The sequence below is a fragment of the Erinaceus europaeus genome, chromosome 17 (assembly GCF_950295315.1).
Source record: "Erinaceus europaeus chromosome 17, mEriEur2.1, whole genome shotgun sequence".
NCBI classification, from domain to species: domain Eukaryota; kingdom Metazoa; phylum Chordata; class Mammalia; order Eulipotyphla; family Erinaceidae; genus Erinaceus; species Erinaceus europaeus.
Genome location: NC_080178.1, coordinates 5,783,961 through 5,913,960, shown reverse-complemented (window position 1 = coordinate 5,913,960; position 130,000 = coordinate 5,783,961). Strand labels below are relative to the sequence as shown.

The following is a 130,000-nucleotide window of genomic DNA, read 5'->3' as shown; positions in this document are numbered from 1 at the left end:
ACAGCAATAGCAACAGTAATAATAGCAACAAAGACAATAAGCAACAAGGACAACAAAAGGGATAAAAATAAATAAAATTATAAGGGAGAGTACAGGCTTTACTTTCACTGTGGTCAATGTTTATTAAGACCGGGCTGGTGTTTCCATTTGAATTCATGACACATTGAGATTTCACACCATAATTAAACTAGTTTTTTTTTGACGAGTCAACAAGAAAATGCTTCACCCATTCTGCCCTCAATCAGCTGGACCACCACCACACAGTTGCCTTCACTGATTGATTAATGATGTCATGACACAAAGAGACTCAAGACTTTCCACATGTGCAGAGATGTGATTACATACAGAGATGCGTATAGACAGTGTGGTAATATCAAGAACAGCAAACCCTAATGGGGAAAGAAAAGAAATATTTAGCCATCTACTGCTTTTTTTTTCAATTCATTTTTTTTGCCCCACCCATACCCTCAAAGGGACTGGATATTAATTCACCTTGGGTTTCCTCCCAGAACCACAAAGGGGCTACCTTGGTAGCCTGAATTAATTGACCCTCAGGCCCATCCATCCCAAGAGAAGGCCTGCCTAATTGGCCTGAAGTGATTAAGCTAATCAGCTTGCTTGATGGCACCCTTGGCCCAAACTTACACACACACACACACACACACACACACTGATGCCAAGTAGTCTTATCTGCTCTCTTGTCATCTGGAAGTACCCTCACCCATCACCATCATACTCCAGGTATGGTCTATCCCTACAAACAAACAGAATCTGCCCCTAGAAAGGAAGGGCTTTCTGACAGGTGTTACCACATGGATGAGCCCTGAAGGCATCGTTCTGATTGAAAGAAACCAGTCTCAAGGGCACAAACACTGTTGATTCCTGATTCCTCCGATAGGGGATGCCTGACAACATCAGGTGCAGAGATAGACTGTTGCATGTCAGGTGCCAAAAGCCAGAGGGGCAAAGGATGCAAAGTTAGTGTTTAACAGAGACAACATTTTACTTGGGAGAGGTTAAAAAAAAATCTGGAGGTGAATAGCCAGTGATGGCTGTGATAGCCACATGCATGAATTAACTGGAAGCAGGGTCTTTGAAGAGACAAGTGCATCAGAATGAGGCCACTGGGGTGGCCTTAATCTGCATAGTGGGGCTCTTTAAGAGAAGAGGGTATCAAGATGCAGACATCCACAGAGAGATGACACTGTGGAAACACAGAGACAAGATGGCATCTCCATGAGAGAGACTTTGGGAGGAAAAACTTTGCAGGGAGTTTGGAAAACTCCAGCTTCCCAGAATGGGGACAGTAAGGGATCTATCTCTTAGTTCTATGACAGGCAGTGCTAGGAAGAGTATACTAATCCATGTGGAAATGTCATATACAGGGACCCTCAAAATCCTCTCTCCAGATGAGGAAACAGATGTAGACACACACCTACCGTGCTGGAACAAGGACCTCTGCTAAGGATACAGAGTTTGTTTGTTTGCTTGCTTGTTTTTGCTGTTTTGTTTTATCACCAGGTTTGTTACTAGGGCTCAGTGCTAACATTATAAATTTACCACTCCCGGAGGCCATATTTTCCATATTATTTTTTGTTTTCTTTCTACTTTGTTTGAATAGGACAAAGAGATATTGAGAGAGATGGGGAGGTAGGGGGGCAGAGACACATCGGCAGACCTACTTCACCTCTGGTGAAGCATCACCTCCCTGGAGCTGGGGAGTGGGGTCTCGAACCCTGGTCTCTGTGCTTGTGCATAGTGATGTGTGCCTTTAGCTAGCTGTTCCCCTGCCTCCACCCCAGAGCCTTTTTTTAATTGGAAGGTCAGTGGTTTACAGTGAAGTTCTTGGCACGTGAACACAATCTCCCCCATTTGGCCACAAATGTCTGCAAAACACTCTTGCCACCAGCTTAGGTCCTATTCCACCACCATGCAGCAGGATCTGAAAGCCACTTAGCCACCCTTCTCCTTGCTCTCCTCCCTCAAAGTCCTTCGCTTTGTTGCAGTACACAGAACCAGTCCAAGTTTCACTCCTCTCCTGGGGATGTATCCTAAAGAAACAAACACACCAGTCCAAAAATGATCTCCGTGTAGCTGTATTCACAGCAGCACAATTTGTAATAGCCCAAGCCAGGAAGCAACCCAGGTGTCCAGCAACAGATGTGGGGCTGAGTAAGTTTCAGTCTACATACATGCCATGGAATAATACTCAGCTGTTAAGAATGATGAATTCACTTCCTTCACCTCCTCTTGGGCGGAGCTTGAAGGAATCACATTAAGTGAGATGAGCTAGAAAGAGAAGGAAGAATGTGGGATGATCACTCCTGGGTAGGAATAAAACCAGGACTCTTGTCCTAGAGCCATATGCCCCGTGGTGTCCCAGAGCTCAGGCCTCCCTGTGCTCACATCTGTCCATCCTTGCGTACATCCAGACACTCTGCAGAAAGACCTGCCTTGTGGGTTGTCTTGCCCCTCTGGAACCCACGGCCTGACACACAACCGAAGCTGTGTGTCCTGTCAGGGGGACGCATCTTCTTGGTGATGCTGTACGGGGGGTAACGGTCTCCCCATCTATGCACCACTGACAGCTTCTGCCTGTGTCACCGTTCACAGACCCATGCCCTGTGTCCCCTTCTCCTCACAGCTGTGGCACTACGCCTTCTACACTCAGCTCCACGTTGCCCCAGAGAAGCATCCTCTGATGCTGACAGAGTCTCCTACAATCTCAATGGAAGACAAAGAAAAAGTGTCACAGGTGAGGGGACCAGTGGGACTGGGGAGGTCACCCCAAGGAAGGCAGGTGCACCCGATCAGTCCTGTGCCTCCAGTCTGGGTACCAACTCGGGGCGTCATTTTCTCGTTGCTCCACGAAGTAAAGACTCCCCAGGTTTGCTTCGGATCGCAGAATGACAGGTCCCCACACAAACTGCGTCACTTAAGCCATGGAGTGTTCTCTGTATGAGGCTGGGTGACCCGGATTCCCTCCACAAACATGAGGGGGACAGGGGCACCCAGGAGTTCGGCTCATGTGACAGAACAATCAGGCCTGACTCCCCCACCCGCCACCCCCCAGCTCTGTTATCATCATCATCATCATCACCATGTGTTCAGTCTGGCTTGATATTTGAACCCTGACTTAAAAGCTCCTGGCCTCTCTTTCTCTCTGAAGCTCTCTATGGGTGTCTACAGGGATCCTGGGTTCCAACATGCCCCAGGTCTGAAAAGACTCTCTAAAGGCTTATGTGTAAGAGTGGTCCCGAGCGTGACATGCCAGTATGTTTACTGACTGTGACCTAGAACTGACTTCTCTTAGGGTATTTATTGACACAAGTCCGTCTTATAATAGAGCACAGAGTGAGAAACATCAAAAGCGTTTCTCCAGGGGTACACAGGCAGGGCTGGTAATGGGAGCCCACTCGCATGGGGCTCTCTGGCTCTGCGGCAGGCCTACGTTGTGCCCACATCATGACTGCCACAGCCTGACAGCAACAGTGTTTGTCACAGGGAGCAGCTTCAGGCCTTTGGGGAGGGAGGGTCTGTTGACCTGCTAGTAAACTTTGTCTCAATTATCTTTATTTATTTATTGGATAGAGACAGCCAGAAATCAAGAGGGAAAGGGAAATAGTGAGGGAGAATGACAGAGAGACACCCGCAGCAATGCTTCACACTTGAAAAGCTTTCCTCCTGCAGGTGGGGACCGGGGGGCTCAAACCTGGGTCCTTGCGTACTGTAACACACATGTGTGCGCTCAACCGGGTGTGCCACCACCCGGCCCCGACCTGCTAGTAAACTTTTGTCACCCAGTAAAAGCCCATGAGAGAACAGGAATTGGAGCCAGAGGGGAACATGAGTGACTGCAGGTGGCCGGCATACCTTTGTTCTCTGCGCAGCTTCTCAGTGATCATGCATCAGAAAATGAGTTTGAGGAGCCAGACAGTGGCACCCTTGGTCGAGCGCACACAATAAAGTGTGCATGGACTTGAGTTCAACCCCTGGTCCGCACGTGCAGGGGGGAAAGCTTCACGAGTGGTGTGTCTCTCTGTCTCTTTCCCTCTCCCTCTCTCCCCTTCTCTCACAAATTTCTCTCTGTCTCTGTCTAATAAAAAAAATTAAATGTAATAAAAATAAATAAATCACAAGAGTATGAGTTGAAGAAGCTGCACACCATCCCTGGATAAGTCAGAAGATGGACTAGAGGGTGAGCTCATACCAGTCAAGAGCCAGGAAGACATAGCCCCCTGTCTTGGGTGTAAGAAGGAACCCCAGCTGTTGAAAGCAGGCCCCAGAGCACAGCTTAGAACCAAGAGCTCCAGACCTGAGGAGATTCATTAAAAAGAAGGAAAAGTGGGAGAAGAGGAGAAGAGGAAGAAGGAGGAGGAGAAAAGGAGAAGAAAAAGAGGAAGGAAGAGGAGGAAAATGAGGAGAAAAAAGGAGAGAAGAAGAAGGAGGAGGAGGAAGAAGATGAGGAGGAGGAAAAGGAGAAGAAGAAGGAGGAGGAGGAGGAAGAGGAGAAAAAAGAGGAGAAGGAGGAGAAAGAGAAGGATAAGGAGGAGGAGGAGGAGGAGGAGGAAAAAGATAATAAGCTTATGTCATTAAGTAACAGGCTTTATAACTCAGGGCTCTACAACTCCAAGTGACACACTTTGAGAAATTGGGGGTGTCCAACAGTTCACCTTGAACTTAAACCCCCAAGAAGAGACAGATGTGCTCCCATGAGCTACTCCGATGGTCCCAGCTCCCTGACTCCCTGACTGTTCTTTGTGGCCCTACCCACCAGCCTCCCTGCTTTGCAAAGAAGCCTGATAGAAATACGTGCATTCAAGGGAGAAAACAGAGCTACTCTGTAGTCACTGAAGACTTCAGCCTCATCTTCATCCTGTTCACAGGTGGTTTACAGGACATGTGAAGTTCTCTCTAATTTTTTTTTGCTATTTTTATTTATTGAATAGAAATAGGTAGAAATTAATAGGTAATGGGGTGATAGAGACACACAGAGAGAGAGAGAGAGAGACACCTGCAGCCCTGCTTCACCACTTGGGAAGCTTTCCCCCTGCAGGTGGGGACTGAGGGCTCGAACCCAGGTCCCTGCACACTGTAGCATGTGCATTCAAGTAGGTGTGCTACCACCTAGGCCACTATATAAAGTTCTCTAATCAGTCTCTTAACTTTCCCTTCTTGGGGAAGTTGTGAATTCATTTTTCCACACAGGGAAACAGAGGCCTAGCACTCAGTAGGGCAGCACTTGAGTGAAGTGTGACTGTCTTGTAACCCTTTGCTTCTCAGACAAACCAAGTGTCCCTGAAAATAAAGGTAGACCCTCCCCTACAAAGTTAGTGATTGCTAACACTTTCTTTTTTCTTTCTTTCTTTCTTTCTTTTTTTTCCAGATCCTATTTGAGACCTTCAATGTGCCTGCTTTAAACTTATCCAACCAAGGGGTCCTCTCTCTTTTTGCCTCTGGCTACACATCTGGTGAGTGGCCCTCTGCTAATTCTGCACCTATGAGCTGAGCTCACTCCCTTATTAGCTCTGGGACTCCCACCTCCCTCATTGCCAAATAGTCACAGAAAAGTTGGGGAGTTGTGCCCTGTTGTCTTGCAATTTTGTTAGTCATTAAAAGTTGTCTTGCAATTTTGTTAGTCATTAAATCACTGAGGAAGAATTAAAGGGAAAAGAAAAAATAAAAGAAGAGAAGAAAAAGAACAGTACATCCCAAGACCCTCCGGCTCCCCATCTGAGTGTTTCTCTTTCTTCCATGTCCTCCTTTACTGACTTGACAACAGCTAAGAGAGGCTGTGTGGGCCAGATGGCATTTCCAGCGTGTTCTCTTGTAGGAACCATCATCGAATCTGGAGAAGGAATGACGTACTTTGTGCCCATCATTGAGGGCTGTCCATTGCATCTTTCAACCCTCAAGACAGACGTGGCAGGTCAAGACCTAACCTTGTACCTACTGAAGCTCCTGTCAAAGGGAAGGAACGTGTTAGTGGGAACAGGTAGGGAACTAAGATTCTCAGCAGGGTAACGCCCTGCTTCTTGGCTCACTTCTCAGGCGGCTCTCTGTCCTGAAGCTATGGGGCCTGGGACCATAGGGTAAGTGTGTCAGTGCAGTGAACTCCCTCACTGATTCACACTGCATCATCATGAGGGCGGGGAGTGGGTGGGGAGATATCTCTGTAGGGAGAGGAAAAGCTAGGGAACATTCATCCCTTCACCCTTTGGAGCAGGGGTTGGGATGGATGGGAAGCCAGGGACACGGGAGAGGATGAGGCTGAGTCCATCTGACTTTTCACTTCGTTTCAGGATTTGTGTCCCCATCATAGAGCCGGCACAGCACCTCTACTGACAAATCTATCGCTCTGCTCACTGTCCCATCTCCCCAGACAGTGGTCAGGCCAAAGTTCAGCTGAATTCAAAGTGTAGGATAGTAAAAAAAAAAAAAAAAAAATGGCAGGGCAGGCATGTGATGGTGCACCTGGATAAGCACACGCTACAGTGCAAAAGGACCCGGGTTCAAACCCTCGGTCCCCCCCTTTCAAGGGAAAGCTTCTTGAGTGGTGCAGCATGGGGCTTCAGGGGTCTCTCTGTTTTTCTTCCTCTCTATCTCTCCCTTAACCCTCAATTATTCTCTGTGCCTATCCAATAATAAGTAAAAAAATAAATAAAATTAAAAAAAAAAGAATGGAAACCCAGTAAAGCAAGTAAATTACAACAGTATCACAGCGAAAAAATGGTTTGTAAAGATTGACAATTATGCAGGGCTGGCCAGTGGCACACCTGGCCAAGTACACATAATACTAAGCACAGGGGTCCAGGTTCGAGCCCCTGCTCCACACCTGCAGAACGAACTTTTCATACGTGACATCTTATGGCAGGTCCACAGGTCTCTTTCTCTCTCTCTCTCTCTCTCTCTCTCTATCTCTCTATCTCTATCTATCTATCTCCTTATGGCAGGTCCGCAGGTCTCTTTCCCTATCTATCTATCTCTCTCTCTCTCTCTCCCCTCCTCCTCTCTCAACTCCTCTCTGTCCTGTCCAATGAAGTGGAAAACATGGCTGCCAGGAGCAGTAGATTTGTGGTGCCAGAACCCAGTCCCAGCAATGACTCTTTGGTGGGGGTGGAGGGCTGAAGGGGTGTTGACAAAAGTGCAATGACACTTCACAGCTAGAAAGACCTTTCTGTGCATTAGTTTATTCTATCCTTATGATAACCTCATGAGTGATGGATAATTGTACCCTTTCAGAAGATAAACATGGAGACTATCCTGAACTCCTCCTTTTCCTTTCTTGTGCAGTGGACCAGGAGTGCATCCGGCAGATGAAAGAAAAATGTTGCTATGTGGCTTTGAACTTTGAGAAGGAGAAAGGCAACCTGGATCCCTGCACAAAGAAATTCCAGCTTCCCGATGGCGAAGAGATCACACTCGGGCAGGAGAGGTTCTTCTGTCCTGAAGCCCTTTTCCAGGCAGACCTCATAGGTGAGACACTGAGAAGGAGACAGAATGGGGTCACACACACACACACACACACACACACACTCCCACACAGAATAGAAACATTGCTCAGCTCAGGAAATGAATTCTATGTCTGGGAGCAAATACTATCGTGGCAGATGGCATCCATTTCCAAGATTCCGTTGAAGCCTAAGCTGAATATAGGAGCCTAAGCTGAATATGGGCCCCAGGTCACATCAAATCGACGGGGTTTACGGTCAACAACAACATTTATGCCCCTTTTCCATATCAGGGACCTTCATCACTTCTGAAGCGTCCTCCCAGCAGTTGGGGAGTCAGGGACTTGAACCTGGATCCTGGAGCGTGTCCTTGCCCTTAGTATTATGTGCACATAACCGGGAGTGCCACAGCACGCCCCACCCCCACCCCGTTCCAGTTATTTATTGAAGAGATGATCTGGCCCAGTGTCTGACTCCTCTGTCTCATTCGTCCTCCGATCACCCTATAGAGAAAAATAGCCTTGGCATCCACATGTGGGCCTACAAGGCCATTAGCTCCTGCTGCCCCAGCCTCTGGAAGGTCCTCTTCAGTCACATCCTGCTCTCAGGAGGCACCGGCTCCTGCAATGGCCTGCAGCAAAGGTTGCAGAGGGAAATGTCCGAGCTGGTGTCCCCAACACTGGTTGTGAAGGTAACATCCTTCCCCTCCACCCACTGGGAGCTTCCGGGGGTGGGGGGTGGGGCAGCTCCATCAACAGCGACTTGAGGCCTCTGCAAACAGGAAGAGCTTGTAACTTACATGCAGGGAGTGAGAGAGGGAGGGAGGATAAAGGAAAGATGGAAAGATGATATGCGCCGGCACAACATGGAATTCAGTACAAAGGAGCCAGTAGCATCAGAGAGGCAGTGAGGGAAGGAAAGATGGGGCCCCAGAGGGGCTGTGCTCTGACAAGGGCTACTGGATAAATAGCTAGGAGGAAAAGGACCTCAGAATCACACAGGTGTCAGAGGGTAGGGATACGGAGGGAACAGCCCCTGCAGAAGAGGCTCACAGCTTCAGAGTGGGAGAAAATCAACTTAAGAGGTGTTCGCACAGAGAAAGATCAGGGCAAAGCAACCAAAGCTCTGGACCACAATGAGGAAGGAGGATTCTCTAGCTAGTGTGATGACTTCTTTATTTGCTGGGTTTTTTTTTTTTTTTCTTTTTCTTTTTAATTCCCCAAATCCTTTTACTGGAGCAGTGTTTATAGGACAGCCATTCACACAGGAGCATAGTTTTTTCTTTCCTTCCTTCCTTCCTTCCTTCCTTCCTTCCTTCCTTTTTCTTTGGGAATTAATGGTTTACAGTTAACAGTGAAATGCAGTGGTTGTACTCATGTAACCTTTCTCAGTTTTCCACATAGTGATTCAACTCGCTCCAGGTCCTCCTCCACCATCATGTTCTAGGACCTGAACTCCCCTCTCCCCCATACTCAGGGTCTTTTACGTTGACCCCAATCCAAGTTCTGCTTAGCGTTTTCTTATTTTTCAACTTCTTCTTTTTTTTTTTAAAATAAGGGCCATTGCAGCAGGCCACTGGGGTGTGTGACTACCTGCAGGATTCTTTTTTTTAAATAAATATTTTTATATATTTATTTACTTATTCCATTTTGTTGCCCTTATTATTTTATTGTTGTAGTCGTTGTTGGATAGGACAGAGAGAAATGGAGAGAAGAGGGGAAGACAGAGAGGGGGAGAGAAAGACAGATACCTGCAGACCTGCTTCACCGCCTATGAAGTGACTCCCCTGCAGATGGGGAGCGGGGGGGGGGGGGGCTCAAACTGGGATCCTTAAGCAGGTCCTTGTGCTTTGTGCCATGTATGCTTAACCCGCTGCGCTACGCCCAACTCCCTTCTTTTTTAATTAAAATTAGTGATTAAATAATGATCGACAAGATAGTGGGATAAGAGGAGTGTAATTCCATATAATTCTCACCACTAGAATTCCACATCCCACTGCTTCTCTCTTTCCCTTTGACCATTCCTTCACACTCTTCCTCTTCACGAACTTTCCTCATCTTCTGCCTCCCTCACCCCATACAGGTGTCCACCTGCCCGTTTTCTAGATATGGAGCCTGGATAGGCGGCTCTATCCTGGCCTCACTCTCCAGCTTTGAGAACATGTGGATCACTGACAAAGAATATAAAGAGAACGGCCTCTCCATCATCAGGAGGAGAAGCTACTGACGGCTGTGCAACCCCATCACCACCATCAGCACCATCTCCAGGATGGACACTCAGCTGAGCTGTCTCAAAGAGACCTCACAAGCTACTGTAATGCAAAGAGCGCCCCGACCTCAGTTTAAATTTATATATATCAATAAAAGACAGCTCATTACATCCTGGAAAATGCTCAGTGCTCACAAATACCCGCTGTGTGAACCAGGAGTAGTGACGGGGAGTTGGGTATATCAGAGAATGCTGTGTTGCAGTAACACATATCCCCAACAGCTTCCTATCCTAAGGCATTTCTGTTTCTCCCTCGTAAGGATTTTCATGAAGATCAGTGAAGCTCTTGCCTCCTGTGTCCTCTCTGCAGCCTGTCTGGAGACAGGTGGCCATGGGGGCATAGTAAACTGAGATCCGACCCACGTGTGATGCCTGGTTTAATGAAAACCTCAAGAATCTATACGCGGAAGTGAAATTGGATCCAGGCAGTGGCACACCCAGTTAAGTGCACACATGACAGTGTGCAAGGGCCGGGGTTCAAGCCCCCTGTCAGGAAAATACTCTGGAATTCAAGGAGACTGGAACCTAGGTGGGTGGAGGAGACAAAAGAGTTTATTCAAGGGAGCCCAAGAGTTCAGATCACTCTGAAAACCCCCACCCTGAACGGATGTGTCAAGGTGATCTTTATACCATGACACAGAAGCAAGCTAAGTTAGGTTACAGAAGCAGTTCGAGGGAGTCGGGCTGTAGCGCAGCGGGTTAAGCGCAGGTGGCGCAAAGCACAAGGACCGGCATAAGGATCCCGGTTTGAACCCCGGCTCCCCACCTGCAGGGGAGTCGCTTCCCAGGCAGTGAAGCAGGTCTGCAGGTGTCTATCTTTCTCTCCCCCTCTCTGTCTTCCCCTCCTCTCTCCATGTCTCTCTGTCCTCTCCAACAACGACAACAACAATAATAACTACAACAATAAAACAACAAGAGCAACAAAAGGGAATAAATAAATAAAATAAATATTAAAGAAAAAAAGAAAAAAAAAAAAAAGAAGCAGTTCGAGCAATGTTTGCAGTTAGTTTTTCATCTAGCTCAGGGTTCCAGGGGATCTGTTTATCAGGACCAGGAGTGAGGTAGTGGGTAGGCTTGCTGGAATTCCCCTCCAGCTAAAATTTTCTGAATTCTCTCTAGTTTCCCTCTCACCGCTGGTCCCTTCCTGTAGGAAGGGGAAAGCTTCAGGAGTGAGGAATCAGGGCTGCAGGTGTCTCTCTGTCTCTCTCCCTTTTTATCTCTCCCTACCTCCTCAGTTTCTCCCTGTCTCTACCTAATAAATAAATAAATAATGCAGAGAATGACAGGAATGTGAAGAACAAAAAGAATACCCAGAATATGAGGAATTGTCTTAATGAGTTAAATGATAATTACTCAATGTTATATTTGGTTTAAAAGAAAAAAAAAAAAAAGAGCTGGGCAGTAGCAAAGTGCACAGTGCAAAGTGCAAAGTGCAAAGTGCACATGGCCTGAAGCGCAAGGACTGGCATAAGGATCTGGGCTCAAGCTCCAACTTCCCACCTCCCCACCTTCAGGGGAGTCGCTTCACAAGTGGTGAAGCAGGTCTGCAGGTGTCTGTCTTTTTCTCCCCCTCTCTGTTTTCCCCTCCGCTCTCCATTTCTCTCTGTCCTATCCAACAACAATAAAGAACAAGGGCAACAAAAGGGAGAAAAATAACCTCCAGGAGCAGTGGATTCATAGTGCAGGCACTGAGTCCCAGCAATAACCTTGGAGGCAAATAAATAAATAAATAAATAAATCCATGAATGAAAAAAAAAAAAACACAAACTCCTGCCATCTGTTCAATATTTAAAAGCATTCTAAGGAGTTTAAATATTTTCTAGACTTTAAAGAAGAAAAAAGAAAAAAAAGAAAGACGTAAGGAAAACATTGAGGGATAAAAACAAGGGGGTCTGTAGAGGACGTGGGGGCCTGGAGCAACACGAGTTCCCCATATGGGGGGACATTGATCAGAAGAGGTTCAGTAGGGCCAATGGAGAAAAGCAGCCAGTCTCATCTCTGGAAGACACTCGAGCCACAATGTGCTCTCTTTGCAATCCTGATAAATTCAGTAATTCCCTTCCAGATAAATACCAGGCATGTTTTATGTCCCTTTTGTCTTGAGAATAGTTCAGACCAGTGAAGAAGCCGTGTCCATGTCAGGAAGCAATGCTGATTAAAGAAGGGTTTCCTGTGATAACCCGCTACTGCCTATTCAGTAATAAAGACAGAAAGGCTAGAGAAAAATAAATAAATAAATAAATAAATCCTTGCCATGTGAGAGGGAATCACAGAAGCAGTTCTTTAAAAGACTCTCCCCCACACACCCCAACCCCTGCCTCCCCCCACCCCCCTGGGGAGGGCTAATTCTGTTCAGAGTCATTCCAGATGTCCCACCCGCAGCATCTTCAGAAGATGTTTCTTGCCTGTAGGGCTTCAGCATCTTCAAGGATGTGGCCAGCAGCACTGAGCCCATCCTGATGCAGCCAGATGAAGTTTGCTGTGAAAAGTACCTTACAGGCCATATATACAGCAACATTGGGTAAACTGTCCCATGTTTGGGGATCCTTCACTCCATTATGTAATTATTTGGATCATGGACTGAGACATCATCTCTCTCTCTAACAGCGATGTCCTTTCCTGCAGGTAGCCCCACTGATCCCGTGACCTGCAGCAGCACACGTCACCAGGATGCATGGAACATGCAGGTTTTTCTCTCTTGACAGATGACTCACAGATTCGACTATGAGGTTTGCATCAGGAAAGATTTTCCACCGTTTATCTCCTGACCTGGCCCCTAAAGTGGTTTTAAACATTTGATAATTACAAACATTAGAAGAGTTTAGCAACTTCTGGTATTTCATGGCTTTGATAGTTTAAGGATAAACAAGAAAACATATGTATATATATATATTTTTTAATTTAAGTTATTAATGTGTCCTATTATTTTTTTGAAGTTACTTTAAGATAAAAAAGACAAGGATAGACCAAAGATGCTAAGCTCTGACATGCAATAATATCAGAGTTTAAGCCTCAATTGCAAGTCTTATGATGTAGCACAATGAGTTATCTCTCTTGCCTTTTTTAAAATAAGACTTTAATGTTGAATTTATACACACTGCCTTTTAAAATATTCTAATGTTGAATTCATCACACTCTGTATTTAATAAAGTCACATCCAGGAATATACACATATTAATCCTGTGTCAATATTCTCACTTGAGAAGCAACATGCAGATCAGTATTGGTGATTTTATTATGACAGTCCTCACCTGCAGGGGGGAAAGCTTTGCAGGTAGTGAAGTAGCGTTGCAGGTGTCTCCTTCTCTCTCTCTTTCTCTCCCTCTCTATCACTCCCTCCCCTCTGGATTTCTGCTGTCTCTACCCAATAAATAAAGATAATAAAAATATATTTTTTTAAAAAGAGAGTTTTATCATAAAGATACTTGATTTGGGAAATACTATTACTGACAAAGGATAAAGGAACGGAACACAGCCTGTCCCTTCTAGAGAGAAAGGAAAGTTGATCAAGAGACAAAGTGTAACTTCCAGTCCATCTGAAATCACCAGTAAAGACACTTGATGTGAGCATGAGAAGGACTATAGTTACCTGAAAAAGTGGTATAAAACACGCATTTGGACTTTGTCCCTCTTCATGTCAAAGATACCTTCAATGATGGTCTTTTATTATAGATGCCCTTGACCTTCAATGATGGTCTTTTATTATAGATACCCTTGACCTTCGATGGTCAATGGCATTATAATTCTCATAACAAAAGTGGACCCCACCCTTCAAACACCCATGTATTTTTTTCCTCAATAATTTATCCTTCCTAGAAATCTGTTATGTGTGTCTGTCACTCTTCCCAGAATTCTCATGGACCTTTGGACACAGAATGGAACTATTTCTTTATTTCTTTTCTTTTTTTTTTTTTTTTGACCATGCTATGAAAATGTGCACCATCCTCATGCTGGGAGCCACAGAATGCTTCCTGTGAGCCGTGATGGCCTATGACCGCTATGTGGCCATCTACAACCCTCTGCACTACCCTCTGGTCATGAACCACAAGGTCTGTACCTAGCTGGTGGTTACCTCCTGGCTCTGTGGAGCTCCGGTTCAGATAGGGCAAACTGCTAGATTTTCCTCCTGCCCTTCTGTGGTTCCAACCAAATCAAGCACTTCTTCTGTGACATTATTCCCCCATGATTCCAACTGGCCTGTGGAGACATCTTTGTGAACCAGATGGTGGTCTACATATTTGCTGTACTATTCGTAGCTGGGCCCTTTATGCTGATTCTCAAGTCCTATAGCAGAATCATCTTCACCATCTTGAAGCTGCCATCCAATACAGCACATGCCAAAACCTTTTCCACTCGCTCTTCCTACCTCTCTGTTGTCATTTCATTCTATGGCTCAGCTACCGTCACCTATTTAAAAAACCAAGTCCGATCAATACGAAGGTATTGACAAACTGCTTTCTCTCTTCTATACCATGTTGACCCCCGATGTTCAATCCTATGTTATACAGTCTGCGGATGCTTGCAGGGGTCTGTGATGAGGTGTTTGTTCTTTACCTCAGCTGACTGCCAACTCTGTTTCCAAGAGTCTGGAACAGAGAAGTTCAGTGTAGGTGTAGGGGACCAGATTGGATGACAAGACGTCAAGCGTTGGACAGGGTGGGCGAAGATATCCGCATATATTGGCAGGTCCGGTCAAGCATAGACGTGGGAAATGAACTTAGATGATGCTGCATCCCGACGAATATCTGGCGGGGCAATGTTGCTAAGAACTGGTAGCCATGGAACCAGGGTGGAATGGATGGTTCCAGAAATTATCCTCATGGAGGAATATAATTTGGAATCGACCAAGTGGACATGGGGGCTACGGAACCATACTGGGGCACAGTATTCTGCAGTGGAATAGCATAATGCCAGAGATGATGATCGAAGTGTGGAAGCGCTCGCGCCCCATGAGGAGCTGGCCAGTCTTGCAATGATGTGATTCCTCGCGCCCACCTTTGCTGCAGTTTTTATGAGATGTTCGTGAAATGACAGAGTGCGATCGAGAGTAACGCCAAGATAGACTGGCTGGGCTTCATGCCGGATTCTTGTATCACCAAGCTGCACATTAATCTCACGCAAGGCCGAGGCATGGTGTAGATGGAAAACAGATGATACCGTTTTTGCAGTGCTAGGGATTAGTCGCCATTTTTTTACAGTAATCAGATATCAGAGACATGTCTTTCGTGAGTGTTTCCTCGAGGATGTCGAACTTGGATGCCTGAGTTGCACAGCAGATGTCATCGGCGTAGATGAACTTCCTTGAAGAAGTTTCTGGGAGGTCATTGATGTAAATATTAAATAGCGTAGGAGCCAGAACAAAGCCCGGGGGGAGGCCACTTGAGACAAGTCTCCATCTGCTAGACTTATCACCCAGATGCACCTGGAATCTTCTGTTTTGGAGAAGAAATGATATAGTGTTAGCCACCCATGGAGGCAGGCATCTTGAGATCTTGACTAGGAGACCACGGTGCCAGACCGTGTCATAGGCTGCTATGAGATCAACAAAGACAGCACCCGTCTTTAAATTCTTCTGGAATTCATTTTCAATGTAAGTTGAGAGGGCCAGGGCTTGTTCGCAGGTAGATCTTCCTGCAAACACAGACCCCTGCAAGCGTCAACCCGGCTTTGACCTAGCACGTTATGATCGGGCCCTCCTCCATCGCTATCGAACAGGCCATGGCCGGTGCGCCGCTATGATCCATCACTGGGGAGCCAGAGACACCCGAACTGCCCCTGCGGCTACAGACAGACTATGACCCACATAGTCAACGACTGCCACCTCTCCAGATTCAAAGGAGGTCTCGAAACTTTACATCAGGCTCAACCTGACGCTATTGACTGGCTACGGAAGAAGGGCAAACGCTAGAAGAAGAAGAACAGTCTGCGGAACAAAGACGTAAAAGAGGCACTGAGAAAATGGCTTCCCAGGTGGTCGCCATGCTGCAATCTCTGAACTAACAGTCAAAATTGTCCTCTACAGTTAATGACACATGTATTTAATTGGTGTCTGATTTCCAATATCATCCCAAATTTTAAGAGAAACCAGTGCTTTTCTTTTATAAGCCCTTATCATATTAGAATAATTGTTATTGTGTCGGTACTTTCCTTCGTTTTTAACAGTGTGTTAAATATCATGCTTTTTTTTTTTTTTAACAAGGCACTAAAAGATCACTCTAGAGAAGTATAATCATGGCGTGGCATGTGGGACATGTTTGATTGAGTTCATGCTATTTTTCCACATTTTTTATTCAAATAATAACAACAAAAAGGTTCAGAATGTACACACTACTAGATAATTTATTTATGGAAATAAGGACTTAACATAATAGCATGTGCATAAGTAGGGATACTATAAAACAGTGGATATGTAATATGTTTATTAAGACACTAATTTTATAAGAAAAAATGAATACCCATAATAAGAAATATTTTAATAAAGATAGTGTACATATAGTGTATATATTGTAATGATAATTATGGTAATTTTAACATCATGCTCCAAATATTTAGAAATGGTCTCAATAAACAGTTTCTTTTTATTTCCAAGCCTTTTTTTTTTTCTTTCAAGTTTTTCCACACTGACTCTTGACTTAGCCATCTAATTATCTTTGGTCAACGGACATTAGCAAAAAGTGCACCTCTTTCCCGAAAATTGGAACCAGCTCTGGGAATTGATTGAAGAAACTATTTCAGTAAAATTAGTCAGACTTTGGGTCACTTTTTCTGTATAACTAGAAGTAAAGAATTTAATAGGCTCCCTAGCTATTAAGCCTCTCAGAAGCCCGTAACTGGCAAGCAAACACCATAGCTCTGTGTGGCGTCTTACTCTGATTGTAGCTTTGGTTCTGCTGGTCAATACAATCATTTTTCCACCATATTTTTTTAATAGCTGATCACTGTTTTTTTCCCACAGCTGTCCTAGGAGGCATTTAATTGCATTTAGATTGTCCCAGTCAGTAATTATCACTGAGTGATTTAGCCAGTAGAAGAGACCAATTATACACTGCAGGCTACAGCTATTCCTATTACAAACTTATTTTTTCATAGAGCTAATGAAAGGCATGTTGTCTGAGACCTCCCAAAGCAGGTAAGTAGTGGTTAAATGACAAATTCCCTCTAACATTTCAGTCTTCAGACATTCCGACTTTGATGTTCTTTCTCCCACATAGAATCAAGGCAGGTTGAACATGACCAATCCACTCATTATGGGTCACAGTTTGCTACATGTTTCAGTAATAATAAAAAAATGTTAAAGAGTTCTAACTACTTCTTTGCAAAAGGAAACATAGACTGTCTGCTTAGATGGAACACTGGTAAATTAACCCTGATCCGGGGTGATCTTTCTTTAGTCATTACCCCCATGTCTTTGGTATTTTCACAAGTTCCCCTTATACATCATTGTGCATCTAAGTTGAAAAGTCATTTCATTCTTTTAGAATTTGTAATTTCTATTGGGAAAAAAAAACTTCATAATTCAGCTTCAGTGGCCTCTTGGGACTTATGTCAAGATATAGCATAGATTTTGTGGTAGGCGAAGCCCTGGTGGAAATCAGTGTTATATTGTATAGAAAAGCCATACGTTTTTGGCTGGGGGTAGATAGCGTAATGATTACACAAAAAGTCTCTCATACCTGAGGCTCCAAAGTCCCAGGTTCAATCTCCTGCACCACCATAAGCCAGAGCTGAGCAGTGCTCTGGTAAAAATAAATAAATAAAATTACACAGTGGTGTAAATTTGTGCCATTGGCATGTCATGGTCTAAAGCATAACTAGGTTTCATGATACATGTACACTCTTGGTAGATAAAGCCCACATGGTGAATGACCTTTTTGGATGCCAGGAGGTGATGCACTTGGTAGAGTGCAAGTTACCATGCTTAGGGGCCCTGGTTCAAGCCCCTGGTCCCCACCTGCAAGAGGGAAGCTTCATGAGTGGTGATACAGGGCTGCAGGTGCCTCTCATTCTCATTCCCTCTCTCCTCTTTTTTTTTTAAGTTTACATTTTCTTCTTCTTCCTCTCCCCTCTCCTCCTCCTCTTCCTCTGTCTCCTACTCCTCCTCCTCCTCTTTCTTCTTTTATCACCAGGGTTATCACTAGGGCTCTGTGCCAGCACTATGAATCCACCACTCCAGGTGGCCAATTTTCCTAATTTATTTTTCTTTTTTTTAAATATTTTTTTATTTAAGAAAGGAGACATTAACAAAACCATAGAATAAGAGGGGTACAGTTCCGCACAATTCCCATAACCCGATCTCCACATCCCACAGCCTCCCCTGATAGCCTTCCCATTCTCTATCTCTCTGGGAGTATGGACCCAGGGTCATTGTGGGTTGCAGAGGGTGGAAGGTCTGGCTTCTGTAATTGCTTCCCAGCTGAACATGGGCATTGACTGGTCGATCCATACTCCCAGTCTGCCTCTCTGTTTCCCTAGTAGGGTGGGGCACTGAGGAAGTGGAGCTCCAGGACACATTGATGGGGTCGTCTGTCCAGGGAAGTCTGGTCAGCATCCGGAACCTGGTGGCTGAAAAGAGAGTTAACATACAAAGCCAAAAAAAATTGTTGAACAATCATGGACCTAAAGACTGTAATAGTGCAGATGAAGTGTTGGGGGTATTCCCTGCATGCTCTTGTGTACTTCTGCTTTCAGGTATATATTTTTTCCCTAGTTTATGGGCACGGGTGAACCTATGCTCTATCTCAGGGGACCTGGACTATATCTAGGTTTGGGGACTTTATTGGGGAGTGGACCACCTGGGATGGAATTAGAGAATACTATGAAAGGAAAGGTCTCACCCAGGTGATGAAGCTGAAGGGTTGTCATTCCACACCTGAAGTCGAAGCCTAATCAACACAAGGAGTGCCACCCCAGCATGCTTCACTTCAGACTGTGACCTAATTTATTTTTCTGTTTCATTTGATAGAACAGAGGGAAAATGAGATGAGAGGAGAGATAGGGAGAGAGAAAGGCAGACACCTGCAGACCTGCTTCACTACTCAAAGCCTCCTCCCTGCAGGTGGGGAGCAGGGTCTCTGACCTGGGTCTTTGCCCAAGGGAACGGGTATGTGCACAGCTGGCTGTGCCACTGCCGGGCCCCATCTCTTTGCCCTTTGCCTCTCAATTTCTCCTTATATATAAAAAGTAAATGAGTACAAGTGAAATGTAAAATGAATAAAGTATGTATAAAATATAAGATAGTAATTATTCTTTATAAGATCTTTCTAGCAATAATATTTGATGCAAAAAACTAAAAAATATAAAATAAACCCTTTGTAATTTAATTTAATTTAATTTAATTTTTTATTCCAGGGTTATTGCTTGGACTCAGTGCCTGCACTATGAATCCACTGCTCCTGGAGGCCATTTTTTCCCATTTTGTTGCCCTTGTAGTCGTTATAACTGCTGTTGTTGTTGTTGTGTAGGAAAGAGAGAAATTGAGAGATGAAGGGAAGACAGGAGGAAATATAGACACCTACAGACCTGCTTCACCACTTTCGAAGTGACCCCCTACAAGTGGGGAGCTGGGGGTTTGAGCCGGGATCCTTGAGCCAGCCCTTCCGCTTTGAGCCATGTGCGCTTAACCCACTACACTACTGCCCAACCCCCCAAAAGAAACCTTTTCTCTCTCTTCAGTGGGTCAAGAAAATTAGGGTGGTGACTATCTCAATGGAGCCACTAAGTTTTATCGTAGGGAGTGGTTGATATGAGCATCAGTACAAGAAGTCATGAGAAATGGAGTAATAGAACCAGGGACAGGCTTCCTTTCATTGAATGCACAGGAGTTTGAGCCAGATGCAAACAAAAGCATGCACCAACTCTGGAAGCAAGGCTGAGTCATAGGTAGACCTTGGGTGAGATGTTAACTGCATACAAAAGAGGTTGTAGACAGCCACATTGCACACTACTGCAGCCAAAAGAAAGAATCCCATCATCCTAAAAGTCACAGAGAGACATCATGTTGCAAATCCAGTATGGAGATGACTTCATTCTTTGATACGAAGTTGGCCACCGTTTCTGGCACAGGGTTAGAATAGCACATGAGATTTGAGGTCTTCATGTTGGAGGAAGCTAGGAAGTGTATTTTAGGAATATTCCAAGGGGAAGCTTCAGTCCTGTGGTTATCATCCTTTCCCTTAGACACACTGGTTCTCTCCTTCTCTCTCCCCCCTCTCCTTCTCTCTCTCTTCCTCCATCTCTTCCTCTCCCCCTCTCCCCTTTCCCTCACCTCTCTCTTTCTCCTCTCCTCCCCTCCCCTCTCCTCTCCTCCCTCTCCCCTCCCCTCTCCCCTTCCCTTCCCTCCCCTCCCCTCTCCTCTCCTCCCTCTCCCCTCCCCCTCTTTCCTCCCCTCTCCTCTCCTCTCCCCTCCCCTGCCCTCCCCTTCCCTCTCCTCTCCTCTCCTCTCCCCTCCCCTCCCCTCCCATCCTCTGTCCTCCCCTCCCCTCTCCTCTCCTCTCCTCCCTCTCCCCTCCCCCTCTTCCCTCCCCTCCCCTCTCCTCTCCTCTCCTCTCCCCTCCCCTCTCCTCTCCTTTCCTCTTCCCTCCCCTCCCCTCCCCACCTCCCCTCTCTCCTCTCCTCTCCTCTGTACTTCTCTCCTCTGTCCTCCCCTCCCTTCTCCTCTCCTCCCCTCCCCTCCCTTCTCCTCTCCTCGCCTCTTCTCTCCTCTCCCCTCCCCTCCCTTTTCCTCTCCTCTGCTCTTCTCTCCACCCCCTCCCCTCCCCTCCCTTCTCTTCTCCTCTCCCCTCCCCTCCCCTCCCCTCCCTTCTCCCCTCCCCTCCCCTCCCTTCCCCTCCCCTCCCTTCTCCTCTCCTCTCCCCTCCCCTCTCTTCTCCTCCCCTCCCCTCCCTTCTCCTCCCCTCTCCTCTCCTCCCCTCCCCTCTCTTCTCCTCCCCTCCCCTCCCTTCTCCTCCCCTCTCCTCTCCTCCCCTCCCCTCTCTTCTCCTCTCCCCTCCCCTCCCCTCCCCTCCCCTCCCTTCTCCTCCCCTCTCCTCTCCTCCCCTCCCCTCTCTTCTCCTCCCCTCCCCTCCCTTCTCCTCCCCTCTCCTCTCCTCCCCTCCCCTCTCTTCTCCTCTCTCCTCCCCTCCCCTCTCTTCTCCTCTCCCCTCCCCTCCCCTCCCTCCCCTCCCCTCCCCTCCCTTCTCCTCCCCTCTCCTCCCCTCCCCTCTTTTCTCCTCCCCTCCCCTCCCTTCTCCTCCCCTCTCCTCTCCTCCCCTCCCCTCTGTTCTCCTCTCCCCTCCCCTCCCCTCCCCTCCTCTCCTCTCCCCTCCCCTCCCCTCCTCTTCTCTTCTCTTTTCTTCTCTATCTCTCTCTCTCTCCTTCCCCCTCCTCTCTCAAAAAGTGGGCCCAGAGCTTCAAAGTCCTGGTGACAACATAAGATGGAAAGGAAGATATACTTCTAAGTACTAACTTGGGGTGACAAAGAATGCCTGCTATAAAAATGAAACCTTTTAAACCCTCCCCCCAAAAGGCAGTAGAACAGCAGGCATCTTGATGTGATAAGACATGCAGCTAATTCTGCACAGAGGTATGGAACTGGAAACCTTAGTGACCAATTAAACCTGCCTTAGATTTCATTTAAGATCACAAATTGCTAGGAATAATCAAAACAGGAAAAGCTGTGGTTCAAAATCACCTGTGAATTAATCTTTTAGGCTAAATCTAGTGTAAATCTAAACTGGATGTCAAATTTAACAGTATTTATGGTTTCAAATAATCTGTTTTATAGAACTTTTTTAATTAATTTTTTTATTTATAAAAAGGAAACATTTATTAAACCGTAAAATAAGAGAGGCACAACTCCACAATTCCCACCACCAGAACTTGTATCCCATCCCCTCCCCTGATAGCTTTCCTATTCTTTATCCCTCTGGGAGAATGGACCCAGGGTCATTATGGGATACAGAAGGAGGAAGGTCTGGTTTCTGTAATTGCTTCCCCGCAGAACATGGGAGTTGACAGGTTGATCCATACTCCCAGTCTGCCTCTCTCTTTCCCTAGTGGGGAAGTTCTCTAGGGAATTGGAGCTCCAGGAAACATTGGTGGAGTCGTCTGTCAAGGAAGTCTGGTCAGCATCATGCTAGCATCTGGAACCTGGTGGTTGAAAATGATTTAACATATAAAGCCAAACAAATTGTTGACCAATCATGGACCTAAAGGCTGGAATAGTGCAGATGAAGAGTTGGGGGGATCCTCCAAAGGGCCTGTGGCTATACTAGTTTTTTTTTTCTTTTCTTTTTTTCCCCTGAGCCTGAAATTTGATATGCATGTGGATCCAAGTTATTGTCTGGGGAGATGTTGTCATCAAATTCAGTATACTAGCCTATTTTTCCGATTTGTTGGCGATTTCATTCTTTTTATGAAAAAATAACAATGTGCCTTATTTACTAATTAATATCATGTATTTATTCTCTTGTTGGAAAATAGATATTTTATATTACCATAATATTCCATACTGTCTTATGTAGCTAACATCTTCTCTATGTATGGACATCCTCTGGAATAAGTTAATCCAACTTTTTTTTTTAGAACTCAACCAACGGGATCAGAACTTGACACAGTTGGTAGAGTTTTTTTTTTTCTTTGTTGGGGGATTAATGTTTTACATTCAACAGTAAACACAATAGTTTGTATATGCATGACATTTCTCAGTTTTCCACATAACAATACAACCCTCACTAGGTCTTCTCTCATCCTTTTCCAGGACCTGTACTCCCCCCCACCCCATATATATATATAATTTTTAGTGCTGAGCCCAGTGATAAACCTGGTGGCAAAAATAAAATAAAATAAATAGAAATAATTAAGATATTTCTTCGATATTTTTCAAGTCATCTCAGTTGAAAATTATGAAGCAAGAGAAGAGTGAATGATTACAGTTGGAACAAAAGTTTTTATTCCTTCAGTTATTTGCTGTTAAAATATGGGAGCCAGTTTTCAATCGATCCACAGTGGTTTATTGTTGGTATGCTTCTAAATCCTGCTTATAAGACCTTCTGTTTTTATCATCACATTAGGTTCGCTTGTATTACTTATGATGTATTCTGTTTACATAGCCATTGTTGACTAAAAACCCCCTGCCTCCGGGACATTGGTTTAATCCTCACTGGTGCACACTTTTTCCTTCTCCCCACCCCCTACCCTACATACTTCCTTGTTCCTGACTCTTCTGCCTCAGGAGAGATGCAGGACAGAAATGTGTTGTGATTAGAAGAGATTAGACTGTTGAACCACATCCCCGTCAATAAAGAGATACTGCTTCCCAGCTCAGCCATGAGTCCCTGGTCGTCTCTCTCTCTCCCGCCCGCGAAGCCAGCCAGGCAGGAAATACTGAGACTTGTTTAAAATTTCATTCTTTTTTGTTTTGAGATTATATCTTTTTTATATAATATGCTCAAATTTCATATAGCCATGATTTATCCAACGACTAATTTTTGTGGATTAACACGACTCAGGTTTCTACCTGCAGGAGGAAAGCTTCACAAGCAGTGAAGCAGGGCCTCATGTCTCTATGTCTCCTCTCTTTCCCTCTCCATCCCCCCTTTCTTTCTCAATTCTTTTCTGTCCTATCACAGTAAATAAAGTGATTTTTTTTTTTTGCTTCCAGGGTTATTGCTGGGACTAGGTACTTGCTCTATGAATCCACTGCTCTTGGAGGCTATTTTTTTCCTTTTGTTGCACTTGTTGCCATTGTTGTTGTTATTATTGTTGTTATTGCTGTCACTATTGTTGGATAGGACAGGGAGAAGTCAAGAGAGGAGGGGAAGATAGAGAAGGGGAGGGAAAGATAGACACATGCAGACCTGCTTCACCGCCTGTGAAGTGAGTCTCCTGCAGGTGGGGAGCTGGGGTCTTGAACCCGGTCCTTATGCAGGTCCTTGTGCTTTAAGCCATGTGTGCTTAACTCACTATGCCACTGCCCAGCCCCCAAATGTAGGACTATGTGAAAGCTTGGTAGAGCTTAGGGGAGCTCTCCCATCCCTGGATGGAGGTCTGGAATGACACCATACTTGTTAGCCTCTCTCCTTATAGAGATGAGCCAAGAGGAAAAGTCTCCCAGACTCAGTTTCTCCTTGTTAGTCTCTCAAGTTCACAGAATGCCTACTGCCTCTCATACTTAGTTCACTCTCCTGCTAGCAGACTAAGTGGCTGTTTGCTTCAAAGTTCATTCAAAGTTCACATATTCACTATAACTTCACCTTTTGATCATATAGGAGAACACAATCTATCATACACCCCTGCCAGTATCCTGGCAGTGAGACCCCATATTCTATTTCCTTGTTTTCTTTGATATCTGTGATTTACATCAAGCTTTGTTTTTCTCCTTCTCTACCTCACCTTACTGGTTTAACCCCTATGCTTTTCTCAAATACCTTTGGATAATTAGCTTGCCTGCATCATGGAAACTAATTGTCTTGACCTTTATGTATCTCATCAATTCTTGTCATACCAGGCCCCTACCATGGGGGCAAGTTGACCTTTAAGAAAACTGTAATTTCTGACACATGTGAAAATTTCTCTTTGTTTAACTCAATATAAAATCCTCTACCCATCTCTAAATAAATGGATGTTCGTACCAGAATATCTCCTGATGCCTCTTTCCAGAACTGGTGAGGGAGGGTTGGAGGCTTACCCCCCCCCCTCATTGGAGAAACTTCATGTGAGCACCAGACCCCCCAAAAAAACTTTTTAAAATGAAATTAGAAAGTAGATTCACAAGGGAAAGAAATTGGAGGAATGCCATAAAATCAAAAAATCAAAAAAAAAAAATCAAAGTTTTTCCAGTATACCTATATAAACTTTTAGTAAAATGTTAACTAAGTATTTAACTTCGTGAGAGAGAGAAAGAGACACAGACTGAATAGAGTACTGCTCAGCTCTGGCTTATACTGGTACAGGGGACTGAACCTGGGGCTAGAGCCTCAGGTATGAAAGAGTTCTGCATAACCATCATGCTATCTCTCCAGCCCCCTCACCCCTAATGAATTTTTGAGATGAGCTCGATACCCCCAATATTATGTCAGTTTACTTGGAGGCCATGAAGAAACTAATAGAATATAATTGACCTAGCTACTTATTATTGCTATTATTTATCATTATTATTATTTACAAAGATTGATTCCTGAACATGAGTCAAGAAACCTACTATTAAGCAGAAAGTTAGAAAACACATTGTGAACTTTGTGATGGAGTTCACACCAAAAATAACAGGCTCCCTGCAAAGTGTTCATAGGGTTAGGGCAGTAATTGAATTTACTTTGATTTTTTTTGGTGGTCCCAAATGATATAAGTCACCCATGTGCTGGTGGTTAGGAAATAGAATGTTTTGGGGAGTTGGGCAGTAGCACAACGGGTTAAGTGCATGTGGCGTGAAGTGTAAGTATCCTGATTTGAGCCCCTGCAGTGGAGTCACTTTACAGGTGGTGAAGCAGGTCTGCAGGTGTCTATCTTTCTCTCCACCTCTCTGTCTTCCCCTCCTCTCTCCATTTCTCTCTGTCCTATCTAACAATGACGACATCAATAACAACAACAATAACTACAACAACAATAAAAAATAAAACCAAGGGCAACAAAAGGGAAAATAAATAAATAAAATATTTTAAAAACTGTTTAAAAAAGGGAAATAGAATGTTTTTTTTACTCTATTTCATGGAGAGGCTAGAGAGAAATGACTGTGGGCAGAGTGAGAGGTATCTCTGGGCACTCAAAAATACAGAGTACTAAATGTGTAATTAGTGATAGCTTAGAATGCCCAGCGGAGGAGATCCCAGGGGAGAGATAAGTATTTTTATTTAAAGAGCACTTTAGGCTTTCATGGAACACAACTTGTACAGGTGTCTCGAAAGTATCTGATGAAACAGAGGGATTCCACAAAAGTATTATAAATATTCCAGTGTTTTTTATAGTGAGAATCAGCATCTTCCTAAAAATAAAGGTAAATATAAAACTATTTTATTAACACTAAACTTTTGTTCACAAGCTTTTTAATTGGATATGGACATTAAACTTGAGTTTGTCAGCTTTGTCATTATGATGTAGGGGTCAAGGTGTCCTGTTAGAATAAAGCTAGTCCTGCATATTCCTGATTCTATAAAATGCACACCTTGCAATGAGATGAAGATATATTATATGCTGAAAGCATCTTTTGCTTTATATTAGGAAAGTAACTAGCCAATGTAATTATATAACTACGATGAGTCATCTAAGAAAACTCTATTTTGAGTTAAAAGCAACAACTAATACTATTTATATTAATCATCTTCATCTGATATTTAAAATGAAACAATCCAATGAATAATCTTGTTACATTTAGTGGAACCCTAGAAAACAATATCTATGTTGTTGTGCTGAGTTAAATATTATTTCTTTATGATACACAGTGTTCAAAAGTAGCAAAGAAGGACCAGGTAGTGGTGCACCTTCTGGAACACACATGTTTGCAATGAGCAAGGACCAGAGTTGGTTGTTAGATCATTTTTATAAATTTTGCCAATAGCATGAGACATTAGAATGTAGATTTTAATATTAGACTTTCAGATATACCAGTCAAAATATTCTTTTAGCATTGTTGTAATTAATAAAATAAAGTAATAATAGTCTGTAGGTCAAAATTACTTATATAACATCTGAACTATAGAAATAAATTGCCTTCCAGGGAGTCGGGCTATTGTGCAGCGGGTTAACTGCAGGTGGCGGCAAAGTGCAAGGGCCGGCTTAAGGATCCCAGTTCGAGCCTCCGGCTCCCCACCTGTAGGGGGGTCGCTTCACAGACGGTGAAGCAGGTCTGCAGGTGTCTATCTTTCTCTCCCCCTCTCTGTCTTCCCTTCCTCTCTCCATTTCTAGCTGTCCTAGCCAACAACAACTATAATAACTACAATAATAAAACAAGGGCAACAAAAGGGAATAAATAAATAAATTTTCTTTTAAAAAATAACTTTAGAAATATACTGCCTTCCATAAAAATACCTGATGCTTATTTCCTTTTGATTGATGAATGAACACAGCAAGTTTTGAAAGGAGTATGTACTCTGTACATGCTAAGTGCTGTCACGGCTCCAGATGGGAGGGAAGACATATTTTGTATTTGTACAATTTGAAAATTACTCAAAATTGAAACTGAAAATTTGAGATGTTGTGTCATTTATAAAACGTGATGAGATTTGTTCTGGCCTTAGGAGAAACTATGAGAAAAGGACTCGTTTTCAATGTCCATCTACAAACATGCCATGATTAAAACCTTGGATCCTAGGTCCCATCGTTTCTATTCCAATTTAAAGTTTGTGCTAGATACAAATATTGTGATAAGCCTTCAGTCGAACATACTTTCTCTCCTGCACCTAAGATGTATTATATGAGCCTCTACTATGAAGTGTGTGAAATTCAGGACAATATGAAGCCCCTGTGCTAATTTCCTCAGTTTCCTTTAGAATTAGAAAAGAAGAGAATAAGGATGAATAACAAGTCTGACTCTATCCACAGATGGAGTTCCAAAGAAACCCACAAGCCAATCTCACTGCAGAGATGGAGTTCATTCTTCTGGGATTTTCTGATATTCCTGACCTTCAAGTGTTTCTTTTTGTGATATTTGTCTGTGTCTATCTGACCATTCTGGCGGGAAATAGCACCATCATTCTCATCAGCAACATCGACCCGACTCTCCAGACTCCAATGTACTTTTTCCTCAGTCATTTTTCCTTTTTAGAAATGTGTTATGTTTCTGCCACTCTTCCCAGAATGCTGGAAAATCTCTGGACTCAGAAAAGAAGTATTTCTTTGTTAGCCTGTGCCATACAGATGTGCTCCGTGCTTATACTCGGGAACATAGAGTGCCTTCTGCTGGCCGTGATGGCTTATGACCGCTATGTAGCCATCTGTAACCCTCTGCACTACCCGCTAGTCATGAACCACAAGGTCTGTGTCCAGCTGGTAGCTGCCTGCTGGGTCACTGGAGTTCCTGTAGAGATAGGGCAGACCTGCCAGATTTTCTCTGTGTCCTTTTGCAAATCCAACCAAATCAACCACTTCTTCTGTGACATCCCGCCAATACTCAAGCTGGCTTGTGGGGACACTTTACTGAATGAGATGCTGGTCTTCATGGTGGCTGTGATATTTGTGATGGTTCCATTCCTGTTGATTCTTGCTTCCTACTTTCGAATCATCTCCACCATCCTGAAGTTGCCATCAGCAACAGGACGGACTAAAGCCTTCTCCACCTGCTCATCTCATGTTATAGTGGTGGTTTTATTCTTTGGATCTGCAATCATTACCTATTTAAGACCCAAATCCAAAAATTCATCTAAAGCTGACAAGTTTCTCTCTCTGTTCTATACCATAGTCACTCCCATGTTTAATCCCATAATATACACTCTGAGAAATAGGGATGTTATGGTGGCTTTGAGAAAATTGCTTCCTTGATATTTACCATCCCAAATGCTCATTAGAACACATTGTCTATCTTATTATTCAGTTATACCATTTTTTGTGACTAAAAATCAATAGTTCCATTTCCTGACTACTTAAGTACAGGTTGATATCTTTAATCATTATGGGTGTTATTGTTCTATGCTGAGAATGTCAACTCTAGATATAGCAGTTGTGTATAGTACTACATTTCAGTCACACAGCTGAATGCCTCGATGTGTATTTCAGATTCACTGTATCCACCACAAAAGTTCCAGTAGCATCTAGACAACCAAGAATTCTGTGAATATTTTTACTACTGTCTCCCTTATTCCACTGGTCACATAACAGTTTTCACTTAATCTATTGGTTTTATTTACACCAGTTGATATACTTTAATATATTGTACAGATCAGTGAAACAATTCAGTAATTATCTTTCATTTCCTTAATTGATTTAATGTAATACAGTTGCATTCCTTTTTATCTCCTAAGGCACTGTATCATCTTTATAATGACATGTAGCAATCTATTAGCTATTTGACAGCTTTTTTTTAATCCAGTCATTTGTTGATGAGTATTTAGATTTAGTTCATGTTTTGACTAATGTACATATTACAAAATGAACATAAAGGTGTATATAATTTTTTGAATTTGTATTTTTGCGTGTGTGTGTGTGTGTGTGTGTGTGTGTGTGTATGTGTATGTGTTTGTTGCTTAGACATTTCACTACACTTTCCAGTTCAGGGTCAATTTTTTAAATAGTCACACTCTTGTGTGATATTTTAATCTGGGACTTAGACAATGCAAAACACACACCTTACCAAGATCTGTCCCTCTCTTTCTAGAAAAACTGCTCCACAGCACTTATCATTAGAAGACTCAAAATTAAATCTCCAATGAGGTAGAGGTGAAATATAAATTGCAGTGCAAATGAAACATACTGTTCTTGTTAAACTGTGGCAGACAATGCCTATTCTGTCATGATGAAAGGCACAGAGAGCCAAGGTATAAGGGACAGGCTAAAATAAAGAAAAGCAGGTTTACCATGCCAGAAATGAATGCAACTTTATACACACAGTGTGAAAGAGTCAAAGAACTGTAAAGAAAGAAGGAAAACCCATAAAAATAAAAACAACTATGTAGTTGACAATGTCACCTCTAAGCTTACAGGGAAGTATCTGAACTGGAAAACATTTGCAAAGGAAAGTATTCTTCTTCTTCTTCTTCTTCTTCTTCTTCTTCTTCTTCTTCTTCTTCTTCTTCTTCTCCTTCTCCTTCTCCTCCTTCTCCTCCTCCTCCTCCTCCTCCACCTCCTCCTTCTTCTTCTTCCTTTTTTTTTAACCTTAAGTTTCCTTCTTTATGATGTGTATCTTTAAGTATTTTTTAATTTTTATTTATAAAATGGAAATATTGACAAGATCATAGGAAAAGAGGGGTACAACTCCACACAACTCCCACCACCAGAATTCCATACCCAATCCCCTCCCCTGATAGCTTGCCTGTTCTTTATCTCTCTGGGAGAATGGACCCAGGGTCATTATGAGTTGCAAAAAGTGGGAGGTCTGGCTTCTGTAATTGCTTCTCTGCTGAACATGGGCATTAACAGTTCGATCCATACTCCCAGCCTGTCTCTCTCTTTCCCTAGTGGGGTAGGGATCTGGGGATGTGGAGTTTCAGGACACATTGATGGGGTTGTCTGCCGGGCAAAGTCAGGTTACGGTTAGGTTGATAAATATCTATATTTATGAGAGAGAAAATCAGAGCACTACTCAACTATGGCATAAGGTGGTTGTAGGGGTTGAACCTGTGACTTCTGCATCCTTGGGCATGCAAACTCTATGTAGTGATGTGAGATATCTCTCTGATGTCAAATATACATATTTAGGGTAGCTTACAGTTTCAATAGCTAGCCAGCTTCCCTGACACCTGTGAATAAACAACATAACATGAATAGAACCATGTAGATGTTTGTCAGAAGAAATGTTCTGACCTCAGTTCCACAGAAGTTAAGCTTGGAAAAGAGTCTTCCACTTCTAGAACAGGAACTCATCATCTAATGTATTGAGAAGACTCAACATGCCAAATTTATGATCTCTCTCTCTCTCACCACTTTCTTTTTTTAATTTTTTTTGTCACCAGGGTTATTTCTGGGGTCCCATGAGTGTACAACAGGTTCACTACTCCCTACATCCATTTTCCTGCCCCCGTTTTTTCTTTCTTCTTTATAGAGACAGAGAGATATAGAGAGGGAGGAAAAGGAATAAAAAGAAAACTTCTGTAGCACTCCTTTATGGTTCATGAATCTTCTCCCATGCAAGTGGGCACCAGGAGTTTGAATATTTGGGTCCTGGCTCAAGGTAACATGTGAATTCTGTTAGGTGCACCAACACCTGACCTCTAGATGTATTTTTTTTTCTAAAGGTGTGGATGCTCTACATTTGGATGAATCATGAGACTAAAAGTGAGGAAGAAAACCTCTATAAATTAAATGCCTAATCTATGAGCTGGGCAGTGGCATATCTAGTGAAGCATATGAGTAGTGAAATTTCAAGTGTCTTCTCTACCCCCCTCATTTCTGTCTTTCCTATCAAATAAAAAAATGCCTAAAATATGGTGGTGAATTATTAAATTTTCCCAGAAGACAAATTATAAAATCAAGTGGTATTTTCCCACCAAGTGGACCACAATAGTGGATAGATATTATTTCAAGGGTTGGGGTGGTAGATAGCATAATGGTTTACAAAGAATTTCTCATGCATGAGGCTCCGAAGTCCCGGGTTCAATCCTTTGCACTACCATAAGCCAGAGCTGAGCAGTGCTCCGGTGAAAAATAAACATGCAGCTGTGAAGAACAATGAACCCAGCTTCTCTGACCCACCTTGTATGGAGCTAGAAGGAATTACGTTAAATGAGCTAAGTCAGAAAGACAAAGAAGAGTATGGGATAATCCCACTCATCAACAGAAGTTGAGAAAGAAGAACAGAAAGGTAAACTCAAAGCAGGATTTGACTGAATTTGGAGTAGGGCACCAAAGTAAAAATCTATGAGTTGAGGGTGAGGGTGAAAGTTTGGCTTCACCTATGGGGAGGGAGAGGATGGGATGGGACAGTTTTTTGGTGGTGGAGGATGGGATGGGACACAGTCTTTTGGTGGTGGGAATGGTGTTTATGTACACTTCTATTGATTTGTAATCATATAAATCACTATTTAATTAATATGAGAAGGGAAAAATTGATTGAATGTCTCAAACTTTTTAATGCACAGACCATAGGCTGAGTCTTTAATATGTTGACTCTCTTAAAACCTTAGACCAGGAAAAACAGAAGCAATCAGTGGCACAGCTATATACAAATAATGTAAAAGGACATAAATTATGGTGATGTGTATGATACAGCAAATCCCAACAAAGAGATTTTTTGAAGTTAACTCAATTGCCAAATAATATGATTATAGCAATAGTTATTTATTGCCTTCTTAAACCCTAAGACAGCAGGAACCTCCCACTTCCTCTATAGAGCCTATATTTCTTCAGTCCTGGAACCTCTAGGGTGGGGCTCATTTTTCCGCATGCTTCTCTCAATTCATACCAAATGATATTGCATCCACCAATCCCAACCTAATCAATGCAACGAGTACCACCTCAGCATGCCTCACTTCAGACTGTGTCCAGAGATGTCAGGCATGGAATGTCAACCCTTCAGCCTCTTTACTCAGATGAGACCTTTCCTTTCATAGGATTCTCTAATTCCATTCCAGGTGGTTCACTTCCTAAAGAAGTCTCAAAACCTAGATATAGACCAGGTCCCATGAGATAGAGCATATGTTCACATATATCCAAAATTAGAGCAAAATATGTACCTGAAATCAAAAGTACACAATAGTCTGTAGTGAGTCAGTATCAAGTTCATAATGAAATAGTGTCTACTTAGACTTAGATACCCTCCCCACCGACTTCCCATTACAGTTCCCTCACTCACTCCAAAGCTAACCTTATCAAAGCAAGGACTGCAAAAGCTGAATAAGGGCAGGAGACTGGCATTCTTTAACGATAACTCTTTAGTATCAGACCACACAATCAGTCTGGACCCTATTCAAGGAGTCCTGAGTTTCCCATACAGAGAAGATGGGCCTAGATATAGAATAAATCCATCTCCCCAATATTAGTCATTTCTATCAGGAACAACAAAATAGACCCCTTCCCCATAGGACCTTGCCCTCTACTTGGATCAACAATGGTAGACAATGTTCCATCTTCTGAAGGGAGGATGGACAGTGTTCCACCTGAGGAAGATGGGTCCTGAATTTGGGCAGCTTAGAATGTTTCTACTGATGACCACAGAATGTGAGCTCAGATCTACAAGGATGCAAAGGTCACATAGGCTCCTAAGCTGAATATGGGCCTCAGCTCAGATCAAATTGATGGGGATTACAGTCAGCAAAGTCCCAAAACCTAGATATAGACCAGGTCCCATGAGATAGAGCATATGTTCGCATATATCCAAAATTAGAGCAAAATATTTACCTGAAAGCAAAAGTACACAATAGTCTATAGTGAGTAAGTATCAAGTTCATAATGAAACAGTGTCTACTTAGACTTAGATACCCTCCCCACCGACTTCCCACTACAGTTCCCTCACTCACTCCAAAGCTAACCTTATCAAAGCAAGGACTGCAAAAGCTGAATAAGGGCAGGAGACTGGCATTCTTTAACGATAACTCTTTAGTATCAGACCACACAATCAGTCTGGACCCTATTCAAGGAGTCCTGAGTTTCCCATACAGAGAAGATGGGCCTAGATATAGAATAAATCCATCTCCCCAATATTAGTCATTTCTATCAGGAACAACAAAATAGACCCCTTCCCCATAGGACCTTGCCCTCTACTTGGATCAACAATGGTAGACAATGTTCCATCTTCTGAAGGGAGGATGGACAGTGTTCCACCTGAGGAAGATGGGTCCTGAATTTGGGCAGCTTAGAATGTTCCTAAATGGAGACCCCCCAACCCTTCATCTGCACTATTCCAGTCTTTAGGTTTATGATTAGTCAACAACTTGTTAAGCTTTATATGTTAACTCTTTTTTCAGCCACCAGGTTCCAGATGCTACCATGATGCCAACCAGACTTCCCTGGACAGATGACCACACCAATGTGTCCTGGAGTTCAGATTCCCCAGGACCCCACCCCACTAGGGAAAGAGAGAGGCAGGCTGGTAGTATGGATCAACCTGTCAACACCTCTGTTCTACGGGGAAGCCGGGGAAGCAATTACAAGAGCCAGACCTTCCACCTTCTGCATCCCACAATGACCTTGGGTCCATACTCCCAGAGGATTAAAGAATAGGAAAGCTATTAAGGAAATGGATGGGATATGGAGTTCCAGTGGTGGGAACTGTGTGGAGTTGTACCCTTCTTATCCTATGGTTTTGTCAATGTTTCCTTTTTATAAATAAAAAAATAATATATAAATAAATCCAATAACTGAAGAAAGTAGTTTGGAAAGACAAGTCTAGATTATTGCCAAATCATAAAATTCTTCTAGAAACTAAATTGTCACACAAGAGAATATTTCCCCTAGAGAGAGCATAACTACTTATTTCCTATTTAAGATCAGTACATATTCAAAGCTAGCAAGAATAGGACAGAATTAGAATGACTCCCTGACACAAAAGGAAATATATATATATATATATATATATATTTACAAATTGAAAACTACTTGCAGAAATACAGACTGCTTCATGAAAATCTATAAAGGTAAGCTGTTACTGTATTTCAGACCATTTTGAGCACAATTCCAAACGAGAGGCACAAAAGTAGATTTAACAGAAGAGCATAGAATTCCAAAATCTGTACAGAAAAAAAATTACTAAATAATAAATAAATGTTGTGGAGCTATAATATGGACATACAGGTGCAATTTATTTGATGAACTATTTTTTTATTTTAAAAAATAATTTTTATTTTACAGGTAAAATGAAGGATCTAGTAAATTTCAAAAAAAATAGTGTTTTAAAAATAAATAAGATTTGTTTTGGAAAGTTGGAGAGCAAATATAAATGAAGTGTAGTCGAAGTTATCAAACTGTGTTGCCTGACTGACATGAGGTTAAATGAACATGAAAGGAAGCAAATCTTGATGAAGGTCAATTATTTGTTTGTTTTCTTGCTTCCATCCTATACACTTTTGCCCTCTGCATGCCCAGTGCAAATAATGACTAAACTTGAATGGAATTCTTTCTTTCTTAGGCAATGCTAAGAACAGAAAAGAGGGCCAGGGAGCTATATTTGGTTGCAAAGGGATTTCACATCAATAGTTTTTAAAATTGACAAGGTCAAGTCAAGAAGGGAGATAAAATGCTGTGAAAAGTTTCATTTCTTCTTTGAGTTGAAATATTTTTTTTATTTCTTTATTGGAGCATTAATGGTTTATACTCAACAGTAAATATAATAGTTTATACATGGCATAATATTTCCACATAACAATACAACCCCTACTAGGTCCTCCTCTGCCCTAATGATCCAGGACCTGAAACCTACACCCCCACCACACCCCAGAGTCTTTTACTTTGGTGAAATATATCAAACCAGTCCAGAAGAAAAAGTTTGTATCATAATTCCATTCTTGATTTTAAAACTGGTATAGTGGTAGCACATTTATAAGGGTGAGTAGTTAAATAATATTCATGAGCAATCAAGTTTAATAGCAAGGCGTATGTCTTACTATCTCTGATAACACTACATTTGAACATTAAAATATATAGATATTATGAGCTTAATTCATTGTTTAACGTTTTTATTATCTTTATTGGCATGCTGTCTAGAGACAGTCAGAAATCAAGCGGGAGTGGGAGATAGAGAGGGAGAGAGGCAGAGAGACACCCACAGCCCTGCTTCTCCACTCACCAACGTTTCCCCCGAAGGTGGAGTCTGGGGGCTCGAACCTGGGTCCTTACATATTGTAACATATGTGCTCAACCAGGTGCACCACCATCCAGCCCCTTTACCTCTTGATTTATTTTAACAGCAGAGCAATTCATTTTTAAGGTTTCAAATATCATTTTTGAGAAAGGAGGAAAATGAGGGGAAAATAATTAAACGATATGTGAATACATTAACATTGAATCCAGATAACACAGCACACGGGGGGGGGGAGGATGCTAAATATTAATGAACTTATCATCTTGAATCTACTATATCTGCAGATGGACAGTAAATTAAAGACAGAAACATCAAATGTCACGGCAATGATGGAATTTGTTCTTTTGGGTTTTTCTGATATTCCCAACTTCCAGTGGCTTCTTTTTGGGATATTTTTCATCATCTATCTGGCTATCTTGGTGTGTAACAGCCTCATTATACTGGTAACAAGCTTTGACCCTGTTCTCCAGACTCCAATGTATTTTTTCCTTAGCAATTTTTCCTTTTTGGAGATCTGTTATGTGACAGTCACTATTCCAAGAATGCTGATGGACCTTTTGACTCAGAAAGGAAACATTTCTCTCTTAGCCTGTGCTACACAAATGTGTTTTGTGCTTATGCTTGGAGGCTCCGAATGTCTCCTCCTGACAGTGATGGCCTATGACCGCTATGTGGCCATCTGTAACCCTCTGCACTATTCCCTGGTCATGAACCCCAAGGTCTGTGTCCAGCTGGTGACAGCCTCCTGGATCAGTGGAGTTCCTGTTGTCATTGGGCAGACCTGTCAGATTTTCTCACTGCCCTTTTGCGGGTCTAAAACTATTAATCATTTCTTCTGCGACATCCCCCCTATACTCAAGCTGGCCTGCGGGGATACATACGAGAATGAGATCGCAGTCTACGTGGTTGCCGTGGTATTTATCACCGTCCCCTTTCTGCTGATTGTTATCTCCTATGCCAGAATTATCTCTAGCATTCTGAAACTGTCCTCAGCCAGAGGGAGGGCTAAAACCTTCTCCACCTGCTCTTCTCACTTGACAGTCGTGGTTCTGTTCTACGGAACAGCCAGCATCACTTATCTGCAACCCAAACCGAATCAATCCGAATGGGTCGGGAAACTCATCTCTCTTTTCTATACTGTTCTGATCCCAACCCTGAATCCCATTATATACACCCTAAGGAATAAAGATATCATGGCAGCACTAAGAAAACTACTAACTAAGTTATTAAGTGGCTCAAAGACTTGACATTGCCAAACAAAATGCAGATGTATTTTTCATGAAGCTAAGGAGAATGTAAGTCTAGCTTTGCTGCCATCTTTCTAAATAATGATAGTTAAGAGCGGCTGGGGGACCTCTCTTATGATAAGAGAGCTTGGTCTCGTAGGGTTAGTGCACTATAAAAAAAAAAATGATGCTGGGAGTCTGGCGGTAGCGCAATGGGTTAAGCGCACGTGGCGCAAAGCGCAAGGACCGGCGGTTCAAGCCCCGACATGGGAGTCACTTCACAAGAGGGAAACAGGTTTGTAGGTGTCTCCCTCTCTCCCTCTATAAGAGTCTTTCTTTCTGTCTTCCCCTCCTCTATCCATTTCTCTCTGTCCTATCTAACTACAACAATAAAACAATAAGAGCAACAAAAGGGAATAAATAAATATTTTTTTTAATGATGCTATCTTAGTTGCAAAAACTTTAATTTGGACATCCGTCGTCTTCCTCACCCTAAAGTAAGAGCAAAACACTGATAGTAAACTAAGGGACCATTTGGGGCCAGGTTATGTAGTAGATCTTCTTTCACATTCCCATTTCATCAGATATTTTAGCTGTCTCCTTTTCCTGTAACTATGGTTAGATTTAGCTTAACAGGGAAAAAATAAAAATAAAATAAACACACACAGAAAGGCAGTGATTTATTTGCATTTCCTTTCTTCCTTCCTCCCTCCCTCCCTTCCATCCTGCCTTCCTTCCATCCTTCATCCCTTCTGTTCATCCTTCTTTCCTTTCTTTCCTTCCTTCCTTCTGTCCATCCTCTCCCCTTCCTTTCCCTCCCTTCCTTCCTTCCTTCCTTCCTTCCTTCCTTCCTTCCTTCCTTCCTTTGACTTATTGCTGTTTTGATTCTCATAGGACGTTTGCTGTCCCAACACTCAGAGCCCTCTGGTAACATTTCTCTTCCTTTGAAGCTTCAGGTTTTGTTTGGGGAAACCCTGCTCAGTTTTATTTTTCTGAAATCGTCACTGTAAGTATCCATTTTAATCTGAAGTGTGTCCGTGTGTCATAAGATGACCGTGTGATTTTAAGTCTTTCTAGAAACTTGAAAATAAAAATATTATTTTGTTTTTGCTGACATTGTGAGCATACAGGTTTTAACTGAAATGATTCCTGTATCAGTTATGCACTGTATCCTGTAAGCAGTATTCTTCAAAGAGAAGGAATGGCAGAGGAAGTTCAGAACAGAAAAACAGACTGAGAAGTACAACATCTCAAGACTCCAAAAGAGACGAGAGTGATGTGGTCACAAAACATAGGCTTATAGTCAACAAGGCTGGAAGAAGCAAGAAATATTTCTCCTTCATTCATCCGAAGAGGAGTTAGACATAGCTGTAAGAAACCAGTATTTTTTCTGAAACCCATAGTGTGTATTTCTTTGCTAGAGTAGATGCAAGGCAGTGTTGGGCTATGTACACTGGGTTGGCATTAAACCACTTTATCTGACTGATGTGGCCTGAATTCAATATCTTTTGGGGAGAGTATTTGGTATTTTTTAATCACTTGAATGGATACCATGTGTTTCACTTTTTGTGACTTTTGATTTTATATATGAAATATGTTGTTATGCTTTCTGATTCTTCCAGCTTTATATATAAATAATACCGTAACTACAGGTGTCCTAGTATGTAGTGTCATTAAACATTTATTTTAATTAAATTAATCTTTAAAACAAGCTTTTCACTTTTTTTCTATACAAGTTTTATTGTGTTTCTTCAGTTTGAAGGTAAGATATCTGAGTTTGGGTTCTATTCTTTTTAAAAAATATATTTTATTAATGATTTAATAATGCTTGACAAGACTGTAGAATAAAAGTGGTACAATTCCATACAATTCCCAGCACCAAAGTTGTGTATCTCATCTCCTCCACTGGAAGCTTCCCTATCCTTTATCCCTCTAGGAGTATGGGACAAAGATTTTTATGAGGTACAGAAGACTGGAGGTCTCGCTTCTGTAATTGCTTCTCCACTGGACATGGACGTTGACAGGTCAATTTATACTCCCAGCCTGTTTCTATCTTTCCCTAGTGGGTTAGGGCTCTGGAGAGGTGGGGTTCCAGGACACATTGGTGAGGTTGTCTGCCCAGGGAAGTAGGTTTGGCATCATGGTAACATCTGCAACTCAGTGGGTAAAAAGCATTAAGATATAGAGCAGGGGGAAAAAAAAAGTTTAATAATCAGGAATCTAAAGGTAAGTGTGAGCTTTGCTGTCGCCATGTTGGAAGAAGCTAGGAAATATATTTTAACTCTATTCCCATTGGACCCATGACTTTACTAATTTTTTGCCTTGGCCAGAAAGCTAACATACAGGTGGGCTAAATGCATTGCTGATTTGTATTCCATTCATTCACCCAAACGTTTATCTAATCCTCTTAATTTTGATTTCAGTTATTAGCAACTAATTGGTAATTTTCTATTGCATGTAAACTGCTTCAAGCTTTCCTCCTGCAAATAGGAATGGAGGGTTCGAACCTGGGTCCCTGTGCATTGCAGCATGTGTACATAACTGGATATACCACCTCCCAGGCTCTGGTCACTCATTTTATTTACTTATTTATTTTTTGCCATCCAGATATTGATTCAGTGTCTACTCTACTACTGTGTTCCCTGTGACTATATTATTATTATCATTTGACAGAAGACAGTTTGAAGCAGTTTAGGGTAATTTAGAAATAAAGTTTACTTATATTGATTTAAAACTAATGATTTATTATACTAAGTCAAAAATATATAATTATTAAAAGAGGTGAAACAGTCCTACATAATATTATACTTTTCTTTATAAGCATCATCATCACCATGCAGAATGCATTTTATTCACAATGTAAGTAGATTCATCAAACTCATCAGCAACACAACAAAAATAAACTCTCAAGAGTATAAAGTGAGATAAGTCTATCACAAATGAAAGAGGAAGGAGGGTTGATTAACTTGGTAAAATGGGTTAATAGTTTGATGACCAAACCGGATTTTAATGGAGAACAGAGCACAGCATAAAGACTATTTATGGGAGCGGGGCAGTGGCACAATGGGTTAAGCGCACATGGCACCAAGCACAAGGACGGGCGTAAGGATCCCGGTTCGAGGCCCCGGCTCCCCACCTGCAGGGGGGGTCACTTTACAGGTGGTGAAGCAGGTCTGCTGGTGTCTATCTTTCTCTCCCCCTCTCTGTCTTCCCCTCCTCTATTTCTCTCTGTCTTATCCAACAATGATGACATCAATAACTACAACAATAATAAAACAACAATAATAAACAACAAGGGCAACAAAAGGGAAAAAATAAAAATAAAAAACAAGACCATTTATAAGGGTGCATAGTTGAGAAACATATTTAATATTATAAAATAATTGCTACTTCAGTGAAATATTACAAATGAAAAGAAAGGCATGAGGCAGAAAAATATATTTACATTCATTAATACAAAGCAAGCATGGTATAATTTAAAATGTGAACCACTGGAATTAAATGTTCAAAACATAAAAACAAGTAAGGCGATAAATGTATAAACACCTATGAAGAGCGATAATAACTGAGGAAGATTGTTTTATTTTTATTTATTTATTGATTCTTGCCTCCAGGTTTATCGCTGGGGCTCATTGCCTGCATTATAAGGGGACCTTGAACTTGGGTCCTTGCACATTGTAACATGTGTGCTCAACCAGTTTTCCACCACTCGGCTACTATTTATTTATTTTCAAATATATATTTTATGTATTTACTATTGAATAGAGACAGTGAGAAATTGAGAGGGGAGGTGGAGATAGAAAGGGAACTAGAAGGCGGGGGTAGATAGCATAATGGTTATGCAAAGAAACTCTCATGCCTGAGGCTCCAAAGTCCCAGGCTCAGTTCCCTGTACCACCATAAGCCAGAGCTGTGCAGTGCTCTGGTATAACCATGGGTGTTTAACCAAGTGCACCACCGCCTGCTCCCTGAGGAAGATTACTTTATTAAAAAAATATTTATTTATTTATTTATTCCCTATTTGTTGCCCTTGTTTTACTGTTGTAGTTATTATTGATGCTGTTGTTGTTGGATAGGACAGAGAGAAATGGAGAGAGGAGGGGAAGACAGAGAGGAGGAGAGAAAGATAGACACCTGCAGACCTGCTTCACCACTTGTGAAGCGACTACCTTCCAGGTGGGGAGCAGGGGGCTCGAACCGGGATCCTTTGGCCTGTCCTTATGCTTTGTGCCATGTGCGCTTGACGCACGGCCCTACTGCCCGACTCCCGGAAGATTACTTTATGAGTAAACTTTGAGTGAAATGTAATAATGTAGTAGTTATGAGAAATATATACACATATCTATGACACATGGTCTTTAAGATCCTGAAGCTGATCTATTTAGTAATAATCTTTTCAGAGCTGCAATCACATCCTTGTTTCTAAGACTGTATATCATAGGGTTAAGCATTGGAGTCACGACAGTGTATAGGAGAGAAAGCATTTTGTCAATTCCTCCAGAATTATTTGATTTAGGCCTTAAATAAGTGATAGTAACAGATCCAAAAAACAAAATCACAACTATAAGATGACAAGAACAGGTGGAGAAGGCTTTGGACCGACCCATGGCTGAGGGTAACTTTAAGATGGTAGCAATGATTTTGTTATAAGAACCAAGTATCCACAGAAAAGGGATCATGACAAACAAAATAGCAACTACAAAGACACAGAGCTCATTAACAGATGTGTCCCCACAGGCCAACTTAAACAGTGGGGGGATGTCACAGAAAAAGTGGTTGATTTGCTTAGAAGCACAGAAAGGGAGGGAGAACACTTGGCATATTTGTCCTATCTGGACTGGAATCCCAATGACCCAGGCACCAACAGCCAATTGGATACACGTCGTGTGGTTCATGACGTGAGGATAGTGCAGGGGGTTACAGATGGCCACATAGCGGTCGTAGGCCATCACAGCCAGGAAGAAGCACTCAGAAGTTCCAAGCATATGTAGGAAGCACACTTGAGTGGCACACTCCAGCATAGAAATGCTTCTCTCCTGAGTCCAAAGGTTTGCCAGTATCCTAGGGATCGTGACAGATATGAAACAGATTTCCAGTGAGGAAAAGTTTGCCAGGAAGAAATACATGGGTTTCTGTAGTCCAGGGTCAAGCCTAGTTATTATGACAATAAAGGTATTTCCAATTAAGATAATCATGTAAATGATGAAGAACAAACCAAACAGTAACCCCTGGAGGTTTGGAAGGTCTGAAAATCCCAGAAGGACAAACTGCATCACCATGGAAGCATTGTTTTCTGTTGTCATCTCTTCATAGTTTATCTGTAGCAAGGATTAAAGATAGAATACAAGTTATTTCACTCTCCTTGAATCTTCTTACATGTAAAATGAGTTGGTATGGCTTTCTAAATGTGTTGTAAGAGTAGATATAGTTAAATTTTAAGAGAGGATTTTCTTTTTAAAAAATATTTATTTATTCTCTTTTGTTGCCCTCGTTCTTTTATTGTAGTTATTATTGTTATTGTTGCTATTATTGTTGTCGTTGGATAGGACAGAGAAAAATGGAGAGAGGAGGGGAAGACAGAGAGGGAGAGAGAAAGACAGACACCTGCAGACCTGCTTCATACTAGTGAAACGACTCCCCTACAGGTGGGGAGCTGGGGACTCAAACCGGGATCCTTTCACCGGCTGTTGTCCTTTGAGACATGTGTGCTTAACCTGCTGTGCTACTGCCTGACTCCCAAGAGAGGATTTTCTTGTGGCACTTTAAAAGTTTCTTTCACCTTGATATTCTGCATATTAAAGCAAATTTTCATGTAAAAGTACAAGTAAAGGGGGCCAGGCAGTGGTGCACCTGGTTAAGTGCACACATGACAATGTGTAAGGATGCAGGCAGGTTCAAGCCCCTGATCCCCACTTACAGGGGGGAGGCTTCATGAGTGGTGAAGCAGAGCTTCTCTCTGTCTCTCTCCCTCTCTAACTCCCCCACCCTCTTAATTCCCCCCCTCTCTCTATATATATATTACATTTAATGATTCATCCACTAATATGGGGATTATACTGAATCAGTGCATTTCAAACTGAACTCTACAAAATAAGTAGCCATAGTATCTCTTGGATATTTTGCAAGACAGGTGAATTCTAACATGATCTTTTGGTCAAGAAACACTCAACATTATGTAGACAGTGTTCTGATAGTTATGCTCCAAAAGGCAATTTTATCTAGAATGTGAATCACTTACAGATATAAGACTTCAGAAGCCTTTTCAGCTCTGGGGGTGGGGCATTGTGTGGAAATGCACCCCTCTTAGTCTATAGTCTTGTTAGTATTTCCATTTTATAAATAAATGTTTTAAAAGGCCTTTCCAGGATAAATGACCCTTGAGAGTTTGCCAACAACCTCCCCCACATTCCTACTAATTACTATTGTTCTGAAGATCACAGTTATTCTTTGCATATGTGTTTATGTCCTTACTTATCCATGCATCCATCTTTCTGAATAAAGTTTGACCCAGTCAAATGACTGTCTCTATAATAAACACAGGTTCCTACCAAAATGTAGGAACTCAGTGCCCCCCGCCATTCTGGTTTTTATCAAGCATGCCTGCCTCTCCCATTTGTTCAGGAAGGATGGATACTCACACATTTCACTCTGGCATATTGTTTCATTCTAGCATGTGCTAGGTCTCCCCCATAATATGTATTAACTAGGAGCCAGGAGTTGGTTGGTGTACTCAGTTAAACGCTCAAATCACCATAATATGTGCTAACCAATTCTGAAGTCAATAAACTCAAATCAATGCAGAGAGAGAGAGAGAGAGAGAGAGAAGTATCTGCAATTGTATTTAAAGAGTAGAAAAGACAGATGATATGATAAATAATAGTTACAAAGGTATGAGTGAGGAAAGGACACTTACATTAAAATTTCTTGTATTGTTTGTATTATTCTGTATTACACATGTAAGTACTAACAGTGAGTAAAAACTTTCAGTTCTCAATTGAGAATTTAGTTGCTGAACATCTGAAATGACTCTGTGTCTCCTAGGTGATCAGAAACTGTTGACTGAATTGCAGCGTTATCAAGAGGTAATGCTCAGTGTATAGACCTGCAAATAGACCTGCAACACCATGACCTTTTATCCATTCTTCATACCTATAAAGACGTTTTACTTACTGATACACTGTTGAATCAAGTACTTGCACCGTGATTGAAATTGTTTGTTGGATAAACTATTATGTATCTCAGTACCCTCCATATCTCTGCTCATAACCCTAATGTTTATTGGTTTAACTAGTACCCTCAGGAATGCCGTGTTCTTTATTCACTATATCAGGTCTAAGCGTTCATAAACTCTATCTAATTCCTTCATTTCTCCCCCTACATTATTGTCAAGTGTAGCACAACCTTTGAGAAGAAAACTGGAGGTAAAATGTCAAAAATAGAATTAATTAAGAATCTCAGTTAAATAATTTGCAATCAAGAATGGAATAATCTGGGGAGTCAGGCGGTAGCCCAGCAGGTTAAGTGCATGCAGCATGAAGAGCAAGGACCAGAGTAAGGACCCTGTTCGAGCCCCTGGCTCCCCACCTGTAGGGGAGTCGCTTCACAGGTGGTGAAGCAGGTCTGCAGGTGTCTATCTTTCTCTCCCCCTCTCTGTCTTTCCCTCCTCTCTCCATTTCTCTCTGTCCTATCTAACAACAATGACATCAGTAACAACAATAATAACTACAACAACAATGAAAAACAACAAGGGCAACAAAAGGGAAATAAATAAATATAAAAAATAATATATTTTTAAGAATGGAATAATCTACATATATACTGACATTATCTTTGACCAACTTTTTGATTAATATATGGGAAACAATTATGAATATTTAATTAAACTCTCAACATAAAACCAATGGCAAAGAAGACACAAATCCAGCTAACAAAACCTATGTTAATTGTATCTGTCTTAGGTACATGATGTCACACACACACAAACACACACAAAATTCATCTTCATATCATTAAAGGTATCAATATTCTTTATGATGTCTAGAGTATTTTAAATTCTTTCTTTTGTACAACTCATAAAATAGTCATCTAGTCAACATATTACAGAAATGTTCATATTTGTTTGAAATGATCATGTTATATTTCTAGTTTCACTAAAATACAAATTATATTACCAAATATACCATTATCACAAAATTCATTTCATTTGCAATAAAAACAAAAAAACTCTTAAGTTGGACTTTTTGTCTAGAAACATTCAACAACACATAGGCAGATTCTCCTGACATTTATATTCCAGAAAGCAATTCTATCTGAAAAGTGTATGCGGCATATAAGAGTTGGAAAAGGAACATATTGGGGGAGGGTATGTGGCACAGCGGGTTAAGTGCACATGGCATGAAGCACAAAGACTGGACTGGCGTAAGGATCCTGGTTCGAGCCCCCGGCTTCCCACCTGCAGGAGGCTTTCTTCACAGGCGGTGAAGCAGGTGTCTATATTTCTCTCCCCCCTCTGTCTTCCCCTCCTCTCTCAATTTCTATCTGTCCTATCCAACAACAGCAGCAGCAATGACAACAACAACAAGGGCAAAAGAATGGGAAAAATGGCCTCCAAGAGCAGTGGACTCATAATGCAGGCACCGAGCCCAGCAATAACCCTGAAGGAAAAAAAAAAAAGGTATCTAGAATAAGTGGCCCCTGATAGTTTAAGTGCTCATAACCAGAGTAAATTTATAAAATCAAATTTAATACAGGAAATAAGATACAGAAAATTGGAGAATGTTATCAGAAGACATTATTTTCTAGAAGACCTTGAATAAAATAAAACAAATAAAAACAAGCCAATATTTTCAGTAGTTTCTGACTATTTTATTTTATTTTTTCTGACTATTATATTATTAAATTTAACTACTAACAACCTGTTTCAATGAAGTTCATCATTTCCTACTTATTACATATAACCAGATTGTTATAACATACAAAACATATAATATTCTTATACCAAATGGTGTAATATTAAATATATGCTTAACACACATAGTATCACTCAATAAATGCTTTTACTTAAGAATATAACAAGGCTGGTAAAATAGGCTCTTTTGAATAAAGTGCTTCTTTGCATTTTTGTGTGACCTAGGTTTGAGCATGGCCCTCACTGCACTGAAACACTCACGCTGTAATTTCTTTCACTATCTCCCTGCCTTTCTGCCTACGATAATATTAGTGATTCTTCTTGTGAACTGTCCCTCTCTATTTTAATATTGATTTTTCTCTTCTAATATTATTATGATGAGAAATAGAGAAGTACAAAGGCTATTGAATCAGTACTCTAAAAATTAAATATTTTATTTACTTATTTATTTATTATTGGGTAGAGACAGAAAGAAATTGAGAGCAGAGGAGGGAGATAGAGAGGGAGAAAGGCAGAGAGACACCTGCAGCCCTGCTTCACCACTCGTGAAGCTTTCCCACTGCAGGTAGGGAACACGGGCTTCAACCTGGGTCTGTGATCACTGTAATGTGTGCGCTCAACCAGGTGTGCCACCGCCTGGCCGAGCAAAGTATACTACAATTTTTTTAAATATTTATTTTATTTATTTATTCCCTTTTGTTGCCCTTGTTGTTTTATTGTTGTAGTTATTATTGTTGTTGTCGTTGGATAGGACAGAGAGAAATGGAGAGAAGAGGGGAAGACAGAGAGGGGGAGAGAAAGACAGACACCTACAGACCTACTTCACTGCCTGTGAAGCAACTCCCCTGCAGGTGGGGAGCCGGGTTCGAACCGGGATTCTTATGCCGGTCCTTGTGCTTTGCGCCACCTGCGCTTAACCTGCTGCGCTACAGCCCAACTCCCTACAATTTTTAAAAATGATATTAAAACAGCAGAGAATTTGTTTTCAAAATATCAGTAAATGAGCTTTCTTTTCTGTTGTTATAAATATAACTATATACAATTTGGGGATTAGACAAAAATAATTTTAATCTTACCTGTTTGTATTAGAGTTAAATGTCAATTCACCTTAATCATAAAGATCTAAAAAAGAGAAAAACGAGAATTTTCTTTGAAGGCCTTAGAAATTACTTTTGTATACACTGTATGGAACACCTTCTCACAACATCATAACCACAAGTGCACGTTAAATAAGACACCCTATACTCTAGGGATTAAGTCCATTCCCACGTTACGTTCTAATTGAACTAAACCACTCCACCTATCACTCAAGGAGTTTACTGTCTTTCCATGTCACTCTTTATCTAACTTCTCATTTTTTTCATGGGCATTTAGAAATATAAGCATTGAGAAAACCCGAAATGTATAATATTTTATAGTTTCCTATAAAGAAAAAAAATCAGAAAAGCAGATTTTTTAAAAATATCTTTATTGAGGGAGTCGGGCTGTAGCGCAGCGGGTTAAGCGCAGGTGGCGCAAAGCACAAGGACTGGCATAAGGATGCCGGTTCGAACCCCGGCTCCCCACCTGCAGGGGAGTCGCTTCACAGGCGGTGAAGCAGGTCTGCAGGTGTCTTTCTCTCCTCCTCTCTGTCTTCCCCTCCTCTCCATTTCTCTCTGTCCTAAAAAAAAAAAAAAAAAAGAAAAGAAAAGAAAAAAATATCTTCATTGGGGAATAAATACAGTCAACAGTAAAATACAATAATTTGTAGATGTGTAACATTTCTCAGTTTTCCACATAACAATTTAACTCCCAATAGGTCCTCCTCTGTAATCATGTTCCAGGACCTAAACCGCCCCCTCCCCCGCCCCCATCCCCAGAGTCTTTTACTTTGGAGCAATACACCAGACCCAGGCCAAGTTCTGCTTTTTGTTTTCCCTTCTGTTCTTATTTGAGAAAAGTGTATTTTGTGTGTGTCTACATGAGTCTTTGGAAACAATGTTTCTGAAACTTATTCTCTCTGTTCCTATTTGCTACATTGAGAAAAAGGAACACATTTATCTGAGGACAACTTTTGCCATAAGTGTGATTCACAGAAACTGCTTGTAAGTTTAGGGTTTCATAACTGAATGAAACTAACCATACAGACAGGAAATACCTCAGGAGAAGACAATGCAACTAGATTTTTTTTCAGCTTTTCTTGCATCATGTTGCCATCTTGTTAATAAATTAGATATGGGATGGACATTACCTGAAAATGTTGGATCTGATTTCCAATCTGTGAATCCAGAAAGCAATAAACCAATATCCCCCCCACACACACACACACCCACTGTTCTACTTGCCACCCTTCTGTAGCATGGTAGGTGACCAGTGTGGATGTACAGACGGAGTGTTGAAGATAGCAACATTTCCCTAATGGTCCTAGTCAAATTATTTTGAGTTTTCAGTGACTGGGATGGAAATTTATCTCAAAGACACCATCCATTTGCATCACTTTCATGAAAACCTCTTAGCTTATATACTGAGGGATATGCAGTTGCACATCCATGCTTTCCATGTTTTCATTCCTTAATGATCAAATGAAAATTCATGAGGTCAGGATTTGAAAGGTGTGGTGTAGCTAGAAGTGGCTGTGGTCATTGTATAATCAGCTGTAGTAGCAGGCAGGCTGATTAATTCAATTAGGGAGTGAGCTGGGAATGAATCGGATTCTCCAAGGTAAGTACTGTTTCCTACTTAAAGAGCGTTACAATAGAAATTAGGTCATAAGGTGTTTCATCTGTATCACATGAAAGTGAGTTGTTTGCCCTCAGTAAAAATAAATTATCATTTAATGTGCTTTCAATCAATTAATAAAGCCTTTCATTTACCCTCAAAAACAGGTAAGAAATAAGTTCTTTTGTCAATATTGTGTTTGTTTTATGCATGCCTGGTTTTAATTTTTTATAATTGCTTACTTTATTTATTTATTTTGGATAGAGATAGACAAAAGTTAAGAGGGAATAAGGTGATAGATAGGGAGAGAAAGAGAGAGAGACAGAGACAGAGAGAGAGAAACTTGCTGCATTATTTCACCACTTGTGAACTTTCCTACTCCAGGTGTGGTCTGGGGGCTTGAACTCGGGTCTCTGTGCATTATAGTGCATGCACTCAACCAGGTATGTCACCACCCACCCTCTTGTGTGCTGGTTTTAGCATCACAAAACAAATAAATAATAAAACATTCATTTGCAGAAAATTAAAAAGAAATACTTTAATGTTTCTGTTGTTCAATTTCAAAAGCACTCATCTAGATAGCCTAGATCTCTTGATATTAACAGTGTCGGAACAGAGAAATTCAAAACTGTTTTATAATATAGTGAATCAATAAATGTGGATTTTATCATTATCATCTTCACTATCAAAACATTCATCTTCATCTTAGATGATCACATTAATTCTGGCCCGATTTGTATATTAAGCATGTTATCTTACTTTGCATAGGTTAAATCTGTGGGCCATGTTTTTTCTGAGGTCTCTGAACATTAAACAAAATTTGCATTTAGTTCAGGTTAAACTATACAAAATTGAAGTTCTTCAGCAAAAAAGAATCGAGATGTTTTCTTTATTATTCCAGAATAATCAACAAAATAGTTAATATTATAGATTTTTTTTCTAGACTTTGATTATAAATCAAGATAAGGTAATAACACAGTCTTGGGAATAACAGAAAACAATAGAAGAAAATCAGTTCACAATACTAATTGTTTCTGGTCTTACGATCATGAAAGAAGAGTTTAAATGCACAAGTTAGAAAAACAGGTCAGCTCAACCAAGGTTATAGGCAACAAGAAACTGACACAGGACCGCAATAGAAGATTCTTCCTTTCAAATTTTAACAGCAAGCTATTTCCTTAAGTTAATTTGACAAAGACAAACTCTACAAGGTCATCCTGGTTTGACAAACACACATTTTCCTTACTAGCAATTCTCTTAATTGTTGATTAGAGAGTTTAATTAACTTACTTTACAAACGGTGTGTGTGTGTGTGTGTGTGTGTGTGTGTGTGTGTGTGTGTGTGTGTGTGTGTGTGTGTGTGTCTGTGTTTGAGACAGGGAAAGAGAAAGAGAGATCTCAGCACTGAAGCTACTGAAACTTCCTTCGATGCACTGGGACCCAGGCTTGAATCTGGATTACACACATGGCAAAGCAACACATCCCCCGAATGAGCTGAGTCTCTGGCCCTACATAAGCTACTACTAATCAAAGGTCAGTCATAAATTGTACGGAAAGGACGCTCCTGTGATAACTTTTTTTTTCAGTAGATTTGGAATGCTTAATATATTCTAATTATAAATTCTTTTGCTGTATGTTTATGTAATTTGAGAGTCATTTAGTTTCTTTTGTGCTTCAAGGAGCTAGAATACCGTGCTAGAATAAGCATAGTAACTGACAGAGAAGGGATGGGAGGATTCAGAAGATTTTACATAAAGCATAAAAAAAGTTGGGGAAATAGTAGGGTTATACAAAAGACTTCATGTTTGAGGCTATCAGAAGTCCTTGGTTTAATCCCTGACATCAGCATAAACCAGAGTTAAGCAGTGCTCTATTTAAAAATAAGATTACAAAAGAGGACTGGGAATACATCCCTGCTTCACCACTTGTGAAGCTTTCCTTCTGCATGTGGGGATCAGGTGCTTAAATCTGGGGCCACACACACTGTAATGCGTGTGCTTAACCAGGTGCACCATGGCCTGGCCCCAGTAGCTGAAATATTCATGACTGTACTTAACATCTAACAATACAGCCAAGAATGTCTTTTCTTGTTTTTTGTTTTTTCAAATTTTTAAAATATTTTTTAAATGTTTATTCCGTTTTGTTGCCCTTGTTATAGTTATTATTGTTGTTGATCTTGTTGTTGGATAGGACAGAGAGAAATGGAGAGAGATGGGGAAGACAGAGAGGGGTAGAGAAAGACAGACACCTGCAGACCTGCTTCACCGCCTGTGAAGCAACTCCCCTGCAGGTGAGGAGCCGGGGGCTCGAACCGGGATCCTTACGCCAATCCTTGCGCTTTGTGCCACCTGCGCTTAACCCACTGCACTACTGCCCCAACTCCCAAGAATGTCTTTTCTTTGTAGTGAGTTAGTCTCTACTGGCTTTAAATTATTTAACAAATAATAGGGGAATTTTCTGGCTAATATTTTAAAAAATGACAAAATAAAGTATTAATTCAGGGTCAGGGGTCAGGTGGTGGTGCACCCAATTAAGCATGCTTATTACCAGGTACAAGGACCAAAGTTCATGTCCCTGATCTCCACCTGCAGGGGGTTTGCTTCACGAGCAGTGAAGCAGGCCTGCAGGTGCCTATCTCACTCTCCTTCATTTTATCTCCCCATTCTCTCTCAATTTCTCTCTGTCCCATCTAATGAAAAAAAATGAGAAGGAAAAGGGAGAAAGTGGTCACTGGAAACAGTGGATTCATAGTGCCATCATCAAGCCCCAGCAATAGCCTTGGTGGCAATAAAAAATAAAAGAGAAAAGAAAGAAAGAGGCAGGGGAGAAAGGAAAGAAAGGAGGAAGAAATTCTGCATTACTAGTCATACTGATGAGAAAGTTGAGTCTACAGTGTGTGGGAAACAAAGTATATCTTGAGGATATGTCCAAGGCATCAAGTTTTTTGATTCACCTGTACTTTTTAAACTACTCATTGGGGAAACGTTGGTTTATAAATTTGTTGTCACATGGGGTAGAATGTATCATTGCTCCAAGATTGGTGTCAGTATCCCACCCCCTTACCAGACCATCTTCCTCCTTCATCATAAGGATGATATTCTTTTTTATGCCCACTCTTTTCTGATTTACACTCAGGAACAAGAAAGATATGAGAACCATAGCATATCTAAGTGAGATAACTCACCTGGATAGTATACCTGCTTTGACATGCAGGTTCAGGCTCTGCCCCCACAGCCATGGAGGAAGCTCAGCTCTATGGTATCTTCCCCACTTTACCTCTGAGAGTGAGAAGTAGCTCAAATGATAGGTAATGGGACTTGCATACCTAAGACCTAAGGCACCACCATATGTCAGAGTGGGGTAGTCCTATTTCACTCACTCTATTAAAAACAAATAGATAAATCTTTTAGGGGAAAAATGGTGACCTGTAATTTTTTTATTATTATTTAATCCTTCCTACAGATGCAATCCAACAAAATTAAAGCAGAAGACAATGTTTCCACAGCAGTGAATTTTGTTCTCTTGGGATTTTCTGGTCTTCCCAAACTCCAAGGGTTACTGTTTGGCCTATTCTTTGTCACTTACATGATTATCCTAATTGGAAATAGCCTGGTAGTCATAATAACCAGGCTTGACACGATGCTACAGAAACCCATGTATTTCTTCCTGGGCAATTTTTCCTCTTTAGAAATCTGTTATGCGTCAGTGACTCTTCCTAGGATTCTGTGGAACATTTGGACTCAGGATAGAAGCATTTCTAGGCTGGCGTGTGCCACCCAAATGTGCTTCTTTCTTATGCTGGCAGCCACTGAGTGCTTCCTCCTGGCAGTGATGTCCTATGACCGTTATGTGGCCATTTGTAACCCTCTTCACTATCCTCTGGTCATGAACCACAATTTCTGTGTCCAGTTGGCCATTGGCTCTTGGACCATTGGAATTCCAGTCCAGATTGGACAAACGTGTCAGATCTTCTCTCTGCGATTTTGTGGTTCTAACCAAATCAACCACTTCTTTTGTGACATACCGCCCATTCTCAAGCTCGCCCATGGGGACACTTGGGCTCATGAGATATCTGTCTATGTCGTGGCTATGCTGTTTGTTACCATCCCATTTATGTTGATAGTTGCTTCTTACAGCAAAATCATCTCCACCATTCTCAAGTTGCCAACAGCCAGTGGAAGGGCCAAAGCCTTCTCAACTTGTTCTTCTCATATCATAGTTGTGGTCTTGTTCTTTGGATCTGCCATCATCACCTACTTGAGACCCAAATCCAATCATTCTCCAGGAACTGATAAGCTGCTCTCTCTTTTCTACACTATAGTGACGCCCATGTTTAACCCCATGATATACACCCTCAGGAATAAGGATGTGATCACAGCACTGAGAAGACTATTTCTCAGAAAATAGACAGATGTGCAGAAATGTGAATGATTTATCTGCTTGCTATAGAGTTATTAGAGTGTTACAAATCCAAAATTCTGCCCCTTAAGATAGCATAGAATTCCAAATAATGATATTCATTCAGGCGATTGTATATACTACCCTAAAGTTTATTGCTTCAAAAGCAATTACCCGGGAGCCAGGAGGTAGTGCAGTGGGTTAAGCTCATGTGGCGCCAAGTGCAAGGACTGGTGTAAGGATCCCAGTTCAAGCCCCTGACTCCCCACCTGCAGGGGAGTCACTTCACAGGCGGTGAAGCAGGTTTGCAGTTGTCTATCTTCCTCTCCCCCTCTCTGTCTTCCCCTCCTGTCTCCATTTCTCTCTGTCCTATCCAACAATAATGACATCAATATCAACAACAATAATAACTACAACAATAAAAAAACAAGGGCAACAAAAGGGAATAAATAAATATTAAAAAATTAAAAAGAAATTACCCAAGTTGACATATATTCAATGTTTTGTGGTTAAAAATAGACTTGCACATAAGTAAGATTGTGACATGTATCACATATTACATTATAAAAGCTAATAACACTTCTGTTAAAATTTTTGACTTAAACATGTTGGCAGCATATGTTATTTACTTAAATTATTTTGAACAATTTTCACTAGTGCTTGTATTTTTTTTCCTCCAGAGTTACAGCTGGGACTCAGTGCCTACACTGCAAATCCACTGCTCCTGGAAGACATTTTTCCCATTTCCGTTGCCCTAGTTGTCATTATTCTTATTGCTGTTGTTGGACAGACAAAGAGAAATTGAGAGAGGAGGGAAAGATGGGGGGGAGAGAAGGATAGACGCCTGCAGACCCACTTCACCACTTGTGAAGTGGACCCTCCCCCAGCAGGTGGGGAGCTGGGGGCTTGAATCAGGATCCTTGAGCTGGTCCTTGTGTTTCGTGCCATGTGCACTTAGTCTTCTGCGTTACTGCCCAGCCCTGTGTCTGAATTTTTTTATCCCATTACACAGAGACTGTCTAATAAAAATTTAATTATTAATGTTTTTTCACTTGATGATTAATAGTGTGATAAATAAATTAATATTTCTGTGCTATAGACACCTGGGAAAAATCTACAGATTTGACAGCTGTAATTGCTTCTCGGTTGAACATGGATATTGGCAGGTCGATCTATACTCCCAGCCTGTTTTTATCTTTCCCTAGTGGGGCAGGGCTCTGGAGGTGTGAGGGTCCAGGATACATTGGTGGGGTTGTCTGCCCAGAGAAGTTGGAATGGAGTCATGGTAGCATCTGGAACTTGGTATCTGGAAGGCAGCACAACCTAAATTGAAACAAAATGGTTAATGAACAGGAACCAAAAAAGGATAATTAAAGCAGATGAGATTAGGGATTTAATTGTAGAAGGACGATAGGAAATCCATTTTAGCCATGTTCCTGGGGGCCACAAAACTTTAGTAGTTAAGCTTTTTTTCTAAATGATAACAAATACAAGATAGATTGAAAAACTTAAGGAATATATGACCAGATATGCTTTTGGTGATTTTAATAAACTTAATTTTTAATCTACTATTTTTTACATATACTTTTTCGGTATTTTATTTATTTTTATTAAGAAAGTTATAGAAAGTACAGAGAGACCAAAGAGTACTCCTTAATTCTGGCTTATGGTGGTGCAGAGGAATTGAAGCTGGGACCTCAGAGCCTCAGGTATGAAAGTCTCTTGCAGAACTATTATACTGCTTCCCCAGCCTTGTTTGTTTTTTTCACCAGAGCACTGCACAGATCTAATTTATGATGGTGTTAGGGACTGAACTCAGGACCTCTGGTGCCTTACACACAGAAGTAATTTTGCGTACTATTGCGCTGTCTCACCAGCCCATGCACTAAACTTCTTAAGTGGCAGAGTTAGGATGGTTCAGTTCAATTAGAAAGAAGCCTGTGAATGAATTTATCCCAAGGGTAAAATATAGTTCCTACTAAAATAGCAAGAGGTGCTGTAACAATAAGATACATTTTAGAAGGCTTTTGACCTCTACTGCTATAAAAGTAAGTTATTCACCATCAAAGCAAAACACTGATTTCTCATTTTTGTGTCTTTGAATTCAGTTACTCAACCTCACTCCAATCCAGCATCACTAGAAATAGGTAAGCATGAATGACTAGTCTGAATATAACATTTATTTTAATCATATGTTTATATCTTGAGCATCAACAAAGAGCAATCATTTGAAGAACATTGAAAAGATATTCTTGCTTTTGTAAATTACAGAAACGTTTATTCATATAGACCTCATACTCTTCTGACTCATCCTATTGGGACAGAATAGAAAGAACACTGTTATAAATGGAGGCAATAAATAAAAATGCTGTAATCATTATTATCAGAATACGTCCCATTTATCCTCATTATATTTTTATGTAATGATGTTCATTAATTATTAGATACTGACTATGTATTTAGTAATTCACATGTACACAATTTGGTAATCACATGCCCAAAATTCCATTATATATAATGTCAGTACAAAATACTGATAGATTTATTGAAATGTATTTGAGTCATATTACTTTTCAAGAAACGTTATAAGAGATATATTCTGCACCTAGGATGTTTTCTTAGAAAGTGCAGCATAGAACTGGGTGTGCATGGGTTCAGTTTTGCCAGAGTGGTGCTCAGGTCTTGGTCTCTCTCTCTCTCTGTTTTATTTCTAATTTTTTCTAGATTTTAAAAATTAAATTATTTTATTTATTTATTTATTGAATAGAGACAACCAGAAATCTAAAGGGAAGGGGGAGAGAGAGACAGAGAGACCCCTGAAACACTGTTTCACCACTCACAAAGCTTTTCCCCTGCAGGTGGGGACCAGGGGCTTGAATCTGGGTCCTTGCACATTGTAATGTGCACTCAGCCAGGTACACCACTACCCAGCCTTTCTTTTTCTCCCCCCATAAGTAAATTTTAAATAAAAGAGTTAATTTAAAAGACAATAAAATAGAAAAATAATAAATAAAGGGCTGGAAAGTTTTAAAAGTGATGAAGCAGTATTTCAGGCATCTTTCCTGTCTATCTATCTATCTATCTATCTGTCATCTCCCCCCTCCACTCTAAATTTCTGTCTGTCCTATGAAATAAAAAGTAAGAAAGAAAAAGAAAAACGTCACCAGGAGTGATAGATTCATCATGTAGTTATTGAATCCCAGTGATAATCATATTGGCAATTAAAAAAAAGGTACATAGGAATTTCATTTTCTTGCTCAGAGTTCTCTTAAAGGAAAAAGTCTGAATTATTTTTACCAGTTTCTGATGTTGTTTCAACCTTCAATTTTATTTTAAAACAATTCCCAGAATGTAACTTTTATGACTGTAATTATAGTTATGAATACTATTATGATTTTTACATAAAAGGAAGTCATTACCTTAGTGGTAAAAATGAAAAAATAAGCAGGAAATGCATGGATAAGATCCAATACAGTTTCCTTTCAGTAATACAAAGAGAAGTTGCTAATAGTTTTCACGATGAAAGAAACATGCATCTATGTAGCAAAATTTTGCAATTTTTTTTCATTGTGGTGAAATTTTGAGATGGTAAAGATGTTTGAATGTAACTATGTAGTACTGGTATTTTGTATATTGCAAATAAATTCTAATATCCAACTGAATATTCTAAAGACTAGTCTTAAAATTCTTTCTCCTTTTTAACAAATAGTTGAGACAGATATATTACAGTATTTCTCCAATGACACCTAGCCTGAATTGCATATTCTGTTGTAGTGTTTTCTTTCTAATTTTGAGAATCTGAGTTTCAGTTTGCTCTTTGAGTTTACTAACAACTTGATGAGTGGGGGATAATGAAGAGAAGTGATGGAGAAAGGGAGAAGAGTGTATTAAAGACCAGGAGGTAGCCTAGTAGGTGGAGCACAGGTATTCTATGCATGAGAGCCCCAAGCTGAAGAAGAGGGCAGATTCCATGCATAGTGAAGCAGTACTTTGGTGTTTTTCCCTTACTCTCTCTCTCTCTCTTTCTTTTTCACAAGACCACAAAATAGAAAAGTGAACATGGGTGGGGAAGTGGTGCTCATATGTCTCTTGTGCTTAAGGCCCTGGGTTCAGTCTGCAGGCATGAAAGCAGCATACAAAGAACTTAGAGAGCCACAGATAATGGGACAGTGCTTTGTGTCCCGTGCCTCTTATTTTCTTTCTTCTCTTTTCCCCTTCTTTCCCTCTTCTCCCTCCTATCTTTCTTCTCCTTTCTATCTCTCTTCTCCCTCCTGTCTCTTCCTCCTTTTTCTGCTCCTTCTTCTCCTCACCCTCTTTCTCTATAGGGTGGGGGGAGAAGGGAGAAGTGGAAGCTAGAGGAGAAGGAAAATGAAGAAAGTAGGAAGGAAGGTAATTCCTGAATGCAACGGTTAACTCATGAACTGTGGTTGGGTGATATAGGCCAGTCTGTCAAAGGTGGTGATTAATAAGTATTGCTAGATATTAGCTTCCATATTCAAGAATATGAGGTAGTGAAATGTAATAAATATATGTAGGGTGATATAGCACAAGTATCCACCCCTATGTTAAAATCTACTTTAATAATATGAGCTACTAGCCACTAAATTCTCATCATCTTAGATACTCAGATAAGGGATTTCCACATTTACTACAATAAAAATTCATGAGACAGAATTTTATTATTAGAGATTTTTTTAAATCAGAGGTTTATTAAGGAAATGTTAGCTATGATAATTGTTTTCAATTTTTTTTCTGTGTCACAGAAAATTCTCTGGATAGCGGGTTTTATGTAACATTGTTCTTTTAATGTCTACATTTTTGTTGCCAAAATCTTGGTCTTTTCCACACATAATAGCTTTACAAAATATTTATATTTATGTCCCTTTGCAAAGAGTTATGTGTCATTGGATTTCAACTAGTTAATGCATAAAGTAAAAGTTCTACAGCAAATATTATATCATGTGTTACTTTTATAAAATTTTGTTTATTGTTTATTTATTATCTAGAGGCAGAGCTAATCCATCAAGGAAGAGGGAGATAGAGAGGAAGAGAGAAGAAGAAACATCTGCTACCACTGCTTTCCTGGCTCCTCAAGCTTTCTCCCTGCAGGAGAAACCAGGAGACCAGGGGCTTGAGCACAGGTCCTTACAATTTGTAGCCTGTGCACTCAGCCACGTGAGCCACTGCCAGATCTTAATGAGTCACTGTCTTAAACAGAATGGATGAAACAACTATTCTTTCTAGACATATTTAATTTGCACCAGGACAGATTAGATAAGGAAGTCTTCTTAAATCTTGGGGACTATTTCAAAGAAAAATAATACATTTTACATAATACATTTACCTTCTTTCAATTTAGTCAACAAAGATGAGCATTCACACAGCATCGTATTCATAAGCAGCCAAGAAACATAGATGCCAGGGAAATTGTAGTAAGATAAATGTGGTTTGCTGGATGGTAACTGTACGTTAGAACATGAATAACTGAAAAGTCTCAGAGAGGGCTACTGTGACTAACTTTATCATATGATAGGAATGTAATGGGTGCACATTACAGTTAGAATTTATGACTTTGGGGTCTGGGTGGTGGCACACCTTGTTGGCCACACATGTTACAAAGCACAAGGACCCAGGTTCAAGTCCCTGGTTCCAACCTGCAGGGGGAAAGCTTTGTGAGTGGTGAAGTAGGGCTGCAAGTGTCTCTCTCTTTTCCTCTCTATATCCTCCTTTCCTCTCAATTTGTGACTATCTGTATCCAATAAATAAATAAAGATAATAAAAAATTTAAAAAGGAATTTATGACTTCAGCAACAAGAACCTGGTCCTCACTATTGCACATTCATGGACAAGAAGGTGATAATAGAGCTTTTTGTTTCCCTATCCAAATGTTGGAAAGATATGGCTATTTATTTATTTATTTCACTTTATTTTATTTTTACCAAGGCTCAACTCTGGATTATGATGAAGCTGGAAATAGAGCTTTTGACACTTAAACTCTGTTTCTATCTAATAAATAAAAATAAAGTATTTTGAAAGTTGATAAAACTAAAATTTGTGAGTGTTCCGATGAGCAAAATTCTACATTAGTACAATTAAAATTTTACTTCAGAAAATAATGTAGCTATTGAAGACAAAGTAACAGTGGATTTTCTTACAAATAATAATAATACACTGCACCAAACTTAGGCTACGTGTCCATTATAGGCTTGATTTTTATGAAATAGTGAAAAAATTACGTGGTTCTGCTTGTGAGTAAGATCACCCTTCTTTTTTTGGCTTATCTCACTTAAATATGATTCCTTCAAACTCCATCCAAACTGAGGTGAAGAAGGTAGCGTCATCACTCTTCATAGTTGAGTAGTATTCTATTGTTTGTGTATACCACAACCTCCTCAGTGACTCACCTGTTTTCGGATACCTAGGCTGCATCCACATTTAAACAAGAACAAAGAGGAGAAATCTGAAGTAAAATTCAGACTGGTCAGGTGCATTGAACTATAGCCAAGGAATCTGAAGATGAAGGTCAAGGAGTGGGATGGAGGTGGGGAGGGACTTTCAGGTCCTGGTAGAGGATGGTGGATATAAATTTGGAGTGAGAATGTTTTGCAGACACCTAACTTGGTGAGATGAGACATTATACCCATGTGCAAACAACTGTACTGTAAACCTCAACCTCTTAGTTAAAAAAAATTAAGGGGCCTAGTGGTGGTACACCTGACTGAGAGAGCACAGGTTACGATGAACAAGGATCCAGGTTCAAACCCCAGGTTCCCATCTGAAGGGGGAAAGCTAAGAGTGGTGAAGCAGGGTTGCTGGTGTCTCTCTGTCTCTCTCCCTCTCTACCTCCCCTTTCTGTCTCCCTGGATGTCCCTATCTAATAAATAAATAAAGGTAACAAAAAATAAATAAAAGTAAATAAGAAAGAAAGAAAAAAAATGCATGCTATAGATCCGTCAGTTTGTACAATGGGAAGTTTCAGTTCACAAAAGTGAACTAACTTATCTTTATGATCAAGTCATCCCTACAGATGAACGATGAAGAGATAAAATCAGAAAATAATGCTTCCCTGGTCATGCAGTTCATACTCCTGGGATTTTCTGACCTTCCAAACCTTCAACGGTTACTGTTTGGACTGTTCTCTGTTGTTTACATGATCATCTTAGCTGGAAATAGCCTCATCATTATAATAACCAGGATTGACAATACTCTACAGAAACCCATGTATTTCTTCCTGGCCAACTTTTCCTTTCTGGAAATCTGTTATGTGTCAGTCACTCTCCCCAGAATTCTGGTGAACCTTTGGACCCAGGATAGAAGCATTTCTCATCTGGCCTGTGCCACCCAATTGTACGTCTTCCTTACATTGGGAACCACTGAATGTTACCTTCTAGCTGTGATGTCCTATGACCGCTATGTGGCCATTTGTAACCCTCTACGATATGTTCTTCTTATGAACGATAAAAAGTGTATCCAACTGGCGGTTGGCTCCTGGGTCATTGGAATCCCTTTCCAGATAGGACAAACATGGCTAATTTTTTCTCTACATTTCTGCCATTCTAACCAAATTAACCACTACTTCTGTGACATACCCCCCATTCTCAAGCTAGCCTGTGGCGACACTTCGGCCCCGGAGTGGGCACTCTTTACAGCTTCAGCGTTGGTAATTGCAATCCCCTTCACCTTAATCGTTGCTTCTTACAGCAGAATCATCTCCACCATTCTCAAGCTGCCAACAGCCAGGGGAAGGGCCAAAGCCTTCTCGACTTGTTCTTCTCATCTCATCGTTGTGGTTTTATTCTTTGGATCTGCCGCTATCACCTATTTCTGACCCAAATCTAATCGCTCTCCGGGAACTGACAAGCTGGTCTCTCTTTTCTATACCATAGTGACACCCATGTTTAATCCCCTGATATACACCCTCAGGAACAAGGATGTGATATCGGCACTGAAGAGAATATTTCTCAAAAAATAGACTGATAAGCTGAATTGTTCATGATCTGACTACTTGCTGTACAGATGTGAAACATTTCAAACCTAGATGTCCAGGTTTCAAGAATTAACTATTTCCTCATAGTGGCATCATTTAGACTCTGTTAATACTACTCAAACTTTGCTAAGTTTATATCTATGTTGCCAAGGTATATATATGTGAATTTTCCATAAACATAATCATAATATGCATCACATATTCTACATAAAGCTGAAAAAAGGAGCCATGTGGTGGCACATCTGGTTTATTGTACACATTACAGTGCACAAGGACCAAGGTTCAGGCTCCTGGTCCCCACCTGCAGGAGGAAAGCTTCACAAGTGGTAAAGTAGAACTGCAGTTCTCTCTCTCTCTCTCTTTCTCTCTCTCGCTCTCGCTCTCGCTCTTGCTCTCTCTCTCTCTCCTCTACAGCTCCTCCTTCCCTCTCAATTTCTCTCTGTCTCTATCTAATAACAAATAAATAAGGGGCCAGGTGGTAGTGGAGCAGGTTAACACACATGGCACAAAGCGCAAGGACCAGCCTAAGGATCCTGGTTTGAGCCCCGGGCTCCCCACCTGCAGGGGGGGTCACCTCACAAACAGTGAAGCAGGTCTGCAGGTGTTTGTCTTTCTCTCCCCCTCTCTGTCTTCTCCTCTCTCCATTTCTCTCTGTGCTATCCAACAGCAGTAACAATAATAATAATAAATAACAAGGACAACAAAAGGAAAAAATTAACCTCCAGGAGCAATGCAGGCACCAAGCCCCAGCAATAACCCTTGGAAGCAAAATTAATCTGTATCTGTCCGCTCAACTGCATTTATTTCTATTTTCTAATTCTAATTATGAATCCAAATAGTCATCTTCAAATTATTTCATATTTTGATCACAACTCTAATTGAAGTGTCTCTGATATGAATTGATAATTTTTTAAAAGTTCCTTATTAATTGAAAAATATACTTTCAGGATAAACTAGGGACCGCACAGCTGCATTCCTGTCAGGGGTAACTCTTCATCATGCCTTCAACCCTTTCTGAAGTGTCTGAGGCACATCAAACCTTTTGAACCAGTATTGCCAGGACAAGTTCGCATCTTTCTTCAGAACTGTTGGTGACAGATTGTATCCTGATTCTAGATTCTTAGATCAGCAGAAGGGCAGGGGAAATAGTTTATATGTTGTTTATCTTTGGTTCCCAAGTGGCAGTTCAATCTCTCATACTACCAAAAGGCAGAGTTTAGCAGTGCTCTAATATAAATAAGTAAACAAATAAATTTACAAATGAAATGAACCATTCAATCTACACACGTCTTATAGTTCCTGTAAATTCATTCTATAATTCTCTCAGTCACGGGTTTTAGATACTATCATAGCAAAAGGAGGCGCCGTTTAACTCCCTCAGATTTAAGCCATGCCACCCTTTTCCTTTTTTGTTTTCCTCTGCTACCGGGGTTATTGCTGGGACCTGGTGCCTGCACTATGAATCCATAGGTTCTGACAGCCGCTACCTTTTCCTCTTTTCAATCTATATATTTTTTAAATTACTATTTGACAGGACAGAGAGAAACTGAGAAGGAAGAACATAGAAAGGGGGAGAGAAAAAAAGATAAGACACCTGCAGACCTGCGTCATCACCCCTAAAGCACACTCCCAACCCCAACCCACACTCCCTACAGGTGGGGAACGGGGACTTGAACCCAGATGCTTAAGCTTGGTAATATGTGCCACCACTCAGCCTTTTAAATCATATCCTAAAAGCACAAAGTCTGCTTTTCTTACAGGCATTTCTATACCAAAGGCATTGCAACAACAGTGATTGTGAGATTATTTCTGATTGTATATCATATACTAGTAAAGGGATTAAGTCTGAAATGTTCCCAGCCATGACCACAGAATACAAATTCAGACCTACAGGAATACAGAGGTTACATAGGTTCCCGTGCTGACTATGGGCCCCAGATCAAATCAATGGAGTTTACACTTAACAATATTCATATACTTTCCCCAGATTTGGTAGCTACTCTCTTCCCTGATCCAGATTTCTAGTCCTTCTTCCAACTATGACACCATCTCCCCAGACAATAACCTGGATCCACCTGCATATGAGCTGTCAGGCTCACACAAAATCTAGTAAAGTCATGAGCCCCTTATACCTAGAATAGAACTACTAGTTTTTTCCCAAAACGGAGACCTTAAATTTTCATCTACGGTATTCTTGCCTTTATGTTCATGATTAGTCAACAATTTGTTCTGCTTTATAGCAGAGGACCCCACCAATGTGTCCTGGAGCCCCGCCTCCCCAGAGCCCCACCCCACTAGGGAAAGAGAGAGACAGGCTGGGAGAATGGATCCACCTGCCAACACCCACGTTCAGAGGATAAGCAATTACAGAGCTGTACCTTCCACCTTCTGCACCCCATAAAGATCCTGGGCCCATGTTCCCAGAGGGATAAAGAATAGGGAAGCAGGGAGTCGGGCTGTAGTGCAGCGGGTTAAGCACAGGTGGCGCAAAGCGCACGGACCGACATTTCTCTCTGTCCTATCCAATAACTATGACAATAATAACTACAACAATAAAAACAAGGGCAACAAAAGGGAATAAATAAATTAAATAAATAAAAAAAAAATAAAATAAGGAATAGGGAAGCTATCAAGGGAGGAGTTTGGATATGGAGTTCTGTGGTGTGGGAATTGTACTCCTCTTAGCCTATAGTCTTGTCAGTATTTCCATTTTATAAAGGCAAATTAAAAAAAAAAAAAACAATATGTGAAACTGAGTGGTGGCTCACCAAGTAGAGTTCACATATTAACATGTGTGAGGACCCAGGTTTAACACCCCACTGTCTCCCTGTTTGGGGACAAAGGCTTGAGCCTGGACCCTTGGTAACATATGTGCTCTGCTGGCTGTATACTCCCCAGGCTCATCACAATGTATTTCTACATTTCTCTAACATACGTCTCCATACACCTCACCTTCCACCAAACTGCCAGACTGCTCCACCACTGGGACTTAGATGCTAATATCCTCTTAGTTATCTTCCCTCCGACTTTGGAATCCCTGACTTTGCTGCCATAGTGTGCGGTCCATTGACACTGCAGCTTTCATTGTCCTTAGTATTTGTTTCTTAAATCCCATCTATGAGCGAGATCATCTGGTACTCATCCTCATTCTTCTGGCTTATTTCACTCAGCATAATTCCCTTTAGGTCCATCCGCATAGCAATAAAAGAAATATCATCTTTTCTTACATCTGGGTAGTATTTCTTAGTGTATCTATTCCATAACTTCTTTAACTAGTGATGTTGTGACCAGTCATGTTGTTGGCCAAACTGATGGTTTTAAAATCTCAACTATTTCGTATCAGATATCTGATCAGATATGACTTGATCAGAATCAATTAAAATTATGAGTATTATAACTGAAAAACATGAATCATTACAGAAGGAATTTAAAGAAGACCCAAGGAAATGGAAAGGTTATCACTTTAGCATTCTAAATGGCATTGAAACATAAAGCCTTTTGAGAGAGTCCGCATATCAAATACACAGCCTATATATTAAAAAGATTCAGTTTGTGTTTTGAGAAACTTTGAGACATACAATTGATTTTCCCCCTCTCATATTAATTAACCACTGATTTATATGTCTCAAAAGCCTAGACCAAGTAGATTAGAAGCATCCAATAGCACATCTATATACAAGATACTGGATACTGTACAGCAAACCATAACAAAAGGACTTTTCAAAGTTAACCCAATTAACAAATAATGTGATGATAACATTAACTATCGATTGTCTTTTTGAACCCTAAGACAGCAGGAACTTCACATCTCCACTATAGAGCCCCTACTTCCCCCAGTCCTGGAACCCTTGGATAGGGCCCACTTTCCCGTATGCATCTCCCAATCCAAACCAAATAATGCATCCGCCGATCACAACCTAACCAACGCAACGATTGCCACCTCAACATGCTTCACCTCAGACTGTGTCCAGAGACTTCATGTGTGGAATGACAACCCTTCAGCTTCATTACTCGGGTGAGACCTTTCCTTTTATAGTACACTCTAATTTCATCTCAGGTAGTTCACTTTCTAACAAAGTCCCATAACCTAGATATATACCAGTTTCTGTGAGAGAGAGCTTATGTTCACAGGTATCCATAAACTACTGCAAAATATATACCTGAAAGCAAAAGTACACTAGAGTTTGCAGTGAGTACCTCCCTAACACTTCCTCTCCACTATTCCAAGCTTGGGATCCATGATTGCTCAACAAATTGTTTGGCTTCATATGTTAACTCTCTTTTCAATCACCAGGTTCCAGATGCCACCAGGATGCTGGCCAGGCTTCCCTGGATTGAAGACCCCACCAATATGTCCTGGATCTCAGCTTCCCCAGAGACACACCCTACTAGGGAAAGAGAGAGGCAGACTGGGAGTATGGACCGACCAGTCAACGCCCATGTTCAGCGGGGAAGCAATTACAGAAGTCAGACCTTCTACCTTCTGCAACCCTCAACGACCCTGGGTCCATGCTCCCAGAGGGCTAGAGAATGGGAAAGCTATCATGGGAGGGGGTGGGTTATGGAGATTGGGTGGTGGGAATTGTGTGGAGTTGTACCCCTCCTACCTTATGTTTTTGTTCATTAATCCTTTCTTAAATAAAAAAAATTTTTTAATTTAAAAAAAAAAGAATAGGAAAGCTATCAGCGAAGGGGATGGGATACAGAGGTCTGGTGGTGGGAATTGTGCGAAGTTGTGCCCCTCTTATCCTATGGTCTTGTCCATGTTTCCTTTTTATAAATAAAAAAATTAATTAACAACAACAAAAAAAGAAACATAAAGCCTGCTTCAACCTTAAGGCACTGGAAATTTGCATCTTTTTAACAGTTTAGTTTTTATAATGAAAATGATTCTAAACTTGTGATTCCTGATGCTTATTTTTCCTAGTGAGAACAAAAGACATGATAGATCAATCATTAAAGATATAGATGTGTACAAATGTCTATTTGGTCTCTGTATCAAACAACCTGAGTGGAAAATAAGACAGCTCAGTTCTATTAGGAAGAGTAGGAAGAGACCAGTGAAGCAAGCTGATTCCCAGGGGAAAGCAAACTTTCTATTTAAAGAGCAAGTTTTATTATGACTATAGAAAACACATTAGAAAGTTTGCAACATTTGCTTCAAATAAAAGGTGATTATTTATCTGCCCATCTCTTGATTCAAGTGTTAAAGGTAGATATTACACCTAGCTTCAATTCAGACAGGTAAGCAGGAATTAGTTCTGTGAATATTAAATTTATTTTTAGCACATCTGTGGGATTTTAGTAGCAGCAAAGAACAACAATTTGCAGGAAACTTAAAAATCATTGTTCTTGCTTTTTAATTAAAAATTTTATTCTTGTAGATTTTAAACTTTTTTGTTTACTCTAATCATATCCAAATAGAAAACATAAAGAGTAAATAAAATAGGCTGGTAGATAAATTATTCAAATTATTGATATCAGCATTCACAATGATTATCATCACTGTAATCATTTCAGATAACTTGCATTACCTGTTGTATGTTAATTATGCCTTGATAGTTTGCATGTATTATATCTTGGAGTTTTATGTCAAGATCTCAGCATATGTTTTGAAGGAGATAGTATGAACCTTAATGGATGCAATTTCATCCTGCTAGTTTCAAATACACTTTTTGTTGAGTTAAATTCTCCAAATAGGGAGGTTACTCAGTGGCAAGACACAAGATTTGCATGTGTGAAATTTTAATACTTCCACACAGAACCTTTTTTGTGTGTGCCTCCGGAGTTATCACTGGGACTTGGTGCCAGCATTGTGAATTTACTGCTCTTAGTGGCCATTTTTTCCTCTATATTTTTATTAAATAGGTCAGAGAGAGAGAGAGAGGAGAGATAGGGAGAGAGGAAGAGAGACACCTGCAAACCTGCTTCACAGCTTGCAAAGTGTCCAAATAGGGTCCTTATGACTAGTACTATGTATGCTTAACTGGGGACACGACTGCCCAGCCCCCAGTAAACAACTTTAGAATATAATATTTGTCTTTATTTTCATTGAGTTAGCCTCTAAAGACTTTCAATATTCTAATACAATATTGGAGATTTGCTGTATGTTCCAGAAAAAAATTAATTTACTCTTTTAATATTAATTAAATGAGAATTATTTATTGATTTTTCTTTTTGTTTTGTTTTACCAGAGCACTGCTCAGCTCTGGCTTATGGTGGTTTGGGGACTGAACCTGGGACTTCAGAACCTCAGGCATGAGAGCCTCTTTGCAGAACCATTATGCTATCTACCCCTGCCCGAGAATCATTTGCTTATAATCTGTGTCTATATATTGTGTGCTATTCCAAGGAAGTAGATCAGCTTGATCAACTTTCAATCTTCCAGTTGTAGTTTAATCAGCAATGGTGAAAATTCACACGTCAACACACTTTAGCAAATCAAATAAACATAGATACAAAGGAAAAACTGAAATAATTGAGATCTGAAGGTCAGTGTCCTCAAGTGAGAATCTGACTAACTTGAAAATATCACAGGTAAGTTTTTGTCACTGTCTTAGATAGAATAAGCATGTGAAAGGTACACTGCAGTTAGAATTTCTATCGTTGTGGTCTGGGAAGTGATTGGACTCTCAAGCACAAGGTCCTGAGTTCTATCCTTGACAGCACGTATTCCAGACTGATTTATGATTCTCTCCTCCTATCTTTCTCATAAATAAATAAAATCTTTTAAAAAAGAGTTACTATCACGAGTATAAATGCTACATATATTTTATTGTGTAATTGGGCAAGAAGAACATCTTGGGGTACCATTTCCTTCCACTTCAAAATCTGGAAAAAAAAAACCTAAGACTTTTATAGACTTTACATTAAAATTAAATACTTTTTATAATGAGAGAGGGAGATAGGCCGAAGAATGAATTCCTTATTCTTTTTATGTGGTGAAAGGGATTGAACACGAAGTTTAGTGCTCCGTCCTCTCCCATAACTCTGAAGTACGGGCTAAAGTGTACTAACATCACATGATATTTAGCGTTCACTAATTTTTTTTTTTTACAAATTCGAAAATAAGCAGAGTCACAAAGTTAGAAGTATCACAGGAAAGTTGTTACTTTTTAAAATTAGCTATGTGCATTTATAAGTTATTTTAAGATAATTTATTACTTATTACCTGTGCAGGGAGGGATTAGAGTGACAGAGACATTGTAGTATACAAGACCAGTGTGCTAGAAATCCTAGGTACTATTCATGGCATCTCCAGTAACTAAGACAAAGGGAGTCAACTTGAGTCGGTAATCTAAAAAAACACCTGAAAGAGGAGGAAATGTCTTTCACTAAAAGAATAGAAATGCCACAGTTGAACAAACATTCTTCTTGAAGCTTTGAGTGTTCAGATGTCTAACAAGTTACATTGACACATGGTCAAAGATGTGAGAATATATTGTAGAAAGTATTAATATTCCTACAAGAAATAACACACTTTAACACCTTTTTTAGAAAAGTCTTTATTTGCAGATGTTTGCCTTCACGGAGACCTGAGGAGCTTGAAGGATATATTATTATATTTATTGTGTACATGAGAAATCAAAGTCTGGACAAGGTCACTAACTCGTACTTCTATTAAGCTACCCTAGAGATGAATTATCAAGGGATGAGAGAAGACAATGTTTCTGTGGTGATACAATTTATCCTCATGGGATTTTCTGACCTTTCAGAGTTCCAAGGGTTACTGTTTGGAGTCTTCTCCATCATTTACATGATCATCTTAGTTGGAAATAGCCTCATAATCATAATAACCAGGATTGACAATGCACTGCAGACACCTATGTACTTCTTCCTGACCAATTTTTCCTTTTTAGAGATCTGTTATGTCTCAGTCACTCTCCCAAAGATTCTCATGAATCTTTGGACTCAGGAGAGAAGAATTTCTAAGCTGGAGTGTGCCATTCAAATGTACTTCTTTCTCGTACTGGGAACTGGTGAATGTTTTCTCCTGGCAGTGATGGCCTATGACCGCTACGTGGCCATTTGTAACCCTCTGCACTATCCCCTGCTCATGAACCACAAGATGTGTATATGCTTAGCTGTTGGCTCTTGGGTCAGTGGAATCCCATTCCAGATTGGGCAAACATGGTTAATTTTCTCTATGCATTTCTGTGGCTCGAACCAAATTGACCACTTCTTCTGTGATGTACCTCCCGTCCTCAAGCTAGCCTGCGGGAACACTTCTGTCAATGAGATATCCATCTATGTAGCAACAGTGTTGATTATTGTAACCCCTTTCATGTTGATAATTGCATCTTATAGCAAAATCATTGCTACTATTCAAAAGTTGCCAACAGCCAGCGGAAGAGAAAAAGCCTTCTCCACCTGTTCTTCACACCTCCTAGTTGTGGTTTTATTCTTTGGTTCTGCAATCGTTACTTACTTCAGATCCAAATCCAATCAGTCTGCAGCAACAGACAAGCTGCTCTCTCTTTTCTACACGGTCATGATCCCAATGTTTAACCCCATGATATATACCCTCAGGAACAAGGATGTGATCAATGCATTAAGGAAATTGTTTCTGAACAAAACAGTGTGTGGAGTCAAATTATAAAATGTGATTGACCTTGGGGGCCGGACAATGGTGCACGTGGTTGAGTTTACCTACACCATGATCAGGGACCCAGGTTCCATCCCCCAATGGGGGATCCGGGACATTTTATAAAAGATTAAGTAGGTCTGCAGGCGTCTATTTTTCTCTCTTCATCTCTATTTCCCCTTGCTTTCTCCATTTCACTCTGTACTATTAAATAAAATAGAAAGAAGAGAAAAAATTAAAAAGAAGGAAAAAATTGTGACCAGGAGCAATGCATTCATAGTGCAGGGTTAGTGATAGCCCTGATGGCAATAAAATAATAAGTAATTATTGGATTTGAAACTGTTATCAAAGAAACCTTATGACCCACATTTCCCTAATAGGGGTTAACTACTTCAGCTTAGGATGTGTTTTCTGATATTTTTATTATATATATATTTAATTTTATTTTATTTATTGAATAGAGACAGGCAGAAATTGAGAGGAAGGAGAAGATGGGAAGAGAGGCAGAGGGGCCAGGTGGTGGAGCACCTGGTTGAGTGCATGTTACAATGCACAAGGACCCAGGTTTGAGCCCCCAGTCCCCACCTGCAGAGGGAAAGCTTTTCAAGTGGTGATGTAGGGCTAAAGGTGTCTCTTTCTCTCTCCCTCTCTATCTCTCCCTACCCTTTTGATTTCTGACTGTCTCTATCCACTAAATAAAGATAATGAAAAAATTAAAAAATAAAAAAAGACAGAGAGACACTTGCAGCACTGCGTCACCACTAGTGAAGCTTTCCCTCTGCAGGTGGGTATCAGGGGCTTGAACCTGGGTCCTGACACATGGTAACATGTGAGCTCAACCAGGTTCATACCACCCGGCCCCTTCAGATATTTTTAAATATCACCCCAAATTTATTTTGCTTAGATGTGGGCTACATAATTTAGTCAGTTTATCTATCACTATTCGTATTTTCCTTCACTGAGAGGTTCATGAATTACACTGCAATACCTGACACAAGAATCAAGTTGATCATCTCTCTGTGATAGGTATCTACAAAACCATCTGACCTTTAACCTGCGCCTTTTTCTACCATCAAACACCAGAGGCCAATGGCCTGTCAGCTCTCTTCCTGCCCCTTTGCCTTGGTGCAACATACCAACTTCAGTCCAATTTGACTCTGTGGTTTCCCATTTCTGTCCTTGTTTCTTAAGTTTCACCTATGAGTGAAACCATCTGGTATTCATCCTTTTCTTTTTGGTTTACCTCTTTTAGCATAATTCCTTCAAGTTCTATCCAAGATGCACTGAAAGAGAAGACTCTATCATTTTTAACAGCTGACTAGTATTCAAGGCAGCACACTTTGTGATAGCTCAAACTTGGAAGCAACCCAGATGCCCGAGAGATTTATGGCTAAGAAAGTCATGGAAATTTGATTCGTCTTAATGTCCAGTGTCAAAGTGATTATATATATATATTTTTCATAAGTAAAATGATAACCTATGGGACATTTTCATTTAAAACTAAACAAAAATCAAAGCACAGAATCATTTATCATTATTGACATCATTATTGACATCTTTTCAGTTACAAGTATCAAATCAGTAACTCACATTAAAGATCTTATTTAGTGTATCCATGTCTGATAATTCCTGTTAGCGGTATTTTTTTTTCATTTGTGCAATGTATAGTTTTAGTTATGATTTTACCAATACGTTTAAAACAGCACAATTCCCTGTTCCAAATATTTTATTGTATGTCATCAAATCGTTTGTATTCTCAAAAAGCAAACAGAGTATTGTTTATGTATTGCCTTGTGTGTGTCATTTATGGAAATGTATGTATATCTGATAGCCCTATTCACACATAAACAAGTGGGATGGTGGGACCTGATGTTTGTGTAATCCATCATTCTCAGTGATGTGACTTTCTTCATATTTTTTAAATCTCTACGTATTGCACAGAGACTGTCAGAAATCGAGAAGGGTGGGGGTGATAGCCCTGCTTCACCACTCACAAAGTTTTCCCCCTGCAGGTGTGGATGGGGGTGGCCAGGAACCTGGGTCCTTGTGAACTGTCACATTTGCACTCAGCTAGGTGTGCCACTACTCGGCCCATGGCCTTTTTTTTTTCTTTTCTTTTTCATTTTTTCTTTCCTTTTTTTTTTTTTTTTTTTTTGATAAAAGAAGAAAATGGAGACCCCTGGAGCTCTGGTTTGCTGCTTCTGAAGCCTCTTCCCTACAGATGAGGACCTGGTGCCTGGAACTGGGGCCTAGAACACAGTGATAGGTGTCATCCTGCTCATATCTTTTTCCTTTCCTTTCAGAGACGAAAAAGATGAGGATTTCGATGGCAATATCAGCTTCAGTCATTTCTGGTTCTTTGACTCTTTCAAATTTCAAAGAGATAGTAATGCCCCAGGTATGCAGATAACTGAGGTTTCTAATCACCATGTTACCAAAAGCTTTAGGGCTTTTCACTGTGTTCTACAGTTGAGCTACAGTGCTCTGGTCAGACCAAGAAAATTATAATAATAAAGAACAAAACTCCAACTCAATGTTTTTTATGCTGACTTTATTCAGTAACTACCAAATCAAGAATCATGTAACTTACCAGAGAAGACAAAAAATGTTTTGCTTTATACAAGGCAAGAGATGGAAAAGGCAGAAGGGAGAAGGGTCATTCAGTAAGTCCATATTTCTTGTAAGAAGAATTTGGTTGACCTTAAACCACACTGTCCAGCAATTCTTTACAGATTAAGGAACTCTGTGGTGCATTCTCCATTCTAGTGTCACTAGGGGGAAAATATTTTGGCTATAGTGAGAGCTATTTGATAAAATCAAATTACAAATAATCATAAAATGACAAAGCATTGATTTTTAGGTGTTTCGGAAGTAACATAATTTCCTATGATTGAGTATGTTTTAGTAATTTAGAGGTACTTTTAATTAGGCATTTAGACCCCTGGGGATGAGGTAACTATTTTTATTTAAAGAGCACTTCATGCTGAGAAAGAACAGAATGCTTTAGAGAGAGAGAAATGTATCTTTGATGGAGTAAGTGACTTTAACTACAACAATTAAATAGCTGAACTCTTATAGTCAGCAAGTCAGCATCATTCAAATAAAAAAAACGTGAGTATGAATTATTTTTAAATGGCATTAAGTTTAACTTCTATTTTTTAATATTTTAAATATTTTATTCACTTATTTATTTTTGAATAGAGACGGAAAGAAATTAAAAGAGGAGTGTGAGATAGAGAGGGAAAGAGAAAGACAGCTGCAGCCCTTTTTCACTACTTGTGAAGTTTTCCCTCTGCAAGTGGGGATCAGGGTCCTGAACCTAGGACCTGTGTGTAATCTGTACACTTAATCAGGTGTACCACAACCTGGCCCCTACTAACCTGTAATTTTAAACTCATGATATTTAATTGGTATAGAAAACGGAACACTTTAATTAAGGGATTTATCTATATTTATGATGCATAAGGTAACATTTACATTGTAATATCATCATAAGTAATCACTTTAAATCTCTTTTCTCTACTGAATATTATAGAGGATGGAGCGATTTTTTATTTTGCATAATATTTCTTGGGAAATCTTTATTTTTCTAAGTAACATAATCTATGAAATTATTTTCAATTTATTTTCAAACCACAGTTACCTAAAAACCAACACACAGAAAGAGATGTACACATGTATAGTAAAGACATTGTAAATTTTTAAAAAATAGCTTAAAATTCCATATAGAATTATAAGTTATAGTAAGTATTAAGTTGGTAACTAATATTTCAAATAGGAATAAAATTGAAGCTTGAGTAACTCCCCATATCTAACCAAATGAGAACTTTATACAATTCTGTCAGCATACACACTTACTCAACGGTTGGACACTTGAATGTAAGTTTAACTACTAAAATACTATTTCATATTTATTGGTGAGAACTTCCTTGAGCACTCACCAAAAACTGATTATACAGACTATCTGATAGTACAGTGAACATCTTCATTTTTCTCTAGCTATTTTCTTGAGAAAGATTACAGATATGCTATAATTTTATCTCTGTCACCAAACATTAGTGTAGTATAGTTATAATGTTTACTGTCTACTACTGTCTATATAGCTATCATTTATTTATCTAATACCATGTACTGGATATAATTTTACTCAATTAAAATCCTTTTAATTGGGAGTCGGGCTGTAGCACAGCAGGTTAAGCGCAGGTGGCGCAAAGCACAAGGACCGGCTTAAGGATCCCGGTTCGAGCCCCAGCTCCCCACCTGCAGGGGAGTCGCTTCACAGGCGGTGAAGCAGGTCTGCAGGTGTCTATCTTTCTCTCCTCCTCTCTGTCTTCCCCTCCTCTCTCCATTTCTCTCTGTCCTATCCAACAACGACAACAACAATAATAACTACAACAATAAAAAACAACAAGGGCAACAAAGGGAATAAATAAATAAAATAAATATTAAAAAAAAAATTTTAATCCCTTTAATTAATACTGACATTCACAAAACTGACACAAAAAATCTTGTATTTTTTCTTTCCCACCCTTTTAAGGGTGGTGATCCCACATAAAAATATCTGCTGACTTTCAGAATCAACTACTCATCTCAACATCAAGCATACAAGGTTTTTAAAGATGTTTTATTTCTATTAATGATTTAATATGTATTTTAAATATCATAATGGATATAATTGTAATAGGGTGTAATTCCACACAGTTCCCACCACTAGAGTTCCATGTCTCATGCCATCCATTGGAAACTTCACTATAGTTATCCCTCTGGGAACATGAACCAAAATTTTTTTAAGGTGCAGAAGGCAAGATTTCTGACTTCCGTAATTGCTTCTTCACTGGACATGGATAATTAATTGTAAGTCAAACCATACCCTAAGCCTGTTTCTATCTTTCCCCAGTGGGGTAGGGCTCTGAAGAGATGACGTTCCAGGATTCATTGGTGAGATCATTTGCCCAGGCAAGTCAGGATGGAATCATAGGAGCATCTGCAACTTGGTGACTGAAATACAGTATAATGGAAAACAGGATAAAATGTTTAATAAACAGGAAGCATAAAATAGGAATAGAGCAGATGAAAATAGGGACCATAGGGTAAAAGGAATCTAGGAAGTCTGTTTTAGGAGCATTCCTAGGAGCTGATGCTTTAAATAACTTTGCTTGAGCTTGATAGATAACATGAGGGTTGACCAGAACTATCATACAAGCATTTTTTACGTCAATTGATTCTTAGAGACAAGTTGTCAGTCTTTAACTTTCATGCCACATATGTTAGGAAAAAGCACCTGAGATGATTTGCACTGCCTGGGAGGTGGCAAAGTGGTTAGAGTGATCAAGATTCAGGCGTGAGGTCCTGAGTTTTATCCTTTGCATCTCATATGCCAGAGTGATGCACTGTTTTGTTTTTTCACACTTTTAATGCCTTTGTCATGTTAATGAATAAACAAATCTAAATTTAAAAGTAAACCAAGGAAGGAACTAGGCAAAATTTAACACTATGGATGGCTTTGGGATTAAGTCTACAGAACAAAGAAAATAATATAAACAAAATTGTTTGTAAAGGACTAGCAATTTCCACATTTAATGTTTGTAAATGTTAGAGAGTACTAACATTATTAGAGAATGCTTTAAGCTCTCCATTCATGGTCACCTTCATCATGTGGTACAACAATGTGAGATAAAGAGAACTTTTATAGATACTTAGAGGAAACTTTAGAAAAATAAAATCTAGGTGTATGTGAGAGAGAGAGAGAAATAGAGGGAGACAAAGAGGGAAACCTATGCTTCATCGCTCTGAGATCACCTCTTCAGATAGACAGTGTGAGACAGTTACATCATGTCTTACATCTGAGCAATACGTCATGGGTGTGAGAGCTGCTGTACTGAAGCAAAGCAAGGGGCTCAGGATTAAGGGAAGCATAGGAGGAGATGGTGGGAGGAGTGTCAGGTGCCCAGTTCACAATGGTGAAGAGGTATTTGTGATTCAGAGTTGGATTACTATGCCGAAACCTATCAGGGGGAGAAAAGAAATGTAATCTTAACAAATGTCCAATAAGCCATTATTTCTCCAACAAAATAGTTTAGGGAGTGTTCTGGGAGATGGCACAGTGCATAAAGCATTGGACTCTCAAGTGTGAAGTCATGAGTTCAATCCTAGGCCACACATATACCTGGTTCTTTCTTTCTCCTCCTTCTACTTTTCACATTAATAAAGAAAAATAATGGAGGGGACAAGAGACAGAGGGAAGAAAGGAAATACCACAGAACCAAAGCTTACCTACTGCAGTGAGGATCAACTCTAATGGGAGTCACTTGATGGCAAAGAGGGCTTCACCATCTTGAGATCTATCTTGACACAGATTTTGCTTTTAATAGTATTTGGTTTTATAAACTCAGTTACAAATGTCATGACTTCTAGTTTACAACTCTTGAGCTGTGATAAGAATCAATCAATGAGGGAGTCGGGTAGTAGCACAACAGGTTAAGCACACATGGCGCAAAGCGCAAGGACCTGAGTAAAGATCTTGGTTCTGGATCCCAGTTCCAGCCCCCGGCTCCCCACCTGCAGGAGAGTCGCTTCACAAGCAGTAAAGCAGGTCTGCAGGTGTCTGTCTTTCTCTCCCCCTCTCTGTCTTCCACTCCTCTCTCCATTTTCTCTCTGTCCTAATAACAACATCAATAACAACAATAATAGCTACAACAACAATGAAAAACAACAAGGGCAACAAAACGCATAATAAATAAATATTTTTTTAAAGAATAAATCTACGTATCCTGGTGTTTTTGCGCCCGGTTAAGCACACACATTACCTACAGCCTGCAGGAAGAAAGCTTTATGAGTGGTGAAGGAGGGCTGCAGGTGTTTTTGTTTCTCTTTCCCCTTCTATCTTCCTCTCCCCTCTCAGTTTTTCTGTCTCTATCCAATAATAAATCAATTTTAAATTGGAAAAATATAAATCATAATTGCAAAATAGTTTAAGAAAAACAGAAAGAATAAGACAAATGGCTAAGTTGTGATCCTTCTTAACTGACTGCTAGTAATTTCATATCTGTGCTAAGAATGGAACATCTATAATGGCATGTGTTAAGAAAAACTACCCAAAACCCCAGAACCCCACCCCACTAAAGAGAGAGGCAGGCTGGGAGTAAGGATCTACCTGTCAATGCATGTGTTCAGCGGGGAAGCTGTTGCAGAAGCCAGATCTTCCACCTTTTGCACCCCACAATGACCTTGGATCCATACTCCCAGAGGGTTAAAGAATAGGAAAGCTGTCAGGGGAGAGGGTGGGATATGGAGTTCCAGTGGGGGGAATTGTGTAGAGTTCTACCCCTCTTATCCTATGATTTTGTCAGTGTTTCCTTTTTATAAATAAAGAAAAGAAATAAAAAAAGAAAGAAAGAAAGATAGAAAGAAAGACTAACCAAAAGTAGGTGAGTGATGATTCAAGAGATCAAAATTGAAAGCATGTATTGAATGTGTCGATAGCAACATTCTTGAGGTATAAAATTTCAGTGAATCCTTAAACAGAATATAGATATCCTGATAAAATTTAGAGAATGCAATTTCTTTAGAGAAAAGGCACTGCTTCATGCTGCTAAAAAGTAAAGCCCGTAATAACTCTCTCCTTCCACAGATGAAGCCCCAGGAGAAACTACCCTGTGAAAATCTCACAAAGTTGATGGACTTTGTCCTGTTGGACTTTGCTGAGCTTCCCCACCTCCAAGGGCTGCTATTTGCCTTGTTCTTGGTCATCTACATCTTCATCCTGCTGGGCAATGGCACTATATTGCTCATAACCAAAGTGGACCCTGCTCTCCGCACCCCCATGTATTTTTTCCTTGGCAATTTCTCCTTCCTGGAAATCTGCTATGTATCAGCCACTCTCCCCAGGATGCTCACTAGTCTTTGGACGCAGAGAAGAACCATTTCTTTAGTAGCCTGTGCCACACAAATGTGCTGTGTGATTGTGCTGGGAGCCACGGAGTGCTTCCTTCTGGCTGTAATGTCCTATGACCGCTATGTGGCCATCTGTAGCCCTCTGCACTATCCTCTGCTCATGAACCCCAGGGTCTGTGTGCAGATGGTGGCTGGTTGCTGGGTGACTGGAGTTCCTGTCCAGATTGGGCAGACATTCCAGATTTTCTCTCTATCATTCTGTGGCTCTAACCTCATCAACCACTTCTTCTGTGACATCCCTCCAATACTCAAGCTGGCCTCTGGGGACACCTTAGTGAATGAGATGGTGGTCTACTTAGCTGCTGTTTTGTTTATCACAGTTCCCTTTATCTTGATAGCTGTATCCTATGGAAAAATCATCTCCACCATCCTCAGACTGTCATCATCCACAAGTCGGGCCAAAGCCTTTTCCACCTGTTCATCTCATCTGGTGGTTGTGACACTGTTCTATGGATCAGCCATCATTACCTACTTAAGACCCAAGAACCAAGATTCAGGAGGGACAGACAAAGTGCTCTCCCTGTTCTATACTATTGTGACTCCTCTGTTTAACCCCGTGATTTACAGTCTAAGGAACAAAGATGTTATAAGGGCACTAAGAAAATTGTTATCTAAATAATTTACTCATTTAATTTGTACTACCATCATATGAATATGCTTTTATGCATTTTCAGTAAAAAGCATCAGCAATATTTATCTCAATCTATGAGATTATTTCCATATTGACAAATGCTTCAGAAACATTTTTTTTCTCTCAGATGATAAAACAAGGATGCAAATAAAAAGAATCATCTTCATTTGGAAATCTTGTTTTATTGTAAAGTACCTCATTTAAGAAATAACTTTTATAAGGGTTAATATAATGGATTCAATTGTAACATATATTCTGTCATATAAATTAGTGGAAGCCCTGCCATTCACTTTCATGAAATACACAAGCATTTAAATGAGGTTGGTAGGGACCTGATATTGACACACCTGGTTGAACGCACAGGTTATAATGCGTAAGGACCCAGATTCAAGTCCCCAGTCCCCACCTACAGAGGGAAAGCTTTGTTGAGTGGTGAAGCAGTACTGCAAGTGTCTATCTCCCTATCTCCCCCTTCCTTCTCTATTTCTGGCTGCCTCTATCCAATTAATAAATAAATATAATTTAAAAATAAAATAAATAGGGCTGGTAAAGAACTTCAAGATCACCTAAATCTTGTTCTAGCAAAGTCTTCATAGAGAAATTATTTCCAAAACAAAACTTCTTTTTTCAGGGACTATACTTATAAAAATTGTTTTGGCATATCAATAACAAGAAATATTCATGACCCAGGCCTGTATCAGATAAAAAATTTTGCAAATATTATTCTCATTAAATATACTTCCTAAAATGTTAGTAGGTACATGAAACTGAACTTATAGGCAACACATTTTCATCAACTAGTATAAAAACACTAATATTAAAAACAAAATTATACACCATATACTCAGATTAAAATGATTAAAATAGGGAGTTGGGCAGTAATGCAGTGGGTTAAGCACAGGAGGCGCAAAGCACAAGGATTGGCATAAGGATCCCGGTTCAAGCCACCAGGCTCCAGCCACCCCCCCCCATGCCCCACCTGCAGGGGAGTTGCTTCACAGGCGGTGAAGCAGGTCTGCAGGTGTCTGTCTTTCTCTCCCCCTCTCTGTCTTCCCCTCTTCTCTCCATTTCTCTCTGTCTTATCCAACAACTATGACATCAATAACAACAATAACTACAACAATAAAACAACAAGGACAACAAAAGGGAATAAATAAATATTTTTTAAAAAATTGATTAAAACACTGAATGTAATTTGAAGTTTCTCTGTATCATTAGAATGAAATATAATGTTTATGATGGAAAAAGCAAAGAAAGATCTGTATTCATTGTTGATATGAAAACCATAATGGTTAACTTCACATGTTACCATCATCTGTATAGTTAGGATCTATAATTCTTAGTGGAGTCGTTTGTATATTTATTTTATACTCAAATTCATGAAGCTAGTAATTAAATAGTGCCATCCCTAAGCAAGAGGCAATGACTAAACATTTGTACATGAATTAGAATTGTATTCTTGTAATACATTGTAAATGTTTAATATATGCCAATGAATTTTTGCTCCTCAATAAATAAATAAATAAAATAAATATATATATATAAACAGGACTATGCTACCAGCCAGAGACTCTGCTCTGTTCACTGGAAAGAGAATTAATACACATGACTTAATAATGCCATATCTATTAGGTGTTGAATCATATCTAACTTCTTTTGTGATTGTAGTTCATTTGATAGGATGAAAAAAATTGGGAGGGGAGGAGCAGATAGAGAGGGAGAAAGAAAGAGATACACCTGCAGCCCTGCTTCACTGCTCATGAAGCTTCCTCCCTGTATGAGGGGCCATGGAGCTTAAACCTGAGTCTTCCAGAACTGGAATTTGAATGTTCTATTGAGTGCACCATCACTCCCAAATTCCCTCTTTTTCTTTAACTTTTATATTTTGTGAAAATTTATATATATAGCCTCTGAGGTGAACAGTGAAATAGACAATGACAATTATGATAAAGATCTTGATTCTGATGGAGATAATAGCATCGGGAGCCAGGTGGTGGCACACCTGGTTGAGCACACATGTTACCATGTGCAAAGACTTAGGTTCAAGCCCCCAGTCCTCACCTGCATGGGGAGAGCAAGTGAGTGATGAAACAGTGCTGTGAGTGTATCTCTGTCTCTCTTCCTATCTCTCCCTTCCCTCTTGATTTATTACTGTCTCTATCCAATATATAAATAAAGATAACTAAAACAATTTAAAAAGAGATAATGGCTTTGTAATTTTTTTTCTGCGACTTATTAAAATTATCTGATATGTCAAGGAGATGGATACCCCAGGACTTCAGATTAACTGAGTTTTAAACTACGTGTTGCCAAAATATTGAGTATGTCATTTAATACTTTTCAGGGCATTCTATTTGAAAACAAGAATTCAGAGCTAGGGAAATAGTACACATCTGCATATTTGTGAGTCCAGAGTCCATAGATTCAATTCTCTATGCCACCATATGCCAGAGCTGAGCGGTGCTCTGGTCGAATCAAAATAATGACAGTAAGAAAGAACAGAACTCAACAGTGTTCAAAACAAAACTAAGTTTATTCAATAATCTACATTAATAATAATCTATCATCAGCAATCATACATTTCAGCAGATCAGAAGGAAATTTTATATTTTATACAAGAAAAGAGGTGGGAAATGCAGAAGGGAGAAGGGTCATGTAGTGGGTCCATTTCTAGTGTTCAGAGAACTCTGCTGGTCTCAAGAAGTACCACCCCACACTTTCTTACTGATTAAGGAAAAGTCTGCACTGTGTGCTCTGTTAAAACGGCAAATCAGCGGGCCATGCTTAAACACACACAGCGTGAAGGGCAAGGACCTACCTAAGGATCCCGGTTCGAGCCCCCGCTATCCACCTGCAGAGGGGTCACTTCACAAGCAGTGAAGCAGGTCTGCAGGTGTCTCTCTTTCTCTCTCACTTTCTGTCTTCCCCTCCTCTCTCCATTTCTCTCTGTCCTGTTCAATAACAACAGTAGCAACAACAAGAATAGCAATGATAACAACAAAATGGAAAAGATGGCTGCCAGGAGCAGTGGACTCATAGTGAAGGCACCAAGTCCCAGCAATAACCCTGGAGGCAAAACAACAACAAAAAGAAAAGAAAAATAGTAAATAAGGTGAGAGTTATCTGGAAAGCTAAAAAAAAATCACTGAATGACAATGTGGTCAATTTTTTAATTAATGTCTTGAAGGAAACATTGTTTTCCAACTTTGTATATGTCTCAGATACCTAGAGTTACTTTTAATTAGGTATTTAAATGTGTCAGGTGGAAGAGATCTCTAGGGAAGAGGTAACTGTTTTTGTTGAAAGAACATTTCATATTCAGAAAAGACAGGATGTGTTAGAAAGTTCCTTGCATATCTTTGATGTAATATGTAGCTTCACCAACAATTTAAATAGTTGAACCCTTCTATTGAACAAATATTAGCATCCTTCAAATAAAAAAGGTTTGTATGAATCATTAAATTGATGCTAAGTTTAGTCTTTATTTTTAAACTTAAAATATTTAACTTCTTTACTAGCAAGTGTATATTTTACTTAAGTCATTTCGCTATACTTACGATTTATAAAATAAAATTGACAGTGAATTGTCCTCATAAATGATCACATGAAATCGCTTTTCTCTACTGAAAATTATATGTGGTGGAGCAATTTTTTTCTTAATAGCTCAGGGGCAATCTTGATTTTTAATGTAACACAATTCATGAAATTAACTTCAGTGTGTATTGAATCCTGCAAATGGCTACTCAAATACATATATGCATATATATACACATATGTATATATACATATGTGTATATATATGTATATATGGTGTAGAACTTTGTAAAATAATAAGAATACTTTGAAATTCAATATTGTTTGATAAATTAATTAACTATTACATGACTGGCAACTTATAACCAGAAATATAGCTGAAATTGGATGGTTCTCAATATCTAACTAATGAGAACAGTATTACACATTTGAGTCAGCATATAAAATTATTCGTAGGAAGAAGGCTTGAATGTCGGTTAAATCTATTAAAGCACTAATTTACATTTACTAGTAAGAACTTAAGCACACACCAAAAATTGAAAATACAGGTAATTTGATAGAGCAGAACTCTGTTTTTCTAGTTATTTCTTTGAGAAAATCAAAATGTAGATGTCTCATACTAAGCTCTTCTGAGAAGCAGCAAAGATGAGTGTGGTGTTACAAATCTTATAACCGTTAAGCGTGAAAATTCTGTTGTTAATCTATAATAATTCTGTTTATATTATGACTCCTATTCTGTAGACTCAATCCCAAAAGTACACATCACTAGGTATACTAGGTCCAGTGTCATATAGTTATAACATTGATATGTTGATTGTCTATATATTCCTCATTTATTTATCAAAACTCATGTACTAGATATCACTTTATTTAAATGTTCAGTTCAAATCCTTTTATTCAATTCTGGCATTCATAAAACTGACATAAAAAGAGCAGTTATTTAACATTGTATATTTATCTTCCCCAACCTTTTAAATGTGGTGATTTTACATTTTTTAAAAAATCTGCTATTTTATTTAATTTCAGAATCAACTATTCATCTCAACATGAGGTATACAAACATTTTGTAAGCTCTAGGCAGATACTAAGAGATAACGTGCTGGTCTTTTCCTTTGATATCATTTGTGCTAGAGAAGGAAAAAGGCAACTGAGAGGAATTAGCTATTTCCTGAGAGATAGCACGGTGTCAAGAGCTAAGGGCTTGAAGGATGAAGTCTTGAGTTTAATCTCTGACATAGGAGGCATCTGAGTGATGCCCTGGTTTTCTCCCTCCCACCTCTCTCCCTCTCTCGTGCTAATGTGTAATCTAATTTAAAGGTAATAACAATAAAAATAATCAAGTAAAATGTTACACTGGACCACCTACTGATGTGTACTTTGATGATTAGGTCTACAGAATTGGAATCATAATATAAGCAAAATTATTGTAGAGCATTAACAGGATTTTCATGTTTAGTACTTATAGGATTAATAACATACAATATCAAATGCTTTAAGCTCTCTAGCCATCACGACTTTAATAATATGATGCAAAGAAAAAGAAAATCAGAGAGAATTTTTATTACTACTTAGAGTGAAATTTAGTAAAACAAAGTTTAAATGTGTGTGTGTGTGTGTGAGAGAGAGAGAGAGACTGAAAGAGAGTTGGGATTTATGGCTCTGAGTTCATATTTTCAAGCAGACAGAGAGAATCTTCTCATTCTCATTTCATACAGATAAGGTATATCCCTTGGTTATGGAAGTTGCTGAATTGCAGCAAAGCAAGTGACTCAGGGTTAGGGAGACATAGGAGAAGTGAACAGGAGAGGTGTCAGATACCACCACACACACAATGGTGAAGGGGAATTTGGGGTGGTGGTTGGACTAGTGTGTAGAAAGCTATCATGTGGAGAAATGAAAATTCAATAATAAGCAACCAACTGTTTTATAAAATATGATTCCTCCCCTCAGTAAAATGATCTGGACAAAAAAAAAAAGAATAAAGAAAGTGCATAATACTCTATATACTAATAAAAGTTGCATGATAAAATAAAATGTATCCCAAAGTGCATAAGCTGATAGGAAGTGAAGGATTTGAAATATCAGTGGACGATTTCTGACTTATTTTGGCTGAACTGCAATAAAGGGAAATCAAATGTCTTTAAGAAACATTTTAAAGTCAGAAAATAGCTAAGTTATGATCATTCCACTGTTGCTGCTAAGGATTCCATGTCTGTGCTGAGAATATAATAATTGAAATAACATATAATTAAAAGAAGCTATAAAGAGTGTACAGCAATGTCTTATATCATATCATCTATATGAAAATTTAGGGAATATACTGACAGTGATGTATTTAAAGTAGAAAGGTTCCAGGGGCAAGGCACTGGCACACCTTCTTAAGCATACATTACAGTGTGTGAAAATGCAGGTTCAAGGCCCTAGTCCCCATTTGAAGATGGAAAGTTTCACGAGCCCTAAAGCAGGACTGCAGGTATCTCTCCTCTCTCTCTCTCTCTCTCTCTCTCTCTCTGTCCCTCTTTATCTCCTCTTCCCCTCTCCATTTCTACCTGGCTCTATCCAATAATTAAATCAATCAGTCAATCAATCAATCAGTATTTTTTAAAAATAAGAAGAAAAATAGAAAAGTTCCATGAAATTAAAATCAGATAGTGATACTCTGAAATAATTTAAAGAGCAGAACTCTTCACACAAGTAAAATGTAAAGCCCGTGTTAACGCTCTCCTTCCACAGATGAAGCCCCAGGAGAAACCACACTGTGAAAATCTCACAAAGCTGATGGACTTTGTCCTGTTGGACTTTGCTGAGCTTCCCCACCTCCAAGGGCTGCTATTTGCCTTGTTCTTGGTCATCTACATCTTCATCCTGCTGGGCAATGGCACTATATTGCTCATAACCAAAGTGGACCCTGCTCTCCGCACCCCCATGTATTTTTTCCTTGGCAACTTCTCCTTCCTGGAAATGTGCTATGTATCAGCCACTCTCCCCAGGATGCTCAATAGTCTTTGGACCCAGAGAAGAACCATTTCTTTAGTAGCCTGTGCCACACAAATGTGCTGTGTGATTGTGCTGGGAGCCACGGAGTGCTTCCTTCTGGCTGTAATGTCCTATGACCGCTATGTGGCCATCTGTAGCCCTCTGCACTATCCTCTGCTCATGAACCCCAGGGTCTGTGTCCAGATGGTGGCTGGTTGCTGGGTGACTGGAGTTCCTGTCCAGATCGGGCAGACATTCCAGATTTTCTCTCTATCATTCTGTGGCTCTAACCTCATCAACCACTTCTTCTGTGACATCCCTCCAATACTCAAGCTGGCCTCTGGGGACACTTTTGTGAATGAGATGGTGGTCTACTTAGTTATTGTGTTGTTTGTAGCAGTTCCTTTTCTCTTGATACTGTTCTCCTATGGAAAAATTATCTCCACGATCCTCAGACTGTCATCATCCACAAGTCGGGCCAAAGCCTTTTCCACCTGCTCATCTCATCTTGTTATCGTGACATTGTTTTTTGGATCAGGCATCATCACCTATTTAAGACCTAAGAACCAAGATTCAGGAGGGACAGACAAGGTGCTCTCCCTGTTCTATACTATTGTGACTCCTCTGTTTAACCCCATGATATACAGTCTGAGAAATAAGGATGTTACAATGGCACTGAGAAAATTCTTTCCTAAATAATTTACTTTATTTAATTAGAACTATATTCATATAAATTCATTTCTTATGTGTTTTAGTAAGAGCATAACGTATACTTGACTTAGTTTCTGTGAACTGTTTTAATTATTTCTATATAAAAATACTTGATAGCTGATGTATATTTCTTCTCTTACAATAAAACCTATGTTTAAGTAAATGCAGTATCTTTTTATTGTTTTTCCAGTAAGATGATCTATTTCAGAGATCCTTTGACATGAATGAAATAATGGGATGAATTATAACATGTCAATAGATTCTGTCTTAGCAATTAGTGGTAGCCCTGACCTCTTACAAAGAATGCATGGCCACTTTAAAAGTAGTCTGGTAAACAGCTTTACCAAAAAGTGCATAAACTCTGTCTTAACAAAATATTAAAAGGTATTATTTATAGAACAATATATTTTTCAGGGGATGTCATTTTAAGTTATATTACTATAGCAGCTTCTTAAATACTACTCCTGATATATGATTGTACCAGACAAAATATCTTAAAATATTATTCTAATTAATTGCCTTATCCTAACATGGAACTAGGTATAGAGAGATATATTTAATGAAATACATTTTCATAGGCAAAGATAAATATGTTAATATTGAAAGCAAAACTACATACCACATACACACATTAAAATGACTAATATTATAATCTATGTTGATTGTGGAGAAATCTGAATACATCATTTGTCTCTTTAAAAAAGTTGACCTTTCTCTACTACAATATGAGAAAGATTATATAATTTACAAAATAAGAAAAAAAAATGTTCATTGTTTTATTTTATTTTGCTTGCAGGATTTTCACTGGGGCTCAGTGCCTGGCACTAGTAATCCACTGCTCCTGCAATAGGACAGAAAGAAATTGAGAGAAATCAGGGGTAGAAAGGAAGACAGGAAGAGGGACACCTGCAGACCTATTTCCCCACTCCTGAAGAGTCCTTGCTGCTTGAACCTGGGTGTTTATTTGGCAGGTCCTGGCATATAGTTCTATGTGCACGGAAATGGGTGGACCACCATCCAGCCCCCCTGTGTTCACTGTTTATATGGAACAGATAATTGTTATTTCCACATCCTGTCAGCATTTATATCATTTACATACTGCTATCTATAATTCTTATTAGAGCCACTACCATTTTTATTTGATGTCTAAACAATGAAGTAAATTAGCGCTGTGGATTTCTTGAATCGTGAGACAATCCGTAATGTTAAGTATTAAGGTTTATTAATGATTGTTTTTATTACTGATGATATTAATAATTATTCCTACTGATGACTAACCAGTTATTTATAAGTTAGTATTATATTCCTCTCCCTAAAATATGCTAGTTTTTTAATCAAAACAAAACTATGGAACAACTCTAAGTCTGTTCATTTTAAAGGAAATGTTAATGAACATTTAGGTTGTGATCAACTCAGGCCTATTATATATTGGATTATCTCTACCTGCTTTTTTCATTGTTTATTAGACTGGACTGAGAAATATTGGGGGGGGAGTATGATGCATATATGGGATATCTATGGTGTGTGTGTGTGTGTGTGTGTGTGTGTGTGTGTATACATGGATATAGGTAGATAGTTATAGAATCAGCCCATATCAGTGACCTTGGAGAATGACTACAGTTTCCAATGGAGGCTATGGGACACAGAACTCTGGTGGTGAGAACTGTGTGGAATGTTATCCCTACTAGTTAACAATTTTTTTTAAATTGCTAATAAATTTTGTATATCACTAATAAAAATCACTTATAAATTTTGTGTATCACTAATAAACATGAAAAATAAAGTTTCTTTATTAATCAGAAAAATAAAAGTAACTGATTCTCAGTGATTAACTTTTCTTTCTTTTTTTAAAGTATTTTCTTTATTGTATTTTAATGAGAGAGATACAGAGAGAAAGATACAGAGGAAGAGACCAGAGCACAGCTCAACTTTGGTTTATGGGGATTGAAATGGGAGTCTGAGTCTCAGGCTTGAAAGTCTTCTGCATAACCATTATGCACTCTCCCTAGCCCCTTAACTTTTTTTTATTTTTTTTTATTATCTTTATTTATTGGATAGAGATATTCAGAGATCGAGAGAGGTGGGGCAAATAGAAAGGGGGAGAGACAGAGAGACACCTGCAGACCTGCTTCATCACTTGTGAAGCTCTCCCCCTGCAGGGTCTTCTTCTAGCATTTGCCCTTCTTCCATAGCCAGTCAACAGCGTCAGGTTGAGCCTGATGTCTGCTTGTTGCTGGCTTTGAAAGTGACTGGGATCCATGTGGATTCAGTCGGCTAGGAAGGATCGTCAGTTTCCCCAATAAATGGGTACTCAAGGGATGCACCACGAGAAGGTCGATCCAATGCATCCCAATCCAATGCCTGGGGGCTCAAACCTGGGTCCTTGAGTACTGTAATGTGTGCAGTTAACCAGGTGTGCTGGCCCCTCCCCTTAACTTTTCTAATCACTGGAACTACCAGAAATCTCTTAAGTCTTTCTTCTTTTATTGTTACTAATGTCACCTTCTTTTATCCTTTTTGGTTCAGTTATAAATTTCTAAAATGTAACACTTCATTTTGAAGATAGTCTATAAGGAGGTTGGTCAATTAATCTCAGTCGGCCTAGGTCTTTCTTGGTTTTGGTATCAAAAGTCTCCTACTCAAAGAATTACTCTAGTCATGGGAAAAACAAGATAACGGATCCCCATTTCCATATATTTGAACCAAATTCCCTTTTCCTCTATGTGTTCACAAATTAGTAAGGTCTTGTTACTTCTCATCTCCTGAGCCAGGTGGTTTACTGTTCAGGATTCAAGGAAGAAAGATGGCTAGCAATCTGAAGGCCTTGTGACAGCTCAGTAGACAGACATGATTTCGTCTTGTCATTTGCTGTGGCTTTTAGTTAATGGCTAAGCTTTGGAGGATTTCACAGATTATTAGTAGGATGTGGCCACTGACTGCTTTAAACAAATTACTGAATTCCTGAAACTAAGGACTAAGTTACAGACATGGATTAGAAATTTCTCTAATGTGTAATACAGCTTGGTTGATCTGTAAATTTAAATTGAGAGAGAGGGAGATGGAGATGGAGAGGGAGAGGGAGAGGGAGAGGGAGGGAGAGAGAGAGAGAAAGAGAGGGAGAGGGAGAGGCAGAGAGAGAGGGTGAGGGAGAGAGAGAGAGGAATCTGCAGCACTACTTCACTACTCATCATCAAGCTTCTCCCTGCAGGTGGAGACCTAGAGCTTGAACCTAGATCCTGCAAGGTGCTGATCCATGTGACCTATCTAGTGAACCACCACCTGCTCCTATCCCACATACGTCTCTCTTTTTCTTCAAGTTTTGTGTCTTCCGAAAAAAAATTATCTGATCTGTAATGTAAATGATGATGATGATGATGACCATTATGATAAAGATGATGCTGTTAATGTAGATAATAGCTTTTGCAATTTTGTTTCTGCAACTTATCAAAATTCCACTTAGCCAAGGACACTGATGCCCTAGGGATGCCAGATAACTGAGCTCTTCATCTCCATGTCAGCAAAAACTGAGCATATCATCTAGTACTTATGTCACGGTGTTCTATTTGGAAATGAAAATATAGCACCAGGAAATACCACAGACTTGAAGTTTTGAGGACTGAGAGGTGTAAAATTCACTCCCCATGTCACAATATGAGCTCTGGTGAAATAAAAATACTGATGATAAAAAAAGAACAAAACTCTAGGCTGGGAGGTGGTGCACCTGGGTGAGTGCACATGTTACAGTGTGGAAGGACCTGGGTTCAAGGCCCCGTTACCCACCTGTACGGGAGAGCTTTGCAAGTGGTGAAGCAGGGCTACATCTTTCTCTCTCTCTCTCTCTCTTTCTCATTCTCTCTCTCTCTCTTTCTCTTTCTCTCTCTCTTCTCTTTCTCTTTCTCTCTTTCCTTTCCCTCTCAATTTCTGGCTGTCTCTATCCAATAAGTAAAGATAGAAAACATTTTAAAAAGTAGTTTAAAAATTTAAAAAACTCAAATCATTTTTTTTAAATTACTGATTTTATCCAGTAATCTACAAATCAGTAATTATACATGTCAGCAGTCAAAGAGCAAAGATTCTAGTTTAGAAAAAGTAAGAGATGCAAAAGACAGAAGGGTTAAAAGAGTCCTTAAGTACATGTCTAATGTTCTAAGAGTTTAGTTGGCCTCAAGCAGTCCTGCCAAGAACCTTCTTATTTCTCAGGAAAGTCTGTGTGCTGAGTGCCCAGCTCTGTGGTGATCTGGGGAGAAAATACCCTTGCTACAGTGAAAATTATCAGGCAAAAACAAAACAAAACAATACTCCAACAAGGTATTTAAATGTGTCAGTTGAAATAGATATCTCCCTGGAGAAGAGATAACTTTTTTAATATAAAGAGCATTTATTGTTTAGAAAGAATAGGATGCGTTAGAGAAAAATGGCTTGAATATCTTTGTTGAAGTGACTTCACTTACAGAAATTTGAATAGCTGAATCTTTACTGTGACCAAATACCAGCAATGTGCCAAATTAAAAAAAAAAAAGTTAGGACGAAATATTTTAAACTTATGTTCAGTTTGGCTTCTATTTTTTAAACTTAAAATATTTAACTGATGTAGTATCAAATATAACATTTTATTAATCTCCATTTATGATTTATAAAAGTTACAGTGAGTTATTGTCATAAATAATCATATTAAATCACTTTTCACTATGAAAAAGATACAAGCGGCAGCAATGGTTTCTTTAGACAATTGTTTATGGAAAATCTTCATTTTCAATTTAATGCCATTTATGACATTAATTTTAATTTGTGTTGAATCCCATAAATGGTTATGCATGCATACATACCCACACAGCCCCAATGTGGAAATTTGTAAAACAATAATAATAGTTTAAATCCGACCTTGTTTGATAAATTATTTTAAATATTAACTTGGTAACTAATATTTTTAATTTGATATGTTTTATTTATTTGTTTATTTTGGGAAGAGACAGATACAAGTTGAGAGAGAATGGGGAAGTAGAGTAGAGCAGGGGGGAGAGAGAGATAGAGAGAGGGAGGGGGAGAGGGAGAGAGAGAGAGAGAGAGAGAAAGAGAGAGAGAGAGAGAACTGCAATACTGTTTCACTACTCATGAAGTTTCTTCCTGCAGGTGGGGACTGGGAGTTTTAACCCACTGCAATATGTGCTGTCAACTTATTGCACCACCACAGGCCCTAGCAATTTGTTTTATAAATAGAAATATAACTGCAGTTATAAATATAACTCCTTATTTCTAACTTATTGAGAACAGCATCATACATTTATTTCAGCATATAGACTTTTTTCCGAGAAAGGTGGTTTGACTGTAAATTAAAACTATTAGAACACAATTTTACATTTATTAATAAGAACTTCAGCAATCAGCAAAAATTGAAAATAAAGACAATTTGATGAAACAGAGAAAAGCTCCATTTTTCTAGCTACTTTCTTGAGAAAAACAAATTTTAGACAGCTTATCCTAAGCTTCTATGACAATCATCAAAAATCAGGGTATGTCATATATTATCAATCTGTTTATTGTCTTTATGTCATTTATTTGTTAAATATGTGTAGTTTTTATTTAAATGTTTAAATATTTTACTCAGTTCTGACATTAATAAAACTTACACAAATGATTAATTTTTTAATATTGTGTATTTATCTTCCCCACACTTTTAAGAATGGTGATTTTACATTTTAAAAATCTTCTATATTGGGGCAGCTTGGAATGTTCCTACTCATGACCACAGAATGTGAGCTCAGATCTACAGGGATGCAGAGGTTACACAGGCTCATAAGCTGAATATGGGCCCCAGACCAAATCAAATAGATGGGGTTCACAGTCAACAATATTTATACCCCTTTCCCATATTAGGGAGCTACTCTCTTCCTTGATGCAGCTTTCTGTCCCTTTTCCAGCCATGACATCACCTCCCCAGACAATAACTTGGATCCACCTGCATATCAGATTTCAGCTCAGGGAAAAAAAAAGAAAAAAAAAAAAAGACTAGTACAGCTACAGGCCCTTTGAAATATAACTAAAATATGCCTACTAGGTATCTACAAAATGGAGGATGCCCCCAACACTTCATTTGCACTATTCCAGCCTTTAGGTCCATGATTGTTCAACAATTTGTTTGGCTTTGTATGTTAACACTCTTTTCAGCCACCAGATTCCAGATGCCAGCAGGGTTCCGACAAGCCCACCAATGTGTCCTGGAACTCCAATTTCCCAGAGCCCTTCCCCATTAGGAAAAGAGAGAAGCAGGCTTGGAGTAAGGATTGACCAGTACAATGCCCATGTTCAGCAGAGAAGCAATTACAGAAGCCAGACCTTCCACCTTCTGCAACCCACAATGACCTTGGGTCCATATTCCCAGAGGGATAAAGAATAGGAAAGCTATCAGGGGAGGGGATGGGATATGGAGTTCTGGGAGTGGGAATTGCATGGAGTTGTACCCCTTTATCTTTTTTTTTATATTTATTTAATTTATTTATTCCCTTTTGTTGCCCTTGGTGTTTTATTGTTGTAGTTATTATTGTTGTTGTCATCGCTGTTGTATAGGACAGAGAAAAATGGAGAGAGGAGGGGAAGACAGAGAGGAGGAGAGAAAGATAGACACCTGTAGACCTGCTTCACCGCCTGTGAAGCGACTTCTCTGCAGGTGGGGAGCCAGGGTTCAAGCCGGGATCCTTACTCCGGTCCTTGTGCTTTGCGCCACCTGCGCTTAACCCGCTGCGATACAGCCTGATTCCCTGTACCCCTTTCCTTTATGTTATGGTTTTGTTAATGTCACCTTTTTTACATAAATTAAAAAACTGTTGTTTTATTTAATTTCAGAATCAACTTCTCATCTCAATGTGTGGCTTACAAACATTTTTCAACCTCTAGATAGATACTAGTGGTATTGCAGCGGGTTAAGCATAAGGATCTGGCATAAGGATCCAGGTTTGAGCCCCAGGCTCCCCACTTGCAGGGGAGTCGCTTCACAGGCGGTAAAGCAGGTCTGCAAGTGTCTTTCTCTCCCCCTCTCTGACTTCCCTTCCTCTCTTGATTTCTCTCTGTCCTATCCAACAATGACAACATCAATAACAACAACAATAATAACCACAACAACGATAAAACAACAAGGGCAACAAAAGGAATAAAATAGCCTCCAATAGCAGTGGATTCATGGTCCATGCATCGAGCGCCAGCAATAACCCTGGAGCCAAAAAATAATAATACACACACACACACACACACACACACACGCATATATATGTCTTTTCCTTTCCATATTGCTTATATTAGTTAGAGAAGGTAGAGGCATCTGAAAGGAATTGGGAGGTGATGCAGTGGCTAGACTATAGGCTCCCAGGCATGAAGTCCTAAGTTCAGTCTTAGGCATAATATGTGCCAGAGTGATGCCTTGCTTTTATTTATTAAAATAATTTATTTACGGAAGAGTCATATGTATTTGTATGTCTATTTCCCACTGATAGGCTTCAAATATACGTGGCTCACACTATTTACACAACATAGCACCTCATTGTATTAAACACCTAATGTAAAATCTATATGATTAAAAAAATGTACCCTAAAATACAGCAAATGATACAAGGAAACGGAAAACTTAATATATATCCGTGGACATTTTCTGACTTATTTCTATTGACCTGTGATAAAGAATTGAATTTACTTTTCTGAAATCATATTGCTTTGTAATGTATAAGTTTAAGGAGAGAAGAGAAGCCTCTAATTAGACTTTTGTGTGTCCACCAGAAGGGATCCCTGGGGTAGAGATAAGGATTATTATTTAAAGAGCATTCTATGTTGAGAAACAATAGGATCCTTTAGGAGAGCAATGACTTGACTATCTTTGATGAAGCCAGTGGTTTTACCTCAAACAATTTCATCATCGCATTACAGTAAGGAAATATTAGCATCATACTAGGTTAAAAGGTAATGTAGAAGCATTTGTACTTACTAAGTTTTAATTTTGTTATTTTTAATTTAAAATATTGATTTATTTAGCAAATATGTCATTATAATAAAGCAACTTGTCTATATTAAATAAAATCTAGAGTCAGTGATTATAGTTAGTTATGTTAGTTGCTCTTCCAGACTGAAAACTATAAAAACTGAAGAATTATTATTATAAACAATGGCAGGAAATCTTCATTTAAAAAAAATCTAATATCACCTATTTAAGTCAAAGGTCAAAAGCTGAAGAATCCAGTAAGCATCATTTTAAGAAATAAATAAAGCAAGATATTTTGTGATAGAATAAGAGGTTTAAATTCAAGAATCCTTTTGAAATTAATGCCAGTGATTAAGTTGCTAATTTCCATCACAAATGAAGATATAGTTAAGCTGGGTGATTCACCATACCTAACAGAGTTAGAAGAGTGCCACACATTTCTGTCATGATTTAGACATTTTAGAGTAAAGAGGTTTCAATTTAAGATAGATCTATTTAAACACTAAGTTTCATCTCCTTTGATTAAGAATGTAATTATGCTTAAGGAAAGCAGATAACATACTTTGTTAGAATATATATGAATATGTATGTAAATATATATCTGAATTTTCTATTTTAGTCTCATGAAAAATGCAAATTTATTTATTTTAAAATCATCATCAGGAGTTGGGCGGTAGCGCAGCAGGTTAAGCACAGGTGGTACAAAGAGCAAAAATCATCAACAAAAATTGGGGTTTGTTTTTTTATACATTTTCAAGCACTTGTACATAATTTATGATCTGTCAACCTACTGAACACAAACATCAAATATCAAATCATTGAAGCATTGAGTGAAAATGATCGTCACACATGCGGTTGTTAGTAAAACTCATACAAAATCAGGAATTTTCTATCTTGTTTACTTACCCTTCTTTTCCTCTTATTAAACGTGTGTTTTCCTGAAGGTGTTTTGTGCAATTTCAGAATCAAGTACAGGGCACTACATTATTAGACGAGTATTTCCAAGTCCTGCATTGACCATGAGCAGGAAGTAAGCACATTCTTTTTTTTAAAATTTATTTCTTTATTATTGGATAGAGACAGAGAGAAATTGAGAGGAGAGGGAGAGGGATAGAGAGACACCTGCAGCCCTGCTTCACCACTCATGAAGCTTTCCCCCTGCAGGTGGGGACCAGGGGCTTGAACCTGGGTCCTTGTGCACTGTAATGCGTGCGCTTAACCAGGTGCACCACCTCCTGGCCCCTGTAAGCACATTCTTGATCTCAGATTGTTTCATATGACAGGAAGGAAAAGCATACATAAAGATTTAGTCAAAATGCAGCATAATTGGAACAAACACACTGTGATATAATCTTCAAATCAGGATAAGACCAGAGACAGCAACATTGGAGGGAGAATCGGGTAGACTTTGAACAGCAGGCGCTTGGAATTTTCTTTTTACTATCTGTATTTATTTATTGGGTAGAGACAGCCAGAAATTGAGAGTGAAGGGGTAACAGGGAGAGAGGTAGAGAGACACCTGTAACACTATTTCGCAACTTGCAAAGCTTTCCCCCTGCAGTTAGGGACCAGGGGCTCGAACACTGGTCCTTGCACATTGGAACCAGGTGCACCACCACCCAGCCCCTAGAAACTTGAAATTTTTATAGAGCTCTGATGATTCCTTATGCTTTAGCTCTATTCTCAAATAAACCATATCACAGGACATAAACAAAATGAGAATTTGACATGCTCCATATAACAGGGAATACATTTTAGAAGCAAAGAAGATAAAACTATCACTCTTTCCTCAAGGTGTTTACCACATATTAACCACATTAATTTATGAGAGGCTAGTCATATATGTATAATAAAATAGTCCTTTTATTAGACCACATAATAAAATCATCAGCATAATAAGAAAATGTTCTTTTCAGATAAGTGATGGATAGAAAATAAAAGATTAAGATGACAGTGGTCAACTGGATGCATATATACCTAAGTTTGATGGAAAATTCACAAATAGATAGGATTTAAAGAAAGGTACCTGATCAAGAGTAGCGGTAAACCTAGTTGAGCACACATGTTAGAATGAGAAAGGGTCTAGGTTCTAGCCCCCAGCCCCCTGCTACAGGGGGAAAGTATATTAAGTGGTGAAGCAGTGCTACAGGTGTCTCTCTGACTCTCTCCCTTTCTATCTCCCCAATCCCCCTCAATTTCTGGCTGTCTCTATCCAAGAACTAAATAAATAAAGATAATTTTAAAAAAAGATAAGTGATGCAATATTATAAAAATGGGAAAGTGGTGAGACTCTCTCCGGTGGATGCTAATTATTATCTGTGTCGAGAATGGAAAATTTTTAATGACATGATTTTTCCCCCAGTTATATCACTGATACAAGGTGTTCACATAATAACTCCATTGTACAACTGGGCTCCTTTTTTTTTTTTCATTTTCTCTTGGTATAGAGTGAGTCATAAAGAATAGAAAGACAATACAGTGACAGAGGGAGGGTGAAAGACATGAAGAATTACTTTTTAACTCTTTTAAGAATTCCCACTATATGGACCTCACATGTGAAGGTAGTGGATTGACCACAAGTTCTCCTGCATGTTGATGTGTGGACTCCAATAGCAAGACCATTAAGCATCACAATAACCTTGTCTTAAAAATTCACCAGGCATGTAGTACAATAATATTTAGTACTATCTGAGATAAAATAAAATATTAATACATCAACATCAACAATCTTGGAGTAAAAAATGTTCCTGTTAACCTTAAAATGGAGTATAGATGATAACATACACTTTACAAAACAGGTAAAACCCATGATAACTCTCTCCTTCCACAGATGAAGCCCCAGGAGAAACCACACTGTGAAAATCTCACAAAGCTGATGGACTTTGTCCTGTTGGACTTTGCTGAGCTTCCCCACCTCCAGGGGCTGCTATTTGCCTTGTTCTTAGTCATCTACATCTCCACCCTGCTGGGCAATGGCACTATATTCCTCATAACCAAAGTGGACCCTGCTCTCCGCACCCCCATGTATTTTTTCCTTGGCAATTTCTCCTTCTTGGAAATGTGCTATGTATCAGCCACTCTCCCCAGGATGCTGGCAAACCTTTGGACCCAGAGGAGAACCATTTCTTTAGTAGCCTGTGCCACACAAATGTGCTGTGTGGTTGTGTTAGGGGGCACTGAATGTCTTCTCTTGGCCATAATGTCCTATGATCGCTATGTGGCCATCTGTAGCCCTCTGCACTATCCTCTGCTCATGAACCCCAGGGTCTGTGTGCAGATGGTGGCTGGTTGCTGGGTGACTGGAGTTCCTGTCCTAGTAGGACTCACATTCCAGATTTTCTCTCTGCCCTTCTGTGGCTCTAACCTCATCAACCACTTCTTCTGTGACATCCCTCCAATACTCAAGCTGGCCTCTGGGGACACCTTCTGGACTGAGGTGATGGTCTACTTAGTGAATGTGCTGCTTGTCACAGCTCCATTCCTGCTGATCCTGGTCTCCTATGGAAAAATCATCTCCACCATCCTCAGGCTGTCATCATCCACAAGTCGGGCCAAAGCCTTTTCCACCTGCTCATCTCATCTGGTCGTTGTGACACTGTTCTATGGATCAGGCATCATCACCTACTTAAGACCCAAGAACCAAGATTCAGGAGGGACAGACAAAGTGCTCTCCCTGTTCTATACTATTGTGACTCCTCTGTTTAACCCCGTGATTTACAGTCTGAGAAACAAAGATGTCATAATGGCTCTGAGAAAATTGGTATCTAAATAACTTTATTCAATTTGTATTATATTCATATGAATTATTTTTTATTTTTTCCAGTAAAAGTTTGACAGCTATTTATCTGAAAATATATCTGAACGTAATTTCCATTTTTTTCATTAGTAAATACTACCTGTAATCCTGAAAGCTACTTCTCCCGGTAATGACTTTACAGAGAAATTATTATATTTTAGAGAATTTGGGGGGGACTTAATTTTAAGTATTATGTTGGCATAATATTATTATTAAATAAAAAATATGGCTTATGTATGTATCAAAATTTTTCAAGTGGTACTCAAATACTTTAAAGGATTAATAGGTATGTTAAAATAAACACATTTTCACAGAAAATATAGCAAATATATTGAAATGAAACTATACACAAGTTCCCATACTTTAGAAATGATTATCAATTTTTTTTATTTTCATTTTCCTTTTATTTATTTATTTATTTTGCCTCATGGGTTATTGCTGGGGGTTCGGTGCCAGTACTACAAATCCACTGCTCCTGGAGACTATTATTCCCATTTTGTTGCCTTTGTTGTGGTTGTTGTTGTTGTTATAGCTGTTGTTGTTATTGGATAGGACAATGATAAATCAAGGAGGAGAGAAAAACAGAGAGGAGTAGAGAAAGATAGACACCTACATACCTGCTTCAGTGCTTTCAAAGTGACCCCCCTACAGGTGGGAAGCTGGAGGCTCAAACTGGGATCCTTACACAGGTCCTTGTGCTTTGCACCATGTGCACTTAGCCTGTTGTGCTACTGCCCGGCCCATTACCAGTTTCTGTTAGAATTTGAGGTATATAATACACAAGGCATGTGAAAATGTATGATAATTGTTGATAAAGAAAGTCACCATGGTTGTTTTCACATGTTATATACATGTATACAACTTAGCTATTTTTATCTATAATTCTTAATGGAGTCTATAGCTTTTATTTTATGTATAAAGTTATTCATGTATGTTATATAGTCATTTTATTATAGCAAGAGATAATATGTAATATCGATTTCTGAGGAGGAGAATCTGCTTATTTACACATAAGTGACATATTCATCTTACCAGTACATTTGAAATTTATCTGTGCCAATGAATTATTTGCTCTTCAAAAGTGGAAGCCCAAATCATATCTAAGCCTCTATTAATTTTCAAAGAAAATCTTAAGTACCACTAAAGTCTCTGTTAAGTCATATCATGAGGTATTGAATTACAGCTACCTGACTTACATGAGGGAATAATAACTTGTGTGTCATGTTCATATACATGTATGTCCTTGCCTTTCAGATTTGCTCCTATACCATGACAAAGTCTCTAGAAATAACTATTCCAGACAGGATATTGTTGATGCTATCAAGTGCTAGTTCATCTAATTTAAACTGAATGGAAAGAAACTTTGGACATAGTTCATAAAAAAAGGTACATGATTTTGGCATAGTCATTTGCCTGTTCCAAAACTATAATCTACAACTCCATAAATATTTTGGATAATAATGAAGATGTTAATCTTTGAGCTTTTTCTGTTTCTGCATCTGAAAGATTACATTGCATGCAGAGTATCATTTACTTGCTGGGGCTCACGTGGAGTGGATCCAACCAGGGGGTAAGCCTCTGACCCTCCCTCACCAGCTCAAGGGTCTGCGTGACTCAGAAAGGAGACATTGGGGAATATTCTGGTACAAACATTCATTAATTTGGAGATGGGTAGAAGCTTATATAGAGAGTTAAACAAAGAACATTTTTCACATGTGTCAGAAATTACAGGTTTCTTAAAGGTCAGCTTGCCCCTATAATAGGGGGCTGGTATGACAAGAATTGATGACCTTACATGAAGGTCAAAAGGATTTGTCTCCATGATGCAGGCAAGTTAATTATCCAAAGGCATTTTGAGAGAAGCATAGTGGTTAAACAGGAAGGTGAGGTAGAGAAGAAGGAAAACAAAGCTTGATGTAAATTACAGATATCAAAAAACACAAGGAAATAGGATTTGGGGTTTTCACTGCCTGGTGTTTGGGAGGTGTATGATAGAGTGTGTTCTCCTTTATGATCGAAATGTGAAGTGGATGTGTGAACTTTGAGTGAACCCTAAAGCAGGCAGCCATTTGGCCTGCTGCTAGCAGGGGAAACTAAGTGTGAGAGGCTTGTAGGCTTTCTGTGAGCTTGAGATACTAACAAGGAGAAACTGAGTCTGGGAGACTTTTCCCTCTTGTCTCATCTCTATAAGGAGAGAGACTAACAAGTGAGGTTTCTTTCCAGACCTCCATCCAAGGATGGGAGAGCTCCCCTAAGCTCTACCGAGCTTTCACATAGTTTTACACTTACTGACTTCTGATCAACAGATATGTCATATAACCCATTTAAGATTTGTTGAAGCTCTTTTTTCTGTTTTCTCAATATATGTAGAAAGAGAAGGAAAGAGGTAGAGAGTGAGAGAACATGTAACATCCCATTTTGATTTTTTTTTAATTTTTATTTATAAAAAGGAAACACTGACAAAACCATAAGACAAGGGGGGTACATCTCCACATAATTCCCTACCACCCAATCTCCATCTCCCATCCCCTCCCATGATAGCTTTCCTATTCTTTAACCCTCTGTGAGTATGGAGCCAGGATCATTATGGGGTACAGAAAGTGGAAGGTCTCATTTCTGTAATTGCTTCCCTGCTGGACATGGGTGTTGACAGGTCAATTCATACTCCCAGCCTATCTCTCTCTTTCCCTAGTGGGACAGGGTTCTGGGGAATCAGTGCTCCATGACACATTGGTGGGGTCATCTGCCCAGGGAAGTCCGGTTGGCATCATGTTAGCATCTGTAACCTGGTGGCTTAAAAAGAGTTAACATATAAGCCAAACAAATTGTTGACTGATCATTAACTTAAAGACTTCTATTTGAAGATAGCTAGTAGGCCTATTTTAGTTATATTCCAAAGGGCCTATGACTATACTGGTTTTTAACCTGAGCCTGACCTTTGGTATATAGGTAGACCCAGGTTGTTGTCTGGGGAAATGAAGTCATGGCTGGAAAAAAAGGATAGAAAGCTGGATCAGGGAAGAGAGCAGCTCCCAAAATATGGGAAAAGTATACAAATATTATTGATTGTAGACCCCATCAATTCGATAGGATCTGGGACCCATCTTCAGCTTAGGAGTCTATGTGACCTCTGCATCCCTATAGATCTGAGCTCACATTCTGTGGTCATGAGTAGGGACATTCCAAGCTGCCACAATTTCTAAGTAGATTGCACTTTACTTACTTTCTCAAGGGTTGTCTAAATATCATTAGTAATTGTTGCACTGCACTGGGAAAATGACAAAATGATTATGCCAAAGACTTTCATGCTTGAGGCTCTGAGGTCTCAGCTTCAATTTCCAATACTCCCATATAACAGAGCTAAACAGTGCACTGGTTTCTCTCTCTTGTGTTATTAATTTTTCTCTTTTTTGTGATATTCATTCCATAATTATTGACCTATTGACTATCTGTGCATTCCACCACATTTTTCTGATTATGACATTTCCAAAATCATTTTCATCTTCACTACTTGTCAGTGATATGCCTTTAGAAGCTCAATCCCCTGGCTCTACCCATCAGGCTTTACTCTATCATAGGATCTTACTCTTAATCTCTTAATCTTTTTCGCCACCTCCCTGTCACTGGCCTTCTGTGACCTCTAGCACATGGGCCCTGATTCCTGTAATTATCTCTCCTTGTCAGACTGTACTGTCACTTTGCTCTAGTTTCACTATTATCAATGCATTGTCTCCATAATGGCAAAGACTTAAGATGATGGCTATCTAGACAATAGTAAGCAATATTCTATTTTTGTTGAGAGAATTTGCTCTGATTATAACTTGTAAAACTATATAAATGTTGACTCCCCCCCTGCAAGATTTACAGTTGAAGTATCACACTTGAATCATTCCCCACTACAAAATAAACCTCTTTCAGATTCACATTTCACTGGAGGAAAGCCTGAACATATGCACAGATAACAGATAAAAAAAGAAATGAAATCAGAAAAAGATTATGTACTCAAAAAGAAGACAATGTGGCCCCCCTCCCTCAAGAGTAATTCTGAGGAGCCAGGTGATAGTGTACCTGGTTAAGCACAGGCATTACAGTGTGCAAAGACCTAGGTTCAAGCCCCTAGTCCCCACCTGCCGGGGGAAAACATCATGAGTGGTGAAGCAGGACAGCAGGTGTCTCTCTGTCTCTTTCCTTCTCTCTATCTCCCCCACCATTCTCAATTTATCTCTGTCTCTATCCAATAATAAAGAAGTAAATAAATAAATTCAAAAATAATATTTTTTAAAAAGTAATTCTACATTTAATTTTAAAAAAAATAGTTGTACTGAATACATGCAATAGTCAATTCTCAGTTTGCTCAGGTGGTCAGGAGAAACTAGCAGAATACTGGCTTAAATAAAGAGAATATATGTCAATAAGACATTTATCACACCTGCTACACAGGCCAGCCTCTAACTAAGAATCAGAAGATCTATTTTGGAAAATGCTGAGAAAAACACATCACAGACACTGTAATAGGAACAGAGGTTTCATAAGGAATTTTCACAGAAGACAAACTCAGAACTGAATAGATATTAATCTAATTCAAATAATGTTTCTCACCACCTTCCAGAAAACTTAGAAATAAGATGACCTTCACATGTGCTGAATTTCATGCAGAGGGTGAAAATAAATATTTTAGGTAGAGTAGGAAAATTAAATTATAAGAAATCAGAGAGTGACAAAGGGCTGTATTTTTTTGAGATAATAGTTGTTTACATCATCACATATGTTTGAGGAGTGAAACAATGCTTTTAATTAGACACTTGAATGTGTCCAGTATGAGAGGTCCCTTGGGTACAGACAAGGGTTATTATTTAAAAACAATTCCAAGTTTAGAAGGAGCAGGACCCTGTAGAAAGAATAATGACTTAACTGTGTTTGATGTGGCAAGGGGCTTCAACTAAAGCAACTTAACTTCCGCGTCCTTATAGTAAGAAAATATTAGCATCAAATACCAAATATTACCAAATACAAAGGTAATTTATTATAAATATTAAATGTATGCGGTAAGTGTATTATTTTAATAAAGTGAATTCTCTAGATTAAATATGATTCACAGTGACTCAATGATCACAGTGAATCAGATGAAATCACTTTGTATTACTGAAAATTACAAAAACTGAAGCATTTCTATTGAAAAGTGGCCTATGATGTCAATTTGAATGTTGCATTTCTCAATAAATACCATTTTAAAAAAGTTTTATAAAGTAAGCTAAGTTGTGATGTAACATGGAGTTTAAATTCAAGGTTGTTTTCTAAATGAGCTTCAATGTTCAAATTACTAACTTGTATCTCAAATTTAAATATAATTGAAGCTAACTTATCTGAATCAGGATCGTGACACATCTCTGTCATCACGGAGACATAGAGATGGGAGGTTTACTTTTAAGATACATTGTGGAAACATTAAATTTCACATTCTTTGAAGAGAGCAATTATGAGCGAATAAAGCAGATCATACGGATACTGTTGTGAGAATATTATATACATCTTCTTTTCCTACCTTATTTTCAACATAATAAAGGCAAACTTTAGTTACTACAGTCTTTTCAACAAAAAGTTAAGAGTTTGTGCAATGATGTATTTAATTTGTCTATTTTCTGGAATCCACTTGTCCAGCATTCATCATCAATCTATACAGCATTTACCTTAAAAACTGGATAGTTGGGGGCCGGGAGGTAGCGAAGTCGGTTAAGCGCACGTGGTGTGAAGCACAAGGACCTTCGTCAGGGTCCTGGTTTGAGCCTGTGGCTCCCCACCTGCGGGGGCAGGGGTTGTTTCACAAGCCGTGAAGCAGGTCTGTAGGTGTCTATCCTCCTGTCCCCCTCTCTGTCATCCCCTCCTCTCTCACTTTCTTTCTATCCTATCCAACAATAATGACAGCATTAACAACAAAATAATAACGATAAATAACAAGGGCAACAAAAGGGGAAAAATAGCCTCCAGGAGCAGTGGATTCATAGTGCAGGCACCGAGCCTCAGAAAATAAACCTAGAAGCCAAAACAAACAAACTTGATACTTGAAAAATTTAATCTAGCAATGAGTGAAAATGATTTTCATAAGAACTGCTGTTTGTAAAACTGGTACAAATAGCAGGAATGGATTCATCTTCTTTATCCTTCTTTTCTCTCTTAACAAAAGTGATGATTTCATGAAAACACTGCTCTATGCAATTTCAGAAAAAAGTGCATGTCATTACAGCAGGATAAAAGCGTTTTCCAATGTCCGCATTGCCTGTAAGTCGGAAATAATCACAGCCCTGATGTCAGATGGTTTAGTGTATGAAGAAGGAAAAACATACAGAAGGATTTGGCCAAAGTCCCACAGTACTGAACTGCATAGAGATGTGATCATCAGATGGGGATCCGACTAGAGACAGCAACATAAAACAGAGCACTGGGAGAGGAATCATTGAGCATATGGACATCGGTGCTGGTTAAGCACACATGTCACAATGTGCAAGGACCTGGGTGTGAGCCCCAGCGCCCCACCTGCACCAGGCATGCTTCGTGAGCGGTGAAGCAGATGTGCAGGTGTCTAGATTTCTCTCTCCCTCTTTTTATCCTCTCAATTCTCAATTTCTCTCTGTCCTGTCAAATAAAAATTAGAAAGAAAAAATACAGGAGAAAATGGCCGCCGGGAGCAGTGAATCCATAGTGCAGATATGCAGCCCCAGTGATAACTCTGAAGGAAAGAAACAAATGGAAGGAAGGAGGGGGGCAAGGGAGGGAGGGGGAGGAAGGAAAGGACAGAAGGAGGAAAGGAAGGAAGGAAGGAAGGAAGGAAGGAAGGAAGGAAGGAAGGAAGGAAGGAAGGAAGGAAGGAAGGGAGATAAATATCAAGAGTTCACAATTTGTATAAAGCTTTGATGGCTTCTTTAAGGCTTCACTCTGTTCTCACATGTACCATCTGATATAAATAAAAGTGTAAGTGAGAGAACACTATACATACCACATTTAACAGGAAACAAACCTTAGACACAGACAATAAAAGGTACTTAAAGCAATAGCTAGCTTTAATAGTCACTATTACAAATGCTGTGACTCCTGCAAGGTGCTTTACCCTACTTAACAATATTTCATTTACATAAGGATCTCAACTTTCATTTGCATTAATATTAAGACAGTGTCTTTTGATAAGTGTCTGATAAATAGGCCACTGAATAGGAAAATGCATCATTCTCATCAAATGTTAGAAAGGAAATGAAGAGTTAAAATGACAATGGATGAATGGGATGGAGAAAAATCAAATATGGTAAGATTTAAAGAAAGAGAAGGGGCTAGATCTTAGCATAGCAGTCTAGCGGACATGTTACAATGTGCAAGGGCCTAGGTTCAAAACCATGCTCTCTTGTTTGCATGGGGAAATTCTCAGAAGCAGGTGCCTGTCTTTCTCCATTCTTCCTTCACTCTCTAGGGCTCTAGCCAAAAAGTGAATAAATAAAAGATAATATCAAAAATAAAATGAGGAGGAAAGGACCACATCTAAGCTAAATAGTGAAGCTGTATTTCTTTCCTGGATGGCAGCTAGTGATCCTAACACTTAGGCTCACCACAGGATATTTGAGATGCTAATATTTATTTATTTTTTCAGCAGGGTTTATCTCTGGACTGGGATGTCCGCACTATAATTACACCCGTTCTGATGGCCATTTTCTCAGTATTTTTTCTTTTTTTCCCATTTATTTACTTATTTAATTTTTATACTTTTATTTTTCCTTTTTTGTTGCCCTTGATGCTTAACATTGTTGTGGTTATTAATGTCGCGGTTATTGGATAGGACAGAAAGAAATGGAGAGAGGAGGGGAAGACAGAGAGGGGGAGAGAAAGACAGACACCTGCAGACCTGCTTCACCACCTGTGAAGTGACCCCCCTGCAGGAGGAGAGCCGGGGGCTGGAACCGGGATTCTTATGCCGGTCCTTGCGCTTTGCGCCATGTGCGCTTATCCCGCTGCCCAACTCCCCTCTGATTTTTTCTTTTGCCATTTTCTCTAGGTAGAGGATAGGATAGAGTGAGAGTAAAGAGAATAGAGAAGGAGAACATATCCAACACTATTCGTTCACTCCTAAAGTTTTCCTCTTGCAGGTGGGCACAGTGGCTTGTATACAGGTCCTCCTGCATGATAATGTGAGGATTCTCCAGGTGTACAATGGCTCAATGTTATAATGTCATGATCTGAACAGATATTACTGAGAAGAGTATACAGGGATGTTTCATAGAACCAAAATTGAAAAAGTGGAAATGATAGCACTATTAACATATATAAGCTGAAAATTTGCAGTTGAGCTCTAAAATTCAGAACGGATGTCCAGCCACAGTATAGAAAACAGACACGGTTTCATGCCAGTAAAATGTAAAGCCCATGATAACTCTCTCCTTCCACAGATGAAGCCCCAGGAGAAACCACACTGTGAAAATCTCACAAAGCTGATGGACTTTGTCCTGTTGGACTTTGCTGAGGTTCCCCACCTCCAGGGGCTGCTATTTGCCTTGTTCTTAGTCATCTACATCTCCACCCTGCTGGGCAATGGCACTATATTGCTCATAACCAAAGTGGACCCTGCTCTCCGCACCCCCATGTATTTTTTCCTTGGCAATTTCTCCTTCTTGGAAATGTGCTATGTATCAACCACTCTCCCCAGGATGCTGGCAAACCTTTGGACCCAGAGAAGAACCGTTTCTTTAGTAGCCTGTGCCACACAAATGTGCTGTGTGGTTGTGTTAGGGGGCATTGAATGTCTTCTCCTGACCATAATGTCCTATGACCGCTATGTGGCCATCTGTAGCCCTCTGCACTATCCTCTGCTCATGAACCCCAGGGTCTGTGTGCAGATGGTGGCTGGTTGCTGGGTGATTGGAGTTCTTGTCCCAGTAGGACTCACATTCCAGATTTTCTCTCTGCCCTTTTGTGGCTCTAACTTCATCAACCACTTCTTCTGTGACATCCCTCCAATACTCAAGCTGGCCTCTGGGGACACCTTCTGGACTGAGGTGATGGTCTGCTTAGTGAATGTGCTCTTTGGTACAGCTCCATTCCTGCTGATCCTGGTCTCCTATGGAAAAATCATCTCCACCATCCTCAGACTGTCATCATCCACAAGTCGGGCCAAAGCCTTTTCCACCTGCTCATCTCATCTGGTCGTTGTGACACTGTTCTATGGATCAGGCATCATCACCTACTTAAGACCCAAGAACCAAGATTCAGGAGGGACAGACAAAGTGCTCTCCCTGTTCTATACTATTGTGACTCCTCTGTTTAACCCCATGATTTACAGTCTAAGGAATAAGGATGTCATAATGGCACTGAGAAAATTGGTCTATAAATAATTTGGTAAATATAAAACTATATTCATAGTTTTTTATATTTTCAGGGAAAGTTTGACAGACTTTTACCTTAATTCAATTCTCTGTGTGTAGTGTCAATGTTTTCCAAAGTATAAGTACATTTAAAGCTGAGAGAGATTTCTTCACTGATGATAAAGTTATCTCAAGGTAAATAGAATATTATCCTTTGGAAGTTATGCTTTATTTTAGTTAAATGTCTTCTTTAGGGGTAAGCTTTTGACAAGGATTGATACAATTTTCTCAATATAATATAGATTCTGTTATATTAGTTAGTTGAAGACCTTTCATCCATTTGCATGAACGACATAGTCACTTTTAAAACAGACTGGTAAAGAACTCTAATCAAGAATATAAAAATTTTCTTAAATTGTATTTAAGGAATATTTTTTCATAAATATAGTTTTAAAAATTATGCTGCTATAATGATATAATGATGGCAATAAATATATCATGACTTATTTGTATATCAATCAGAGCTTTCCAAGCAGTATTCTATTTGACCATGTTTCTTAAATGATATTTATTAAACTCTACTTAATATGAATGTGTTTACATTGAGGAATATAAAAATACAATCATTGCAACAAAACTATAGGACACACCCAAACAAAAAGAATAAAAAATAATTGTTACAAATTTTAAAATCGATTTCAATTGTAGAAAACTACATCAGGTTTCTCTCTTAAATTATTACTTTTGTATGTCTTTTATAATAATTTTTCTATATGTAATATACAAAATTAATATATATCTGTAATAATTGTTGACAAGGAGAATCATCATGATTATTTCCACATGCTATCTCCATTTAAATAATTTGGCTATTGTACTCATAATTTTAGGAAATCAATAGCTTTTCTGTTTTATATCTACATAGTAAAAGCACACAGTGTGTTGATTGTAACAAGGAAGAATATGCAATATACATTATCGGGTGATCAATGTTATTTACATTTTTTAATTAATTAATTTATTTATTTTCCCTTTGTCCTAGTTGTTTTATTGTTGTAATTATTGTTGTTCTTGTTAATGTTGTCATTGTTGGATAGGACAGAGAGAAATGGAGAGAGAAGGGGAAGACAGAGAGGGGGAGAGAAAGATAGACACCTGAAGACCTGTTTCACTGCTTATGAAGCGACCTTCCTGCAGGTAGGGAGCCAGGGGCTTGAACCGGGATCCTTACTCCAGTCTTTGTGCTTCACACCACGTGCACTTAATCCACTGTGTTACACCTGACTCCCAATATTATTTACATTTAAGGGGTACTTTCATCTGACTGCTATGCTTCATATTTTTCATATGTGATAAGGAAAATGTCATCATCAAAGCTGAGCCAGTGGAACAATTCTATGTCTATTATTTTCCAAAGAAATACACTGATGCCCTCAATAACTCATGGCCACTAACTGGTATGTTATATCTATCTTTCTTTCAATAGAGGAGAACTAGAGCACTTTGGCATTTTCTCCATATTCTTTTCTATCTTTTCCTTCCAAATATGTTACTGGGCAAAGAAGATGACTCAAGAAATCATTCTCAATTAAATTATTCTGGATATAATAAAGTTCTAGAATATACTATTTAAACTGAATAGAAAGAAATTTATGATATAGTTCATAAAACAGCTATGTTATACTGAATAATTTTTTATTACCCCATGATTCTCAGCCAGCACTCCACAAGAATTGTGGGTAATAAGCAAGACATTGCTGTCATATTCTTTTTCTTTCCCTTCATTTTGAGGAGTGCAACATCTGGAGAGTGGTATTAACTGAATTCTGAGCAAAAAAAAAAAAAAGAGGTGGGATAATCTGTATATGACTTACTAAGACACTTGCTGAAGCCTATTTCACTGCTTTCATAAATTAATAATGTGTCATAAAACAAAGAGGGTGGGGGGAAATGGTGGTAGCACAGTGGGTTATGTGCACGTTGTGCAAAGCTCAGGACCAATGTAAGGATGCTGGTTCAAGCCCCCGGCTCCCCACTTGCAGGGGAGTCTCTTCACAAGCAGTGAAGCAGGTCTGCAGGTGTCTCTCTTTCTCTCCCCCTCTCTGTCTTCCCCTCCTCTCTCCATTTCTCTCTGTCCTATCCAACAATAGATACAGACAACAACAACAACTACAACAATAAAACAAGGGAATAAATAAATATTTTTAATAAAAAAAGAAAGAGGGTGAAATAAAGCATATGAATTCCCATCTTGGTTGATTTTGAATATATCTTCCTATATGTAGATATTTGCACTGTAATTCCTTTCTAAAGCATTGTCTATCTATGATTAATTAATGTCACACAGGTTAATCACTGTTGGTTAAACACTATATAAAGTCATGTACTAGCTAGCATTAATCAACTTGATTATTTGGGGTAAGCACAAGTTTTTATAGCAAGTGGAACAAGGGGCTTTTTTCACATATGTCAGAAATAACAGGTTCCTAAAGATCAGATACCCCTATGGTGGGGAGGGGTAGGAATGACAAGAATTGATGAGATACCAAAAAGTAAGAATAATTAGTTTCCATGATGCAAGTCATGTTAATTCTCTAAAGGTATTGAGAAAACCATACTGGTTAAACCAGCAGAGTGAGATGAAGCAGAGAAGGTCAGAGCTTGATGTAAATCATAGATATCAAAGAAAGAGGAAGTAAGGTGTGGGGGTCTCACTGCCAGGGTACTGGCAAGGCTTCTGATGGAGTATGCTTAAGTGTGTAATCAAAGGGTGAAGAACATATAATGAGTATAGTGAACTCTAAGTGAACTTACAAGCAGGCAGCCATTTGGTCTGCTAGCAGGGGAATGAGCTAACTGTGAGAGTTTGCAGGTCTTTGTGAAGCTTTGAGAGACTAACAAGAGGAAACGGAGTCCTGGAAGCTCTCCCTCTTTGCTCCATCCCTGGAAGGGAGAGACTGACAAGTGGGGTGTCTTTCCAGACCTCCGTCACAAGGATGGGAGAGTTCCTCTAAGCTCTACCATGCTTTCACATAATCCCACAAAGATTAGAATTGGAAGTGTCTTAATTCTGCTTCAAAAAATATTGCTTAATGCCTCACACATATCTATGAAAATCAGCATCCTGTGGGTTAAATTCCAAGGAGAAACTGAAAAAGAAAATATTCTAGATAAATCTAATTTACTGTTAATCAGAATATGTCAAAGGACTGTATTATTTCCCTAAGATATTGCTTGCATCACTGTATATGTTTAAGGAGGGAAGAGATGCAGTTAATTGTTTGTTTAAATGTGTCCAGTAGAATAGATCCCTAGGGTAAAGAGAAGGAGAATTATTTAAAGTGTATTCCACATTTAGAAATAACAGGATCCTTAGGAAGAACAATGACTTGACTATCTTTGATGTAGCCAGTAGCTTCACCTAGTGCAGTTTAAACACGCAAGCCCTTACAGGAAAAAAATATTAGCATCATAGCAATTTAAAAAGGTAACTTAGAAACATGCTAAATGTATATGTTTGTAACTGTGATTGTTTTACATTTAAAATATTACACTTATGTAGGAAACATGTCATTTTAGTGAATCAGCTTTCTATAATAAATGTAATACTCATTTAATCAATGGTTCTAAATAATCAAGCTAATTCACTTAGCATTACTGGAAGCTATAAAAATGAAAGCATTTATATCATATATGTGTAAGCTTGTAGGATTATCTTCATTTTTTAAAAATCAAGTAGCCCATGAAATCAATGTCAAATGTTTGTGATTCTAGGTGTAAAAGGAATCATTATCAATTATATTGTGATTTAGTAGGTGGTTTAGATTCCAGATTGCTTTCCATGTTAATTTCAATGGCCACATTGCTGAACTGTATCACAAGTAGAAGTAGAGTTTAAACTGTGTGGCTGTCCATATCTGATTGAGTTAGAATAGTATCACACATTTCTATCACCGTTAAATTCATCTCCTCTGATTAACAATGTAGTTATATGGCAAGGAGATGGCAGAATGGTTATGCAAACAGACTCTCCTGCCTGAGGTTCCCCTGTCTCAGGTTCAATCCCCTGAATGCCCATAAGCCAGAGATGAGCAGTGCTCTTGCAAAATGAATAATAAGAATAATAAATAAAATGAATGTAATTATGCATAATAAAAGCAGATAGTAGATACTGTTGTTAGAATACATTATAGATCTTCTTTTCCTATACTTTTCTCATAAAACCGATTTTAGATATTTCATATTTTATCAACAATAATGCTTGATTAATGTAATTATACATTTTACCTGTCTACAAACCTACTTATCTTCTAGCATCTAATTCTACATCACCTATCATCCTCCAGTCTATACAACACACACCTGAAAGATAAAATCCTGAGTGTTAGGTACTGCTATACATAAAATTATTTTTAAAAAATCATAGGAATATTCTTATTTATATTTTTCCTCTTAATATAAGTGATAACTTCACAAACATGGGGTTTTATGTAATTTCAGAACTAAGCACCTTGTACTACGTTAGCAGATAGGTTTTATTTTCCAAAATTCTGCATTGAATACCAGTAGGAAATAATTACATTCCAGATATTAGAGAGAGAGTGGGAATAATACAGATGGATTTGGTCAAATTACAGTATTATTGGACTAATCTCCAAGTTAGGATAAGAGGACAGAAAGCAGAATAAAGTAAAGCACTCAAGAGGAATATTGAGAATATGCATATTGAACATTTAGACAATTGATAAAAGATGAGTGCTTTAAGATATTTTACAGTAACCATCTGATAGAAATAAGAAATGATAAATCATCTTCCATGCTGCATAAATAAACTTTAAAAACACAAAATGAATTATATCACTAGCTAGCTTTAATAGTCACTACTATAAATGGCATGACTTCTCCAAGGCGTCTTGAGTGTATTAAGTAAATAATTTATATGAAGTTCTAATCTGTGTGTAACAAGAAAGTCAGTCTTAATCTCTCTCTCTCTCTCTCTCTCTCTCTCTTTCTCTGTCTCGCTCTCACACTCTCTCTCACTCTCGCTCTTGCTCTCTCTTTCTCTCCTCTTCTTCTTCTTCTCCTCCTTCTCCTTCTCCTTCTCCTTCTCCTTCTCTCTGTCATAAACTGCCTAGTAAAATTATTTGTGAAATGTGAAGATATTCACTGAAAGTTACGAAAGGTACTGAAGAGCTAAAATGATAGTGGACAAATTCTGATAGTGAAAATTCACAGAGATGATAGGATTTAAAGAAAGAGAGAGAATCAAGTGCGAGTTAATGGGTAATGCGTGAGTCTGTCTTCAACCACTGCTGGTTACTCCATTGTCTATGTCAAGAAAGGAATGTTTTTTTGTAGCACTATTCTTTAATTTTTTTTTCCACCAGGGTTCTGTCACAGAGCCTGGAGTCTTCAAAATGGCTCCACTGTTCCTGGATGCTTTTTTTTTTCCTTTTCCATATTATTATTCTATATATTTTTGTTACAGGGTGAGATCTGGGAGAGAGAAGTGAAACAGAGTGAAAGACACATAAAGCACAGTTCCACCTCCCATGAAGTTTCCCCTTCAGGATGACAGGGGCTCAAACCCAGGTTTCTCATGCATGATAATGTGTACACTTTATAAATAAAAATTGACAGTGATAACAGAGGATCTAAACATAGAAAATAGGAAATATATCAAGTTAACATTCTTAAAATAGAAACCTATGTAATTTATTCTAAAATCCAGTACACATATTGTGCCAGTGTAGAACACACACTTCTTCTTGCCACTAAAAAGTAAATCTCCTGATAACTCTCTCCTTCCACAGATGAAGCCCCATGAGAAACCACCCTGTGAAAATCTCACAAAGCTGATGGACTTTGTCCTGTTGGACTTTTCTGAGCTTCCCCACCTCGAGAGGTTTCTATTTGGCCTGCTCTTAGTCATCTACATCTCTATCTTGCTGAGCAATGGCACTATATTTCTCATAACCAAAGTGGACCCTGCTCTCCACACCCCCATGTATTTTTTCCTTGGCAATTTCTCCTTCTTGGAAATGTGCTATGTATCAGCCACTCTCCCCAGGATGCTGGAAAACCTTTGGACCCAGAGAAGAACCATTTCTTTAGTAGCCTGTGCCACACAGATGTTTTGCTTTCTTGTGCTCGGGGGCACAGAATGTCTTCTCTTGGCTGTAATGTCCTATGACCGCTATGTGGCCATCTGTAGCCCTCTGCACTATCCTCTGCTCATGAACCCCAGGATCTGTGGCCAGATGGTGGTTGGTTGCTGGGTGACTGGAGTTCCTGTCCTAGTAGGACTCACATTCCAGATTTTCTCTCTGCCCTTTTGTGGCTCTAACCTCATCAACCACTTCTTCTGTGACATCCCTCCAATACTAAAACTGGCCTCTGGGGACACCTTCGGGACAGAGATGATAGTCTACTTAGTGAATGTGCTGTTTGTCACAGCTCCATTCCTGCTGATCCTGGTCTCTTATGGAAAAATCATCTCCACCATCCTCAGACTGTCATCATCCACAAGTCGGGCCAAAGCCTTTTCCACCTGCTCATCTCATCTGGTCGTTGTGACACTGTTCTATGGATCAGGCATCATCACCTACTTAAGACCCAAGAACCAAGATTCAGGAGGGACAGACAAAGTGCTCTCCCTGTTCTATACTATTGTGACTCCTCTGCTTAACCCCATGATTTACAGTCTAAGGAATAAGGATGTCATAATGGCACTGAGAAAATTGGTCTATAAATAACTTAATTTGGTAAATATAAAACTATATGCATAGTTTTTTATATTTTCAGGGAAAGTTTGACAGACTTTTACCTTAATTCAATTCTCTGTGTGTAGTGTCAATGTTTTCCAAAGTATAAGTACATTTAAAGCTGAGAGAGATTTCTTCACTGATGATAAAGTTATCTCAAGGTAAATAGAATATTATCCTTTGGAAGTTATCCTTTTTTTAGTAAAATGTCTTCTTTAGGGTTAAACTTTTGAGATGGATTGGTAGAGGTGGACTCAATATAATATAGGTTCTATTATCAGTTAGTTGAAGACCCTTTATCCATTTGCATGAAATACATAGTCATTTTTAAATCATATTGGTAAAGAATTCAAATCAAGATTATAAAAATTTTCTTAAATTGTATTTAAGGAATATCTTATAAATATAGTTTTAAAAATTATGTTGCTATAATGATATAACTGTATCAATAAATATATCATGACTTATTTGTATATCAATCAGAGCTTTCCAAGCAGTATTCTATTTGACCATGTTTCTTAAATGATATTTATTAAACTCTAATGTGAATGTGTTTACATTCCGGAATATTAAAATACAATCATTGCAACAAAACTATAGGACACACTCAAACAAAAATAATTGTTACAAATATTAAAATCAATTTCAATTGTAGAAAACTACATGAGGTTTCTTAAATTGTTACTTTTGTATGTCTTTTATAATAATTTTCTCTATATGTAATATACAAAATTAATATAAATCTGTAATCATTTTTGACAAGGAGAATCATCATGATTATTTCCACATGCTATCTCCAGTTAAATAATTTGGCTATTGTATTCATAATTTTAGGGAATAATAAGCTTTTCTGTTTTTTATCTACATAGTAAAAACAGATTACACAGTGTGTTTATTGTAACAAGGAAAATATGCAATATACATTATTGGGTGATCAATATTATTCACATTTTTTAATTTTTTTTATTTATTTACTTCCCTTTGTCCTAGTTGTTCTATCATTGTAATTATTGTTGTTATTGCTGACATCATCATCGCTGGATAGGACAGAGAAAAATGGAAAAAGGAGGGGAAGACAGAGAGGTGAGAGAAAGATAGACAGCTGCAGGCCTGTTTCACTGCTTGTGAAGCGATTTCCCTGCAGGTGGGGAGCCAGGGTGTCGAACCGGGATCCTTACCCAGGTCCTTGCACTTCGCACCACATGCACTTAACCCACTGTGTTACCACCCGACTCCCATATTATTTACATGTAAGGGGTACTTTCATCTGACTGCTATGCCTCATATTTTCTATATGTGACAAGGAAAATGTCATCATCAAAGCTGAGCCATTCTATGTCTATTATTTTCCAAAGAAATACACTGATGCCCTCAATAACTCATGACCACTAACTGGTATTTTATATCTATCTTTCTTTCAATAGAGGAGAACTAGAGCACTTTGGCATTTTCTCCATATTCTTCTCTGTCTTTTCCTTCCAAATATGTTACTGGGCAAAGAAGATGACTTGAGAAATCATTCTCAATTAAATTATTCTGGATATAATAAAGTTCTAGAATATACTATTTAAACTGAATGGAAAGAAATTTATGATATAGTTCATAAAACAGCTATATTTTCCTGAATACATTTTTTTGATTACCCCATGATTCTCAGCCAGCACTCCACAGGTATTGTGGATAATAAGCAAGACATTGCTGTCATATTCTTTTCCTTTCCCTTCATGTTGTGGAGTACAACATCTGGAGAGTGACATTAACTGACTTCTGAGCAAAAAAAAAAAAAAAAGAGGTGGGATCATCTGTATATGACTTACTAAGACACTGGCTGAAACCTATTTCACTGCTTTCATAAATTAATAATGTGTCATCAAAAAAAAAGAAAGTGGGTGTGGGAGTCGGTGGTAGCACAGCGGGTTATGCGCCTGTGGTGCAAAGCTCATGGACTGGTGTAAGGATGCTGGTTTGAGCCCCTGGCTCTCCACCTGCAGGGAGTTTCTTCACAAGCAGTGAAGCAGGTCTGCAGGTGTCTCTCTTTCTCTCCCCCTCTCTGTCTTCCCCTCCTCTCTCCATTTCTCTCTATCCTACCCAAATACAATGATGATAGACAACAATAATAACTACAACAATAAAACAAGGGAAACACAAAGGGAGTAAATAAATATTTTTAATAAAAAAAGAAAGAGGATGAAATAAAGCATATGAATTCCCATCTTGGTTGATTTCTTCCTGTATATAGATAATTGCACTGTACTTCATTTTTAAAGCATTGTCTACCTATGATTAATAAATGTCACACAGGTTAATCACTGTTGGTTAAACACTATATAAAGTCATGTACTAGCTAGCATTCATCAACTTGATTATTTGGGGTAAGCACAAGTTTTTATAGCAAGTGGAACAAGGGGCTTTTTTCACATATGTCAGAAATAACAGGTTCCTAAAGATCAGATACCCCTATGGTGGGGAGGGGTAGGAATGACAAGAATTGATGAGATACCAAAAAGTAAGAATAATTAGTTTCCATGATGCAAGTCATGTTAATTCTCTAAAGGTATTAAGAAAACCATACTGGTTAAACCAGCAGAGTGAGATGAAGCAGAGAAGGTCAGAGCTTGATGTAAATCATAGATATCAAAGAAAGAGGAAGTAAGGTGTGGGGGTCTCACTGCCAGGGTACTGGCAAGGCTTCTGATGGAGTATGCTTAAGTGTGTAATCAAAGGGTGAAGAACATATAATGAGTATAGTGAACTCTAAGTGAACTTACAAGCAGGCAGCCATTTGGTCTGCTAGCAGGGGAATGAGCTAACTGTGAGAGTTTGCAGGTCTTTGTGAAGCTTTGAGAGACTAACAAGAGGAAACGGAGTCCTGGAAGCTTTCCCTCTTTGCTCCATCCCTGGAAGGGAGAGACTGACAAGTGGGGTGTCTTTCCAGACCTCCGTCACAAGGATGGGAGAGTTCCTCTAAGCTCTACCATGCTTTCACATAATCCCACAAAGATTAGAATTGGAAGTGTCTTAATTCTGCTTCAAAAAATATTGCTTAATGCCTCACACATATCTATGAAAATCAGCATCCTGTGGGTTAAATTCCAAGGAGAAACTGCAAAGGAAATATTCCAGATAAAGGGCAAATGTAATTAACTATTAATCAGAATGTGTCAAAGGCCTGTATTATTTCCCTAAGATATTGCTTGCATCACTGTATACATTTAAGGAGAGAAGAGATGCAGTTAATTGTTTGTTTAAATGTGTCCAGTAGAATAGATCCCTAGGGTAAAGAGAAGGAGAATTATTTAAAGTGTATTCCACATTTAGAAGTAACAGGATCCTTAGGAAGAACAATGACTTGACTATCTTTGATGTAGCCAGTAGCTTCACCTGTGCAGTTTAAATACGCAAACCCTTACAGGAAGAAAATATTAGCATCATAGCAATTTTAAAAGGTAACTTAGAAACATGCTAAATGTATATGAAGTTGTAACTGTGATTGTTTTACATTTAAAATATTACACTTACATAGGAAACATGTCATTTTAGTGAATCAACTTTCTATAATAAATGTAATACTCATTTAATCAATGGTTCTAAATAATCAGGCTAATTCACTTAGCATTACTGGAAGCTATAAAAATGAAAGCATTTATATCATATATGTGTAAGCTTGTAGGATTATCTTCATTTTTTAAAAATCAAGTAGCCCATGAAATCAATGTCAAATGTTTGTGACTCTAGTGTGTGAAAGGAATCATTATCAATTACATTGTGATTTAGTAGGTGGTTTAGATTCCAGATTGCTTTCCACGTTAATTTCAATGGCCACATTGCTGAACTGTATCACAAGTAGAAGTAGAGTTTAAACTGTGTGGCTGTCCATATCTGATTGAGTTAGAATAGTACCACACATTTCTATCACCGTTAAATTCATCTCCTCTGATTAACAATGTAGTTATATGGTCAAGGAGATGGCAGAATGGTTATGCAAACAAACTCTCCTGCCTGAGGCTCCCAGGTCTCAGTTTCAATTCCCCTGCATGGCCATTAGCCAGAGATGAGCAGTGCTCTTGCAAAATGAATAAGAATAATAAATAAAATGAATGTAATTATGCATAATAAAATCAGACAGTAGATACTGTTGTTAGAATACATTATAGATTTTCTTTTTCTATATTTCCTCATGAAACCAATTTTAGATATTTCATATTTTATCAACAATAATGCTTGATTAATGTAATTACACATTTTACCTGTCTACAAATCTGCCTATCTTCTTAGCATCTAATTCTACATCACCTATCATCCTCCAGTCTATACAACACACACCTGAAATATAAAATCCTTGAGTGTTAGGTACTGCTATACATAAAATTATTTTTAAAAAACTCACAGGAAGATTCTTAGTTATTTATACTTTTCTCTTAACATAAGTAATAACTTCACAAACATGGGGTTTTATGTAATTTCAGAACTAAGCACCTTGTACTAAGTTAGCAGACAGGTTTTATTTTCCTAAATTCTGCATTGATCACCACTAGGAAATAATTACAGTCCTGATATGAGTGATAGAGAGAAAGAGAGAGGGAATAATACAGAAGGAATTGGTCAAATTACAGTATTACTTGACTGATCTCCAAGTTAGGATAAGAGGACAGAAAGCAGAATAAAGTAAAAAACACTGAGAGAGGAATCGCTGAGAATATGCATATCAAGCATTTAGACTTTTGATAAAAGATGAGTGCTTTAAGATATTTCACAGTAACCATCTGATAGAAATAAGAGACATCATCTTCCATACTGCATAAATAAACTTTAAAAACATAAAAATGAATTATATCACTTTAATAGTCACTACTTAAATGGCATGACTTCTCCAAGGCGTCTTGAGTGTATTAAGTACATAATTTTTATGAAGTTCTAATCTGTGTGTAACAAGATAGTCTCTCTCTGTCTCTGTCTCTCTCTCTCTCTAGCTCTCTCTCTCTCTCTCTCGCTCGCTCTTTTGTAAACTGCCTAGTAAAATTAGTTGTGAAATGTGAACTTAAGGACTAAAATGATACTTGACAAATTCTGATAGTGAAAATTCACAGAGATGATAGGATTTAAAGAAAGGGAATCAAGTACAAGTTAATGGGTAATGTGTGAGTCTGTCTTCAACCACTTCTAGTTACTCCATTGTCTATGGCAAGAAAGGAATGGTTTCTTTGTTTTTTTTATTTCTTTTTTTAAAATGTATTTATTTATTTAAGAAAGGAGACATTAACAAAATCATAGGATGGGGGGTACAATTCCACACAATTCCCACCACCCAATCTCCATATCCCATCCCCTCCACAATAGCTTTCCCATTTTTTTGCAACATTATTCTTTAATTTTTTTTCCACCATGGTTCTGTCACAGAGACTGGAGTCTTCAAAATGGCTCCACTGTTCCTGGAAGCATTTTTTTCCCTTTTCCATATTATTATTATATATATTTTTGTTATGGGGTGAGATTCAGAGAGAGAGGAGTGAAACAGCGTGAAGGAGAGACACATGGAGCACAGTTCCACCTCTCATGAAGTTTCCCCTTCAGGATGACAGGGGCTCATACCCAGGTTTCTCATGCATAATAATGTGCACACTTCATGAAGAAGAATTGACAGTGATGACAGAGAATCTGAACATAGAAAATAGGAAATATATCAAGTTAACATTATTAAATAGAAACCAATGTAATTTATTCTAAAATCCAGTATATATAGTGTGCCAGTATAGAACAAAGACTTCTTCATGCTGCTAAAAAGTAAAGCTTGTGATAACTCTCTCCTTCCACAGATGAAGCCCCAGGAGAAACCACCCTGTGAAAATCTCACAAAGCTGATGGACTTTGTCCTGTTGGACTTTGCTGAGCTTCCCCACCTCCAGGGGCTGCTATTTGCCTTGTTCTTAGTCATCTACATCTCCACCCTGCTGGGCAATGGCACTATATTGCTCATAACCAAAGTGGACCCTGCTCTCCGCACCCCCATGTATTTTTTCCTTGGCAATTTCTCCTTTCTGGAAATGTGCTATGTATCAACCACTCTCCCCAGGATGCTGGCAAACCTTTGGACCCAGAGAAGAACCATTTCTTTAGTAGCCTGTGCCACACAAATGTGCTGTGTGGTTGTGTTAGGGGGCACTGAATGTCTTCTCCTGGCCATGATGTCCTATGACCGCTATGTGGCCATCTGTAGCCCTCTGCACTATCCTCTGCTCATGAACCCCAGGGTCTGTGTGCAGATGGTGGCTGGTTGCTGGGTGACTGGAGTTCCTGTCCTAGTAGGACTCACATTCCAGATTTTCTCTCTGCCCTTTTGTGGCTCTAACCTCATCAACCACTTCTTCTGTGACATCCCTCCAATACTCAAGCTGGCCTTTGGGGACACCTTCTGGACTGAGATGATGGTCTACTTAGTGAATGTGCTGCTTGTCACAGCTCCATTCCTGCTGATCCTGGTCTCCTATGGAAAAATCATCTCCACCATCCTCAGACTGTCATCATCCACAAGTCGGGCCAAAGCCTTTTCCACCTGCTCATCTCATCTGGTCGTTGTGACACTGTTCTATGGATCAGCCATCATCACCTATTTAAGACCCAAGAACCAAGATTCAGGAGGGACAGACAAAGTGCTCTCCCTGTTCTATACTATTGTGACTCCTCTGTTTAACCCCTTGATTTACAGTCTGAGAAACAAAGATGTCATAATGGCACTGAGAAAATTACTATTCAAATAACTCATTCATATATATTACATTGAAGGTAATATTTTTCTATAATTTCAATAAAAATTGAATATATTATTTATTTAATAGTCAATTAGTCTGTCTATGTAGTAATAGTTATTTACAAATTTAATACTACTTGTTAACCTGATAGAACTTTATAAATATGAATTATGGATATGTTGATAACTAGACATCCCATTCTACGGAAAATCTTGTGTACATTGTGGTGTATCCTGCACTGTTTGACAAGGGTTGATATCATTCACAATTATAATATGTATTCTGCCTCATCAGTTACTGCAAACTATAAATTTTATTTCCACTATTGTTACAACCAGCTATGAATCAGTTTTTTTTTTTAAGAGAAAAATCAAACTTTAATGACATGCACCTGGAAATCGCAGATGGAATATGTAAGGTGTCTCTCATCTAGCCATTCCTGGAAAGTTTTACAACCTCTAGAAAGAGCTGATGACATTAGGAGGGGAAATCAAAGCAGAAAACTTTGAAATGTAATGAAAAAAATTGTGGGTCTTATCTACATATACATTGAAAACAGTCCATGCAAGCCCTATCCTGTGGTGACCAGGCTACAATGTTGTCTCTCTTTCCAAACCACTGCAAGAGATTTTATTTCTGTTTTCAGGGAGATAGATAATGAAGCAAAATGTCATTCTTGGACCACAAATTTTAAAACGAGTTTTAATGAAATTTTATATGACCTTATCCTTTACACTATCAGAAAAAATATTTCTTAGAGGTGAAACTTCTTTCAGAAGAATATAGTTATTTAAATTATTTTGTATAGTTGTTTAAATATATAACATGCTATATATGCAAGTATATCAAATTAGCTATTTCACTTTAAAATGAATTTCCTCACATAATAGTAGTGATAATAATTTGAACTTAAATGGCTTACATTATTCGTGGATGTACATAATGTACATTTATATTAAAATAATAATTCATTTTAATCATGGATAATCATGGAACTCTCAAAGAAAATTATTTTTTCTCTCACCAAAATGTGCCATTTCTATAGTTTTTTAAAAATATATATTTGCATTGTGACAATGAAAGAATTCAATAAGTCTGGGTTCTTAGCAGAGTTATTATTCTCAATTTATTTTATTTTTAAATAATATAACATTTAAAATGCCACTGTTTTGGTAAAGAATTTATGAAATATATACTACACGAAATACTGTTCCGAATCTAAAAAGATGATATTGTCTTCTTTGGGACAATATGGATTGACTGAAGGTCATTATGCTTAGCTAAGTCAGTAAGAACATGATAGACTCGCTGGTTTCACTTGTTTGTAGAATGCAGAGAAGAGGAACACATGAATTTGCAGAAAAAAAAATTTTTCTCTAAGACTTTGTAAGATCTATGGTTGTGACTGTTGGTAGAGTCGGGTCAAACCTCCACAACTCACAAATTAAAAAATTAAGAATATGAAGTCGAGCGGTAGCACAGCGGGTTAAGTACACATGGCACAAAGCCCAAGGGCCAGCATAAGGATCCCGGTTCAAGCCCCCACCCCCCCTGCAGTGGAGGCACTTCACAAGCGGTGAAGCAGGTCTGCAGGTGTCTATCTTTCTCTCCCCCTCTCTGCCTTCCCCTCCTCTCTCCATTTCTCTCTGTCCTATCCAACAATGAAAACATCAATAACAACAACAATAACTATAACAATAAATAGCAAGAGCAACACAAATAAATAAATAAATTATTAATAATTTTAAAATAAATAAGATTAAAAAAGTAAATGAATCCTGCAGGTTGACAAGTGGGTCTCAGTGGAACTATGACCACTCATAAGTAAAATTATACACTCATAAGTAAAATTTAACACTCCAGGTTAAATTAACAGTGAAAATTCCATATCGACTCTACACTTACTCTGAAGGTTAGTTTCCCATAAAAATTAAAAGTTGATTTTTAATAGCTGAGTAGCCTTCCATTGCGTGCATACACCACAACTTTCCTAGCCAGCTGTCTCAAGTCGTCTTCTTCACCTCAGGGCTGAAGGCTTGAAGGAATCACGAGAGTAGCCAGAAAGCAAAGGGTGAATGTGGGCTAGTCTCGTTCGTAGGCCAAACTTAAGAAGCAAGCACAGAAAGCGGAAACAGTAAAGTTTGGATTGCCTTGGCATATTTCAACAAAGCAAAGGACTCTGGGGCAGGAGGACAGGGAGAAGGGTGGAGGAAGGGAGGGAGGGATTTTTCAGATTCTGGTCCATAATGATGGAGAAGGACCTAAGTGGTAGGTGAGAGTCTTTTCAGACATTCAGAATGACAAGATGGGAAACCGTACACATGTAAAACTGTACAACAAATGACTAGTCTCCTAATACAAAAAATAAACATACTAATTAAAAAAACTAAATGTTCACATTTATATGTGAACCTACCTAATTCCATATTGGTAAGAAAGTACATTTCCACTTTTACCCTTGGAGAAAAGAGCTTGCTGTATTAACAATTCCATATAAGTATGCACAGAAATATTTACATACAAGTCGCTTGGCACTGACAAGGACTTGTGCATGCCTGATGTCACCACCCCACTGATGGCTTATTCAGAGGGAGAAGGACAGAGTGGTAGAGACCCCATACACCATAGCACTGAAGTTTCCAGACGCCGTTGTATTTCCACATGGTATGGCAGGGCTAGAACCTGGCTTCTTCAGTTATGGTTGGGGGCTTAGAACTCTAACCCCAGGATTTGTGCATGGTAAAGTGTGTGTTCTACCCATAGCACCACCTGACCCCATAAATCCTTATTTGAATAGTGTGTGTGTATCTATGTGGGAGGGGTATTAATGGAAATGACGAACAAGAGACTTAGTGTGTCTTGAGTACAATTTCTTATCTCCCCATGATAGGTGTCTGCACACCTCTTCTGCATAACCAACTTAAATCCTTCTCCAGAATAGTATGCTGGGTCTCCAATGCCTTTTCGACCCCCTCTGATCCCAAGGTAAGAAAAAGAAAACAGAACTGAAAGAGTTCAGAGGTAGAATTTAGAAAGAAAAAGAAAAACCGGAAAGGCGAGAATTTTTTTTGGTTGCATGAACCCTCTTAGTGATGGACAGAAGGAATTATAAATTTAGACAGTAACATGGGAATGGAGCTGTGTTCCCTGGAGGGAGAAGTGTTTGCTACTTAAAGAGCACCATTTCTTATAATAGAACACACCCTTAGAAGGTTGCTAACCTCTGTTTTAAAAAAAAAAAGTTAATTTCCTAATCAGCTGCATACATATATAATCTTGTTTTTAGCTCAATGTAAAGGCAAGGATAATATTCAACTTCTACCCCAAAAGGTAAGCATGAATCATTTTTTCTCCTTAGCACATTTTTAATGCAGACATACTATATTTATTTATTCATTTTATTTGTTTTTAAAATGTATTTATTTCCCCTTTTGTTGCCCTTGTTTTTTATTGTTGTTGTAGTTATTATTATTGTTGTTACTGATGTTGTCGTTGTTAGGACAGAGAGAAATGGAGAGAGGAAGGGAAGACAGAGAGGGGGAAAGGAAGATAGACACCTGCAGACCTGCTTCACCACCTGTGAAGTGACTCCCCTGCAGGTGGGGAGCCAGGGGCTCAAACCGGGATCTGGGATCCTTACAGCCGGTCTTTGCGCTTCGCGCCACGTGCGCTTAACCTGCTACGTTACCACCCGACTCCCAATATATTTATTATATCAGTAATAGCCTATTGTACAGGATCACTAAATACAGCAAAAATGACAGATTTTCATTGGTCCGAGTCGGGCTAGTCAGAGAGTCCAGGTGTTTATTATTGTTTACAGTTTCTCTGTGTACAACTTCAAAAAAATTGTTTTTACAAATCACTTCACTGGAGGAATAATGGCTGGCAGTGTATTTGTTGACACATGGGTGTGATTTCTCATCTTCTGGTGCTAGTGTTTGCATATCACTCAGCTCCTATCTGCCGTCCATCTCCTCCATCCTCACTGAGGTCTCCAAGTCCCCCTCACCTTCTCCTAGCAATCTGTTTCCTCAGAGTCCATCGCAAAGCACCACAGCCAGTTGAAGTTTCTCCTTGTCTCTTCTGTCTTTTCTTGTTTACTTGAGTTCCACCACAAGTGAGGGTCCATAGCCAAATTTATCTCTAAACTCATCTGTAATATTAGCATCAGCAATGAAGATCCATTTCCATAAAACTTCCAGAGAACACTGTTGTTATTGGGGCTTAATGTCTAAATCAGAACACTTATACTTTCCTGGTTCTCTTTACCAAATATCAAATCAGAAGTGACAATACACCTAGCAGGGGACCACTGTAGCAAAGATTATTACTGATGTCATTAGCATATATTTAAATACCTGCATCTATTTAAAGAGGATAATGCACTAGAGCTATGTTAAGTAAAGGAATGCTTTAGGTCTGCAGTCATATTTCATAAAAATCTCTATGTAGTTAAGGAGTAATAATGTAGTAGACTGTACTGAAATTATTAGAACCCTACTAGAGTCATTCTCATCCTTTCTGTTAAGAGTTAAGCTAGGGGGAGTCGGGTGGTAGCCCAGCGTGTTAAGTGCACTTGGCGCAAAGCGCAAGGACTGCGTTAGGATCCCAGTTCGAGCCCCCGGCTCCCCACTTGCAGGGGAGTTGCTTCACAAGCAGTGAAGCAGGTCTACAGGTGTTTATCTTTCTTTCCCCCTCCTCTCTCCATTTCTCTTTGTCCTATCCCACAACAACAACAACAATAAAACAACCAGGGCAACGAAAGAGAATAAATAAATATCTAAAAAAAATTTAAAAGAGTTAAGCTATATAATAAAAGCACTTAGAAATACTAAAGAAAGGGCTGGAGAGATATTACAGTAGTTGAGTAGTTGTACAAATAGTCTTTCATACCTGAGGTATCAGAAGTCCCAGGTTCAATTCACAGCACCGTCATAAGTAGAAGCTGCCCAATGCTCTGGTAATAATGATGATGATGATAATAACAAGAATAAATACTAAGTAACATCACCCTATCTTTTATTTTATTTAGAGACATTCAGAGGGAAAATAAAATCTGTATTGCCTTCATTACAGCAACCATTTGTATTGCTTTAATAACTTTATTTGATAGACTTACTCTGAGGATAAGCATTGCAGGCACCACACAAAGTATTAGTAAATTATGCAATTAATAGAATAATTTCTACAACTGAAAAACCATTATTGTAGTGACAAGACAAAAAAGGTATAAAGGAGGTAGTATATAAAAGCAGGTGTCTGCATTAGCTGAATTATAGAATGACTTATTTTTATGGGCTGAGCTAACGTTTCAAAAGTCAGAAAACCAGTCATTTTGTTGCAAGACTGGAGGAAATTTTTTAAAGAAAATATATTTATAAGTGCAATTTAGTGTGCTTTGAGTCATGATATTCTTTAGGTTTTATTTATTTATTTGCCTCTAAGTTTATTGCTGGAGCTTGGTGCCTGCACTAGGAATCCACTGCTCCTGAAGACTATTTTTTCCCTTTTGTTGCTTATTGTTGTGATTGTTTCTGTCATTGTTGTTGAATAGGACAGAGAGAAATGAAGAGAGGAGGGAAGACAGAGAGGGGGAGAGAAAGGTAGACACCTGCAGACCTGCTTCACTGCTTGTGAAGTTACTCCCCTGCAGGTGTGGAGCCCGGGGCTAGATCCGGGGTCCACAAGCTAGTCCTTGTGATTTGCGCCATGTGTGCTTAACCCACTGAACTACCATCCGCCCCCTCCATCATGGTATTCTTTATATCGCAAAAGAAATCTGTCAAGTGTTTATAAAATTGTTACATCTTATTAATAAAGAACTGAGATTAAAAAAAATAAATGGGGAGTCAGGCGGTAACACAGCGGTTAAGCACACGTGGCGCAAAATGCAAGGACCTGCGTAAGGATCCCGGTTTGAGAGCCCCTGGCTCCCCATCTGCAGGGGAGTCGCTTCACAAGCAGTGAAGCAGGTCTGCAGGTGTCTTTTTCTCCCCCTCTCTGTCTTCCCCTCCTCTCTCCATTTCTCTCTGTCCTATTCAACAATGACAACAACAATAACAACAGCGACAATAAAAACAAGGGCAACAAAAGGGAAAATAAATAAATATAATAAAAAATTAAAATGAATAATGTACATAAAAGTAAACCATTACATTCATGATTGCAATTTCTGCTGATGTTTTCTGTGATAATTAATCTTATCTATATAGTTTTAGCTGATTTTTATAAGTATTTATCAACTTGAACAGTAGAACATTGTTTAAGAAGTGGGCAGAGTATGTTGAGAAGAGCCCAAGAGTGAACACAATAAAGAGATTAAGAAATTGGCAGTTTCTGAGTGCAGTGATTTTCTTGTCATATATGAGCTCATAATACAGGTCACCATAAAAGATGCAGTGATTCACACAAACATTTTTAATTATAAACTGTGTATTAAGTGCCACAATGATGTCTACAGGAGAAAAGAACAGATTTAAAGTTGTATTTCAGGGAATAAAGAGAAACAAATCATGATTGTGTAGACTTAGGCGAATGAAATATTAGTGTTCTAACATCACCTATCAATAGCTCCTTTCTGAGTATCTTAGTGACTCAGTAGCAGAAATTTTGCTTTATAGATCATCAAAGTTTCATCAGCAGAACTGCACAATTTTGCAATTTGCAATATTTTTTAGCAGCTTAGTTAACATGTATTCTGGAATTTTGGATGGTAAAACAGCAATAATGATTGAACTTTTCTCTATCAAAGACAGTCCTCAGGATAGTCACGGTTAGTGTGGGTAGTGCTCAAGCATTTGTGTCTACATTTCTGTGGTTGAGATCTTGACAATTATCCACAGGAAACACACTGAAACTGGCAATATAAAGATCTATCTTCTTTGCATGAGTCACACTCTCTTGGGTTTCCATTAGTTAAACAGAGAGTATAGGAGTTAACTACCATCTACTGGAAGACAGGAAATAATATGATGCTACTGCCAGAGTGTAGAAAGTACAGAGTCACTTCACGTTCATGAACATACACACCCACCAACCCAGGGGTAAGGAAAAGACGAACTCGTGCCCATGAGGTCTACAGAACTGTAGGGGTTTGAAGACATGGGTCATTTAGGAAAGTCTCAGAGATGAATTGTGACTGAGTCCTTTCACCCCTGGTTGCACGTCCTACTTAGAATTGCTTTATTGAACACAAAACTTGGATTTAATGAGTCTTCTCAGAGCAGCCTTCTGACTTAGAGTGCCTTGTCTCCCAGATATGAAATGTCAATGTTAAAAATGTGATGAGTAGGGAGACGGGTGGTAGTAAAGCGGGTTAAGCGCACGTGGTGCAAACGTGGTGCAAAACGCAAGGATCCAGGTTCCAGTCCCAGGCTCCCCACCTGCAGGGGAGTCACTTCACAAGCGGTGAAGCAGGTCTGAGGTCTGCAGGTGTGTATCTTTCCCTCCCCCTCTCTGTCTTCCCCTCCTCTCTCCATTTCGATCTGTCCTATCCAACAACAATGGCATCAATAACAACAACAATAAAAAATAAATAAAATAGATTTTTAAAAATGTGATGAGTAACTATAAGAAATATATAAGCCTTAGCTTTGGGGATCCTACAATATAACTATCACTCAGAAAGCTAGTGACATTTATTCTTAAAAACTATATACAGGCAAAATGAAATTGATTTTTATTTGACAATGATAGAATAGTAAACTAAGAGGTGGCAAAATAAACGGTCACTGAAAGCACAGAGGTATTGCAGTAATCAAACAGAAATTTGGGTTTTCCTGTTTCAAATGTTCAGATGATTAGCTTCTTACAATAATGGACAGGATTATGGAGTCAGGTGTAGCGCAGCAGGTTAAGCGCATGAGGTACAATAATGGACAGGATCACTAAACACAAATATATATATAACTCAGACCTGATAAAACTAGTAAAAATGCACATCGTTCTATTTTTATTTATTTTATATTTTATCATTAGTGCTTTCACATTGACTACCAAATTTTAAGACTTCAAGAGTAGAGTGACACATCTGTACTAGTGTGTGTACCACTCCTGTTGAGTCTATAGCAAGTTGTCTCATTTCACAGCATTTGATAATTAGTGTTTACCTTTGTAGGAAAATAGAGAAGACTGAACGGTATATCACCCGCACCTTATATAAGAATACCTACTTCAAAGAAAGTGAAGTGACCCAGGTGCCCAGCAAAATCTTTCCTGCCTATGAACTATGAAGAAGAGATGAAAACAAAAGACAATGCTTCCACGGTGATGCAGTTTGTGCTTCTGGGATTTTCTGACCTTCCAGATCTCCAGGGGTTACTGTTTGGGGTGTTGTTCATCGTTTATACGATCATCTTAATTGGAAATAGCCTCCTAATCATTCTAACCAGGATAGACACTGCATTGCAAACACCCATGTATTTTTTCCTGGCAAACTTTTCCTCATTGGAAATCTGTTTTGTTTCTGTCACGATCCCTAGGATTCTGAAGAATCTTTGGACTCAGGAGAGAAGCATCTCTAAGATGCAATGTGCCACCCAAATGTGCTTCTTCCATATGCTGGGGGCCACCGAGTGTTTCTTCCTGGCTTCCATGGCCTATGACCGATACGTAGCCATTTGTAACCCTCTACATTACCCCGTAGTCATGAACCACAGGAAGTGCGTTCACATGGCTGTTGCTGCCTGGATCAGTGGAATCCCAGTCCAGATAGGACAAACCTGTCAGGTGTTCTTGCTCCCTTACTGTGGTTCTAATCAAATCAACCACTTCTTCTGTGATATCCCCCCATTGATCAAGCTGGCCTGTGGAGACACTTCCCTCAATGAGATGTGTGTCTATTTAGTGGCTCTGTTTTTTGCTTTCATCCCTTTTGGACTGATACTTGGCTCCTATGTCAAAATCATCTCCACCATCTTGAAATTGCCCTCAGCCACAGGTCGGTTCAAAGCCTTTTCTACGTGTTCTTCCCATCTCCTAGTTGTGATTCTGTTCTTTGGTTCTATTACTATCAACTACTTAAGACCCAAATCCAGTCATTCTGCTGGAACAGACAAATTGTTCTCTCTTTTCTATGCAATAGTGACTCCCCTGTTTAACCCTTTGATATACAGCCTTAGGAACAAGGATGTAATTGCAGCCCTGAGAAAATTACTGCTTAGAAAATAATGTGACATGTGACAATGTTATAAGTCAATAGCCCCCCAATAAAGTGAACCCGAAGTAGAAAAACATGTTTATTTTAATTGTAGGCATTTGACTATTTTCTGCTACAATCAGAGAAACATTTCAAATCTCAATATTCCCCTTTGAAAAACTAATTAGGTAAAACACTTTCCCATCTACACCTCAAGGATATCTTTGATGAATCAAACCCAATTGCAAGGAAGACCAAAGCAGAAACAAACCAATGGGACTACATCAAATTGAAAAGCTTCTGCACATCGAAAGAAACTATTAAACAAACAGAGAGACCCCTCACAGAATGGGAGAAGATCTTCACATGCCAGACATCAGACAAGAAACTGATCACCAAAATATATAAAGAGCTCAGCAAACTCAGCCGCAAAAAAGCAAATGACCCCATCCAAAAATGGGCAGAGGAAATGAACAAAACATTCACCACAGAGGAGATCCAAAAGGCTAACAAACATATGAAAAACTGCTCTAGGTCACTGATTGTCAGAGAAATGCAAATTAAGACAACACTAAGATACCACCTCACTCCTGTAAGAATGGCATACATCAAAAAGGACAGCAGCAACAAATGCTGGAGAGGATGTGGGGACAGAGGAACTCTTTTACATTGCTGGTGGGAATGTAAATTGGTACAGCCTCTGTGGAGAGCAGTCTGGAAAACTCTCAGAAGGCTAGACATGGACCTTCCATATGACCCAATAATTCCTCTCCTGGGGTTATACCCCAAGGACTCCATAACACCCAACCAAAAAGAGGTGTGTACTCCTATGTTCATAGCAGCACAATTCATAATAGCTAAAACCTGGAAGCAACCCAGGTGCCCAACAACAGATGAATGGCTGAGAAAGCTGTGGTATATATACACAATGGAATACTATGCAGCTATCAAGAACAATGAACTCACCTTCTCTGACCCAGCTTGGACAGAGCTAGAAGGAATTATGTTAAGTGGACTAAGTCAGAAAGTTAAAGATGAGTATGGGATGATCCCACTCATCAACAGAAGCTGACTTAGAAGATCTGAAAGGAAAACTAAAAGCAGGACCTGATCAAATTGTAAGTAGGGCACCAAAGTAAAAACCCAGTGGTGAGGGGTAGACATGTAGCTTCCTGGGCCAGTGGGGGGTGGGAATGGGTGGGAGGGATGGGTCACGGTCCTTTGGTGATGGGAATGGTGTTTATGTACACTCCTAGCAAAATGTAGACATATAAATCAGTAGTTAATTAATATGAGAGGGGGAAATCAATTGTATGTCTCAAAGGTTCTCAAAAGACAAACTGAATCTTTTTAATAGATAGGCTACGTGTTTGATATGCGGACTCTCTCAAAAGCCTAGACCAAGTAGATCAGAAGCTTCCAATAGCACAGCTATATACAAGATACTGGGTACTGTACAGCAAACCATAACAAAGGGACTTTTCAAAGTTAACCCAATTAACAAATAATGTGATGATAATATTAACTATTGATTGTCTTTTTGAACCCTAAGACAGCAGGAACCTCACATCTTCAC

The 130,000-nt window shown here is 39.2% G+C and overlaps 13 protein-coding genes and 2 pseudogenes across 17 annotated transcripts in view; 14 read left to right on the top strand and 1 right to left on the bottom strand.

Moving 5' to 3' along the window:
• LOC103110344 (uncharacterized) overlaps nucleotides 1–10,081 on the top strand; it is a 20,418-nt gene extending 10,337 nt beyond the window's left edge. For 3 of the 4 annotated variants that reach the window (XM_060176198.1, XM_060176199.1, XM_060176197.1), the window contains 6 exons: nucleotides 2,645–2,755; nucleotides 5,387–5,471; nucleotides 5,834–5,995; nucleotides 7,294–7,476; nucleotides 7,961–8,142; nucleotides 9,534–10,081. In XM_060176198.1, coding sequence (XP_060032181.1) covers nucleotides 2,645–2,755; nucleotides 5,387–5,471; nucleotides 5,834–5,995; nucleotides 7,294–7,476; nucleotides 7,961–8,142; nucleotides 9,534–9,677 — 867 coding nt within the window. In that variant the 3' untranslated portion in view covers nucleotides 9,678–10,081. The remainder of the gene's footprint in view (nucleotides 1–2,644; nucleotides 2,756–5,386; nucleotides 5,472–5,833; nucleotides 5,996–7,293; nucleotides 7,477–7,960; nucleotides 8,143–9,533) is intronic. The other variant, XM_060176200.1, reaches the window with a different exon arrangement.
• A 3,362-nt stretch (nucleotides 10,082–13,443) lies between these two features.
• On the top strand, nucleotides 13,444–14,254 carry LOC103110343 (olfactory receptor 10AG1-like; annotated as a pseudogene).
• Nucleotides 14,255–27,227: 12,973 nt separating this feature from the next.
• LOC103110263 (olfactory receptor 10AG1-like) lies at nucleotides 27,228–28,166 on the top strand. The gene has a single exon (XM_007519439.2). It carries the CDS (start codon nucleotides 27,231–27,233, stop codon nucleotides 28,164–28,166), a length of 936 nt encoding a protein of 311 aa, XP_007519501.1. The 5' UTR covers nucleotides 27,228–27,230.
• Nucleotides 28,167–35,339: 7,173 nt separating this feature from the next.
• On the top strand, nucleotides 35,340–36,320 carry LOC103110342 (olfactory receptor 10AG1-like). The gene has a single exon (XM_007519516.3). It carries the CDS (start codon nucleotides 35,358–35,360, stop codon nucleotides 36,318–36,320), a length of 963 nt encoding a protein of 320 aa, XP_007519578.1. The 5' UTR covers nucleotides 35,340–35,357.
• Nucleotides 36,321–40,657: 4,337 nt separating this feature from the next.
• Nucleotides 40,658–44,554, bottom strand: LOC103110341 (olfactory receptor 10AG1-like). The gene is made up of 2 exons (XM_007519515.3): nucleotides 44,524–44,554; nucleotides 40,658–41,592 (listed from the first exon to the last, which is right to left on the bottom strand). The coding sequence occupies exon 2, from the start codon at nucleotides 41,576–41,578 to the stop codon at nucleotides 40,658–40,660; it is 921 nt and encodes a 306-aa protein (XP_007519577.2). The 5' UTR covers nucleotides 41,579–41,592; nucleotides 44,524–44,554.
• A 3,106-nt stretch (nucleotides 44,555–47,660) lies between these two features.
• On the top strand, nucleotides 47,661–52,311 carry LOC103109458 (olfactory receptor 10AG1-like). The gene is made up of 2 exons (XM_007518519.3): nucleotides 47,661–47,673; nucleotides 51,353–52,311. Exon 2 carries the CDS (start codon nucleotides 51,367–51,369, stop codon nucleotides 52,309–52,311), a length of 945 nt encoding a protein of 314 aa, XP_007518581.1. The 5' UTR covers nucleotides 47,661–47,673; nucleotides 51,353–51,366.
• Nucleotides 52,312–58,883: 6,572 nt separating this feature from the next.
• LOC103109459 (olfactory receptor 10AG1-like) lies at nucleotides 58,884–60,274 on the top strand (annotated as a pseudogene).
• Nucleotides 60,275–67,925: 7,651 nt separating this feature from the next.
• On the top strand, nucleotides 67,926–68,888 carry LOC103109583 (olfactory receptor 10AG1-like). The gene has a single exon (XM_007518691.1). The coding sequence runs from the start codon at nucleotides 67,926–67,928 to the stop codon at nucleotides 68,886–68,888; it is 963 nt and encodes a 320-aa protein (XP_007518753.1).
• Nucleotides 68,889–76,491: 7,603 nt separating this feature from the next.
• LOC103109584 (olfactory receptor 10AG1-like) lies at nucleotides 76,492–77,445 on the top strand. Its single transcript, XM_007518693.2, has one exon. The coding sequence runs from the start codon at nucleotides 76,504–76,506 to the stop codon at nucleotides 77,443–77,445; it is 942 nt and encodes a 313-aa protein (XP_007518755.2). The 5' UTR covers nucleotides 76,492–76,503.
• A 6,264-nt stretch (nucleotides 77,446–83,709) lies between these two features.
• On the top strand, nucleotides 83,710–84,666 carry LOC103109585 (olfactory receptor 10AG1-like). Its single transcript, XM_007518694.2, has one exon. It carries the CDS (start codon nucleotides 83,725–83,727, stop codon nucleotides 84,664–84,666), a length of 942 nt encoding a protein of 313 aa, XP_007518756.2. The 5' UTR covers nucleotides 83,710–83,724.
• A 10,793-nt stretch (nucleotides 84,667–95,459) lies between these two features.
• Nucleotides 95,460–96,413, top strand: LOC132534022 (olfactory receptor 10AG1-like). The gene has a single exon (XM_060177430.1). It carries the CDS (start codon nucleotides 95,472–95,474, stop codon nucleotides 96,411–96,413), a length of 942 nt encoding a protein of 313 aa, XP_060033413.1. The 5' UTR covers nucleotides 95,460–95,471.
• An 8,438-nt stretch (nucleotides 96,414–104,851) lies between these two features.
• Nucleotides 104,852–105,805, top strand: LOC132534020 (olfactory receptor 10AG1-like). Its single transcript, XM_060177429.1, has one exon. It carries the CDS (start codon nucleotides 104,864–104,866, stop codon nucleotides 105,803–105,805), a length of 942 nt encoding a protein of 313 aa, XP_060033412.1. The 5' UTR covers nucleotides 104,852–104,863.
• Nucleotides 105,806–111,588: 5,783 nt separating this feature from the next.
• Nucleotides 111,589–112,530, top strand: LOC103109586 (olfactory receptor 10AG1-like). Its single transcript, XM_007518695.3, has one exon. The coding sequence runs from the start codon at nucleotides 111,589–111,591 to the stop codon at nucleotides 112,528–112,530; it is 942 nt and encodes a 313-aa protein (XP_007518757.3).
• A 5,810-nt stretch (nucleotides 112,531–118,340) lies between these two features.
• Nucleotides 118,341–119,294, top strand: LOC103109460 (olfactory receptor 10AG1-like). The gene has a single exon (XM_007518521.2). The coding sequence runs from the start codon at nucleotides 118,353–118,355 to the stop codon at nucleotides 119,292–119,294; it is 942 nt and encodes a 313-aa protein (XP_007518583.2). The 5' UTR covers nucleotides 118,341–118,352.
• Nucleotides 119,295–127,249: 7,955 nt separating this feature from the next.
• Nucleotides 127,250–128,456, top strand: LOC103109462 (olfactory receptor 10AG1-like). 2 transcript variants are annotated; one of them, XM_060177428.1, is made up of 2 exons: nucleotides 127,250–127,265; nucleotides 127,516–128,456. In XM_060177428.1, exon 2 carries the CDS (start codon nucleotides 127,527–127,529, stop codon nucleotides 128,454–128,456), a length of 930 nt encoding a protein of 309 aa, XP_060033411.1. In that variant the 5' UTR covers nucleotides 127,250–127,265; nucleotides 127,516–127,526. The 2 variants fall into 2 exon arrangements, with proteins under 2 accessions (XP_060033411.1, XP_007518584.1); XM_007518522.2 differs by lacking the exon at nucleotides 127,250–127,265 and having other exon boundaries at nucleotides 127,500–128,456.
• The last annotated feature ends 1,544 nt before the right edge of the window (nucleotides 128,457–130,000 follow it).

Bases quoted from the DNA above. Each gene is read 5' to 3' on its own strand.
- LOC103110263 (XM_007519439.2), top strand. From the start codon at position 27,231: ATGGAGTTCCAAAGAAACCCACAAGCCAATCTCACTGCAGAGATGGAG.
- LOC103110342 (XM_007519516.3), top strand. From the start codon at position 35,358: ATGGACAGTAAATTAAAGACAGAAACATCAAATGTCACGGCAATGATG.
- LOC103110341 (XM_007519515.3), bottom strand. From the start codon at position 41,578: ATGGTGATGCAGTTTGTCCTTCTGGGATTTTCAGACCTTCCAAACCTC.
- LOC103109458 (XM_007518519.3), top strand. From the start codon at position 51,367: ATGCAATCCAACAAAATTAAAGCAGAAGACAATGTTTCCACAGCAGTG.
- LOC103109583 (XM_007518691.1), top strand. From the start codon at position 67,926: ATGAATTATCAAGGGATGAGAGAAGACAATGTTTCTGTGGTGATACAA.
- LOC103109584 (XM_007518693.2), top strand. From the start codon at position 76,504: ATGAAGCCCCAGGAGAAACTACCCTGTGAAAATCTCACAAAGTTGATG.
- LOC103109585 (XM_007518694.2), top strand. From the start codon at position 83,725: ATGAAGCCCCAGGAGAAACCACACTGTGAAAATCTCACAAAGCTGATG.
- LOC132534022 (XM_060177430.1), top strand. From the start codon at position 95,472: ATGAAGCCCCAGGAGAAACCACACTGTGAAAATCTCACAAAGCTGATG.
- LOC132534020 (XM_060177429.1), top strand. From the start codon at position 104,864: ATGAAGCCCCAGGAGAAACCACACTGTGAAAATCTCACAAAGCTGATG.
- LOC103109586 (XM_007518695.3), top strand. From the start codon at position 111,589: ATGAAGCCCCATGAGAAACCACCCTGTGAAAATCTCACAAAGCTGATG.
- LOC103109460 (XM_007518521.2), top strand. From the start codon at position 118,353: ATGAAGCCCCAGGAGAAACCACCCTGTGAAAATCTCACAAAGCTGATG.
- LOC103109462 (XM_007518522.2), top strand. From the start codon at position 127,509: ATGAACTATGAAGAAGAGATGAAAACAAAAGACAATGCTTCCACGGTG.